Source organism: Coenobita brevimanus, chromosome 65 (assembly GCF_032717465.1).
Source record: "Coenobita brevimanus isolate Jiangsu-jjx chromosome 65, ASM3271746v2, whole genome shotgun sequence".
NCBI classification, from domain to species: domain Eukaryota; kingdom Metazoa; phylum Arthropoda; class Malacostraca; order Decapoda; family Coenobitidae; genus Coenobita; species Coenobita brevimanus.
The window spans coordinates 42,394,459-42,538,637 of record NC_137018.1 but is presented as its reverse complement, the minus strand read 5'-3'; the positions used below and the strand labels follow the sequence as shown (position 1 = coordinate 42,538,637).

Genomic DNA, 144,179 nt, shown 5'->3' with positions numbered 1-144,179 from the left:
ATTCTCTCTCTCTCTCTCTCTCTCTCTCTCTCTCTCTCTCTTGTTAGCGTTGTACCATTATTTTCTGCCAAAATTAACAACCACTCACATTTTGGCTTTTTACCTTGATATTTGTTGTGTGTGTGTGTGTGTGTGTGTGTGTGTGTGTGTGTGTGTGTGTGTGTGTGTGTGTGTGTGTGTGAAAGTGCATTCGAGTCTCTAAAAGCAATTGTTAGCGAAAGAAAGCCGGGAAATACATCATTCACTACTTTCCAGTCACGTTTGGGAATCATTTCACGCTAGAGTGGGTGAAACTTAATTATTTTTATCGAACGCCATAAAAGCACAAACGAGGTGTCAACAATACGTCATTAACGCAAGACGAGCTGTGACGTCACCAGCGGAACGCGGGAAAGCTGGATCCATAATTATCAAGGCTCTGAACCAGTTTGTGTGAGTTTCCGTAGCTATGTGTAGTTATCAGTAATAGTTTTGTTTTTCATGTTTTTTATCTTAGCGTTCATCGTATTTCGATATGAATTGCCGTTGTGGCTGTATAAGTGAAAAATATCAACAGAGAATCATACGCACAATCTAGGGCCGTATTTTACAAGGCGCAGTAGATCGTAGTTCCATTTTATTAGCGATTTATTATGCAAAATACACCTTGATATCTGAAACGTAATTTATAAATGTTTTTAGTATTGACGTAGTTTCGCTCAGCAGCATACTGTACAAGTGGATAAAGTAGTGTAGTATGCAAAATAAATAGCTTAGGAAGAGGTGCTACAAGCTTCCCGTGTCCTAGAACACCGAAGAAAGTTTATAAATACGGAATACGGACACGTCTGGGGCCTTGATGTCAACAGGTAAATACTAGGCGTTGTCCCCCTCACACCTGCAGCAGCAATTGAGGGCGGCTGAGAAAGAGCAGGAAGGCGGGAGAAGGGGCACAGATCGGCGAAGGATGCCGGAAGTGTGTGGTTAGTGTGTTAATAGGCTGACGGCAGGAGGTGTGGCACAGTTTTTTTTTTTTATTTAGTTTTCCTCTGCCGTCATGATTTCAAAATGTTCGTCCTTGATGTTTTAATTTTCCCCTTTGTTTAGTTGGAGCGGTGAGAAGATGTGGCCGAGATTTGTGTGTAGGGTTCCATTACAGCCATTATCTCAAATGTTTAGATTGATGGTCCTTTTTTTTTTCTTTTTTTTTTTTTTTTTGAGGTGAGGTGTTGAGTTTTGAGTTTCCTCTGCCGCCCTAATCTGAGATGTGTGGCTCGATTTTTTTTTTTTTTTTTTGAGGGGGGGCGGGGATGAGAAGGTGGGATAGAGTTTTGTATTTGGGATTCCTTTGCTCATCTGACTGCATATGTTTTCGTTTGGTGTTCTTGGCGAGTCCTTTTGTGTTGGTCATCCCATGAATTCGATTACCTTTTTTTTTTTTTTTCCCCAAGTACCATACAAATTTATATGGCTTAGGAGGGCGCCCTTGTAACGAAAGGTTAATGAAGGCTATATTTGACCCCTCATGTTCGAAGACTCTCTCCTAAGTTTAATAGAATCGACAGGAGAGAGCAAGAGCATACAATACGTACTAATTTCAATAAAGTGGGTTAACTGGGGAGGTGAGAAGGTGTTGTGATCGGTCGCGGAATTTTATGCTTAGGAGCTGTCTGCCCTGATTTTTTTTTTTTTTTTTTTTTAATGCGAGGAAGAAGGAACCAAAGGCCATGAGCCCGCAGTAACAGTTCCCTCCAAGAGAAAAACAAAATACAATAGAGAGCCAAATTCAAGATCCGATCATTTTGAGATGCCTGGACACACTGCGTTTGAAAGACTGGAGATCATAGGCAGGAGGAAATACAGACAGAGGGAGACAGTTCCAGAGCTGACCTGTTGCATGAATGAAAGACTGGGAGTAACGGTTAACTCTTGCATTAGAGAGTTGGACAGAAAAGGGATGAGAGTTTGCTGCCAGACGGGTGCTACGCGCCCGTCGTAGAGGTGGAGGAATGCAAGCAGACAGTTCAGAGGAGCAGTGACCATTAAAGTAGCGATACAAAAAAGATAAAGATGCAACAGTGCGGCGAAGAGACAGAGGTTGAAGGGAGTCAGTAAGAGGAGGAGAGTTAATGAGACGAAAAGCCTTTGACTCCACCCTATTGAGAAGAGCTGTATGTGGGGAGCCTCCCCACACATGAGAGTTGTACTCCACACAGGGGCGGATAAAACCCCTGTATAGAGTCAACAATTGTGCAGGGGTAAAGAAAGAGCGGAGTCGGCTTAGCACACCCAATCTCTTGGAAGCAGATTTTACAAGAGATGTAATATGATCTTTCCAAGATAAGTCCCGAGTAAATGAAACCCCAAGCATGTTCAAGGATGATGCAGGATTAATCTGAATATTATTAAACATAAGTGGGTATACCTGTGGAAGATTTTGTCGGGTTGATAGGTGTAAGAACTGAGTCTTAGAAGCATTAAAGACAACCATATTATTTTTACCCCAGTCAGAGATATGAGCCAAGTCAGACATTAGGTGTGCCATAGCCTCATCCCTTGTTTCTTGAAGTAACTGTTGGGATGGGCGTTGCGGGAACCGAATGGAAAGGTGAAGGGTGGAGTCATTGCACATGTTTTGGCTTAAAGTTCTATGTGTGTGTGTGTATGTGTGTGTGTGTGTGTGTGTGTGTGTGTGTGTGTGTGTGTGTGTGTGTGTGTGTGTGTGTGTGTGTGTGTTTGTTTGTTTGCTTGTTTCTTCTTGTCAAGTAGCTGTACTTAACGTTCTTGCTATTGGTGATGTGCAAAGCTTTTAACCGAGGTTTGAGAGTATATGATCGTCACTGAGGATCAAGGCACTTAAGTTTTTATCCCTTTTTGTTTGTGTTTCAGTTATGTTAGTGGGCGAAGTATCTCGGAAACTTAATTCTGGAATAAGATAAAATTTGTGTACTGCCACCTGCTTTAATTTTAGCGACCCCATAAAAACTGACTGTAAGAACTTTTATTTCCTACGTTTACCGCACGCTTGCGCCGCGGCAGACAATAATATCGGTGCTCTTTTTAGCCGAGCAGCTGTGAAACTCTTACATAGTATTCTGACAAGTTTGCCGGACTCTAAAGATTGCATCATTCCCTGGGTTTTGAAAGTCACGTTCACTATCCTGTTAATGATGGTACTGGAGTGAATCGATATTTGTGTGTTCAGCTGTATCTGTGGAATTGCAATACACTGAACCAGCATGGGAAGCAATACATGACATGAGCACGATGAATGGGGGCTCGCCTACAATTAGCCAGTGAAGGAGTTGTGCTCTGTGGACTGATTACCGTTCCCGTAGCCTCAGACTCATCTTAAATGTAAACTCAGTAGATGGCAAGCTAAAGTTGCCCTCCTCCTGCAATCCACCATCCTCCTTCCAGGGGTTAGGGAAGTCGCTGAGGAACGCTTGTATAAATATGCAGTGGAGCCGCCTGGTTATGTCAGTGTCGCCACATGAAGGCGTCCCTCCAGCACCTGCTGACTGATTAAGTACTTGAATCAAGTGATGTCTTTCTGAGTTATTCTTTCAGTCCCCAGATATATCTAGCAGAGGATAGTCCCTTTGGCACCAAAGGGATTGATGAAGGCTTCGGTATGTATAACCCTTCCAGTTCGAAACCCTCTCCTCAGCCAAGTAAAATCATCCGAAAACAGAAAGACGCGAAAAACTGGGTCCTTGCATTGAAGAGGTGAATGTTCCTTCTTGTACTGTAATTGGAATATTTATATTGTAGTAATATTGACTTTCCCCGTGGAGATATTAAATTAAACTGCTATTGTGATTACTCTTTGTCATCATCGCTAATATCTTAAAAAATCTTTTGTGGTGCTAAATGTTCCCTAATAACTCTCGTCACACTAGCATAATTCCCAGGACCAAACATCCGCCTTTCACTTCCTCCTCCTTGTCACCTTTCATTCACACACACACACACACACACACACACACACACACACACACACACACACACACACACACACACACACACACACACACACACACACACACACACACACACACACACACACACACACACACACACACACACACACACACACACACACACACACACACACACACACACACACACACACACACACTCTCTCTCTCTCTCTCTCTCTCTCTCTCTCCCCCCTAAATCCTTTTGTTTCCCTTTCATCTTTTTCTTTACTTTCTTCTTTCTACTCTCTCTACATTCCTCAAGCTGTCTTTTCTTCCTGAATTCCTCCTTCCACCCTTCTCTCGCTCCACCCTCCTCTCGCTCCACCCATGTCTTCCTCCACCCTCCTTTCCCTCCCCTCCTCTTCTCCACCCTTCTTTTCCTTCCCTCTTCTTCCCCTCCACCTTTTTCCCCCCAACCCTTCTTTCCCTCCACTCTTGTCTTCCTCAACCCTTTTTTCCCCTCCACACATTCCTCCACCCTGCTCTTTCCTCCACTCTTCGTTTCCACCATCTTCCTCCATCCTCCAATTACTCCATCGTTTTCTTTCTTAATTTTTCTTACCGTTGTCATCCTTCCCTCCTTATCTCCCACCTCCATTCTTCCCTCCGCCCTGTCTGCCTTTTCCTTTCTTTCCCTTCACGCTATCTGCCCTCTCCACCCTTCTTTCCCTTCACCCTGTCTACCTCCTCCACCCTTCTTTCCCTTCATCTTGTCTCCCCTCATTCTTCTTTCTCTGCACTCTACGGCTTCTAAATTCTTTCTCTCCAGCCTTTGTTTCCTCTATTTCTGACCTTCCACTTTTCTCCCTCCACCATTCTCTCCCTTCACTCTTCTTTCTCTCCACCCTTCGCTTCCTGCACCGTGTTCCCCCTCCATTCTTGCCTCCCTCCACCCTTCTCTCAGGGAGGGTAAGTAGGCTGTGATAATTGCCCCAAGAAACTGAAGCGTGTCACTCAGGAGGGAGGGCAAGAGGAGGGAGAAAGAGAGGGAAGACAAGAAGAGGGAGGAAAGACAAGAGGAGGGAGGAGGGGCAATAGGAGGAAGAAAGAGAAGGCAAGAAGAGGGAGGAAAGGCAAGAGAGGGAGTGAGATAGGGAGGAAATGTTAGGGCAGAGCAATGAAGGGATGGAGGAAGGATGAGAGGAGAGAGGGAAGAAGAAATGCCGATGGACGGAAGGAGGGAGGAGAGAAGGAAGGGAGAAAGGCGAGAGGAAGGAGAGGAAGAGAAGTGGTTAAGAGGAGAGAAGGATGGAGAAAAGACAAGAGTGAGGGGGGAAGGAGAGAAGGCAAGGGGAGGGAGGAAAGGAATGGTAAGGTGACAGCTCTGGAGAGTGGAGGGAAGGAGGGGGGATGAGATGAGGAGGGAGGGAGGAAAGAAATGCAGAAGGACGGAGGGAGGGAGGGAGGGAAGATGTGCAGAGGGAGGGAGAGGATAAGAGGAGAACATACGTTGACGGGAGGGGAAATTTTGTGGTGAAAGGGAAGGAAAAATTAGAGGAAAGGAATATAAGAGGTGGATAGAGAGAGAGAGAGAGAGAGAGAGAGAGCTAAGGTATAACCCATAACGGTATAGTGAACGACCTCGTATGATGACTATTACTCCGCTATTTTACAGGCTTCGCTCATTTCTCTTCTTCAGGTACGTTATTTACGTGATTTTGGTCAGAAATTTTTAAGCCAATCACTATGACTCACTCTCAGATGAATAAAATCGTCTGGCTTTGAGTGGAAAAGAAGGCGAGAACTTTCCTATCCGTGGGAGAGTTAATGTTTGACGTCAGCCAGAAGAGAATATCAGAGTTTCCCCGATCATGAGAAGCTTCATATATTGACCTGTTCTGTGTTGATTTTTGTGCTTTACTCCTGGTTGTGTTAAAGCGCCATTCAGTGATGATGAAGGTTCCTAAAAGTCAGCGACTTTTTTTTTTTTTTTCTGTGTGTGTGTGTGTGTGTGTGTGTGTGTGTAGTGGTGCAGTGGCAGCAGGGGCGTAGTCCAGTCACCTATCTTTAGTCGATTTGCACGTTAGCTCAAGCCCTTAACCCTATTCGGTGCAACCCTTGGCGATTTCCCACACTTACGACCCTAGTATCGAGAAAAGAATCTTGAGTAATATTATTGGTTTGACGAAGTGAAAGGAACGCATTCGGACACGTCGGCGCCGTTGCAAGGCAAGCGCCGCCAAACATATCGTACCGCACCCGCGCGCACTGAAACACACACACACACACACGTTTAACTATTATCAAATTTAAAATTAATGTAAATATCAAATGATAAAATATTTTACCATTCACCAACGCTTATCATGTTTGCCATATATCAAAGCCGTAGGCTATATTTTCAGTCTGAGGGCTGCAGTATCAATAAACCGTTTACTGTTGTGTCTCACACACACACTGTCCATAACATGGAAGTTGATAGCTTACACATCTTCCTCATCATCATCACCACCCTTCCTCCCTCACACTCACCACCTCCCATCTTCCTCACCACCACCTTCCCTCCCTCCATCACCCTCACACTCACCACTATATTCCCTTCTACCACACTCTCCGTCTCACTACCACCGTTTTTTCTCACCACCATCTCTCTCACTCACTCGCCACCGCTAATACTCTCTCTTTCTTCCTCACCTTCATAACTCCTAAACCCACTTTCAGTGGATTTACTACTAGGTAGACTAGTTGATGGAGAGGTAGCTATTAGTCAAGGAAATCTAATAATGTAAGCATGTAAATAATACCTGGTTATACATGCGAGTATTTTTTTTTATGCAAGAAAGAAGGAACCAAAGGGCAGGACCTGCAAATTGCTCCCTCCAAGAAAAAAACGACAGCAGAGCCAAATTCAAGATCAGTTCATTTCGAGATGCCTGGACACACTGTGTATGAAAGACTGGAGACCGTAGGCAGTAAAAAAAAAAACAGAGATGGAGACAATTCCAGAGTTGACCTGTTGCATACATGAATGACTGGAGCAACGGTTAACTCTTGCATTAAAGAGTTGGACAGAAAAGGGCTGAGTTTGTTGCTAAGACGGGTGCTGCGTGCCTGCTGTGGTGGTGGAGAGATGCAAGCAGACAGTTCAGAGGAGCAGTGACCATTGAAGTGGCGATAGAAAAGAGACTGATGCAACAGTGCCGCGAAGAGACAGAGGTTGAAGGGAGCCAGTAAGAGGAAAGTTAATGAGACGAAAAGTCTCCGACTCCATCCTGTTGAGAAGAACTGTGTGGGGAAGCCTCCCCACACATCACAGCTGTGCTCTACACAGGAGCGAATAAAACCCGTGTATAAAGTCAACAACTGTGCAGGGCCGTGGGTTAGGGCTTCCTGACTAAAACCTCCCTAAGTGAAGAGTCCAGTCCTGCTGTGGACTAAAAATGGAAAGTTCATAATGATGATGATGAGAATACTACCATATATTTCTTTCTAATGACTGAATATAATATTTAGCTACGCGAGTTTCAGCCACACTCAAAAAGTGTGTAACCTGGATACGGGACGAGGACCCAACTCGCCATGTATCCCACCAACCACTTTCCCCAACCTCCTCCCTTTAGAAAGTAGTTATTTATTTTTCAAATGTCATTACAACTATATAATAATGAATTTATAGAAGTAAAGGATTATTCTTATTAATTTTACACGTGTGGGGTGAGGACTGAGTTGGTGTGTGAGGACTGTGTTGGTGTGTGAGGACTGTGGTGGTGTGTGAGGATTGTGTTGATGAGTGAGGACAGTGGTGGTGTGAGGACTGGTGGTGTGTGAGGACTGTGTTGGTGTGTGACGATTGCGTTGGTGTGAGGACTGGGTTGGTGAGTGAGGACTGTGGTGGTGTGTGAGGACTGTAGTGGTGTGTGAGGACTGTAGTGGTGTGTGAGGTCTGTGGTGGTTTGTGAGGATTGTGTTGGTGTGTGAAATATAATCTATTCGTGAGAACAAAACAGACTCGACCTTCTCATGGACCCACTTCACGTATAACTAAGGAGTGAGAAACAGGTAGACCTTTATCATACAAATGGATGGCGAGTGAGAAAGGGCCGGGGAGTACAGGAGGTAGATAAGGCAGAAGGCGGTAGATGTACGGGAGATAAATGCTTGAAAAGGCATACATATTGCATAATAAATGCAAAATTCCACATCAACAGCCTTGTGCCTTACCTACCTCCTATTCTGCCTGCCCCTCTGTTGTATGATAAAGGTCTACCTGCTTCTCACTCCTTACAGCTGAAGGAGGTCCTTGAGAAGGCTGAATCTATTGTCACCAATATATTATATAGGTATTTCTAAATCTGAGTACTGCAAATTAAAATTGAAGGGCACAGAGAAATATTTAGTTATAACCAATTATTCGAAGGGCACGGTAGCTCTATCTGCTCATGCTACGCCCCAAGGAGTATTCAGAGCAATGCAATAACAAATATTCAATTATGAATAGTTATACCCAAAACATCATCAGTATACAGTATAAATCAATGGTTAATCAGTGGGGCAGTCAATCCCAAAATACCGACAAATTAGTCAGTAGACTGTCCTTCTGATGTCAGTTTATTAATAATTTCCCACTGGTCAATCACTAGCCTATCACTGAGACCTTTGTCGGTCAGCCAGTCAGTCTCTCCAGAAGTCAGTCCCTTGATCCTCTGTTAGTAGTCACCACGAGAAAATGCAGCTGCCAGCCAAAGCTCCGTACATGCGGATCACCATTAAATTCTTACGAGTAGACTGTTAACCAGGAAACGTGCCAGTCTTTGGATTACTGAATCGCTTAGAGCAGCCTGTAGCTTCCTGGTTAAACCCTATATCTCTTGTAACCGGAGAACAAGCTGTTCCCTGGGTAATGCACAGGCACAGTGTGGATATGAGGGGTTAGGTCCAGAGCCTTGCCTGGCGCTTTCAAGGGAGACAGCAGTCAATCAGGCCCCAGCTCCTTCTCTACACTGCGAGACCATGCTTCATTTCAGCTGATCCACCCCCTGTTGCATCGACCCCTGGTAAGTTAAAAAGATCCCGGGTGCCAATTAACTAACAGGGCCCTCAGTGACCCACAGCCCGTCACAGGTCGAAAGAGTAGTAACCGTTAACTTGGGGCTATCCATGCCTATGCTCCTATGTATTTTCCGGCGGTATTTGATCCTACGCACTCGAACATCCTTTTTATTCTACACTTACAACTAATATAAGTAAGCCGGAGGATTCTTATGCTGCAAGATCCTCACCTTCCGTATCTCTATTTACATCTATCATAAGGAAATTTTTAAACAAAAATATAATCCGTATATAACGTAAACTCAGTCATAATCTATATTCACAGACATGCATATTCATTCTTAATTTCCAAAACAAGACTTTCACTGATTGGGCATGTTACTATAGCATTTCATACATACTTTATTTCAATTCTGATCACAGGTGTGCTAGTGACGTACTTGACATTGTTTCGTGGACGATTTTGCTTTGGGGCGATTCCGAGTGAATCCTGGACCATAAAGAGACTCCAGGCATGAATGACACTTGTGCTGCTTGCCTGACCTATTCTCATGTGTTACTTCTGGGACGGCCTCCTCTACATCTCCCTGTCCGAGCATAAGATTCATCTTAGCTATTGTATTCCTGGTCAGACCAAAAGCCTGAACTTTTCTTCTTTCAATTTGCAGATTACACAATGCCTTCACTATCTGCCAGCCATAGGAGATTGAAGCAATTTTTCTTGGGTCCTGATTATTATATAACGAATAAATTGTCTGTGAATTTACTCAGGCAGTGTCGACAATGTAGCCAAGGGCATTCACTGTCCATCTTCTAGATTTAGTGTGTACTGTATGATAACTTATTCTCTGATCCATGTCAGTGCCTCCTTTAGTGAAATCATACAATTTAAATATATATATATATTATATATATATATATATATATATATATATATAATATATATATATATATATATATATATATATATATTTTTTTCAAATCATCATCCTTGGTAATGCCTAATATAGGGGAAACTGTGCTCAGAAGTAACACATCTTTCTTACCTTTGCTTTTGGTGGGTGTTACATAGGATTCAGTGTCATTTCCTCCCAGTGTTTCTTCCAGTAAACTTGGTATGACCTATCTTCCCTTTCTGTGACTATCTCTGGTGGTATGCCTTTCATAGTAGAATCTATAGTACCTAAGGCTGAGATACCTTGTGTTTGAAGCCACTCCAGCAACTCTATACTGGTGTACAATCTATCCAGGCTAATAATCCTACCTCTAAGGTCGACTGAGGCTTGTAACTGACTTACCAGAGCTTCCACTGTTGGGACTGTACCGCGTATGTAGTGTGGTCCTGGCTCTCCAGGTTTACCTGAATATACAGCTGTCCTAAAGGTAAATGGATATCTAACAGCATTAATAGATTTATATTGGAGGCCGTAGAGTACGGGTTTGCTCTTATTGTAGTCTGAACCCTATTTGTGTTCTGCACCCATACAACGTTTCATCAGTGGTCAAGAAGTCACCTGGCTCTAACACTGAGCAACAACAATTACTGAACTGTTCAAAAAGCTCCCTGATTGCTGCAAACCGATCGTGTACCCATCTCTGGTGTCTGGTATCAATGTTGATCGTGTACCCATCTCTGGTGTCTGGTATCAATGTTGTCAAAAGTTATGTCGGCATGTAAGAAACCAAATCGTTTTACTGACATGACGGCTTCAAATATTGGGTGACCAAACCCTTCCATGAAAAGACGATTATAGCAATATTTATTTTGTCCCAACAAACCTCTTGGATAGAGCAGGCCAAAAAAGCTTTTCAATTCTATGGCATCAGTCATCTTGACGTGTGTTGGTATTTCAGCACTGTCAGTATTAGAAATTTCGGTAATTATGCCTTGTGTTAGCATGGGTTACAATACCATCAATCATATTAGATGTTATAAACAACTCCCATGCCATTATTTCTGTATTAGCTGACCTTGCCTCTCCTAACAAAACATCCTTCACTAGGCAATACCTTCTCAACAGGCCTACCTTCTGTATGATTGGTCCATATTATTGACTTACCGATATCTAATTTTCTCTGGGGTTTCTCTAAAATGCAGGTATATTCCCTGAGCTCGTGTGGCAGGACAAATTCGTCATAATTATGTTTGTTCAAGCACTGGTCCAAAGAACTGATTAATCTATTTTTCACCAGTGGCTTTCTGTTTCTGAGTGGTACCCACTTTTCTTCATTTTGTCAACATTCTGATCATCATCTACATCGTCGCCCTCAGCTACTCTATCCAAGGCAAGGTCATCATCATCATCATCGCCAACTACCTCTTCCAAGTAATCTTCGACTGGGTCGTCAACATAGTCGAAAATAAAAGCACTGACTACGTCCGTCGGCACATCCACCCCGTCCCCTAATTAATGCCTAACTAACCGTCGTCCAGCACGCCTACACGAGAGCCGCGAGGTTTGTGTGTGTGAGTGTGTGTGTGTGTGTGTGTGTGTGCACATTACAATGCACGTGTGTGTATCTGTGTGCACAATACAATGCACATGTGTGTATCTGTGTGTATGTGTACGAACAACCATTTCATTGGGTATGAGGAGTCATAGAGAAAAAACAATGAATAATACATAGATAATAAAATTAGTGAATGAAATAACTATTTCACTAGGTATGAGGAGTCATAAAGTATGAACAATGAATAATACATAGAAAATAAAGTAGTTTGAATGAAAATAGGAAACGTATCGTACGTCTGGAAGCTTTGTTGATGCCCGTTGGGCTTGCGTAGGCTAAGGTCCCAGATATTTCACTCATCTTCGAGCGTTTTCTTTTTGTTTAGCGCTCTCCACGGGGAAAAATCGTTAATTTTAGAGAAAACGCTCGTTTCAACCCAGTTTTTTCGCTCAGAATCACTATTTTGTTGTGTTTCCAGTAATTTAACAAGAAAACAATCGTGAGACCATGCATTGCTTACAAACTAGAGTTTATTGACAAAAATTAGTTAGGGCGTATCAAAAATGATACGGGGTGCACCGAATAGGGTTAAAACCGATGATGTACTTTATTTCGTACTCGTGCTGTCTTCAGTCGATTCAGTTCCTCTTTGGATTCTTCATAGCTTTTAATTAATAATTTATTGGTGTTTTTAATATTCATAAAAATATCATCCTAACGAATGGAACAAAGTAATTTTTTTTTTCTCTTGTTTCATTTTCTTTCAGCATCTCAGAATGTCGTGTCAGGGTGTACGCAGTCCGTGATGGCACAGTGCAGCGTAGGTAATGCATGTTGTCACCACCAGGGTGCCGGAGAGGAGGCTGGGAAGGTGGGTGCCTCAGCGTGCCTAAGCCAGTTGGGCACGGGTGGTCACTCGTGCAGCACGGCGGGCGGGGGGGGGGGGTTACGTTATGTTGATTACTTCATCTTAGTCCTTTCAGTATGACCACGTACTTTTCATTTTTAGTTCAGTATTTAATATTAACCCTTTCAGTTGTGCCACATACTTTTTATTTTTTTTACTATCGGACGATAAATGGGAGACTTCTCATACACTAAAGGAGTAATGGAATTGGCTTCTAATCCCTCCACTCCAAGTGGTCTCCCGAAATTTGTATTGATACCGCATGGATAGTAAGTTCCTCATCGTACTGATGTTAATGCTCTCTCTCTCTCTCTCTCTCTCTCTCTCTCTCTCTCTCTCTCTCTCTCTCTCCACTTTTGTCATATTAATATTTTCAAACACTTAGGCTTTTCTTATGTAGGATAGTAGTAGTACTGATAGAATTATTATTGTAGTAGTAGCAGCAGTAGTAGCTGAGAAGTAGATGAGGGACGTTTGTATAACCAGACAGTTGAGCTACCTTGTTGTATCGATGCCTGCACATGAAGGCGTCCCTCTCCACCACTTTCTGTACGATAGTAATATTAACAACTAGTGTATAGGCAAACTCTTCTGTGGATATGAATGTTTGTATATACTGTACAGTAGAGAAGGAAACGCAGCATGCTTAGAATTGTGTGTGTGGACATTGACGAAAGAGACAGAGGTTTTAGTCCTGTCTGAGATATACATTTATGCATTTTTTTTTTCATAAATATCTCTCTTGGAAATGCTATAAGGAAAGTGGCTGGCCGGGAAAAGAATGAACATTGTGTGTGTGTGTGTGTGTGTGTGTGTGTGTGTGTTTTAAGAGCTAAATACCAGATCTAACATGCGTTGTATGGTAACTCTGTCAACCACAAATGTCATACCAACGTTTTACTATATTCAGTAAAGTATGGCATTTGAGTGGCAACAATAATTTCAACCATTGCAGTTTATATATACATTAATTGAAAATCACTATAGGATATTTAATAATCGAACATACAGCAACTGGTCCTCCCCCTCTTCCCATCCCCTCCCTCCAGTATTAGTCGGTTTTCTTCTTTATTTCTCGACTTCCCTCTCCCTTTCCTCGCCCCACTCCCCACTCCTCCTCCTCCCCACTCCTCCTCCTCCCCACTCCACCTCCTCCCACCTATTCCTCCACCTCCTTTATTTCTCCCCTTCCCCCTCACCCTTTTGCTCCTCCTTCCCCTTCCTGTCCCCCTTTCTCCCCTCCTCCTCGTCATCCTCTCCACCCTTCGTCAAGATTCGAAACACTTTCCCTGTTACCCGTCATTGGACCCCACAAATCTCTTGTTTCCGCCATAGTCTGTCTGATCACGGAAGCAGCGACAGTAGCGTGCACGGGAAAAAAGTAGCCCCAGTTTTTACTCTGCGGCACCGTTCCTGGTGCAGTAACGTTGTGATGATGTAACGAAGGCAACAGTTTTTTTAATAGTGTTTTTTTCCCCACCACGCATGACCAGTGCCTACTGCTAAGGAAAGGGAAATGTGTGTTGCAAAAGTACTGGGGGTTGCAAGTCTACATTCTGCGTGTGGGGGAAAGGTTATGGCAAATTAGAGCAAGTGATAGTTAAAGAATAAAAATTAGCATGGTGATGATGGTAATGAAGTACGGAATTTCCTGTTTTCGAATCTGGACACATATATAAACCCGTTAAGGGCAGTTGGAGTATTTAAAGATTGTATATACCGTAGTATATATATATATGTATAGATAAATCTTAAAATTATTATATATATATATATACATATATATATATATATATATATATATATATATATATATATATATATATATATATAAATGCCAAACCACCTTACTCTTGGAAGCAGAATACCAGTTACGCCAATGCATTTTTGGAGAGAGAGAGAGAGAGAGAGAGAGAGAGAGAGAGAGAGAGATTTCCACGAATAATTTCAAACATGTATAACCGCTTCAGAGCTATGACATACGCAGTTAATTCATATTATTATTACTACCTTCAGACGGCTTTATTCCGATTGGGATAAACTTTTCGAACTGGAGGGGCATCATATAGCCTTTATTAATCTCATCATTACTAAAGGTCTCCCAAGTTGACCAGAATAATCTGGCAGAAGGGGGTGAGAGGGTTAACTTAAGGGAGAGAGAGAGAGAGAGAGAGAATCGCACGTCGAGAAGCCCCGAGTCATGGAAATAATCCAACAGTTACACGGACGCATAGTTTTTGAGAGTCGAGACAGCCTTGACTTTGATTTACAAACACCTTTGGTCAGGTGTCTGTCGTAACTGTGGCTTTTTTTGCAGGAAGGACAAGGAGACTGCAGAATCTTCCATTGTATGTTTATGTATGTATGTATGTATGAATGTATCTATCTATCTATTTCTCTATCTATCTCTCTATATCTATCTATCTATATGTCTATATATATATATATATATATATATATATATATGTGTGTGTGTGTGTGTGTGTGTGTGTGTGTGTGTGTGTGTGTGTATATACAGACAGAGAGAGAGATGGACAGATAGATAGATAGATACGGATATAGATATAAATAGATAGATAGGTATAAGTACAAATGTTAGTTACGGTTGGGGAAATAATCATGAGGTGTTTTAGTTCTGGTACAGGAAGGGCCAGGAAAGGAGAACACAGACTCTTACTGTGTCCCTTGCTATTGCTGCACATTAAAATCAGAGTTAGGAGGGGATTTGATCATAAATATGTCCGTGAACTGCACACCTTGTCACTGGAAACAGCTGCCCCTTCCATTGGATGGCGTGCTTTTCCCCCAGTATCTAGGTGATTTAATTTAACTAGTAACAGAGCTCTAGTAATGAAGGTTTAATGAAGGTTGCAGGCTATCTAATTTCTGCTTTCCAAAAGTCTATCCAAACCCTAAGAAATTCATCTGGTAGCAGCAATAATCAAGTAATAATACGCCATTGGGTTCAACCGAAAACGTCGAGTACAACACCTTCCCTCTGGCGGCATTTTCAAGCTGTGTCAGGTTCACACGCTTAAGCACGCGTCTTGGATTTTGGTGATAGTGGCAGTGAAGCGTTGATAGCAGCGTGGGTCAGGGCTGGATCAAGACAGATGTATTACTGGGAAATACAGTTGTTATGGGAGTGAAGTAGATTGGAGTATTTTTTTTTCTTTTTTATGCTGCTGGTTTGGTTTGAACGAGTTGGGGTTGATTTTTAGGATAAGTGAATCGTTATGAGTAGATGGATGTGGTTAGATACGGCTAGGATTAAATAAAATTAATTTATTTGAATCTGGTCATAAATAGATGGATTAGGATAGAAGTTTAGAATTGCGTTGGCGTATTTGTGTCAGATCATAATTGGAAGGGTTATAGATTAGAAAGACTAGGATTGCTAATTTAGGTTGTGTGAATTGTGTGGAGTGACTGAAACAGCCTAAGTGTTTGTGTATGATTAGATCATATTGGTCTGGATTTCCGGTAAGTTTGGGGGTCCTTTTAGATGCATTGTTCAGTAAAAATTTGATCTGGTCAGTTTATTATTTGTCAAAGGACGTTGTCGGAGCCATTAGAATATACTGTAAAATATATATATATATATATATATATATATATATATATATATATATATATATATATATATATATATATATTTTATATTATATTATATTATATTATTTGGGTTGCAAAGAAGATATTACGTTTGCTTGGATAAGTTCAGGCTGAAAAGACTGATGTGGTTATTTTCTCTGCAGTTGTATAAATTGACCACATATAGCTATAACTTAATTAACCTTTCATTACGAGATGTCTCCTTTACGCTGAATAAAATCACCTGCTGGTGGCAAGAATGAGGTACAAGAGACATGTCACATTGAAGGGGGAACTTAATATTTTTTCCGACTCTGTCGTTGAAGCGTAACCCTCTAATATCTGAGTAATGTCAAATGGCAACAGCAGGAATGAAATATGAAAGGGCGGCATGAAGGAGGTAAGGTTAAAAGAGTCAGGAGGATTATAAAATGAGCGGATTATCTTAAACCTGACTGGTTGATGTTTGTGTGTATTACTGTCAACACGGATTTTTGTGTGAAGGGTAGGTAGCCCAATCATAGGTTTCCAGGCGTTTCCATTCCAACTCTGAAACGACCCCTTCACCTACAATTCATCTGCAACCTGCACATTCTCTTCCTCCTTTCGTAACACTTTGCTCTTGGGCAGAACTGATTGATAGATAAAGACAATGATCAATTAAGCAGTAATTTTTCACTAAGAATGACAGTTCTTTTCACTGATCAGTTTGGTTATTAAGGTAACTTGAATATACTTCATTATTCTGCACGTTAGGTTTGTTTCGTGTTAATGGCTAAATATCTAAAATGATGCTGTTACGTGACAGCTGTATGACCGTGTATATCTTATGTGCTGCTTATCCATGATTGTCTTTTATAGAGTAATCACTACAGGACGAAGTGCTCATTATTTTCTCAGATTAATTTAATAAAAAAAATTGTATAAAAACACCAACATGGAAGTTCCACGAAAACCTTGGCAACGTTTCTAGAGATATACGTCTGTACACTGAATGCAAGTTCATTATCCTGTTAGGTATGTTTGAGGTAAGATGTTCATATGTCAGCGATGATGTCATAAATTGTAGTTCCCCACCCACTTGAACAAACCGCAGTGAAAATGTAACAAGGTTTCATAATCCACACCGTCTACTAAAGAGATGCTTTTCGGAAGCAAAAGAAGACAGATGAGACTGTTTAAATGATGAATGATTATGTATGAGTGATAACTCCGATATCCTGTCCCTTTTTTCATTGCCAGTGGCACGTGAAGCAAAGGTGCACTAGTGGGGATGAATGTGGTGTACGGTTGCAAGAGGTCATAAATGTTAGACATCAGAGTCATGAACTGTGATTCCAGTGATATGTCACAAGCACATTAAGATTAAGTAGTGTTTCAGTATCGAAATGTACCAGTATCAGGTAAAGTACATCATCAGGTGAACAGTGACGCGTCTTGACGAAGTACACAGACTCCTTTTGCTACTTTTAATAAATACTTTTACAGTGTGAAGTGGGTGAAGGTTGACTCTGCAGGACTTTCTCTCCATCTCCCACTCACGTCCTCTTGCTGCTTTCCCTCGCAAAATATCGACATGAGGCATTATTCGCGATTCCGCTTCTCGCACAGATTGTACTCTCGTGGTCAGCGTGTGAACGAACATTTTTTGGTGTGTGTGTGTGTGTGTGTGTGTGTGTGTGTGTGTGTGTGTGTGTGTGTGTGTGTGTGTGTGTGTGTGTGTGTGTGTGTGTGTGTGTAGTATTCGTGTTATTCGTATCATTAATATAACGATATTCTTGTTCATCAGACTACTGTATCGTCTTTTCATTGTTGTGATTTTACGTTGACAAGTTGTACATCCCTTTTCCTACTCTCCATGTATCTCTGCATATCATAATGGGTGAGTTGTACTGTATGGTGGGAGTGGGGCAGAATACCCCCCCCCCCAACACACACACACACACACACACTGTTGGTGGAAGAATGTGGCACTACTTTTTTTACCAGCAGACTCGTACCTCCAGCGGCACTGACTGAGAATGGAGTGAGGGAGGTCGTACCTGGGGTTTCCTTTCCGTGATTTATGCCGCCGGTGAGATTAGATGGCCGAGCATTAGTGCTCTTCTCCCCATATGGGCACAGGAAATTTGGTCAGAATGAAAACGACGACGACGGTGACAACAGTTTGCAACTTATTGTCGTGTTCTGTACCTGTAATTCATAAAGCTCCGTTACAATTACAGTGTAAAGGTTGACCTGTTTTCTAGAAGCATGACCATAGCACTTTTTTCAGCATGAAAATGATTTCTCGCACCTTTCAGCTCAGTTGACAGCCAAATGGAGTCAGACTGGAAGGTCGGTATGGTAGTAAGCAACGAGACTCATTCTTGCCTCGTAAATAAGGCTCATCGGATTTCATAAAACCATAACTTAGTATTAAAATTGTGGGAGTGACCCAGTTCCGCAAGGTAAGACCACACCTTCTATAGTACAGATCACAGTGCGGTCGAAACCCAAGTCAGCCTCGGGGCACAATTTCGAATGCCGTAACTCTCTCCTTCCAACAACCTTCAGGGGAGATAAAAGACCTAACAACAATGATCTGGCATCTGTGGAGTGTATGTTAAGCGGGGCAAATTATGAATAGAATAAGAGGGAAGCGTAACTTTCCCCGCGTGACTGTCCACTTTTATAATGCGTAACTCGTACGGGGCGTATCCAGACAACTTAATTCAGGAGGAGGGGAGGGGAGGGGAGGAAATAGGGAGATAGTGGTGAGTGGAGGGGGAGGATTTCACTGGTTATGTCGATGATCACATATTGTAGAATTGTAACCCACCCAGCATCTATTGCTTACTTTATCAGTTTTATAGCATTTTCATTGCCATTCATCATCATTATCATCATCATCAACTTCTTTTTAACCCCATCAGGAGCGTAGGGGCCCGAAGGTAGGCTACTGAGCAATAAACCCCCAGCCATCCCTCAGATGGAAACCCTTACAGGCTCCATCCACCAGGCATCATCTGCATATTAAGTTACCACCCAGCGTAGTAAATAGTTGCATGGGACACCATTTGGCTTGTCATTTAGTGTAGAGTCACCTCGAGAGAGAGAGAGAGAGAGAGAGAGCACTATATCGAGGAGTGGGTGACGGACGCCCCCCGTCTACCAGTTATTTATTATTATTATTATTATTATTATGTGGTAGGTGGGAGCGCTCACCATCCACTCACTCGATGTAGTGCTGCTCTCAGGTGTCTGCCCTTTCCTCGCCTCCTCCATTCCTTCCTTCCTTCCTCTTCTGTCTTTTTTACTTCATTCTTTCTTCGTCCTTCTGCCTGCGGGTGACTTTACACTCCCTCTTTTGTTTTTCTTTCCTTCATTCTTTCCTCTTCCCTCTGCCTATGGGTGACTCTACACTGAGTGACAAGCCTATTGTTCTTGTTATTATTATTATTATTATTATTATTATTGTTATTATTATTATTATTATTATTATCATCATCATCATCATCATCATCATCATCATCATCATCATCATCATCATCATCATCATCATCATCATCATCATCACCATCATCGTCGTCGTCATCATCATCATCATAAAGCTATTATTTGTTGTTGTTGTTGTTGTTGTTGTTGTAGCAGTAGTAAGTTAGACTTATTACCTCCGCCAACGAAAGTCTGTGGAGGTTATGTATTCACCCGTTTGTGTGATTGTCCACAAGATATATAAAACAAATACTGATGGATATCAATAAAAATTTTTTGATCTGTAGGTCATTGGCAAAGGAAGAGTTGGTTAAATTTTGGTGGTGATGTGAATTCGAGTCCCAGTTCAGGACTTTTTTGTTTCTTCGTCCACAAGACATCTCAAAAAGCAATCGATGGATTTCAATGAAATTTTGTGGATATGTGGGTCATGGGCCTAGGTAAAGTTGATTAAATATTGGTGGTGAACTGACACGGTGTAAGCGTTGGCGGAGGTATGCACTCCTTGAGTGCTATCTTTCTTGTTGTTACGGTAGTAGTAGCAGCAGCAGTGGCTGTTTATGTTGTTTGATTGTTTTTCTAAGCGGTAACTACACAAAGCATTTGTGGTTTAATTCTAAATTTAGCGTAACACACACACACACACACACACACACACACACACACACACACACACACACACACACACACACACACACACACACACACACACACACACACACACACACACACACACACACACATTACCTTACCTTCAGATTCATTGATGGTGATATAGCTAGATTTGTGATTTTACATATTATTATAACTTTTTTGCCCTTCTGCTTTTGTATGGGTGTGGTCTCTCTCTCTCTCTCTCTCTCTCTCTCTCTCTCTCACACACACACACACACACACACACACACACACACACCTTGCTGTGGTGGTGGTGGTGGCGGTGGCGGCGATGAGTATGAATAAAATATGTGTAATAATGGTGTGTGTTATTGTTGTTGTGGTGGTGGTGCAGTATATGTGTAATTACAATAATGGTGTTAATTAATGGCCGTGATAACAGGGATGATGGCTGCAACAACAAAAACTGTTAATAACCACAGAGACGAAAGCAGTACGTATGTATGTTTTTATACGTAGCCAGTTTCATACACAACCCTGTCGCTAAAAACAGGTCCCTGCTAAGCTGCGTAAATGTGCCTAGCAAAAATGCAGTACCCGGTAATACAATGTCGTCATACTGAAGGGACTAATGAGGGAAAGTACAATAATAACAGAAGCATTGAAAGTTGCTACCAGTCACATCGACGAGATTTTTTTTTTTTTTTTTTTTTTTAGGCCTTTATACACAACACCTTGTTCGTGACGTTTCTCCAGTCTGAGTAAAATCGTTTGACGACAGGTGGGACAGAATAAAAAAAAACGCCATAGAACCAAAGAGGATTAACCCCTCCACCTCTAGCTGTCTCCTCAGCTGAATAAAATCGTCTGGCAATTGTAGGAATAAAGTAGAAAATACGGTTACCTTACTGAACAGGATATATTATTGAGGCCCAAATATTCATCCTGAACAGACTCGTTTGGAGGTAGACGGAATACAGTCGAAAGGCTGTCATCAAAATTAAGGGATTAACTCCTAAGAGGCTTGATATTTTTTGTGTTTTTAGTTTACTGTCAAGTCATTCACTATGTGGAATCTCCCTTAATTTCAGCAAAATCCTCCGGTTCACCTGCAGGTTCGCCTGCTGCTGTTGCTATACTTGCTGTCTCCCCTAATACTACTGCTTCCTCTACTAGTACCACAATGCTTAGTACCACACCTACCACAACCGCAATACCAATACATGTTAGCTACACTAGAGTACCTCCTCAGCACCTACCTCGACTCATGCTGCTGGCTCTCACACTCAGTCGATAAACTTTTATCTTCACTTTTGCTGTGTGGAACTATCTTACTTTTGTTTTAATGCTCTGTTCAGCCGATTCCAAGCCCTTTCTTTCTCCTGCATTTTTCACATCAAAAACTTAAATTTCACATTCATATACCACAAATCAGTAATGCAGTATCACTCATATCACTTCCGTACATCAGTAATCAATAATCCAGCTCCTGTTGTAACTTTGACACGAGTGCTCACATCTGGTACAGTACGCCACATCTTCCTAATCATTCACATCATTACCTTTCATCTTTTTTTTTCATATAGTGCGATTACATAACTTTCTCCCATCAGTACGTTCACAAATTCTTTCCTCTGTGGTTTTTAATTTATGCATCTCATTCAGCACGTACTCATACAATCCTGGTCAGTTTTGCCTGATACCGGGCAGGCATGTATCTTTAAACTACAAACGTAATATTATTTTCTCCCTAGTCTCCAGGGATATAATTAGTAGTATATATATAAATATATATATATATATATATATATATATATATATATATATATATATATATATAAGAGAGAGAGAGCATGGTTTGTGATTGGTGGCTGATAGCCTGTTTTCCTGTCTTACCAGCGTCACCACAAACCATCACCTCTTCTTTTTAGCAGCAGTAAGCCAACCACTCTCCCCACACTGATTCCATCGTGGCGTTTTTTCAGTACCGCTCCATTAGCCTCCATGCTGACCGCAATGGTTGTCTGAATAGTGTATAGTTATGCTTTATATCTGCGTTCATGAGAAGCTTTATAGGCGTTTTAGCTTTACGAGGTACTGAAGAGACTCGACGCTGATTCACAGGCAGACTTAACGACAGATTGTGTGTCTTGATATTACAATGCCGTGAATTGCCCAAATGAAAGAATTATGCACATTAATGGAAAAATTATTTATTGGGGCGATACTACAATTTCGACCCGACTTGGACCGTCTTCAGGCAAGAAGGGGGATGCAACATAATGTTTGTATATACAAGTATAGGAAAGTGAGTAAGATGTAGAGGAAGGGATGAGGATGGGGAAGGAAAGGTAGGAGGGAAAGCGGCCGGAACAGGTGTAGAAGAAAAGAGGGTGAAAGGAAACTGAGGTGAGGTTGAAATAGGGTCGAAAGAGTGCAGGAGCTTGTAGAGCCTTCCAGTGCCTTTTCTTCAAGAAAACAAAAAATCCCAGTTTCGGTATGAAATCAAAGGTTAGTCAGGAAGTCTCAGTCATTGCCTCAATAACGAATCAGCGTTTTACTTTTCACATTTGACTTACCCTCTTTCCAGTCTATCATATCATACTCCTCTCCTCTGCTAGAAAAGAGAGAATACTGTAACTCCTTCACTACTAAATTTACCGTAAAATTGTCCGGCGGTAGCAAGGAAATTTTCATCGAATATTAATGGTTAATGGGTGTCGTTTGTATTCCCCTCAGCACAAGAGATCTCCCTTAAGCTGAGTAAAATCGTCTTCCGGTTGCAGGAATGGAAGTGATAGTTACTTGTCTGCGAAAAAGTATTTAGAAAATGTGAATGGAGAGAAGAGTTATAAAAGTGCGCTCGATGAAGGTGTTTGTGTTTTGTAGGTGTACCTTGTTTAGTGCGTATCATTTCTAACAATAAACTTGAGTCTGATGACGAATTGTGTTGGTCTATTCCTGCAACCTCCAGACTATTTTATCGAACTCAGTAATGACCTCTATACTAATATACTATTGCACTAGCCGTGTGTGTGTGTGTGTGTGTGTGTGTGTGTTTTGGGCAGCCGAAACTACACATTCAAATCGCACCAAAATTGGCACAAAAATCGCAAAAAATTCACTGATGTGAAAAAACTTGGTCCCATAACGATTGAAAATGCGATCACATTTTGACCAAAAAACGCCTCTCCCGGCGCCCGGCATAGGATCTCCGTAGAATTTTTTGCCCATAGCTATAACTATATTATAGTAGCACGAGAGTCCTCCGCAGGAGCAAGTGCGAGGGGCCCGAAGGGCCCACGAGCACTTGTATTGAACTATAACACTTAGCAGTACCCCAGACTTCTCCTAAACTGAATAAAGTCGTATAGAGATGGGTGGAATATAATTAAAAGTACCTCCTAGAAGTGAAGGGGTTAACGCTTTAAGTACGATTGTCTTTATCCTTACCACCACCGGACAATTTTTTTTTTTTCATTTTGGGGGAAACATATAAAGAGATGCAGTCTCCATTGACCTTTCAGCTCGTAAGTGATATTTATTTTATTTTTGCTACCGCTAGACGATTAAACTAGAGTTCTGGTAGTGAAGGGGCTAACTTCTTGCCACATCAGCCTTTGCTGCTTGTCATACCCATCCTACTCACACCACCTACTTCACCCACCCACACTGTTTACACCACCTACCAATTCACATCACATCACCTATCACCTGCCGCTCCTGAAATGAGTTCCACTTCAGCCTCTGCAGCCTCACTCCCTCTCCCACCCATCCCGCTCACAATTCCTGTTCCACGCACCCATCAACCCAACCACACAGTCTCTGCAGCCTCTTTCACCCATCCATCCCGCTCAGACCACCCCATTTCATCCGTACACCCAAACAGCCCCTGAGCCTGTGCAGCCTCACCCCCTTGGATCACCCACCCCACTCACACCGCTTTGCCCACTCATCCACCTCGCTCACACCATCCGTGAATGTTTCCACCTCATTTTATACAGTATTTTCACCTGTACAGTTAGTTTTCTCTTTTGGTGTATATTGTATAGCGTACACACACACACACACACACACACACACACACACACACACACACACACACACACACACACACACACACACACACACACACACACACACACACACACACACACACACACACACACACACACACACACACACACACACACACACACACACACACACACACACACACACACACACACACACACACACACACACACACACAGATGGATGGATGTCTAGAATCCCGGCTGGCTAATCAGGTTTATTGAGTTAGTCTCATTGAAAACTATTTATCTCATTTTCAGACATAATAACAAGTACGATGAACTAGATGCGGGAACATCAGGGCCATTACATGGGACTTCGCTAAATTCTGCTTCAGTGATCACTTCATTTCCAAAAATCCAAACTGAGTATCTGACCGGCAGCCTGGATCCTGGGGACGTTCACGCATCTAAAAATTGTCACTCCAACGTAAGGCAGTGAAAGAAAATTGCAAGTGTGAATCGCGAGTTGTGGAGAAAATGTCTGTTAATAATGAATTTCACTTACCATGACACGGGATGAGGCCGATGGAGTGTGAGACCTCACTGCGTGTAGGTTGTGGTGGAGGCAGATGGACAAATTACAGTATGAAGATGAGTTGGGCCTTTAAGTAAATACGATTTCTTGGTTACGGCGTAGGTAAATACTGGAGATTATATAGTGATTAACAAACGAGTCTATAGGTCTTTTTTCTCATGTATTTACTTTCATTAAATTTTCTTATTATCTTAAGTACTTTCAGGATTTAAAGTGCGTAGTATTTTACGCAAGTTATTAATTTAAAACAAATAAACTTATCTAGTCTGCTGTCACTGGATAGTACCGGTATTTAAATTAAGGCTAAATTTTTTTCTCAAACAGTAAATTTCGAAGTGCTATTATTCGTTTTCCTCAGCCAATCAGCCGGAGGACGTTAAACCTCTAAGACGTCCCTAGTCCTGTGCCTGGTGGTGCTGCGGCGAGATTTTGGTGGCGTATTTACGGCTCCAAGCACCTCAGTCCTTTGGATGTGATTGTTTTCCCTTGCAGATTCGCCTGACGTTAGCAGGAACTGAATGTGAAGTTCGGAGTTCAGGGCTGATGGGTTTATTGACACTGAGTTAAATTAGGGAATAAGATTGATCTTGTATAGAACGTTTTAACCTTTTCTCTTGCCATAGAACTTGTTATATTCTTGTTTCATATTTGTCAAGAATTCTGGATAGCCTGAATAACAGGCATACGTTAGGTCTATGTACAAGCACACATGCACATGCACTATTCACCTATTCACACCTGTTGCTTTTTTTTTTTTATGTACGTGCTGTCATCACACTCCACTCATGCTATAAAAAATATCATGGAAAGACATTAACCGAAACGCAGCAGGTCGGAGAGCGAGGAGCGCCGAAAGAGAATGTGGGATATGTGACCCTCTATCTGCGACGACTTGCGAGCGACTGACTTGACACCGCCATTCTGTGACTTTATAACTCAGCCAGAACGATGACGTATTTTCCTACGCCTCTCATTCTATGCCTGTCATCCTGCACCTATCAGCTTCACACTGATGTCATAAACTTGTCCATCCCACACCCTTCTCTCTACCTGTCACCCTACACCTGTATATCCCTCAGCTGATTTTCTAAACCTGTCCATTCCACAATTGTCAGTCCCAAAGTTGCCATTGTGTACTTGTCATCCTACACCTTTTCACCATCGTGCTTCTCTAAGCTTGCCAGTTCCATACATGTCAACTTGTAATTCATAGCGCCACACCTATTGCTCAGTTTTGTATCTGTCATTCTGTACTTGTCACTCTGTCATTGTACATCTGTCGTTTTATACTTCTTATTATCATTATTCGTTCCACCCTAAACATATCATTTTTTTCCTGTGATCTTAACACCTGTAGATCTATATTTGCCATCTTACGTCTGTCATTCTGTACCCGTCAGTCAGTACCAGTCATTCTACACCTGTCATTCTGTGCTATCCTACAGTATACATTCTAGACCCACATCTACTGTACTAAACCTGACCACTCTGCACCTGTCTTATACCTGCCATCGCACACTTGTTACCTCCATATCTACTATCCAAAACTTTGGTCCACCCCACACTCTTCATTACGATGACGTGATAATAGTGCCATGGTGATTGTGGTTAAGGGACTTGAATGTGTGTGTGTGTGTGTGTGTGTGTGTAATGACCACTCTGGATCAGCTCAGAGACTGGACATCTGACAGTAACGAGACAAGACAAATAGTGCAGCGAGATGGATTGTGATAGAGACTTGGCAGTATTTTTGTCATTGTCTTCCCGAATGAACTTTGGGCTTGGGCGTCTGACAGTTGATAGAGAAGATGAATAATGAAGGGAATAGTACAACTGTGACGGGTTGTAACAGATAAGCTTGGCGGTGTTTTAATGCTTTGACTACCTTGCATCACGTGTGAGTTTGGGCGTCTTGCAGTAAATAGATAAAAGATACCGTAAAATGCAGAACTACTTGACCAACTTCAGTACTATAGGGTGTTTTATATCTTATTTTTGCTACTAATAAACCAGTTTTTGCCACCTTCACACGGGCGGCCAGAACCAGTGTGTGTCCCTAATTGCATCACTAACTGATAGAGCCACTACCGTTTTTGAAAGATGAAATCTGACAAGTTGTAGTAGTTTTGAGGTAACCCATGATCGTCACCCTTTCATTTCCATCTGTGCCGCACCTACAAGAGCATGTCTGGCATGTTTGGGGTGTGTTAGGAGGTGCGTGTGTTGTACATCTAGGAGGGTGTCTGGGGTGAGTCGAAATACAAAGAACACCTTTCGGGATGTACTGGAGTTGTGGGTACGGTTGGGCTGGATACATTTGTCAAAGGTGTCCTTTGCCTTGTTTCAGTATAGGGGAAACCCTTCCTAACAGAGTAATCATAAACTGTCCTTGTTGTATGGCAAAACAATTTTATTCCTGTTACCGACAAACCACTGTTTAGAAATGACCTAGTAGTGAAATGAAATATTATTATTGTAATGAGGATCCAGATAGTATTAACCCCTTCGCGACGATGATATATTAGTTTATACTTGCTGCCTTCAGACGATTTACAACTTAAGAAAAAGCTCTCAGACTGAAAGTAATAATGAAGATTATCTGTAAAACACCTGCGGTTCGAAAAGTCTGCTCTGCTCAGAGAAGCATAAAACCACGTGGAAAAACTTCATTGACACAGAAATATGTCATTTAAATGAAGAGATTGACAGGTGACAGTAATTATGATACAAGAAAGGAAATTTCAGCAAATTGTACGAATATGTACAATACCGGTACATTCTTTGTCATGACATCACAGTGCCGTAAGTGTTCAACAGCAAGAATTTTACCAACATCACTGCATTTGTCCTGCAGTGTAGATTCAGGCAGTTGATGACGATGATGATTGAACAGGTACACCAAATCAGGTCAAAATGTTGCATATTTCTAAATAAACAGCTTCGTATGTGGGTATAATTTTTCCACATATACAGTATAGCCTTTGAGGACGAGGTAGGAGGATAGGGCTGGAAATGGAAGGAGGCTGTGTGGTGACGTAAACAATGATGAAAGAAAGGAAATTCAGCCACACTGTAATATTTCTGTTCTCGTAGACAGGGTGGGTTAGGATGATAGTTATAGGAATGTGGTGGTAACGATAATGGTGACACGAGAAGGGAATTTAGCGCAAAGTGAGCCCTCTTTGTGCACGAGGTGAGGTTGGCAGATTGTAATGGAGGGAGTGTATGGTGGTGAGAATACAGGTAGTTATAATAATGATGCTAATGATGATACGAGAAAGGTAATTAGCGGAAAATATATGCCTATGTGGACGAGGTGAGTTGGTTGGCGGAAGATAATGGAGGATGTCAGTGATGGTAAAGAGACCTGGTGGTACTAATGGTGATGGTAATTATGGTACGAGAGGGGGAATTAGAGCAAAGTGAACCAGTGTGGACGAGGTGGGTTGGGAATGAAGATGGAGGGAGTGTGTGGTGCGGGTCCGAGGCTGAGTGAACAGGGCGACGATTTGCAGTAACTTGACCCCCAACCTTGTGATAGCGAATATTCTCTTTTATTCTTCCTCCCACCATACGATTTTATTCACTCCTGATGTGATTCTCTCTCTCTCTCTCTCTCTCTCTCTCTCTCTCTCTCTCTCAGTGTGTGTGTGTGTACGGGGGGGGGGCGTACAGTGCATTTTGAATATTATACCCTTTTTTTTTTTTTAAGGGGAGGGGTAAATGCTGAAAAGGGGGTTTATTATATTCGTATTTTGTACGAAAGTTATATAAATGCCATGAAAGTTTCAGAAGGGGAATTTTTTTTTTTTTATGTTGTATGTACTGCAGTGTATGGTTGTATTTTTTTTTTATATAAGACGGAGGAAAATAGATATGGTAGTGAAAAATGAAATATATGTTTTATATTTAAAATTTACTCTTTTGACAAAACATAAAGGACTGCAGACATTATTCCTTGTTTGCCCCCATACTCATGTCAGTACCTGAAGGTAATGATTATCTCTGTATCGTTGTGACACTATAGTTGTTTGTCCTTTTATTTGGGGGGGGTGGGGGGAACCCACTCAATATGTTTACCAGTGGTCGAGTTGCCTTGAGGTAGCCAAGTTGACGTCATATGGTTGTTGCGGTGTACACCAGGTATATATTGTTCATTTTATCACTATAGTAGCCTACTAATTTTTGATCTAGGCTAACAGTTGCATGCAGTATTTTTTTTTTCATATTACGGTTTATTTCTTCACTACGATGACGAATGATATTCTTTGCCACCTCCAGACGATTTTAATTAAGTTAAGAAAGACCTCTATCACTGCAGGGGTTAGTGGATGCAATATTGAACCCCTCCAGTACGAAAAAAAAAATAATATTAAAAACTAAAGTCGTTTGAAGCTTGGAAGAATAAATTACGTAATTGGACTGAAGTGGTTGCTTGCAATTTTTCTCACAATATGATAACCTAGTAACAATGAATTCTGTGTTAGTGCACTTTAATTCCACAGTTATTATCATTATTGTTGTTTGTAATTATTGAGATGCACAGTATTTGGCTCATTTCTTCACATTGTGTTGGGCAACAGTATTGTGTGGTGTGGGTTTTCTCCTAACATACTCGTATTGGTCACCTGTAGGTGTCTTCGAATTATTTCTTAAAACGGTCGGGTCTTCCTTATGTTAACATAGTATTGAAGATAAATGGAACACCATTTTCTCACACTATGCAGGTCATCCTTATATCTACACAATACCGAAGCTGAAGGTCGTATGGTGAAACCCTGAATTGCGAAGTAGAATGTAAGCCATTATTTCTTTACAGCATTATATGAACGTCTATGGAATATATGAACGCCTACATCCCTCACAACAGAATGCAGTCAGCACCGAAACGGAGAGGCCAGACACATTCTATCTTCGTCTTGTGCATCAGAAATTATCATATAAAAGTGGTAGGTTGCATTTCACTTCGCGAATTAAGATTAAAGCATACGACCATAAATGTATATTTGTTTGTTGGATGGTGGTTCATCCCGTGGCGTACTTGAGGGTCCACTCCCTGGCCTCCCTCTGGTACCGCTCCGGGTCGTTACGGTACACCTCTGCCACATCCCGCCGCCAGGGGTCCTCAGGGTTCGGGTCCGTCAGTAGTGCGCACACCATCAGCAGCACTAGGGGAGAAGGGAGGGATGATACATGGGGGGGTAGTTGAATTTGGGGTGAGACGAGGATGGGTCAGGGGTGGGAGGGTAGAGGCATGGGTAAAACGAGGGGAGTTAGGGGCAGACGATAAGGGGGCAAGAGTGGTGGAGTACACCCTGATTTTTTTTTTTTAATGTAAAAGTGTACAGTACACTAGCCATACGTATAACTATTCCGATATTTCATTTTTGCAAACGATACTGCTGTAATAATCATAATTAGAAGAGACTGTTACGTTTTATGTGTATGTATATAATCCTTATTTGTCAGGAACCCTAACATGTAAATTTAACGTTTCAACTGTTCGGCTTCTTCCTCCGATCCACTCTCCCTCTGCAAGGCCGCAGTGGGTCGTATTCTTGTTTGATTGTGAGCTTTTATTACACCTTTTTCTAAAGTGATTTATTGTTCCATTACACCATAATATTTGCTCTTAAATTACTGATGCGAATTATAAAAGCTTTAGAAAGTTAAAAATAACATACAAGAGGGCATTTAGGTGTAAGAAATCTCTAAGAAAGAAATCCTTGGTAGTCTCCCATGGCAACGAAAATATGGGCCAGTGTCTCAATAATTGATACCCTCCAAGCAGACTTCCCGGTTGTCACCCGTAACCCTCTCACCATATGAAAACCCTTCCATCTCTCTCGGTAGTTTGTATGCACTTCAATAACCCTCTCAAGGGTGGGACACCTTCAATATTCTTATATATCTAATGCCAAACGATTTTATTTAGCTAAGAAGGAGTCAGAGGATCTTGGGAGTGTAAAATATTGTGGTATTTTGAATCTTTGCAACATGAGGAAGGGAAGCATGGCACAGGTTAAAGGAACATCTGGAGGCGACTTTACAGTCGAGAACAAAAGCCCGCCCATTATTTCTTCTCGTATGCCTCTCATTTTCTTCTCATAACTGAAGCCTTTGAGATGAGAGACTTTAATATGATCCGACAGGGAGAAAAGTGACGGACATGCCCTAAATGTGTAGGGGACGCTCTAAAATCGTAGACGAACTTCCCTGAATGTTCTTTGCTAATATATAGGAAATCCCGACCTAAAGTGAACGCCATACCTTTGGATATTGATAGGGAAGGCGTCCAGTTGTCGCTGAGTATATCCAGACAGATGGTGCCTTTGTCGCTGATGTTTGGGTGGTAGATCATGGTCGTGAACCACACCTGTCTCTCCACATCACACCACCAGTTCAAAACAAAAATGAGAAGGTAGCATTAAAGCCTTATTAATGACAATTATTTAATCAGAAAGAAATTGCAGAGTGCGAAAATAAGCACACATTACCTTGACAGATGAATAGCAATATGCTAATAATACAGAAAAATTAACTGACATCTCACTGTTAGGTAATGTAGTACCAGTTCATAAAAATCCCGTTCAAGCAACTCCAGAGTTCAAACTGAATGTCATCATAGAGCACACACTTCAGCCAAAATCAATAAAGTTTTTTATTTACTGCAGTAATTCCTCTTTCTTACCGGACAAATATTTTAATGGTCTCACATAGTTAATGCTACGGCCTTACTCCGTCTTGTTACACAGTCTCAGAGAGCGCTTACCTCCGCCAACGCCAATAAAATTTATGATTTATTCCTCCATTCGGATCCAGACACACCTCAAAATCTAATTAACTCTTTCATCACCCAGCACCCACCTATTCGGCAGACGTTATTGAAATCCGATTCTTTTTTTTTACCTGTGGAAATAACCAGCGGGAATGAATACCGTCCTGTTAATTTGCAGTTAAACATACTAAATAATTTCTAAAATTAATCAGAAGAGGAAACCATTCACTCCGGGTCATATTATCGTAAGCAAAGAGGGTTTTGTAATACCTTTCTTCTTAACGATTTCTTTTACACATCAGCCCTCATCATTCTCTTGTATGTCATTAATGTTGTTTCAGTATCTACATAGTTTACTATAATGAACTGTCATGTGCAGATTTATACTGGTAAGGAAGAAACCCTGATAAATGTGCGAAAATACAGGCCTTGGTACGAGAGAGACCTTGGGCGGCTGGAATGGGTAGTCCTCTGGGAAGTCAATACGGAGGTCGAAGAGCCCCCCCTCGTAGGGCGTGTCCGGGGGCCCGATGATGGTGGCGCGGCAGTGGAAGGGGTCGTTGCCAATGGGCCCCACCGAACATTGGCCGGGGGGATCCCTCTCAAGCTCCTTCAGTTCCTGTCAGGGGGAAAGACGATGTCATGAAATCAGAAGATAGGAAATGAAAGAAATTACGTATACATAAGAACACAAAGGAAGAAGAGATAAGAGGAGGCCTATTGGCCCGTGGCGAATTTCTTTGTTTGAAAAAGGACTAATTATACTAAAATCTAACTAACGTGTAAGAGAAATAGAACAAAGGAAGGTTCTCCCATACCCACCACACCATCCTGTTGAACCAGCTTCTTACAAAGAACAAGCATAAAAATGTTCATAGGAGAGGTAGAAGAGGAACGCGTTCCCTACTTAATTTCTAATGTACAGATCTGTAAAAGAAAGAGCGTACACATGGCCGAATGTTCTTATTGTTAAACAAGTGCTCGAGGGCCCTTCGGGCCCCTCGCACTCGCTCCTGCGGAGGGCTCTCGAGTGTCTGTGCTGTTCTAGTGTAACGTTGTCACTTGGATTTTTTGCAGCTAACCAGTTGATCGTGTTATTTGCAGCTTCGGGAATGGGACCCAAGTTGTCAGAATGCAAGTCCAAAATACTTTAGTTCTACCTGTGGGCAAAAAAGTCTACGGAGATCCTATGCCGGGCGCCAGGAGCGACCTTCTTTTTTTTTTTTTTTTTTTTTTTTTTTTTTTTGGTCAAAAAGTGATCGCTCATTAAAATATAATAAAAGTTTTTCAATCGTGATGGGACCAAGTTTTTTCACATCAGCGAATTTTTTGAGATTTCTGTGCCAATTTTGGTGTGATTTGAATGTGTAGTTTCGGCTGCCCAAAATACACACACACACAGACAGACACACGGCTAGTGCTATAGTATATTAGACAGATAAACGTCTCACTGTCGTCACCATACACATCAACCTAGATATACACAACACTGTTAAATATTGCCTGTTGTCTCGAAATATTTGTGTAACCGAATTTTCAACTTATCAATTGTTTTTTGCACTATTTTCCATTGCTGGTAACTTATTTCATTGTTCCACTTTGCGAATAGTAAGGTAAATTTTCCTTGTATTAGTGTTAAGTTTCTTCAGTGTTTCATCTGGTATCAGTCTGTATTTTAAGCAAATTATCATCTGGTCCTGGGAAACCGATTGTGGGATGGGAATTTGTAGGCTACGCTGTTTTCTTTTGTGAAAACCTGTGAAAGGAATGACTCAGGATTGTTGCTGTTGTTCGGTTATCATGAAAGAGATCTCCTTTCGAGTTTAGTAAGAATATGTGCATAGACACCCTTGACCTTTAGCCGCAGCCGCAGCCGCCATAACAGAGAAAATACAAAGAAGAGTAACACCTTCACTGGGAGGGGCCTCTTAAACAGAAAGAAATCGTCTGCAGGCAGGAGGAATTAAATACATAAATCGTCATCGTATTGAGGGTTCACACACACACACACACACACACACACACACACACACACACACACACACACACACACACACACACACACACACACACACACACACACACACACACACACACAGAGTGCTATTTGAGATTAAAAGAACGACAACGTTAAGGAGAGAGCTGATGAGTATAGTACATGTAAATAAATCTAGTTAAACAGAAAAAAAAAACGGTACCTTTACTTTCTGGTGATCAATATCTTACTATGGCGTGGAGGAATGGCAGGGGATCCAGTAAATAAAAAATATGACAGGAATGCGAAGGGACGCATATAAAAAATAACAACATATCTTCATCTGTCGAGGTCGAGTGTTTGGCGTGAGTATGAACAGCGGTAATGAAAAATGCGAAAATTTTCCGAAAAAAAAAAAAAAAAAAAAAAGAGCAGGAATAATTAATTATAATCTGTGTACGTGACATGATTTTGTCACACTTCTTTGTTCTGCACACAGTTGTTAATATATAACCATACGTCATACAGCTGGCTGGGACCGACAGCTTATCAGCAGCCGGGCAGTGGCAGCTTATCAGTAGCCTAACCAATAAATGACTTCCTTGTGTGGTTGTACTCAGGTTTGGACGAACAAAGAAGCTCTGTTCTGTGCTTATACAACGGGTATTTTTTTTTTTTTTTACTATGGCATTCATTATCCCCTTCACTACGAGATATTTTGGCGAACGAAGGACCTCTCGTGCTTATACGTTGTATATATATATATATATATATATATATATATATATATATATATATATATATATATATATATATATATATATTGGCATACTAGCCTTGCCTACCTTAGCTGTGATTATTTCTAGATCCAACTTAACGCGAGTATAATCGAGTGGTGTAAGCAAGATCGAAATAAGAACGTCATGATCGTACTGAACCCGTGGGCAGTTGTTTCGTTGTACATCTGAGAGATTTCGTAACTATTCATTCTGCGTCTTGCACCTCAGTATATGTTAGCTTTTATTATTACGTACCTTATTTATTCTCTTGAGCGCCATCCAGAGGTTTACGTTGGCCCAACAGTGAGAAGCTGCTTGGATTAGCTGATGATTGGATTATACTGAAGTGTGGCTAGGGTCGATGGATAGGAGTATACGTAAATATGGTAAGGCTAGGCTAGGTTACTTTGGGTGGAAGGTTAGAATAAGATAGATTATGTTGGACAGTAGGAATATATAGAAATGTGGTTTGCTTAGATTAGGTGAGGTTGCATAGAATGAGTAAAGAGAAGTGTCAGGTTAACTTAGACTAGATCGGAGGAATGTGTGTAGTGATTAGGCTAGTTCATGTAGGATAGAAGTGGTATATTAAAATGTGGTAAGCTTAAGTTAGGGTAGGAACAAAAAGTCCATAGTAGTGTTGTTCATTGTAGAGTTAGGAAATTATGAAAGAGGTGATGCCGTCGATTGGTGAGGGAGACTCGTAAGACTGAGGGAAAGTGGGAAGGCGATAAAGGCACTGCTGATTACGGAGATAGCAGAGATAGTTGCTGAGAGAGAGAGAGAGAGAGAGAGGGTAGAAGTAAATGAATAACTATACAAAAGACAAACTTGTATAAGAAGCAAAGCAGTTTGTAAGGACAGCCATGAGAGTACAGTTTGTAAGGACAGCCATGAGAGTGCATTAAACGTTTCAGTCAAGATGTGAAGGCAGAGCTGCATAAAATCTTTTGTTGTTGGCAGCAAGAAGGCAATGGACAAAATTGGCAGTACTACGTAGGTTTATCGAAAGTGTGGCCTCTGACCCCTAAACTTCCAGAGTCTCTGCCAAGAGTCCGTTTAGCCTAAGAAAGTCATCTAGAGGAACCATTAGTAAGAATATAGGTTATGTATGATTGTGTGTGTGTGTGTGTGTGTGTGTGTGTGTGTGTGTGTGTGTGTGTGTGTGTGTGTGTGTGTGTGTGTGTGTGTGTGTGTGTGTGTGTGTGTGTGTGTGTGTGTGTGTGTGTGTGTGTGTGTGTGTGTGTGTGTGTGTGTGAGTGTGTGTGTGTGTTTGTGTGTGTGTGTGTGTGTGTGTGTGTGTGTGTGTGTGTGTGTGTGTGTGTGTGTGTGTGTGTGTGTGTGTGTGTGTGTGTGTGTGTGTGTGTGTGTGTGTGTGTGTGTGTGTGTGTGTGTGTGTGTGTGTGTGTGTGTGTGTGTGTGTGTGTGTGTGTGTGTGTGTGTGTGTGTGTGAGAGAGAGAGAGTGTGTGTGTGTGTGTGTGTGTGTGTGTGTGTGTGTGTGTGTGTGTGTGTGTGTGTGTGTGTGTGTGTGTGTGTGTGTGTGTGTGTGTGTGTGTGTGTGTGTGTGTGTGTGTGTGTGTGTGTGTGTGTGTGTGTGTGTGTGTGTGTGTGTGTGTGTGTGTGTGTGTGTGTGTGTGTGTGTGTGTGTGTGTGTGTGTGTGTGTGTGTGTGTGTGTGTGTGTGTGTGTGTGTGTGTGTGTGTGTGTGTGTGTGTGTGTGTGTGTGTGTGTGTGTGTGTGTGTGTGTGTGTGTGTGTGTGTGTGTGTGTGTGTGTGTGTGTGTGTGTGTGTGTGTGTGTGTGTGTGTGTGTGTTGATTTCATGGAACCGGGAGCATCAAGGAAGGTCGTTTGTAACCCATTTGCGGCGGGAGAGTCCTTGTACACTAAATAAAATCTGTTTGTATGGGCAGTAAGAATATAATAAAGAAGGCATTTTGCGGAAGGAGTTAAGGATCTATGCATATAAAAAGCTCTTGGGTAATAAAAAATTGACGAAGATAACGCGAACCTCTGAATTATCCCCTTCACTGTGATGACTATTTTCTTTTCACTTTAACTGGGTGTGAAATAACAAAAATAACAACCTCTCGTCTTGAACTTTGATCTGTAACAAGAAATTAACTCTATCAACCCATTCGGTACGGCGATGTCTTTCCATGTACTGATCTTACTACCTCCAGACCATTATACTTAGTTTACGGGAGACTTGTGATGTAGGTAAGGGCATCTAGTATTCTTCCCTAAGCTGAATAAAATGGTTCTTATGTTGAACAGAATCGTCCGGTGTGAACAGGATTATGATAAGAGTACGTCATCGTGCTGTGGGTGCTAGTATCGGGAGACTCTATTCCTTCACTACGCAGTCTTCCCGAAGCTGAACAAAATCGTTTGGTGATAGCAAGAACAAAGGGAGAAAAGGGTTAATCGTAACCGTCAGTCCCATCTATAATCAAAACGGCCGAGGAGTTAGCTGAATAAAATCGTCAGGCGGTAGCACGAATGATATATAAACTGTTGTCATGGTCCAGAAGGCGGTAGGCAAGTCATCAGTGGCACACATAGGTAGAGTGGACGAGGAGTTGCGGCGTAGATGTACTTTTCGTTGGGTCTTAGGCTATTTCCCGGACGCAGAACAATACACGGCTCTAGCATCTCTCCATAACACTTCTTCATGGCCAACTATACACGGCTCTAGCATCTCTCCATAACACTTCTTCATGGCCTTACTTCGTGCATCCCGACTTGGCGCAGATTTTTGTCCTGTAGTTTAATGCCAGAATAAGACAATATTTCAAATCTACATCCGTTCCATAGCACCTCTTCGTGACCAGCATCGTAGTCTTGTTTCATCTTAGCAGTCAAGATGGAGAGATGACCATTTTAGGCCTAGCTGAAGTGAACAAGTATAGTTTAGGTGTGTTAGTGTGTCCGTTTCTTTCGTGCTGCATGGGATGGTTTTGTAGTCATTCGTAGATAGGACAAAATGAGTGTGTGGGGGGGATAGTGCTTGGTGCTGCTGATAGTTCTCTCTCTCTCTCTCTCTCTCTCTCTCTCTCTCTCTCTCTCTCTCTCTCTCTCTCTCTCTCTCTCTCTCTCTCTCTCTATATATATATATATATATATATATATATATATATATATATATATATATATGTCTGTCTTTTTCTAGTTTGGTAATTATTGCTTTCCACTGAGGTGTTTAAATACAGTTATTCGTGTTCCATTTTCTTTTGTTTTTATATTTCTTGCGATACAGTTACCTTCGATCGTTCCATTTTCGTATTCATTATTGATCATTCCTGACGTTAAAAAAAAATAATAATAAATGAACATACCCCCAATTATACATCGTTTCGCGTACTTCACCGACCGTCATTTGTTTACAGTCCAGGAACTGAGGGTGACTGTTATCTCTACCGGGTCCCCCCACCTTATCAAAGGTTTCAGTGTGCTCTGAGGATAGCACTGTGGCGTGTTACCTGTGTGGTGATAGGCACGTACATTACTACACTGGAAGCACACGAAAAGAAGAGAGGAAAGGAAAATATAATAATTAAAGGCAAAGGCTAACCAGAAGATTAAAGTACAGAATAATGGCTCCCAAATGTAAAATATGTTCCGAAGTTTACAGTCCTGGTAAACAAGAGCCTCTGAGCCTCCCCTGCGGCCACAGCTTCTGTCGCCAGTGTGTAGAGAACATTGTGAAGACCCAAGGCAGCCTCAGGTGCCCCACGTGTCGCAAAGACCACGCCAGCATCGCCGTTAGCAGCCTGAGCGTCAACTACGATCTCTTGTCAGCCAGCATCTCCTCTGTCACCACTGTCACGCCCACGGAAGCCACACCACAGGTAAGGGGTACTAGGGATCATATTCTAAATGACTTGAAGATTTTGTAACATCTTTCTCAGCTATTTATTCAGCACATTACTCTTCAGTATCCTCTTGTGTTACTGATACAAACTACGTCGATGTTAAAACAATATAAGTCATGTACAAGAACATGTTAAGTGTAACACGCCATATAAACGACTGGGGATGAAGTGCTCCGGAGTCTCCTGTATCATTTTCATCATGGGCCTAGGAAAACACACTATGAAAAATGAAGTACTGTACAGTCAGGGAGAAAGGTTCGTTTGATATCTCATTGTGTCTACTTCAAACATACGGAACGTCATGCCCGTCACTTTCTTTCCTGACTTATCTAATGTGCGAGAATCATCTGTGGCCAGAGATACTCGTACTGTACCTCTCTCAGCTCAGAAGTAGTAGCCATCAAAGGAAAATGAAAAATAGGAGAGATGAAATATGAAGCGAACTTTTATCCCCGACACTAACATTTATAACTCATCATGACGAATCGTAGCGTAGTTACTGGTGGGTGGGGGGGTCGTGGGGGGGCGTGCGCCCCCTTATAAATCGCTGACACCCCTCCCCCCGACACCCACCCACTCCCCCCACGACTTAATGATATCGGTGTACCTGGAACTGAACAAGCAAAAACTGTAAATATCAACAGGAATACTTTTATCAAACAAATTTTCTGTCAGTAACAATAAAATAATATTTGAAGAATCGTTTTTTTTTTTTTTACAACAAGGGTATATAAATTTACTTCCTTTTTTGTACAGTGTAAACTGGTTAATAGTGACATTTCAGTTTTATTGTGTGGTAGTTTCTGTTCAGTACAGGCGGCTTTGTCGAATTATTTCAATTTATCAGTCTTTATAAGTACTTGAAACTTGGACATTTAATAATTGTTACATAATTATCAGTTTCAGCAGGCAACATATGCAGTACGCGATAAAGTCTTTAAATTAATAAAATATGCCTTGTAATATACTTCTGCCAAGTCGTTTATCACAGGATTTGCATTATTTTTTATTTCAAAGGCTTTGACGTGCTGTACACTGTTATATCAGTCGTAATCACAATATCATTTATTGTCAGGTGCAGTAATAATTTTGAAAAGTTTCGTGTGATATTTTGGTGAGCAGTAATAGTAGTAGTGTAGCATTAGTGTAATGTAGTAATAATCTTCATCCATTCTCTCTCTCTCTCTCTCTCTCTCTCTCTCTCTGTATATATATATATATATATATATATATATATATATATATATATATATATATATATATATATATATATATACATTATTATTATTATTGTCATTGTTAATATTATTATTCACGCACCACACTGCTCCCAAATCGACCCCAGCCCCCGTCCCCCTCCTCCCATGGCCAGGCGGCTGGCGACACCATTGATGACGATTGATATGGCTTGTGGATTAAGTACTGGTGGTGGTGCTGCTGCCTATTTTAATCCTGGATCAGATACACGCTTTAGAACAGAAGAATGATTAGTAAATAGGTATTGAAAGTACTGAATGGAAAATAAAACAGTACTAGGATTACAGGGCCTGTCTGGATGACGGCTGCAAATGCTCATTTCACCTCAGTCTCATTAGTAAGCAGTGTATGTGTGAGGAAGAGAAAGTCTGAGAGCAGGCTGACAGAGAACTGAAATGATTCACCCCTGTTAAAGTCTAGCTAAGGCCGGGACTTGTAATTTAATGAATGTTTAGTGTGAAAAGCGTGAAAGTATGGTGCTCAGTGTGGGGGAAAATATTTTGGGACTGAAAATTTGCCTCATGCTTGATGTGAAAGATATGAAAGTTTGGTGCTCAGTGATAGAAAAAAAATATTCCTGACTACCTTATCATCCACAGGAGGCAGTAAGCATTTTGGTGAAGGACTTGCAGGATCACACCAACCGCCTGATCGTGCCGTTGAGTCACACAGTGATGCAGGTGAAGGCAAAGCTGCAGGCTCAGTACGGCGTTCCAGACACCACGCGACTCCTCTTCAGGGGCCAGCGACTCCAGGACGAAAAGACGTTGGCATATTACGGTGTAACGACGGGCAGTGTCATTCAGATGTCCACTCGTTTTCTAGGGGGCACTGCCGTGGCGTGAGGGGGAGGTGGGACTTGGATGTGTTTTTGCCAGCGTCACAAGATGCAAGACGAAGGAAAGCAACACGATCATATCTTGTGAATTCTGATCGCTGCTTGGCTCCTCTTCCTGGTTGTTTCGTTTGCCTATTCATTATCCTAACCGTGTGTCCCTCTAAGACTATTAACTGTAGAATCCAGAGATGGGAAATGGTTAGCATGTAATATTCTCTTGTGTATGTCATTCACATCGTTTTACTATGAATATAGCTTGTGCCATATTCATAAATAATCTGGTTAGGAAGAAGTCTATGGAACCTCCTAAGGCCACAAGTGTGAAGGCCTGTGTTATCAGTGATTATTTGCACGTATATGTCCTAACAACACAGTTGTTAATCCATGTACCTTATTATGCTGGACCTTACAGTCAGTTTGAAATCATATTAGACTTCCCAGCACCGTAACATTACACTCAACACTCATACCACACACCACCTACTCTATACCACCCACACATACCACACACGACCCACATCACTTATTCATACCAATCATACTACACACTTGGGCATTCACACCGCTGTATATCGCATCCATACCATTCATGCACACTAAAACAAATAAACATTCCAGTTAAAGTTCGTTATGCGCATGTCACTTCTGCACTTTAAACAACACCTACTGTATACCGAATTCGAGTACACTGCCTGTCATCTGCATAGACAGTATTACTTTTAACTGTTACAGTTTCATGCTCATTTTACTAATTGATATAGTATATTGCACTGTGATATTATCATATACTTTTTTTTATTTCTCGTAATGGACATTTTTTTTTATGGATAGTTATATTCCAGCGTAATTTGTTTTTACGGTATAATGGTAATCTGTGAGATTTTTGTTTTTAACATGCATGAAGTTCATGCTGTGTAACTGACATTATATTTAAGTATGTGACAATGAACCGGATTTACTTTAGTTATTGTTTATGATCATGTGGTGCATGATAAGGACTGTAACTGTGATAACTACCAAGATACTGTAGCCTGCAGCAACATGTTTCTTATCAATCATCATTTGTGTAACTTGTGATAAGTTAGTTTGATTAACATTAATAAATTTTTATACCTCTCTGTTGATCCACTGTCCTTAGACTTTAGAGGCAACTTGTCAAATTAGTTTCATGTCGACATATGATAGGAATTTTTGTTCATAAAATAGGATTTTTTATGTATTTTCCACGGAGTTAGTTGTGGTGGTGTTTAATTTCGAGATTTTTTTTTTTCATTTTTCGATATGAAACGTTAATTGTATTGAAATTCCTCAAAATTCCATGCTTCGGATAATTCATTTCGCTACGACTGCCTGATGTTTTTTAAATCTGGCGTTTGAATAGCTGTTGAACTGAACTGTTAGTGTGAACCTATTTTCTGTAAGCCAGTTTTATTCTGTATGGTGAATGATTGCTGAATAAATGTCAGAGCATTGCCTAAAAATAAAAAAAAATAAGGTGATTGATGACTGCATCTGACTCCAGTGATGCTCTTTATCGGGTAAGGCCCACTCACACTGCTTGATAAATGATAAACCAGCCATCAGGAAAAAGTACAATAATGTAAACTCCAGCAGATCTTGTCCATCGTTACTTAACGGATCATCCTGAAGTTTCCCTATGCTAAGAGAGGAAGCCAAAAGTCGAAAGCCAGAAACAAAGGAAAGAGAGAGAGAGACGGCAAGAGGAAGGAAAATAATGAAATATATTTGACAAGCTCCCTCTTCCACCATCCCTAACGGTAAGAGGAAGGAAGGTAATGAAATATATTTGACAAGCTCCCTCTTCCCCGATCCCTTCACACACACATGACAGCTGTACTACACAGGGGCAAATAAGACCCTAGAATGCTGTTGTCAATGGCAGTGTAGGGTCAGAAAAATACGGAGTTGACTGAGAAACTGATTTGCAGAAGTAATGCGATATCTCCAAGGAAAGAACACGAGAATAAGTGAAACTGAGTTGTGTGATAATTAAAGTGTTACAAAGAAGGGACAGTTTTCCGTACTTAACATGGCAATGGGTACACTGATTCAGAAATTAGTACTGTCCAGTTATTCATAATCGGCTGCATGATAATAATGCTGCTTGTGTCTGAAAAATCATAGTAACAGTATGTGATGCCAAACAGGGTGCTTCCACAACACATTATATTATTTAATTCTGATTTTTTCTCGACCTTTTCCCTCTTAAAACTTGATGATCTTGATCTCTCGCAATTTTTTGATATAGAGCAACAAAGTCTTACTACACTGCCTCTCTGTGTTGGGAGATAAGAACACTGACAGATAAGAGTTCTGTTCTCATTACTGATAAACTGATATGAATCTGAGGAAATAGCTGGCTCCGTTTATATACAAGTATGTGTGTGTGGTGTCAGAGGGAAGGAGCGGGGCTGGTGGTTGTCAGGAGGTGAAAATGGTGTCACATGCTACATAATTCAAGGAACTGAAACGTTGCTGACATCGTATCGGAAGTATATCACATCTTTATCTTGTTTTCTGCACCTTAGATAACGCGGTGCTTGCGGCGAATTTTAATCGTGTGACGATGTTACTTAGTGTTCGTAATGTGACATTAGAAACACACGTGACTGCGGATCATGTGTGGTTTTTAGTGGTGGTAAAGGTCACGTGACACACTTACTATAGTGGCATCTACAATTCTCCACACAGGTAAGGTGTATGTGAATGATGCTAAGAATGCAAAACGTCCAGAAAACTTTGGCATGCATACAGTTAATATGAAAAGGGTAAGAACACCCCATTGTGAAATAGGTTTGGAAACTAGACAGCAGCCTACTCGTATACATTTTTGATCAGTATTTGAGAGTGTCAGTTGTTAATATATAACTTCAACCAACTTTTCCTTCGTCAGAATAATTTGTTTTAGGACAAGTTAGTGGAATCGCTGGGAGTGTGATATTAAGAAGAAACTGTTTCACTTAACCCATTCACTAAGATAGGCTGACATCACTTTTGAGACTTGGTAACCCTTGTGGAGTATGTGGAGTTCATTTAGTATACAGGGTGGTCCATATATAACGTTCCCCTTCCACTCAGCCTGGTGATTCCTTGTGTGTTTCGGGTACGGCTCAGTCAGTGTAATCAATGTCTACCCTGCGTCATTTATTAATTTCCTATTCCCACTGCCACAGCCACGCCTACACCAGCACAATGAACCGTCACCGCACCGCATAAGATACCAAACGAGTTTCTAGTGGAACGCTGTTTATAGACAACCCTGTGTAACTCGTTTGGCAGTGTATTTGTGCGACAACTGCATACGGTATCTGTATTAGGAAATTCTCTCTCTCTCTCTCTCTCTCTCTCTCTCTCTCTCTCTCTCTCTCTCTCTCTCTCTCTCTCTCTCTCTTATAGATACGTGTACCTCATACTGCAGCATTTTTCCCGGGAGATGAAGGGAAGGCGGGCAGAGAGGTAGCTGGGAGTAGGGAGAGTTACGTATTGGCGACGAGCAGAGTGAATAGCGTGGTACCTGGTAGGCAAGGTAGCACTTTTACTACGATGACGGGTGCTGGGAGAGGGACGCCGTCGTATGGTGGTACCGAAATATCTTTCCGGCTTCTCTGCATGGTTATGCAAACGTACCACAGCGCCTTCCCTATCGTCCAAAAGGAGGATAGCGGACTGCAGATGGATAACATAAGACTGCAGTCCACTGAGTTCACATTTCAGATGAACCTGAGACTACCAATGCTACAGCAACAACAACAACAATTACTACTACTACTACTACTACTACTACTACTACTACTGCTGCTGCTGCTGCTGTTGCTGCTGCTGCTGTTGCTGCTGCTGCTGTTGCTGCTGCTGCTGTTGCTGCTGCTGCTGCTGCTGCTGCTGCTGCTGCTGCTGCTATGACGTCTTCTATATTTTCTCCTTGCCGCCATTAGACATTTGTTTAGCGTAGGAGAGTTGGGTGATGGTGTAAAAGCTGATGAAGGAGTTATTACCACTGAAGGCCGAGCGGTGTCTCTAAAGTTGAATTAAAGCGTCGGGTAAGCAACAATTTTACATATATACATAGACAGATGGGTAGATAAAGATGTCCTGGGTTTCAGTGGAGTTAGTAATGAAAGAGCATCATCAAATAATTGGTAGTCTCTTGTAAGCTGCATAAAGTCATCTAGTGTTAACAAAACTAATAATAATAAAGTTATCCAGGGGTATAGGGTTAAGTGTTATGGGCGCTTAAAGCAAGTAATGATTGGAAGTTAACATGGCTGCGACGTGCTAGGGATTGCTGCGAGCTTGCTGCTGTTTGTATACTGATAACCATTGCCCCATGATGACCTTTTTTAATCCTTGCTGTCATCTGACTATTGTTGCAAACATACTGTTGTTTGTGCACTGAAGGTTGTTTCAACATCATGTTTCTTTTTTTATATATATCTTTGCTGTCGCTTGACGATTGTTGCGAGTTCCTGTACTGATAGCTGCGTCACCATGATATATATATATATATATATATATATATATATATATATATATATATATATATATATATATATATATATATATATATATAATACCACCAGACGATTGTTGCAAGCATTCTGTTCTTTGTGTACTGACAACTAATTCAAAATAATACTATCTTTTTTTTCCTTGCCACCACTAAACGGTTGTATTCAGCTCAGGAGATACTTTTCTAATTAGTCAGGTTAAATATAGCCCTTCATAGACCCTTCACACTATACTGATGGCTTTTTTTTCATTTTGACTATGCTACCGCCGGACGATATTATCCAGCCTAGGAGACTTTCCAAACAATGGAGTTAATTCCTTTGTCACTGTACTGCATGTAGCTTTCCTGAGCGGAATTAAATCGCTAAACAGTACCCAGAATGAAATGAACAAAGACGTCATCGTATTGATGATGAGTACTCAAACATCCGTGAGATGTATCTGTTTTTATCGATAATTCTGTATTATTTCATCCGTTGTCCTCACTCACATACTTATGTACTCATATGCTGTCTGTTTATACTGTGCCATTTGAAACTTATTCATTACGACGGGCGCGTAGTAGGCTTCCAGTCTGGCAGCAGATTCTGACTCCTGTCCAGCTCGCTAATGAAAGAGTTAACAGTTACTCACAGTCCTTCATGAATGCAACGGATCACCTCTGGAACTATCTTACTCAATCTGTATCTGCTTCTGCAGTGTCTTGGCATCTCGAAGTGCGCGGATCTTGAATTTAGCTCTCTTTTATTTACTTTTTCTTGGAGGGAACGATTACTGGGGGGATTTTAACCTGATTCATCCTTCATTGCATAAAAAAAAGCATCCTCGAACATATTCAAACACAGATGTTCACGTAACTTGTGTTTTACGAGAATTAAAGTCAAAATAACTTCTTTTAGTTTGACTATCTTCATCCATTCAGTCCGGTGACGTGTTTATTATTACTCCCCTCACACGAATTAATTCACCAACGAATTAATTCACCTTACTGGGACATGTCACACTGAAAGAGTAAGCGAACGCAATGTCAAACCCCTTCAGTTGAAAGCCTCTCTCCTAAGTATAACATCTTATGGAGGTCTCTTTCTGAAGAAGAATAAATTTGTCTGAAGGTGGCAAGAATAAAACTAGAAATGCGTCTCCGGATTCCATGCGTTAACGAGAGAGAGAGAGAGAGAGAGAGAGAGAGAGAGAGAGAGAGAGAGAGAGAGTCGGAACGGAGTTCCGTTAGTCAGGAAATTCTAGCCAGTCAAGATAATTCGCCGAAATTTTATTGGACTGTCGATTTTGGTTTTCAGTCTGTAAACAAACCCTATGTCATTTAATTCGTGTACTTATTTGAGTATTATGTCTTATATCGACTTGTGTGACTTTCAAGCAAAATTAATAGTATTTCAGTGCAATGACGTATTTTTCTTTTATTCTTGCTAATGAAGGGACTCATATATACAACTTACGGAAGCCTTTACTACCGAAGGATTAAGAAAGGTTATATTTGGCCCCTCCACTTCGAACACAAGTCTGGAGAAAGCAAGAGTAGAAAGATTACATACTCCAGCTACATGGATTACAGTCTTACCATCTCGCACCGCACAGTATTAATAACGATAGACACAACGTTTATATCATCATCATTATCATTACCATTATCATCATGATCATCATAATCATTTTTATCATGGCTCTTCTGCTCTTTTTTTTTTTTTTCTTTGATGTGTAATAGCATGAACAGGAAGTAGTACCCTAGGGCAGTGTTTCCTTCTCAGCGTTATCATGCAATTCTTTCACTTAGATGACGTGAGTTTTATCTTATTTTTGCCATTCCCAGATATGATTCAAATTAGGAGAGACTTGGCGAAATGAAAAGGTTAGATTATGGATTTTATTAACGCCTTTACTGTAAGACGTCTCCTCTAAGCTGAATAAAATCGTCGAAAGGGGGAAGAATTGAAATTGGTGAATGAGTTATTGTAGAAACTATAGTGCTGCTGTAAAAGGCGACGACTGGGAGTATTTTTTATTCGACAAGTCCAAAGAGTTACGTGAAAATTTTGCTTACTTAACTTTCCTTTTCAGCATAGATGTGAAGGGAAAGGACTGTGGAGTGGCAAGGAGACGAGGAGGAACAAGAGTTAACATGGAGACCTTAAAAGAAAGGAAGAAGCGAAAGGAAGACATAAACACACGAAAAATGGGAGCCAGCGTGGAAGAGAGAGATGAATCAAAAGAAGTTGGCTGCGACGAGTTGGACGAGTCGCTGTATTCCCGTCAACTCTTTGTTTATGGTGACGTGGCCTCCCGCAAGCTGGCAACCGCGTCCGTCCTCATCTGTGGCCTAGGTGGTGTGGGTGTCGAGGTCAGTATGGGTTATGGTGGGAGGTCGAGGTCAGTATGGGATATGGTGGGAGGTCGAGGTCAGTATGGGTTGTGGTGGGAGGTCGAGATCAGTATGAGTTATGGTGGGGGGTCGAGGTCAGTATGGGTCTCCGTGTGTCACTGGAATGACAGTCCCTCAGGTGTTTGTGAAGCTCATCAAAATAAGACTCTAAAAAATATGTATAGATGGTTTATGTTTGTGAGTTGTGGCCAAGATTTCACAGGTTTGAGCGATGTGTGACAAACTAGGTGGCCTATTTATGAGGGAGTAAATTACCACCAGTCGAGCAGGTCGGTACTCCCAAGGTGGATGGAAAGCTGATGGGAGGGAGAGCTGGAGCTCCCGTTTCATCAGCCCTCGAGATTAGCTTCTGACAATCCCCCTTTGCTGAATTCTTTCAGTGTTTCAGTGACACAGAGAGTAGGCCAGCATACACTTCAATACAAGTTCCTCTGTCAACACCAAATTACATGCACATTGCACATTACTCTTCTTATTCAAAATTAAAACAAAAGTGGCTTCAGTTCAACAAGCCTCGGAGTCCCCAGGAGGGAGACCATCAAAGCCCCTACCATCCGCCCCTTTCCCGGTGACAACCAAACAAAATGCCTGGAATTACTGTTATTCATTTATGCAACATTCGCGGCCTTTTCTCTAACTTTCTCTCTGTTGAGCACCAACTCGCCTCCTCTAAACCTCAACTTCTCTTCCCAACTGAGACTCAGCTGTCTGAGACGACTGATAGCAAACCTTTCTCAGTATCCTCCTGTTTTCTCTCTACCCATTTCAAAGCCAACTGTGGCTGTTGTGTATATGTACGCAACAACATATCTTGCTCTCGTGTTCCTGAACTTCAATCTTCTGAATTCTCTACTCTCTGGTTTCGGCTCTCCTGTCATTCTCTGATCAAATATATCTGTGCTGTTTACGTATCCCCTAATTATACTATGAAAAATTCTTCGACCATCATACTTCCAAGATGGAACAAGTCCTATCAATGTCTCCTTTCTCCGAAATCTCCATTCTAGATTTCAATTTCACCAGCACCATTGGTTCTCCTTTCCTTTCACTGATCCACCTGACAAACAGGCCTACATCTTTTCTAATCTTAATCACCCAAAGCAGCTTGTACAGCACTCTACGCGTATCCCTGACCGCCTTGGAGAGAGTTCCAACACGCTTGACCTCTTCCCTACAACTAAACCTTCTGCTTATGCTGTTAATCTTTCCTCTCTGCTGGGCTTCTCCGATCACAACCTTATCACCTAAATCTGTTCTGTCGCTCCATTAAAACCTGTGGACCCTCCCAAGATGTGTCGGTTGTGGCACTTTGGAGCTGCTGATTGGGAGGCCCTCAGGCAGTACCTCTTTCCATTTTTCCTGGAATGATTATTGCTTCCATGACCGAGAGCCATCTCCGTGTACCTTGCACATTACAGAGCTTATTCTCTTGGGCATGGAAGCATACATTCTTTTCTCATATTTTATCTGTAATGTAAAAAAGCTTTGATTTAATCACGTTTGTTCTAATGCTGTCCACAACAAGAAGGCCTACAAAAAGGTACTGGAGCCAGCCTACCACTGAATCTCATCTCTCTAATGTTTCTGCCCGGAATCATGCCAAGTGTATTCTTTGCTCTGCTAAAAATAATTTCATTCGTAGTAAATGCTCTGAACTCTCCAACACGAATTCTTCCCGCTCCTTCTGGCACCTTGCCAAAAACCTTTCCAGCGTCTTTACATCATCATCCTTCCTTCCTCTTTTCTACTCTGATGGATCTGTAGCCATTTCTCCTTCTGATAAAGCATATCTCTTCGTTCAGACGTTCTCCTCCAATTCCACCTTAGACGATTCCGGTGCTGTTCCTCCATCATCCCCCCCCCCCTTCCGACTTCCTTATGGCTTACATTAAAATTTCTTCAGTTGATGTATTTCCTGCCATCACAGGCCTCAATACTAACAAGGCATAAAGACCTGATGGAGTCCTTCCCGTTGTCCTCAAGAACTGTGCTTCTGCACCTACACCCTGCCTAGCTAAACTCTTTCCCTTTTGTCTGTCAACTTATACCTTTCCTTCTTGCCGGAAGTTTGCTCTCATTCAGCTTGTCTCAAAGAATGGATGACCATTCCTATCCATCTAACTATCAATCAGTCACTTTAACATCCTGTGTTTCAAAAATTTTCTAGTTTATTTTTAACAACAAAATTTTTTAAAGCTTCTTTGATATCACAGCTTTCCTTCTGATCGTCAATATGGGTTCCGCCAAGGACACTCCACTGGGGATCTTCTCACCTACCTTTCAGACTCCTGGTCATCCTCCTTTCAGGACTGTGGTGAAAGCTTTGCCATTGCGCTTAACATCTCAAAGGATCGAGTTTGGCATAAATCTTCAACTTCCAAACTGTCCTCTTAAGTTTCTCTCTTTCTATCTGTACCGTCATCCCTAGCTTCCTTTCCTGTCGTTCTGTAGCTGCTTTTGTAGACGGCAACCGCATATCTCCTAAAGCTCTCAACAGTGGTGTTCCTCGGGACTCTGTCCTGTCACCAAATCTCTTCCCTTTTTTTCAGCAATGACCTTCTATGTTGTACATCTAATCCTATCTGCTCATACACTGATGACTCCACCCTTCACCTTGCCACTTGCTTCCCGCAGCGTCCATCTCAGCAGTTACTTCAACAAACAAGGGATGAGACTATGGCACACCTAATGTCTGACTTGGCTCATATCTCTGGTTTGGGTAAAAGTAATGTTGTTATTTTTATTGCATCAAAAACTCATTTCTAACATCTATCAACTCGTCAGAATCTTCCATAGGAGTACCCTCAAGTATTAACAATATCCAGCTCAGTCCTGCATCATCATTAAACGTACATGAGGTTCCATTCTCTCTGGATTTATCTTGGAAAGGGCATATTACCTCTCTTGTAAAATCTGCTTCCAAGAGATTGGGAGTGGCAAGCCGACTCCAGCCCTGCACAGTTGTCGACTTGATACACGGGTTTTATTCGCCCCTGTGTAGAGTACAACTCTCACTTGTGGAGAGGCTCCCCACATACAGCTCTTCTCAACAAGGTGGAGACAAAGGCTTTTCGTCTCATTAACTTTCCTCCTCTTACTGACTCCTTTCAACCTCTGTCTCTTCGCCGCACAGTTGCATCTTTATCTTTATTCTATCGCTACTTCAATGGTAACTCCTCCTCTGGACCATATGCTTGCATCCCTCCACAGCCACGGGTTGCCTGCAGCACTCGTCTAGCGAAAAACTCTCATCCGTTTTTTGTCCAGCTCTCTAATACAAAAGTTAAGCGTTACTCCCAGTCCTTCATGTATGCAACAGGTCAACTTTGGAACTGTCACTCTCTGTCTGTATTTCCTGTTGCCTATGATCTCTAGTCTTTGAAACGCAGTGTGTCCAGGCATCTCAAAATAAACAGATCCTGAATTTGGCTCTGTGTTATCTTGTTTATGTTTTTTTCCTGGAGGGAACAATTTGCTGGCTCCTGGCCTTTGGTTCCTTCTTCCTTGCATTAAAAAAAAAAAATAGAGAGTGAGACACTTATGGTTCATCTTGCTTTTTAGGTCTTTCCCATCGTGTGTGTGTGTGTGTGTGTGTTGGAAATATAGTTATAATGATTAATATATATATATATATATATATATATATATATATATATATATATATATATATATATATATATGTACAATATTCTTATTTCATCGTGATATTTCAACTTACGTCTCCCAGGTGGCCAAGAACGTTATCCTGACTGGTGTGCGTGAGGTGGTGCTACATGACCCAGAGCCAGCCACGTGGGGAGACCTGGCCACGCAGTTCTACCTAACCGAGGCTGACCTGGGCAAGAACAGGGCGCTGGCGTGTGTCGGCCGCCTGGCTCAGCTGAACCCTAACGTCACAGTTAATACCACCAATGATCCCCATTATTTTACTCCCGGTGCCACAACTGCTGCTGCTGCAAAGAAGGAAGAAGGTGCAACAAGTACTTCTGAAAGAGTATATGGGAATACAAATTATAATGCTTCGACGAAGGATGAAAATGAAGAAGGCAGTAATAGCTCTACCACTGATACCATCATTATAAGAGACAGCCACCAAAGTGCCCTTACAACTGAACTTCTGAAAAAATTCACAGTCGTAGTTTTAACAGGTAAGAAGTTTTAATTTCACACACACACACACACACACACACACACACACACACACACACACACACACACACACACACACACACACACACACACACACACACACACACACACACACACACACACACACACACACACACACACACACACACACACACACACACACACACACACACACACACACACACACACACACACACACACACACACACACACACACACACACACACACACACACACACACACACACACACACACACACACACACACACACACACACACACACACACACACACACACACACACACACACACACACACACACACACACACACACACACACACACACACACACACACACACACACACACACACACACACACACACACACACACACACACACACACACACACACACACACACACACACACACACACACACACACACACACACACACACACACACACACACACACACACACACACACACACACACACACACACACATATATATATATATAATCAACCATTACTTTGCTGTTTGTTGGTACTTGGGGAGCAACGTCATGTTATAGCGCCAGTGAATTTTAAACTGGTATCATTATCGTATTTTGAAGTGGAAGATGTCGAAAATATTACTGCGAGAGTTATGTTACATTATACTTAGAGTTTGTCTCCTTCTTTCATCTTTTGTTTTTTCCTTTTTTTCCCTTCTCATTATGTTTGTCACACAAACTGCATTCTGTTTTGGCATCATCGTCATCGTCAGAGTCTGCCTTGGAGGAGCAGGTGTGGGTGGACAGTGAATGCCGACGACTAGGAGTGCGATTTATAGTGGCGAATGCCAAGGGTCTGTGTTGTCAGGTCTTCTGTGACTTCGGGAACAGATTTTACGTTGCTGATCCATCCGATAGAGAGGTGGCCTCCTTCCCCATCATGGATATTACTTCTGAGGTAAGGAGGTTTGGGGAGACCCAAGTAAAGTCAAAGGTACTGTTGGCGACTAAAGTCCTGTCGCCATTCCGACTTTTCTCTCCAAGGACTTTGAAATCAGCAGGCGACACGTATAACGCTGATCTAGGACCAAATAAAGTCATGTATCAGTTGCTGCGGTTTCACAAAGGCCGATTTTCAAAGTCTGTAGAGATGCAGAAGTGATAAGACTTCTGTCTCTTATGATACAGCATGGAGGAGTAAGGCAGAGGGAAAGAGACTACAAAGCAGGGAAAGAGATGCAGATAATATTTCTGACGGAAGGAGGTGCAGTATTACTTCTGAGGTAGATGAATTGAGTGGGGGTAAGAAGTGAGGAAAGGAATATAGGAAGGTGAGTAGGTTTAATGGGAGTCTGATAAGGCTGAGAAAAAAGCATAAGGGTGAACAGAGGGAAAGAGAGATGAAGCATGGGAAGAGAAAGTGAGTTGATTAATTGTGGTAAGGATGCTGCGGGAATAAAGGCAAAAAGGCAAAAGTAAGGGAGGGTTAACAAAAAGAAGGAAACCAGAGGGAACGAGAAGGTAAAGTAATGAAGTAGATTATGAGGTAAAAATTTTGAGATTGTCGTTGTGCATGTTTCAGGCTCATCTGGAGGTGAACACGGTGGTCTGAAAGCTATAGTTGCCATTCTGCAATCCACCATTCACCTTTCGGGGTGATGTTTGTATTGCCATATAGCAGTGCCACTGTGTGAAGGCGTCCCTTCCCAATTATAGTAATACTTCAGAGTTGAAGTTGCTGAATAAGGCTAAGGAGAAGGCAAAGAAGATGAAGAGGTAAAACAAGAAGATATTGAAGAGGAAGAGAAAATAAAACAGGAAGAAAGCTATTAAGGTAGTTATTCAGAGAGAGAGGTTTAAAGAGAATTTTACGCATTGCACGTTGATGTATCCTGCCTAACTCCTCTGGTGATTGGCGTTATTCACACCCAGGCTGAGGAGGGCGTGTTAACTGTGCCCCCGAAGACCTTCCATGGGCTGCAGGATGGAGACCACATCACCTTCAGTGGCATCAGAGGCATGATGGCACTCAACGGCACCACACGCCAGGTCAAGGTGCGTTCACGAGACGGTAAACACTTCACTCATTTTTTTTTTTTTTTTGTACCAACAATCTCCTTCAGCTTAAGAGAGGCTTTTCGAAATGGAGGCGACAGACACAACCCTTATCAACCCGTTCATTGCTAGATATTTTTCTTAAGTCTAACATAATAGTGTATGGGTATCGTATCATTTATAAAGGCTCCAACATGCCTGCATGCGTCGGCCTTTGTCACCTAATGGCTGCTCTCGACGCTGCTCGATCTCGGGCAGCCACCCTATGCAGTCCCTTATCCCTGAGTTCACACTCTGTGACCTCGTCCCAGGTCTTTTTTGGTCTTCCTCTCGCCACCCTACTACCGACGTTCACACATATCACCCTCCACACCCAGTTGTCATCTTCCATCCTCTCCACATGTCCAAACCATCTCACTCTTCCCCTCCTCATCACAACACCGATACATTCAAATGCCATCCTTCTTCTCAGCTCTTCAGTCACAGTCCTAACTCCCCAAGCCTCGTATTCAAGGACGCACTGCACATCCATCTAATCATCGTCATTTCTGTACGTATGAACCTATGAATTTCCTCTTCCTTTACTGTCCAGGTTTCATTACCACGCAGCATTACGCTCCAAACACATGCTGCATATAAAGATCCCTTAACAATGAGGGAGTGCCCTCTCACTGTTAGAAGAGGCAACTGCTCCGTGAACTTCCTCCAGCCGCTCCTTACCCTAGCCAGAGAGCTAGCTACAGCCCCACCTGTAGCATTTAACATGCCCCCCAAACAAAAAACTCGCCCACACACCCAAGAAACTCACCAAGATGATCAATTCTTTCTCGCCTAACAATCTCTAAACGCTCTCCCCGACTCACGGCACACATGAAATCAACATTATTTCGCAGCCCACCACTAGTTCCACTACATCTCTTATGCACCCACTTATCACAAACATTGCACAACGTGGAGCTGCATCGCACGTCCTTGTGGCAAACCGCACATAGCCACACACCATCTGCTTTGACAGTACCGCCACCAGCCCTACATATTATCACTTTTGTTTTATTCTCATTTACTCTCAACCCCTTGTGCCCCATTTCATCTCTACATTTCCTGATTTTTCCTCCGTCTCCCTTTCAATCTCTGCAGTCAACACCAAATCATCATCATACAATATCTCCCGTGGGAGTCCATTTCTAAAATCATGTGAGAGAGCTTCAAGCACCATAACAAACAATAATGGGCTCAAAACTGACCCCCTGATGCACGCCAGCATTCACGGAAAACTCGTCACTCAAATCTCCATTCACTCTCACCTGGGTGCGAGCACCTACATGCATAGCCATAACCACTCTAACCAGCCACTCCTCAGTTCCAAGCTTTCTCATTACTCCTTAAGAAATCTCTGAATTCCCCTCTCCAAATAAGCAAAAACAAAGTACCAATCCCATTTCTTTCCTAAATATATTTTCCTGAAGCCGTCAGACAGTGACTATGGCTTCAATTTGCCTGGCATAAACCCAGACTGCATCTCATCAGTATTTACTCTTTCTCTAATCATACCTTGTAAGACTCTCTCCATTACCTTCATTTTCTGTTCCAAAATTTCTATGCGTCTACAATTGACTCTTTCTAGGGCATCATCTTTACCCCTATACACATTTAAAATCACACTCTGCAACCAGTCGTCTGGGTCAACACACTCATATATAACTTAATTTATCTAATCAGTAATTAAACCCACTCCTAGATCTCCTGAGGCCTTGAACGTTTCAGCAGACATATCCATCGCCTTCCCCAACTTTTTTTTTTATGAATGGAAGAAAGAACCAAAGGCCAGGAGCCCGGAAACCGTTCCCTCAAAAAAAAAAATAAATAAAAAAAAATAAAAAAGAGAGCCAAATTCAAGATCCGTTCATTTCCAGATGCCTGGACACACTGCGTATGAAAGACTGGAGATCATAGGAAGTAGGAAATACAGACAGAGGGAGACAGTTCCAGACTTGACCTCTTCCACAAATGAAAGACTGGAAGTAACGGTTGACTCTTGCATTAGAGAGTTGGACAGAAAATGGATGAGAGTTTGTTGCTAGACGGGTGCTACGCGCCCGTCGTAGAGGTGGAGGGATGCAAGCAGACAGTTCAGAGGAGCAGTGACCATTGAAGTAGCGATAGAAAAGAGATAAAGATGCAACAGTGCAGCGAAGAGATAGAGGTTGAAGGGAGGCAGTAAGAGGAGGAGAGTTAATGAGCCGAAAAGCCTTTGACTCCACTCTTTTGAGAAGAGCTGTATAAGGGGAGCCTCCCCACACATGAGAGTTGAACTCTACACAGGGGCGATTAAAACCTTTGTAAAATTTCAACAACTGTGCAAGGGTAAAGAACGTATGGTGTCGGCTTAGCACACTTAATCTATTGGAAGTAGATTTTACAAGAGATGTAATATGATCTTTCCAAGATAAATCCCGAGAGAATGAAACCCTATGTATGTTTACGGATGATCCAGGATTGAGCTGGAGATTATTAAACGTTAGTGGGTATTCCTGTGGAAGATTTTGTCTGGTTGATAGTTGTAAGAACTAAGTCTTTGATGCATTAAAAACAACAAGATTACATTTACCCCAGTCAGAGATACGAGCCAAGTCAGACATTAGGTGTGCCATAGCCTCATCCCTTTTTTGCTAAAGTAACTGCTGAGGTGGACATTGCAGGAACCGAATGGAATGGTGAAGGGTGGAATCATCAGCTTATGAGTGGATAGGATTAGAGGAACAGCTTAGGTCATTCATGAATGAAAGGAAGAGAGTTGGTGATAGGACAGAGCCCTGAGGAACGCCACTATTGACAGATCTAGGAGAAGAATGGTGGCCGTCTACAACAGCTGCTATAGAATGACTAGAAAGGAAGCTATAGAAGGCGCAGATAGAAGGATAGAAACCGTAAGAGGACAATTTGGAAATTAAAGATGTATGCCAGACTCGATCGAAAGCCTTTGAGATGTCGAGTGCAATGGCAAAACTTTCGCCAAAGTCCCGAAAGGAGGCTGACCAGGAGTCTGAAAGGTAGGTGAGAAGATCGTCAGTGCAGCATCCCTGACGGAACCCATACTGACGATCAGAAGGGACGTTGTGATAGGAAAGATGCTTTAAAGTTTTTCTGTTAAGAATTGACTCAAAAACTTTTGAGACTTAGGATGTTAAAGCGATTGGGCGATAGTTAGAGAGTTGGGAATAGTCACACTTCTTTGGGACTGCCTGAAAGAGAGCAAATTTCCAGCATGAAGGAAAGGTATAAGTTGATGGGCAAAGGTGAAAGAGTTTACCTAGTCAGGGTGTAAATACAGATCCACGGTTCTTGAGGACAACGGGAGGGACTCCATCAGGCTCTTATGCCTTGTTAGTATTGAGGCCTGTGATGGCAGAAAATACATCAGTCAAAGAAATTTTAGTGTCAGCCATGAGGAAGTCGAGGGGGGAAGTGATGGAGGAACAGCACCGGAATCATCTAAGGTGGAACTGGAGGAGAAAGTCTGAGTGAAGAGATCTGCTTTATCAGAAGGAGATATAGCAACAGATCCATCAGAGTAGAAAAGAGGAGGGAAGGATGATGATATAAAGTTGTTAGAAAGGTTTTTGGCAAGGTGCCAGAAGGAACGGGAAGAATTCGAGTTGGAGAGTTGAGAGCATTTAGTAATGATGAAATTATTTTTCGCAGAGCGAAGAACAGAGTTAGCATGATTCCGGGCAGAAACATACAAAAGATGTGATTCAGGGGTGGTTTGGCTCCAGTTTATAGGCCTTCTCCTTGTTATGGACAGCATTAGAACAAGCGTGAATAAACCAAGGCTTTTATGCATTAGTCAGAGGTTATGAGAAGGGACTGTATATTTCCATGCCTGAAAGAATAACCTTCGTAGTGCGCATGGCACATTCAAATGGCTCCCGGCCATGGAAGCAATAATCATTCCAGGGAAAATCAAAGATGTACTGCCCGAGGGCCTCCCAATCAGCAGCTCCAAAATGCCACAACCGACGTTTCTTTGAAGAGTCCACGGGCCGTACTGGAGCGATAGGACAGGTTAATAAGGCTATGATCAGAGGAGCCCAACGGAGAAGAAAGATTAACAGTGTAAGCAGTTGAATTAGTTTTAAGGAAGAGGTCAAGTATGTTGGAACTCTCTCCAAGGCCGTCAGGGATACGAGTAGGGTGCTGTACAAGCAGCACTAGGTCATTAAGGATAGAAAAGATGTATGCTTGTTCACCAGGTGGATCAGTGAAAGAAGAGGAGAGCCAGAGGTGGTGGTGATCATTGAAATCTAAAATGAAGGTTTCAGAGAAAGAAGAAATGGATAGGATGTGTTCCATTGTAGAAGTAAGATAGTCGAAGAATTTTTCATAGTCAGTAGAATTAGGGGATAAATAAACAGCACAGATATATTTAGTCAGAGAATGACAGGAAAGCCGAAGCCAGAAAGTAGAGAATTCAGAAAAAACAAGTTCAGGAACATAAGAGCAAGATAAGTTGTTGCTACATAGACACAACAGCCTCCTTTGGCTCTGAAATGAGTAAAGAGAAAGTAGGAGGATACAGAAATGGGTTTGCTATCATTTGCCTCAGACAGCTGAGTCTCAGGTATGAAGAGAAGGCGAGGTTTAAAGGAGGAGAGGTGATGCTCAACAGAGGGAAAGTTAGAGGAAAGGCCGCGAATGCTGCAGAAATGAAGAAGTCAGTCGGATAATGGTTCCAGGCAGCTAGTTGTGTCGTCACCGGCACCGGAAGAGGGGCGGATGGTGGGGCATTTATGGTTCCCTCCCCCCCCCCACCTGGGGACTCCGAGGCTTGGTTATTAGATGCCTTTTTTTTTTTTTTTTTTTTTTTTAAGGAAGCGTAGTGTGTCATGTGCATGTAGTATGGTGTTGACAGTTAGAGAAACTTGTATTGGAGAGAATGCTGGCCTACTCTCTGTGTTAGTGAAACACTAAAAAAGTTCAGGAAAGGGGGATGGTCAGGAACTAGTCCCCAGGGCTGATGAAACGGGGGCTCCAGCTTTCCTTGTCACCAGCTTTCCATCCACCTTGGGAGTACTGCCCTGCTCGACTTGTCATACAGTCTTCTCCCTTCAAACTGCACCCTACCTATTGCCCCGCTCACAGTAGCAGCATCAATCAAAGACCTAGGGCCAAACAATGGATCCGTTGACTCCAAACCTTCCCTGTTCCAATCGAACTCTTCATTCAGTAACCGTTTATAATGCTTTCTTCAGGCGTCTTTAATATGCTCACTGTCCACCAGTACCTTTCCTTCATCATTTTACACACTCTGCTCACCTGTGATATCATGGTGTTTCCTCTTCATCTGATTTGTCACCTTAAATACTATATTTTTCCTTTCAGCACTATTTAAGTTATCCAGTAAAGTCTGCGAGATTCAGATTTTGCCCTATATACTCTTTTCTAGCCCTAGTTAGCAAATACAACACAAAAGTCTTCCAATTGAAGGCGTTAAGGAAATAAAAAGAAATAGTGTTAACCCTATTCAGTCAGCAGATGTATTATATTTTTTCTCATATATTAGTGTTTGAAAGATGTTCTTTTCGAACTGGGGCATGACGGCATTCAATGGCACCGTCCTTTTCGAACTGGGGCATGACGGCACTCAATGGCACCATCACCTCCCCCCTTCGGACTTCCTCATGGCTGACATTAAAATTTCTTCAGCTGATGTATTTTCTGCCATCACTGGCCTCAATACTAACAAGGCATAAGGGACTGATGAAGTTCCTCCTGTTGTCCTCAAGAACTGTGCTTCTGTACTTACACCCTGCCTAGGTAAACTCTTTCGTCTTTGTCTATCATCTTGTACCTTTCCTTCATGCTGGAAATTTGCTCTCATTCAGCCTGTTCCAAAAAAGGGTAACCATTTCCAACTCTCTAACTATCGCCCAATTGCTTTAACATCCTGCGTCTCAAAAGTTTTCGAGTCTATTCTTAACAGAAAAATTTTAAAGCATCTTTCGTATCACAACGTCCCTTCCGATCGTCAGTATGGGTTCCGTCAGGGACGCTGCACTGGCGACCTTCTCACCTACCTTTCAGACTCCTGGTCATCCTCCTTTCGGGACTTTGGCGAAAGTTTTGCCATTGCTTTTGATATTTCAAGGGCTTTCGATCGAATCCGGCGTATATCTTTAATTTCCAAACCGTCCTCTTACGGTTTTTATCCTTCAATCTGTGCCTTCACCTATAGTTTCCTTTCTGTTTGTTCTATAGCTGCTGTTGTAGCCGGCCACCGTTCTTCTCGTAGTACCATCAACGGTGGTGTTCCTCAGGGCTCTGTTCTATCATCAACTCTCTTCCTCTTTTTCATCAGTGACCTTCTAAGCTGTACATCTAATCCTACCCACTCATACGTTGATGATTCCATCCTTCACCTTTCCATTCGGTTCCTGCAATGTCCGTCTCAGCAGTTACTTCAGCAAACAAGGGATGATGCTATGGCACACCTAATGTCTGACTTGGCTCGTATCTCTGACTTGGGTAAATGGGTCAATGTAATCTTGTTTTTAATGCATCAAAGACTCAGTTCTTACACCTCTCAACCCAAGAAAATCTTCCACAGGAATACCCACTAACGTTTAATAATCACCAGCTCAATCCTGCATTATCCTTAAATATACTTGGGTTTCATTCTCTCGGGATTTATCTTGGAAAGATCATATTACATCTCTTGTAAAATCTACTTCCAAGAGATTAAGTGTGCTAAGCCGACTCCGTACCTTCTTTACCCCTGTACAGTTGTCGACCTGATACACGGGTTTTATTCGCCCCTGTGCAGAGTACAACTCTCACCTGTGGGGAGGCTTCCCACATACAGCCCTTCTCAACAAAATGGAGACAAAGGCTTTTCGTCTCATTAACTCTCCTCCTCTTACTGGCTCCTTTCAACGTCTGTCTCTTCGTTGCACTGTTGCATCTTTATCTCTTTTCTATCGCTACGTCAATGGTCACTGCTCCTCTGGATTGTCTGCTTGCATCCCTCCACCTCTACGACGGGCTCGTAGCACCCGCCTAGCAACAAACTCTCATCCATTTTCTGTCCAACTCTCTAATGCAAGAGTTAAACGTTACCCCCAGTCCTTCATTTACGCAACAGGTCAACTGTGGGACTGTCTCCCTCTGTCTGTATTTCCTACTTTCTATGATCTGCAGTCTTTCAAACGCAGTGTGTCCAGGCATCTCGAAATGAACGGATCTTGAATTTGGCTCTCCGTTGTATTTTTTTTTTTTTTTTTTTTGAGGGAACGGTTTCCGGGCTCCTGGCCTTAGGTTCCTTCTTCCTTGCATATAAAAAAAAAATGACATTCCAAACTCATGCCGTAGCACACGATACGTCCATAACGGCTCTAATACATCTTCCCGCCGTCCTCATGTAGCCTCCATACTCAAACCTGTTTCATATCAAGGCTTCATATCACTGGCCACCTATTTTTATTGAGCCACTTTGGCATATTTTCCATAGATTTTAAGAGCCGTGTTCTGAATCTTCCTATTTCTTGTGAATGTGGGAAAATAGACTAAGGTGATGATGATGTTTTCAGCATTTATATACAAGATCAGAGAGAAAGAGAGCAGTGGTAGACAAGGAGCTTCAAAGAAATGGTATAAGGAGTCAGATTGGTAAGAAAGGAGACTGCCAAAAGAAGAAGCAAACTGTGGTGAGTTAGAACGAGTAAGAGGGTTGGGAAAATATACAAGATTTATTTTAGTAAGGATAGTGTAAGATGATACACAGAAATTGAGAAAGCTACAACAATAATTAAAAACACCGTGCCAATAGTGCTGAAGTCATACTGATGTTGGTGTCCTGTGGCAGGTACTGGACGGACAGCGACTGATGATTGGCTCCACAGTGAACCTCGGTGAATATATGGGTGGTGGAACAGGGCACGAGGTGCGACAAGGAAGGACTTTCTCCCACCAGCCCCTCTCATGTACCATGTCTCACCCTTGCATTGTGCCACTTGACTTTAATAAGCCAGGTCGAGGTATCCTACTGCATCTGGCCTTCTTGGCACTGCACCATTACATTGCCATCCATGGCGCACCACCCCGCCCTTGGCACCGTAACGATGCTGACAATTTCCTCTCTTTATGTCACCAACTGCGACAGGAAGGCTTTGGATGGGAGGAGAATGAAGGTGAGGGAGGATCAGAGCTGGGTGTGGAACAGATGCTGCTGCTGCAGTTATTTAGCTATACAGCATCAGGGGCTGTTGCTGGGATTGTGAGTGTGGTTGGGGGTGTGGCAGCAGGGGAGGTGGTTAAGGCATGTGCTCGAAGATTTTCACCCCTCACTCAGTTCCTCTACTTTGATGCCCTGGAGTGTTTACCACAGGGCTCTTCTGGAAAGGACCAAGTGCTGGATGTGGACACTGTACCTCGAAGGAACAGATATGATGGAATGGCGAGTGTCATAGGGTGGGGTGTGGTAGAGGAGCTCCTGGAAATGCGGGTAATGGTTGTGGGGGCTGGGGCGGTGGGCTGTGAACTAATGAAGTGTCTGGCATTGTATGGGGTGGGAGCAGGGGAAGGAGGGAGTGTCACGCTCATCGATCATGATCTAATAGAGCGTAGTAATTTATCACGACAGTTTCTTTTTCGATCATGGCATGTGAGGCGGCATAAGGCTGAAGTAGCAGCAGAAGCAGCTCGGGCTATTAACTTTGAAATGCATATAGTGCCGCTGCGATTGCAAGCAGGAACTAACAGTAGCCATATATTGGATACCAGCTTCTACGAGCACCAGCACACAGTTTTTGCTGCTGTGGACTCTGCTGAAGCCCGTCGACACCTGGACTCCCGGTGCCGGGTGGCTGGGGTGCCACTGATTGAATCAGGAACACATGGCACCCGGGGCAACACCACAGTGGTAGTGCCTCATCTTACTGAGCTCTATACCTCTTTGCAGGTTGCATCTGGCACCAGTGCTCTTGCCTGTACATTGCGGAACTTTCCAACCACAGTGGAGCATTTGATACAGTGGGCACAGAACCTACTGTTTGAGGAGTTCTGCCTGATACCCACTCTTGCCTCACGCTATCTTTCTGGCACACTTACACTTACACAGTTGCAGCTAGAGGGTCCGACGGTTGTTGAGGGCGTGAGAACTATACTGATGAAAGCTCCACACAGCTTTGAAGAGTGTGTGATGTGGGCAGCACAGCGCCTCACCTATCATCACAACACAGATATCTTAGATCTGTTACATCATTTTCCTCCTGACCTGACCTTACAAGATGGCCATCATTTCTGGTCTGGAGCACGCCGTTGCCCCTGCCCTACTCCACTGGACCCCAATAGTCCACTGCACTTGAAGTATGTGCATGCTACTGCTAATCTCCGGGCAAAGGTGTTTGGCATTCCATTAGAACAGGACATAGGCCGGACTCGAACCCTACTAACTAGAGAGGCGGGGCAGGCAGCGGAGGATAGGGAAGAGAATATGAAAGAGTTGCCATCCTTCAGTGCATTACCTTCCCTCTTTCTAACATTTCTAACCTTAGATAAAGACGACTCTTTGCAACTTGACTATGTAGTGGCTGGGGCACAGCTGCGCGGTGCCAACTTTCACATCCCTCCTGGTGACCTCTTCAGCCTTCGTAGTGCAGCTGGACGCATAACTCCTGCTGTCGTGACCTCTAGTGCTGTAGTGGCTGGTTTGGCTTGCTTGGAGCTGCTGAAGGTAGCACAGCACTACAGTTGTCTTGAAGACTACCGCAATGCAGAGTTCAACCTCGCACTCGCACGCTACTGCCTCACATCCCCGGAGCCGCCTCCAGTCAAAATGGTGAGACCATGATGGTTACAGAAGCAGGAAACTGGTGAGATATAGTTACAGCATAGCCTGCCTTCCTCACAAATTGCCTTCGGAACTATGACACTTATCTCGCAAATTATTAAATATTATAATATACCCTTTTGCTGTCTTTGCATTGCATTTTTCAGTGTTGTAAATTTCATTATTATTCTCAACAGTTATAGCAGATCACACCCAAAATGTAACTTTATTTCGTTTTTTCCTTAAGCTTTAATGGCATGAATGCACTCTGAAACCCACTGTTTATTTCCAGTTCGTGTATGGTAATTTTTTGCTGTACAATTATAAAATAATACTTGCTGAATGTTATGTTTGTGAGGTAGTGTTAGGATTTTGAAGGCATGGTTAATGTGTGAATGACTGTGTGGACCATATCACTGATATGCTTTTTCATACTGTTTTTATGCACAGTTTCTTTTTTTCTGGATTCTACTTCACGTCATGTTATAGGTACAAAATTAGGTTGATGTGATTATATATGTATGTATATAAGTATTTGTGTTGCAGATAAACCCTGAAATTATTTAGAACTAATTTAAAATAGTCAGAACAATATCTACATCCATTTTCACCTAGCATCCAAACTACTAAAACAATAGAATATTCTGGTCAACTCTTAATTCATTCAAATATAACTTTAACAAGTCATCACCCATTCCCCGACTGAAATATTCAGACGATAAAATTACAGATGACCCGAGCAGTAAAGCGAGTATCCTTGCCAGCACATTTGCCAAAAATTCTACGTTAGAGGAAGTCAGCCAGAACGTCCCAGTACTAGAGCTTAAGATATAGACTAGATATGTAAAATCCATGCTAGACAATTTACCAACCAACAAAGCTCCACGCTCAGATGGAATTCTTCCAAATGTTTTGAAAAAGTGCTCCCCAGAACTTGCTTCTGTTCTAGCCAAATTATTCAGACTATGCATGCGTTCTTCTTCATTCCCTAATTATTGGAATGAAGCCAATATCCACCTAATTTCGAAGAAAGGAAGTTCCTCTGACCCCTCTGATTAATAGCTATCACATCTTCTCTTGGTAAAGTATTTGAAATCGTAATGAATAAGCACATAGTTAAGCATCTTAAATTCAGTAACTTCATTAGTGACAGACAGTATGGTTTTCGCCGCGAGAGATTCACCATTGATATACTTAATTCTCCTGACTCACACAATCCATCAATCAATTGACCAACATGGAGAAACTAATGCAGTAGCCCTTGATATTTCTGAAGCCTTTGACGGAGTTTGGCACCGTTCCCTGCTATCCAAACTCCCTTAGTATTTACTAACGTCTTTTGTTCCTCTGATTTCCTCATATCTCAGTGACAGAAAGATAAGAGTAAAGTAGATGATGTATATTTTCAATTTCCACTCAGTTAGCCCCGGCGTGCTACAAGGATGCGTTCTGACTCCAACCCTATTCCTAATTCATATTAATGATCTCTTATCTGTCGCTCACAATCCCATCCATTTATATGCAGATGACTCAACACTTTACAGTTCATTGACACTTAAACACACAATGACAGAGTTATTATCTCTAACTCACAACTCAGTACAGCTGTCTTCATAAATGAAGACTCATCTAGGATCACTAAATGAGGACAAAATAACCTTGTCTCATTTAATGCTAGTAAAACCAAATATATACAATTCATAAGTAGACAGATATTGCCAGATTCCTATATTAGCCTCAATGCTACTAATATTCCTGTCTCCAAAAGTATTGAAATTCTCGGTGTTTCACTTAACAATGACCTCAGCTGGACCTCTCATGTCAGATCACTTGCTAAAACCGCCCCAGAGAAACTTGGATTATTGTACAGAGTTCGTAGCTTCTTCAATGACGAGCAGTTGACTATAGTTTATAAGAGTCATGTGCGCCCTTAGCTGAAATATTGCTTACCCTTGTGAAGTGGATGTGAGAAGGTTGCACTAAAGCAACTAGTCAAAATTCAGAACAAAGCTGTTAGAATTATTAATAACCTTGCTATTACATATAAACTACCTCCCCTACATGTGAGAAGGAATGTTGCCTCCCTTGCATTATTTTACAGATACTTTTATGGCAATGCTCAGACAAAGTTGCGTCTACTGTGCCACCTCTCTATGCCTTCCCCTGTGCTACATGGGCATCTGGTAGCGCTCATGACTGGAATGTCAACTGCCATACTGCAATTCTTCCACCTATCAGAAATATTTCATTCCCCGAACTGCATCTCTTTGAAACACGCTTCCCCAGAGTTGTTTCCCCCAAAACTTCAACCCACAGTCATTCAGGTCCAACTGTTACAGATTTTTTATGAATGGAGGACACCAGTAATCTGGTGTATGGATTATTTTTTTATTCATTTGGTTTTCCTTCCTCTGTTCTGTTATTAAAAAAAAAAAAAACAAACAAACAAAAAACTACTTGCATCAAACGAGTCTGGGAAAAACTATATTTATGCTAATTTAGCTAAACATTTCAGTGAAAACTAGTTTCAAAATACTCAATTGAGAGAACTATGTGTTCGTGGTATTTGCATGCCAGACAGGTGGTGGCTGGTGGCTACCAGCATCCACCCACTTGAAGTTGTGTTGCCCACTTCCCTCACCTTTTTCATTCATTCTCAGTGGCTGCCCTCCTCTCTTCCTATTTCTCCCATCCATTATGTCACTTTTTATTACGTTTGCTTCCACGTCAGTTGGCCCAGCACTGACTGACAAGCCTAATGGTTTCCTATAACCTAGGGAACCATTTACAGTGCTGAGTGGCAATCATATAACCAAAAAACAGAGTGAAGTGGAGGTTACTATGGTGCCTCTGTTAACCGGATGGAAAGACACATGTGGTATCCACCCGGGAACCAAACCTCCATACCTTTCCCCGCGCCTCACTGTGGTGAGGCACTATCTACCACAAGGGAACATAGGTTCACTGCACAGATGGCCCTGCAGGGACGGTTTCATGCTTGTGATTGATGGGTCTGATCGGCCAGACAGACCGGGGTTACTGAACAATAATCTGCCACTGCCAGACATCCGAAAATTATGTGCCGAAACAAAGTGTGAGGCACAGCATGAAACTATTTTCATTCCTGCTGGCTATGGAAGTTATAAACTAAGATTATTTTATTCATGCATGGTGTGTCATGCCCGTTGTGGTACTTGACAGCCACCTTATCATTCAGACAGCAACAACAGTCGGGTCATGTTTATTTTATTTGCATTTGGTTCACTGGTTCATTACCTGAGAACCTTGGTTGCCGTACTTATTATATAGGGCGGCTTGTTCGCTGCCATTTAGAAGATGTGAGCTGTCAGACGCATAATACAGTGCTCCAAACTCCATTGCTAAGATAATCAACAGGATTGCTTTCTCCAGCTCACCAGACCACACTGATTAATCGGGAACAGAATGTGGATATAAGTTTTTACAAATACCGAGTGGAACGAGAAAAAAAAAATCTTATTGCAACATAATAACATGAGAGTACTATGCTTTAATTCTTCAGGAAATGAAAGACTCTAATGCTTCCGAAAAGAAAAGCACTGTACAGTATAGTACACTAGAAGCAGTGTCATGTTAATGAAGCCTGTGGTGTTCAGGAACAGCAAAAATAGCAGAAATGGATTTCCCTACTACTTGTCCTGCTACTGAGATAATTTTAACTGAGGCTCCAGTAAAGATTTTCTAAAACTAGTTGCGTCATCCAAAACTATTGCTGGAACTAGTTTGAACTAAAAAGCTCAGCAAAAACTAGTTTTATTTTCGACAATATCCTTTGGTGCAACTAGTTTTGCTTAGGCAGTGGTAGTTGTACCACAGTATTCTGGTTTTAAGATGAAGCTTGTTCAAACTAGTTTTTTTTATTGGAATATATATATATATATATATATATATATATATATATATATATATATATATACATACACAGTATATAGATAGACAGATAGATAGATAGATATACTGGTATACAGATAGATAGATAGATAGATATACCGGTATATAGATAGATATGTGTGTGTGTGTGTGTGTGTGTGTGTGTGTGTGTGTGTGTGTGCACGGTAATACAGGCATCTTTAACTGATCCAATGTTCCTTAAATTCGCATTACCGTCATAGCACTTGAATAACGTCCAGCTCACTCTCTGATACTCTATATTCCCTTTTCATTAGATTCCTCCATTTCACAATCTTTTTGTCCTGGTCGCATGTCTCTTAAACATCCGTTTCCTTTGCATCCTGCCTGTCACTTACTCAGTCACCTTACTATTTTGTAAGTCCCTCACCATCTTTCTGTCTTTCGCCCTCAGTACAACGGAATAGAATGGACGGACTGGGACAAGTTCGAAATAGAAGGTGACATGACCTTATGTGACCTCATTGACTTCTTCCGCCTCCAGCATAACCTCCAGCTGACCATGGTGTCCTCTGGCAACTTTACACTACACTCAGATTTTCTTCCAGTCCATGAAAAGGAGAGAAGGAAAAAGATGAGGTGAGAGACTGAAATATCAGAAATTACTGTAAGTAAAGTAAAAGGTATGTACATTTTTTTTTTTTTAGTGTCCTTGCTGATAGGGTTAGTACAGAAGTTTAAGAAACAAGTTAACAGGTGAATACTTACCAATGTGCTCGTCATCTAGGGTGCATACAGTGGCAGTGGGAGCGGTGTCCTGTGTTAAGGGGCAACCACCAGCTGGATTTTCCCAAGTAGCCCCACCACTGAGAAAATGCAAGAGAACTGCAATCGACAGTGTGTAAGTAGACGGAAGGATAGACGGAAAGAATTGTTCCCTGGTAATTGATTCAACCTCGGAGCAGACTTTTGTGAGGCCTGATGTGTTAAATCATTGGTATCTGCCTGAGCTATCAGAACAACTGTGTAGTGTAACTGGGCACCGCGCAGAACTGAGGGAACCCCTGTATGTCCGGATTGAAGTGGCAGGGCAAGAGGCTATTCTTCCAGTCTACGTGGCCAACATGGAGGATCCTTGCCTTTTGGGTCTGGACTATCTTATGTCTATGGGATGTGAGCTGGACTTCTGCTCCATGAAGCTGAAGGTTCGAGGAAGGTTGGTTCCCATCATGACAGTGAAACGTACCGGCTCTGGTGGCAAGGTGAGGGCACTCCGCACGACAGTGATACCCCCAAAATCAGAACTGTTGCTCCAGTGTAAGGTGAGTGGCTCTTTTGACAGCTGTCTAGGGGTAGTGGAGCCTGATGTACAATGCAAGAACACAAAGGCTGGAGTGACGGTGGGGGAACTCTGGTGGAAACAGGTGCAAATGAAGTGCCGGTTGTGGTGGCCAGTTTCTCCCATGAACCACAGAAGAAGATCAACGAGAAAGAAACTGTGGGGCTATGCCGGTCGGTGGACCCTGAGTGGCACCAGAGGAAGGCCTGTAAAAGAAGTGTAGTCAAAGAAGATGGGTACCTGCCAGACCACTTACAAGACCTATTTTCAAGGAGTTGCCAATGCCTGGATGGCTCACAAGTGCTCAAGTTGAGGCAGCTGCTGATGAAGTTTGCTGATGTCTTTTCCAGCGGAGACCTAGACCTGGGATGCACTGGCCTGGTGGAGCATTGTATAAACACTGGGGATCACTGCCTGATTAAACAGCCGGTGCGGAGGACGGCGCCACCCCAACGGCAAGAAATGGAGAAGGTGAAGGAGAATCTCCAAAGTCAAACGGTAATAGAAAAGTCCAGCAGTCCTTGGGCATCAACAGTGGTTCTGGTAAGGAAGAAGTATGGCTCAGTAAGGTGCTGTGTAGATTATCGAGCCCTGACTGATGTGACAGTGAAGGATGCATACCACTTGCCTAGAAGTGATGATATCCTGGGTGCTCTGTCAGGTGCTAAGTGGTTCTCCACCCTAGACATGAAGGCTGGATATCATCAGGTCAAGGTTGCAGAGAAGGACAAAGAGAAGACAGTCTTTTCATACGGGCGGGGTTTATGGCAGTTTAAAGTGATGCCATTTGGCCTATGCAATGCCCCAGCTACAACTGAGCGTCTCATGGACTGTGTACTTGAAGGCCTGTGCTGGCAGACAGCTCTCATCTACCTGGACGATGTAATTGTGTTTGGACGGACTTTCGACCAGACGTTGGAGAGGCTGTTGGAGGTGTTGAACAGAATCCGTGCAGTGCACCTCGTGCTGAACCCCAAGAAGTGCTACCTACATCAGAAGGAAGTAAAGTACCTGGGACACATTGTAGGCGACAGAAGCGTCCATACTGACCAGAAGAAGGTGGCAGCTGTGGAAAACTGGCCAGTTCCAACTTGTGTGAAGGCACTACGGAGTTTCCTTGGCTAGTGTACCTACTACCAGCGTTTTGTCAAGGATTTTGCAACAATAGTTGCACCTCTGCACAAGCTGTTGCAGAAAAGGCAGAAGTTTGCATGGACAGCAGGGACTCAGAAGGCCTTTGATGAACTCAAGCATGCTTTGACAAACTCTCCAGTATTGCCGTACCCAGATCAAAATCAGCCATATATCTTGGACTGTGACGCTAGTGACCATGGTACTGGTGGAATCCTGTTGCAGAAGAAGGATGACAAGAAGTATGTGGTGGAGTATTACAGCAAGAAGCTCGGCCCACCGGAGCAGAACTATTGTGTGACCGTAAAGAGCTCGTGGCAGTGATGGAGAGCCTTGATTTCTTCCATCCCTGCTTGTATGGGTCGTACTTCATCATCAGGACAGACCATGTGGCACTGAAGTGGCTGAAAACACTAAAAGAATCCTGAAGGACAACTGGCATGCTGGCTCGAGAAGCTAGACCAGCACAATTATAAGGTGCAGCACTGTCCTGGGTGGGTACACGGCAATGCTGACAGCCTGAGTCGTCGGCCTTGTGATCCAGAGTGCTGGCAATGTAGTTAAAAAGATCATAGTAAGAAATGCAGCTGTACTGCAGTGACAAAGCCAACGTCAGATGAAGACGACCTGAAGAGGATGCAGATGGGGGATGCAGATATACAACCAGTGCTAGAGTGGCAGCAGCGGAGTACAGTGCGACCATCTTGTAAAGAAGTTTCCAGGTTAAGCCCTGCGACCAAGAGCTACTGGAGTCAGTGGGACCTTCTTCGTTTGAACATCGGACTACTGGAGCGTCAGTGGGAGACACCCAATTGCCGCAGCAAGTATTGGCAACTAGTGGTTCTGAAGATGAGGTCCGAGATCTTGGATGAATAACTTGATCACTAGTGGGCACCCGGGAGTGAAGAAAGCTCTGAGCCGGCTGCGACAGAGGTTCTACTGGATTGGCATGCATCAGGATGATGAAGAGTGGTGTCGGGCCTGTGATGTGTGTTGTGCCAAGAAGCGACCCAGGAAATGTGATTGTGCCCCTCTTCAGCTGTACCAAGTGGGTGCACTGATGGAAAGAGTTGTGATGGACACTGCTGGACCTCTGCCACTCATTGAACTAGAGAACTGGTATTTATGTGTTGCCATGGACTACTTCACAAAGTGGGCAGAAGCCTATGCTATCCCCGATCAAGAGGCTGTTACTGTTGGTCAGGTGTTGGTTGACGAGCTTTTCTGTCGTTCTGGGATGCCACAAGAGCAACATTCAGACCAGGGTAGAAACTTTGAGTCTGCTGTGTTCCTTGAGCGCTGCAAGTTACTGGGGATCAAGAAGACCAGGACGACCTCACTAAGGCCACAGTCAGATGGGATGGTGAAGAAATTCTACTGGACCCTGGGACAAGAACTGGCCAAGCACTGCATAGATGAACAAACAGAATGGGGCCAGAAATTACCTGTGTTGCTGATGGCATATCAGTCTGCATCCCATGAGTCTACCGGCTACATCCCTGCAAAACTGATGTTGGGCCATGAGTTACCGTTACCTGTTGGCTTGTGAATGGGAAGACCACCTGTTGAAGAGCTGCCTACAGACACCATCGGCTATGTGAAGCACATTCAGGAAAGGCCGGCTGAGGTACATCATCAAGTGCGAGGAGCCCTTAAGTTTTCAGGAGAGGTGATGAAGTGCAAGTATGATGCCAAGGCAAGTGAGGTGAGCTTCAAGGATGGTGACCATGTTTGGTTATACAATCCTCAACAAAAGAAGGGACAGTCACCAAAGCTGCAGAGCCCATGGGACGGGCCTTGCACTGTGTTAGACTGTCTATCAGCCGTAACGTATCGGATTCGGGGAGGCAGGAAGTCTCACCCAAAGGTAGTACACGTGAACCGTCAGTGGCAGTACCATGGACCAGGACAGTACGGCTGGGACGTCTCTGAGGAACCGTGCTCTCCCGCAGCCGGGGTTGTTGAGGAGGACCACAGAGCTGAAGTGCAAGAAGATGGTGACAGTTTCCCGAGGGAATAAGTGAATCAGGAAGAAGACCAAGACATTCCAGGAGGAGTGGACTGTGTGGAAGAGCAGAGATGTCGTCAGAAGCAGCATAGAAGGCCTGATAAGTTGAAGGATTATTTCGTGTTTAGTGAGATGTTTCATTAGGATTAATTATGCTTGTATATATTGCGTAGTTTTGTCGGGACGACAAAGAACTAGGGAGGGGGTAATGTTGAGAAGCAGGATTTGCCAGTTAGGTAGTCGAGAAGCTTCTCACTGATTCCCAGTGTTGACTGTAGGCTAGTTCTGGTATGAGTCAGAGTTGCCAGTTTGCCTGCTGTTTGTGAGCTTAGTTATTTCGTAAGTTGTACATTAATTTTTTTGCTCATTTTCTCAATAATGTTTTATTTATGTGATCGCTTGTTAAATTGTGTAATTTGATTTGGGTTTGTATGCTAAATAATTCACAGTGTTATGTAATATAAGAAAACTCTGGCATGTTTTGGATCTCTCCAAGTTGGCAACTGTTGTTCTCATAAAATGTAGGTAATTCTAGAACAATGCAAGCTTATATGAGGATGGGGAGGAGACTAGAGAAAGTTCAGTCAGTTTTCAGTTCGGTTTGAGTGTGTGCAGTGTCAGTGAAGTTTGTATATTTTCGGTACTTGTGAAAACAGTGAAGTGTTGTCAAGCATTAAGTGTAATTGCAGTTGGTAAAGTCTGTATAGCTCCAGTGCTTGTAAGAATAGTGAAGTTGGAAAGCATTAGTGTACTTGCAGTTAATAAAGTTTGTATAGCTCCATTGCTTGTAAGAATAGTTAAGTGAAGTTGGGCGCACGGCCCGGGCAGACTTATGTCCCTGTCGCCCGGAGTTGGGCCGCGCTCTGTCCGCCCCTCCGTAGTCTCCTCCTGGGGGTGTTGTGGTGCCCTCGGTGACTATTCCCGGCATTTTAGTTGTTGTGGTGGTGACTGTTGTTGAGGTGGTGGTGGTGGTTGTTGTGGTGGTTGTTGTAGTGATGGTGGTTGTTGTGATGGTGGTGGTTGTTTTTGTGGTTGTTGTGGTGGTGCTGGTTATTGTTGTGATGGTGGTGGTTGATGTGCTGGTGGTTGTGGTGATGGTGGTGGTTGTTGTTGTGATGGTGGTGGTTGTTTCATGGTGGTGATTGTTGCTGTGGTGGTGGTTGTGGTTGTTGTTGCTGTTGTTGTGGTGGTGGTGGTTGTGGTTGTTGTTGTTGCTGTTGTTGTGGTGGTGGTGGTTGTGGTTGTTGTTGTTGCTGTTGTTGTGGTGCTGGTGGTTGTGGTTGTTGTTGCTATTGTCGTTGTGGTGGTGGTTGTGGTTGTGGTTGTTGTTGTTGTTGTGGTGGTGGTTGTGGTGGTGGATATGATGGTGGTGGTAGTGGTTGCTGTTGTTGTTGTGGTGGTGGTGGTGGTTGTGGTGATACTTATTATGGTGGTGGCTGTTGTGATGGTAATGGCTGTGGTTCCTGGTTCATCTGAAACGTGAACTCGGTGGACTGCAGGCTTAAATTTTTCTTCTGCAACCCATCATCCTTCTTTCGGGGGAAAGGAAAGCAACTGAGGGACCTTTGCATTACCAGACAATTGAGCCTCTCATGCTATCGGTGTCACCATAGATATATTCCGCGCATTCTGCACCCAAAAGCAGCACAGTGCTGTTGCATTTCAAGGTATATAATGGTCAACTTTGCCCATCGTCAGGAACACAACATCGTCTGCCTCAGCCGTTCCAAGATGGCGGCTGCGCAGACGCATCTAAAGTAGTATCATGTGGCAGTTGGCATCTAGGCTTATTTATATCTATGGGTGTAATGCTAGGTGTTTCAGGGTCGGCTTCCCGTCCCTCTAACGCCTAGTGTGTAGCTGGGTTCTCTGTCTAGACCGTGTGAAGACCATGCGAAGGCATTGAAGGTGGTTGGCCCAGGTCTTGCTAAATACAGTGACGTCACCTAAGTAGGCTAGACAGGTCTCCCAGGTGAGGCCGCTGAGGACAGATTCCATTAGTCTCAAGAAGGTGGCAGGGGCGTTACAGAGGGCAAAGGGTAGGACATTAAATTCATAATGTTTCCTGTTGCTGGTCGAGAATGCAGTCTTGCCTCTGTCTTCTGGTCGCACTGGGACTTGCCGATACCCCGACTGGAGGTTGAGGGTGGAGAACCAGGAGGCGCCATACAGGGAATCTAGGGAGTCGTCTATCCACGGGAGTGGAGTAGCGTAGTCACTGGTGGTTACATCATTGAGCCGGCGGTAATTTATGCAGAACCGCATTGTGCCATCCTTCTTCTTCACGAGAACGACAGGGGAGGACCAAGGGCTGGTGGAGGGGGAGATGACTCCGGCCTCAATCATCTCTTGAACCTGGCAGTCTTCCTCTTCCCAGTGTTTGGGGCTTTTCTGCCGGGATGGTTGTCAGATCAGTGGGCCCGTCATGCGGGATTTCCTGAGCCAGATAGGTGGTATGTCCAATATCGGCGGGTCCTGCTGCGAAAAGGTCCTGGAAATCCAGGAGGAGGCAGCGGAGGGTGTCTGATTGGTGGGTGGAGAGATGGTCGGGAATGAGGGGCAGGGGGGTGGGGGAGCTGGAGGGGGAGGGGGCACAGGGCTCGGCTTCCTCCATCTCTCCGATTACGAGCCCTTTTGGGAGGGTGAGGGGTGAGGGGGTGAGGTTGGCAATTCAGACTGCCATGTGATGAGGGGGAAGGAAGGTTGGGGGCAGGAAGCAGGCCGAGAGGGTTCCGGGTGGGAAGTGTGGGGAGAACAGGACGGATGTACCTGAGGGCCGGTTGAGGGGCACCCAAGCTTTGTGGTGGGGGGGGGAATGGTTCCTGCAGAGGAGGTGGCAGCAGGGAACGAAGGAGGGGGGAGGGGAGGGGGGAAGGAAGGGGGGATCGGGAGGAGGGGAGAGGGACATGAATTCTTCTGGCCAGGGCCGGGGCGTGCAGGTGCAAATGGCCCAGAGAGGAAGGGGGGAGTCGGGGGATTTCTGGAACTGGAGCTGTCTGTTGCGGCAATCAGTGGTGGCTCCCAGCTTCTGTAGCAGGTCCAGTCCCAGATATCCAGCGCAGTTGTGGCAGGAAGAGTCAAACACAATGAACATATGGTGTGTCAATGCAGGTTGGTGGGTATTGACACGCAGGGCCGGTGTCTCCCCACGGATTGGGAGGGGGCCATCCCCTGCATCCACAAGATAAGTAGCCATAGGGAATAGCTGGCCGAAAGTCGATTTATGACGGGAGAAGTAGTGACTATACAGGCAGGATCTGGCTGTTCTCATGTCGACCAGAAGTCTGGCTTTCACCCCGTTCAGCTTCATCTTGTGGTAAACTGGGGGACAGTATTTGGGGGAAGTGGCCCTCGCCACCGTGGGAAGGTGCAGGGGTGGTCCTAAAAATCCAACTGCTGGGGGCCTCCTTCTTTCTCTGGCTCCTGTTCCCCAGGTTTGGCATCATCTGCAGGTGCAGGTTTGTCCTCCGGCTCCTCGTTCCCTAAGGATGAGACTTTATGTCGGCCTGGGGTGGTGGTCTTGCGCCTGGCAGCTTTCAATTGGTCCCTGATGTCATGCAGTGGGCACCTGGAGCTGCAAGTGGAGAACTCTCAAGGATTCACCAGAATGAGGTTGAGGTTCTCCTTGTGACTGGGGCGCCGGTGGGTGGGGTGCGCCCTAGGCAGGCTGGGTGCTGGGGTGGGGCTGGTGTGGGGCATAGGCAGACGTGGCTTGACTGGAGAAGCCAGGATGATTATGGGAAACTTTTTAACCACATTGATTTGCTGGGGTCCGGGGCGGGAGGTCAGGAGGCAGTGTATGAGTTGGATATCCCTATCCATGTCTCCTGTACAGTCGTGGATTGTAAAATGCTCCTTGATAATGCTGGGAAGAAATCTGAGGAGAGTATTGACAGTGTATTGCTCCCGGGTTTCATCATCTGCCTCCGGGTAGGCAATGATGACCAGGCGTCTAGCCTGGATTAATGTGTCATCTAGGTTGCCATCAAAAGTTAGGCTATCCAATTGAGATAGCGCCACCGCTTTACCTAGTGATGGGGTGATGGCCTGGATCACGAGCTTAGTGAAATTCTGCCAGGTGAGCCCCGGGATGATCTTGGGTGCTGCCGTTTTACCCAGTAGCAGGAGTGTAACCGCGATTTTTTGCTTGTCATCTTCGAACCCGATGTCTAGCAAAGGTTTAGTAATTGCCAGGTATTTGTGAACATCATACTGTTCAGGGTCGAATCTGGGTAATTGCATGTGAGGTTTGGTTGCCATTTTGCTGGTATTTCCTGATTACCTCTCTTGTATGCCCGGGTCAAGGACCACTGCTGTCCACCAGTGTAATGCAAGGTGTTTCGGGGTCAGCTTCCCTTCCCTCTAACGCCTAGTGTGTAGCTGGGTTCTCTTTCTAGACTGGAGCTTAAACAAATAAGAGAGACGCAGGACACAAAATCTCAAGGCAACAACCTTACACGAGTATTGCTAAATTCTACAAGTGGAATGGGTAGATGTCACAAGAGTAATTATTCTGAGCAATTATAAACCTTAGGTCTAGATGGAGGGTTTTAGTATCACGGAGGATATTGTTTGAGACAAGATCAGGTAAAGTGAATAGCACTGGGATTAGGAGTCTTAGGGCAGTGCAAACAAATACTGTCACTCGGGGGAAGGCCAGGTTTTATCTATCGGGTGGAGATCCTTTCACTGGGGCCGCAGCATTGTTATCACTGTTGACAGTCTGCTTCGTTTGTCTGTCACGTTATTAATTATCCTGTGGCACTGGGAGCTTCTGATTGATCTCGGCCTGAGGCTATGTCACTATGCTGATGTTACGTTCACTCAGACAGACACTTTGCTCACTGCCCGGCCGTGTTCATTGTCTCACCGTTACTTTATCTATTCCACCTTTCTTTTACACTAACACTGACAGCTTTTATTTCTCACTTCCCACATTCTAATAAGTCACGGTTCTGCCTTTGCTTCACTGTATCACTTTCACTGTGCTTTCACTGTCACTCACTATCGGGACTGGGTATGGTGGTGGTCAGGTACAAGGGTGGCGGGAACAACTCAGTCTGACTACTGATGGGGCTGAGCTCTGCCAGGGGCCTCTGTATTCAGGGGTCACGGGATCACACGTAGAGGGATCCTCTCTTGTCTAGGGCTGTGGGTGGCGAAGGGCCCCATGCTCTCAGGGCTCAGGGCTGGGGTCTGGCCCTCTGGGTCGGGGACAAACAGCTGCCTGCATTGTTTGCTCAGGCTCCTGACAGAGGACGAGGGTCTCTGGCATTGAGGTGTAGGGATGTCCTGCTCGGGGGTCCTGGGGGCGGTCTGGAGGTCCTGCTGGCTGCAGTCTCCAGTGATAGGAGACACCATCAGGAGTGGGCTACAACATTGGCCTCCATCGGGGTCCATCAAGCGAGGCCTCTCAGGGACCAGCTGTAGTGAGAAGAGCCCAGTGGTGGTCACCGTGCCTCTTCAGTAGTCCTCCAGCCTGGGGCCTCCCTCTGGGTCGTAGTCTCATGGAGGGGAGTCAGCACCTGACTGAGGAGCTGCTACCGGCCGTCTCCTCTTGTAGGGCCCGGCTACTGGCCGTGGCCTTCTAGGGGTGTGGCTACCGGCCGTTGCAAAGGCCCTGCTACTGGCCGTGGCCCGTGGAGGGTAGCAGCTACAGGTCGACTCGAGGGCACCTTCGGAGCAGCTACTGCCTGTCTCCTGATGAAGGCAAGAGCAGCTTCCGGCCGTCTCCTGATTACCTCCAGAGTGGCTACTGGCTGTCTCCTATTGGAGGGTCGAGCAGCTACAGGCCGTCTCTGTTAGGGCACCTTCGGAGTGACTACAGGCCATCTCCTGATTACCTCTGGAGTGACTACCGGCCGTCTCCTGTAGGAGGGTCGAGCGTCTACAGGCCGTCTCTGTTAGGGCATGTTCAGAACGGCTACCGGCAGTCTTCTGATGAAGGCAGGAGTGGCTACCAACCATCTCCTGATTACCTCCGGAGTGGCTACCGGCCGTCTCCCGTTGGAGGGTCGAGCGGCTACCAGCCGTCTCAGGGGTGCTGACTGGAGCTAGAGTAATAGCTCCACCCTGATCCTGTCAGTGGTCGGCTCGCCCGGAAGGTAGTCTCTTTTTCCAGCTATGGTGGCAGCAGGCAAATTCCGGGTCATAGGGGCACACGGCCCAGGCGGACTTGTCTCTGTCGCCCGGAGTCAAGTCACGCTTTATTCACCCCTCCATAGGCTCCTTCTGGAGGTGTTGAGCTGTCCTCTGTAAGACTACTCAGCATTTTAATGGGCTTGCCTCTCGGACCCCGACGTTCATAATTCACCTTTGGTCAAGGCTGGAGTGGAATAAACTTCAAATTAAAACTGTTTTGAGTCAAGCTTTTGTCGCATGCACATATTGAAGGTTAGGCAGCTACGACTATGGCCTTCCCTTCAGTAACCCATTGAGTAGGTATATAGTGTTACGTCCGCACCCCCCACACTGCCACAGGCTCCAACAGCAGTAGTTCAGTATAGGAAGGACGTTGCTCAGTGAGTTGTTCTTCCTATGGTCAACCTTAAGGTGTACAGCACACAAGACCAGCTCAGACGTTTGTAAAATAACCCACCCTGTCCCGTCGAACTATGGGTATGTTGGAACATTTTGCATCTGCCAGTCCCGGCGACGTACTGGTACGTCGTGCAATTGCAAGGTCCCCAATTTGCACAATTTTCAATTTTCGCACGTGATTTTTCGTACGTATACACAGGACACCTTCCTCTATTCCTCTACAAGATGCCAAGCAGGTACAATGCCTTACACCGCATAACCTCCCCCCCCCATTGTCTCAGCAATTCACCTGTTACCAGTAACCTGGCCAATAAAGACATTCAGGGCCAGAGTGATTCCCCAATCGAAGACAATGTGGAGGTCAAAGTTTACATAGCATTAGAGGAAGAAACAGTCAGAAATGATGATCAGGTAATGTGGCAAAAGAAGGTCAGGAATGGTGATGAGTTAGTGAGTGAAACAATGCTTATAATGCCTATATTACTGTTTGAAAACCAATATACTCTCGTACTGCATATAAATTCGTACCAAATAAATAAATAAATACCGTTTATGAGTGGTGTGGAATAGTTATCCTCCCATAGAACTCGTTTTCTTTGCAGCCAGCCTGATGGAAAACCCTGTAAGGTAAGGAGGTACTCCTATCTGTATCGAGTATTTTAAACCTCAGGTGAGCGATTTCTCAATGAATTTTCGATGTTTCTCACCAAAAGCGGAGGTTTTAGCCAAAAAAAAAAAAAAATCCAAAAATGATCGGGACTGGGGGGTGTCGGAGGTGCGAAAGTGCTCGGGACGTGACTGGTTAAGTTCACTGTTTTTCCAAATAATTCCACTTAACGCTTTCAGTCTTCACTTCACTATTCTCACAAGCACTGGAGCTATACAAACTTTACTAACTGCAATTACACTTAATGCTTGAGAACACTTCACTATTTTCAGAAGTACCAATGATGTACAAACTTCAGTAACTCTTCACTATTTCCCAGCAACACTTCACTGTTTTCACAAGTACCGAAAATATACAAACTACACTGCATTGACACTGCACTACACTCAAACTGAATTGAAAAACCGGCTGAACCTGTCCTAGTCTTATCCATCCTTATATAAGCTTGCATTGTTCGAGAATGAACTACTTCTCTAGCATTCTAGGACGTGCTAGCCCGGTACCTGCCCCTAGCAACAACAGTTACCAATTAGTAGACATCAAAACATGCCAGAGTTTTCTTCCATTACATGTTATGCTAGGTGTTTTTAGGGAGGCTTCCCATCCTAAGAACGCCTAGCCTAGTATTGGGTTCTTTTCAAGACTGGGGCGATACTACAAATATAGGAGAAACAGGGCATAAAAACTCAAGGCAACACCTTACACATATATTCACCAAGTGTATACAAGGGCAATAAGATGTCTCACAATATTTCTGATTCATCAATTCTGGGGATGCTGAAAAGGGGTGAGCGTATCTCGCAGGATACGTGACAGTCATAGTTCACAATTCAGGGTGGTACAGTTCACTGTGTGTGGTGGTACAGTTCACAGTATGATTCTAGGTGCCTCGGGGTTATTATTTATATTCAGCCTCTAGGAACACTGGCTCCAGGTCACATGAGAGTTCTTATATCCAGCCTTGTGATGATCACTGGGGGGGGGGACACTGACTTGATCTTGTTGCAGGGAGATCACTGGGGGGGGGGACACAGACTTGATCTTGTTGCAGGGAGCACACTAGGGGGGGGGGACGAGGATAGAGTCTAGGTTGGTACAGGTGCAAGGGAGGGGGGGGGTTGCTGAAAAATGGTATCACTACTTTGGGTACGGGAGCCTTACTTTTATCACATTCCACTTTAAGTCACTGTCTGATCACGGTCACTGATTCCAATTTTGGCACTCTGCTATAATTATGTCCTCGTACTGGTCCACATGTGAGTCATATAGTAGGTGGGTTGATGTCGTCCCCCGTGAGCGTGATGAAAGGCCCCGGGTGCTGGGGGCTGAGGGCAGAGGTCTGGCTGGCGGTGTAGGGGCCAAACAACTCCTCCAGATGTCTTCTGAGCCACTGGGTGGAGGATCCACATCGCCTCGGCTGGGAGTGGGGTGGGTCTCGCCCCGGGGAGCTGGGGGCACCATCGGAGACCTGGGAGCTGCGGTCCACTCCGGGGAACTTCGCTGTCAGGAGGGAACTGCAGCGGCGTTCCGGGAAGGGGTCTGTCAGGGGCAGGTCCTCCTCAGGGGCTGACTGCAGGGAGAATAACCCCGGGGACTGTACAGGACCCTGCCACCAGGCTGTCAGTGGTGGGCTCCCTGGCTGGGGACTGGTACTACGGCAGGTGGACGCGGGAGGATGACATGCGGGCGTAAAGCAGCTAGAGGCCATCTCTCGTTTGTGGGCGAGGCAGGAGCCCGTCACTGGTGTCTTGTCCTCAGGACCGCTACCGACTCTGTGGGTAGTCCTGGTGGAGCAGCTTGAGGCCGTCTCAGTACGAGAGCGGCTTGAAGCCTTCTCTTGTGAGGAACAGCTTGAGGCCATCTTGTTCGAGGAGCGGCTTGAGGCCGCCTCTTCTGAGGAGCGGCTGGAGGCTGTCTCTAAATTTAAGCGGCTTGAGGCCGTCTCCGTAGGGCTGTATGTAAAGAGCGTAAGGTTCAGCTCCACCCTGATCCTGACGCAGGTCAGGCTGGCGAGAAGGTAGTGTGCCCGGGCTGAGGTGCACGGGTCGGGTCGGTTCTGGGGTGTAGGTGTGCGCGGCCACCCGGGACGTGCCCATATGGTACGGACACCCCGTACGCTGCATCAAACCCTCTGTTGTCGCCTCCTGGGGGTATCGTGTTGTCCGCTGTTATCATTTCATTTCTTAACACTGTAAACTATTTAGCATACAGATTTGAATTACACAGTTTAACAACCACATAAATAAAACATCATCGAGAAAAAGAGCAAAAAAATTAACGCACAACTTACGAAATAATTATGCTCACAAACAGCAAGCAAACTGGCAACTCTGACTCGTACCGATACCGGAACTGCGGTCCGTACAGGAAACGCCGAGAAGGTTCTCGAGCACCTAACTGGCAAATCTCGCCTCTTGACAATAGATTCTTTTCAGAGTTGATTATAATTGTCTGGAAATATTAAGAATAAGTTAGACTATACGTCATGTTTGTGAAGGCATTAAGTGGCAGTTCATTACGCATGCCGTTTATTAATTTACTAATTTCTCTGTTCAACCCACGTTGTGTACGAATAGGAGGCTGCAGCGGTGTCATGATGGATTTTTCTTAAATTGTTGTTGTTGTCGTCGTTATTTATCTGGTCCCTCTCCGCCAAAGGCGCTCTGTAGGACCATCACGTATGATTTAGATCAAACCCAATACAAAAATCACAGTGCGTATCATTCCCTGATTGTTGAATCCTCCAGGTCGTAACATTCTGAGAACAAGAATGTCTTTAACTTGTTTTTAAAACTCTTTGTGCCCTCGATCAGCCTTATATCAAGTGGAAGACTGTTATAAAGTCGTGGGGCATCAAACTTGAAGGCACGAAAGCCAATATTGGATGAAACTCTAGGCTCCAACAGTGTCAGTCCAACACTAGCTCGACGAGTGTTGATGCCATCTTCAGATGATGGAACCACATGCAACAGGTCTCTCAAATATGATGGGCAACCAGTATGGAGTGCTTGATGAGTCAAAACACACACTTTAAATTTAATTCTAGCCTTGATAGGCAGCTAGTGAAGCTCAATCAACACCGGAGTAATTCTATCACGAGGAGAAAACACCTTTAATCAATCTTGCAGCCCTGTTCAAGATATTCTGCAATTTTTTTAGCTGTATCTTTGGCAGATTGCAGTAAATTGAGTTACAATAATCCACTCTTTTAATTACACAATTTATCATAAGTTTCTTGACAGAACTCTCATCTATGCATTTCTTAACAAAAGCATATTCTTAAAATGGTGGCCAGAGATCCTAACAACATTATTTACCTGAGCATTCAGGGACAAGTTACAATCAAGTAAGACACCCAGATCACGAACTCTATCAGCAACATCAAGTGGATTACCATTTATATTCATATTAATATTGCTCAAATTTCTTATTCTGTCCCTGCTGCCTACTATCATGTACTCAGTCTTACTTTCATTTAACTTCTATCTGTCTATTGCCAGACGCCATAATCCCGTAAGGGGTGGCCATTTGACCTTGAGTTTGTTGTTTTACGGGGAGGGGCACTAACCCTCCACCAACCCACTTGTTGACACTTAGGGAGCACGTATGGTTTGGTTATATGGTTACCACCCAGCGTTGTAAATGGTTTCTTGGCTTACAGGAAACCATTTGGCTTGTCACTTAATGTAAAGCCACCTGTAAAGGAAAGAAAAGCAATAAGAAGTGACAGGAAAGATGGGAGGAATAGGAAGAGAGGAGGGCAGGCACAGAAAAAGAAAGATAAAGGCTAAGGAAGAAGTAGGCAGCACTACATCAAGTGAGTGGATTTGAGTTGCTTAAAATCCATCCATTCTCGGACACTGAAAAGAATATTATTTAATTTCACAACAGTGTCATCCATTTCATAAATGGAAGAGTAAAACTGAGTATCATCAGCAAATAACTTAAATTTCAGTCCATGTCTTTCCAACAGTTTAGATAAACCAATTGTGTAAATACAAAAAAGAACTGGACCCAGCACACTTCCCTGGGGGACACCCCTACTCAACGTTTCATATGAAGAAAATGAATTACAAATTTGTACTCAATATTTCCTATCCAATAAGTAGTTTTCTAGATACCTCAATGCTCCTTCCATGACCCCAGTAGATCTTAGGTCATCTAAATGCTGCTCATGAACGACAGTGTCAAAGGCAGCACTCAGATCAAGCAGAACCAACATCGCACATTTACCGTTATCAATTATTTCTAGTAGATCACTGACTACAGAACACACTGCTGTCTCCGTGGAATATAATTGCCTGTAAGCTGACTGAATATCTGGCAAAGCATTTACATTTTGTAGGTGATCAAGTAACTGATCTAGAATCACATATTCCAGTACTTCAGATACATATGACAAATTTGAAACTGGTCTGTAAGAACTCAAGTTTTGGTAATCAAGTGTACCCTTCAACACTGGTTTAACAATGGTTATCTTCTCAGATACAGGAAACTTACACGTAGAAATACTAGTGTTCACAATCATCACCATAATATCTATAAAGCTTGAAAAATTTTCAGCCTCTACCACTTCAGATATAGGCATTGGATCCATTGCACAATTTCTTCTTAGCTCTCTTAATAACTCGAATAAGAATGTCCTTATTTATCATCTTAAAATGCAGCAATTTAAGCTCAGTGTCTGGCTCACTATCAGCCAGAAAAGGCACTTCAACAAAACTGTTTAATATATTCACAATCTTATTTTTAAAGAATCCCAAAAAAGCAACTGCCAGATCACAATCACTAAAGCCATCTGGGAGTTTTTTCTTCTTTGAACATCCAGTTAGATCTTTTAAAAGTCTATATAACTTAGCCATATCTGATCCTGCTTCCTGAATCTTTTGATTATAATATTGAATCTTCCTTCTCCTTACCAGATAATTAAACTTATTTTTAACACATATTCTTCCCATGCACTCACATGCCATGTAATTTTTTTTTTTTTTTACGTAACTTTACTACTTCGTAAAAGTGTCACGCCCCAAATGCTAGTGAAATGAATATATTGATCTTTTAACTATCAATAACGTCTATGTTACCCTATTGTATTCCTTAGCACTATTAGCAGTCATTCGGAGACTCCATTGTTCCGGGACTTAGGTGGATGTAGAGTGGAGCCAATACTAAATAAAATTGTTGATCTTACCACCAGGATTACAGAAATACTGAAGGAACTGATGGCAGAAGATGAAAGGGAGCGGGACAAAGGAGAAACCAGTGAAAAGAAATCTAAAAGGAAGATTGGACCAATTATCATTCTTGATATTTGCACTGACGACCGTAAAGGGGAGGATGTTGACGTGCCATTCATCCGTCTGTGTGTTGGGAAGGACAGCGAATAAGTTATATTTCAAAATATAAATTTACAGAAGAGGACATTAGACTTCCAAAGGTATCTAGATGTTATGTTTATGCATATGTATGTGACAGTAGTAAATTGAGTGCATGTAGGCTAGTATTTGACCCGAGCTTTAATATTTTCAATGGGGTGCTTTCAAAGCTGTTGTTCCAGTAGATGGCTCCACGATTTAGACAAACACATTCCCCGCGCTGTGTAAAAAGCATATTATTCTTTGTTAAATATCTACACTGTTGTGTGAAACTGTGAATCATAGTAATGTCATATACCGTAATATCATCATCATTCATTGCCAGACGCCATGTATCCCAAACGGGGTGGCCAAGGGCTTAGAGTCAATTGTTTTACAGGGAGGGGCAGTAATCCTCCACCAACCCCACTTGACACGTAGGGAGAACGTTATGCCAACAGCATCAGGAGTTCCCAGGCGGTCACTCATCCAAGTACTAACCAGACCCAAATGGAACATGTATATATAATGTAGCGTAAATTGTTTATATTTATCATAAACGGAAATTAATATATCATTGATGGCATGTGATGGCAACCCGCCACTTCAGTGGTCCTATATCACTTAATTTCTGCTACATTTAGTGCAAGTTAGGTTCTTAATACAGAGTTTGTTCAGATTGTAAATTATGCCTAGTGGGTATTTTGACTCAGTCTCTATGTGAGCAGAAATTTAATGTTGAGTAAATACTGGGACACAACATTTTGCTCACTCCCTTCACGCATGCACACCACAAGACAATCCCGTGTTTAACTTTTTTTCACGATAAATTTGTTTTCTAAACAAACGCACAAGGACTAGTGCTTAAAATAATGCAAATTAGACTACTTGTCTTGTTAGGTTCCATGAAGTAAGGTATTGTAATTGCTTTGGAGGGTCTGAGGGGCAACACGGGACTGTCTTGTGGTGTGCATGTGTGAAGAGAGTGAGCAAAATGTTTAGTCCCTATATTTACTAAACATTAAATTTCTGCCCACACAGAGACTGAGTCAAAATACCCACTAGGTGTAATTTACAGTCTGAACAAACTATATATTAAGAAATGAAATGCCCATTCTGACGGAACACCATGAGAGGGGTGGTGCAACATCCACCCCACGTAGGAGCAACAGGGATACAACACCCACCCCAGAGGGAGACCACCAGGAGGTGCATACAAGACCAGGACTAGATGGGCTTACATCCTCCACTACCTTGTGCCCCTCTTACCTTCAGACAAGCCATCTCTAACCCCACAACCCCAGCAGGTTACACTCCAGCCGGACCGGCTTGTGACAGGTTCGGAGTGGGGCTTACACTACAGCCCCAGGCAGCACCCAAGTGATGGCCACTAGCTGCACTAGGCAAGAGACAGCCACTGACAACTCTACAGCTGCATCCCCCCCTCTGCAGAGCCAAATGACAGCCACTAGCTGCACTAGAGAAGAGACGGTCGCCGCCCGCTCTTCATCTGCAGTCACTCCTGGGAGCAGGACTTTGGTGACAGCTGCTAGCCACACTGGCAGGCAGGTGACGACCACTGGCCGCACCTCACCTGCAGTCCTCTCGGGGAATAGGACCTCGGTGACAGCCATTAGCTGCACCTCACCTAACCGGGCCTCGGTGATGGCCAGTAGCTGCACCAGCAGGAAGGAGATGGCCACCAGCTGCTTTGTATCTGCCGCCCCAGGGACCTTGGTGACGGCCACCAGCTGTGCCAGGGGGGGTATGGTAATCACCCATCCCTCAGTGACTCCCCCCACAGAGGGCGTCCCTTGTTTGGCCCACCACTCTGGAGGCTGAGTGGTACACCCTTCCCTTTCCCCCCACAGAGATAGCCCCTGGGAGGAGTTACGCCTGGAGGAGGTCTGGCGAGGCCCCATCGTGAACCCGGGGATCTGTGCAGTGCAGCCAGCGCCCAGACAAGACCACCTACTGTTGGACTCCCGGAGGAAGGGACGCTGCAGGCAGCCCCTGGCGGCGGCATGGCCCAAGAGAGACTGCAGCCCTCGGACTCCCAGGGGCGCCCCCAGGGCCCCGGGGCGCTACTTCCCCAGCCCCATTGGATGGCGACCTACTCCTCAGAGTGGGCGCAGGCAAGTGCCTCTACTCTCCCTATCGGCCACAGTCCCGAGAACCGAGCTCTCCACCGAGGCCCTACTGGGGAAGGGCCCCTCTCCACGCCACTCAGCAGCCCACTCCAGATGACTCGGCCCCTGGCAGTACAGTAATCACTCCAATATCCGACGTAATAGAGCCATAGGTGGGTCCGGATATTGGGTCCCAGGTTATGGACTTGTACTTATGGACCCTAACTCAGAGAAACACCTATACGACTCCCTCTGGACATGCATAGCACCTATTTAAGACCCAAATCACACCAATAAGGCACATAAATGATTGAAATAAATGCAAAAGAAACATAAAATGAGGGTTTAGAAGTAGGTTCATACAATAATAAACATTCTGGTGATTGGCTCCTGGACTGGTACTTATGGACCCTAACCTAGCCTAACTCAGAAAAACACCTTCCTACCGCACATGCATAGCTCCTAACACCCTATTCACACCAATAAAGGACATTAAAGAGTGAGATGAGGTAAGTATAGTATGGAAAAAAGTACAGTATGAAACATTCTTATGTCCGGATAGTGGGGATGTTCGGATATTGGGCGTCCGGATATTAGAGTGATTACTGTAGTCCCATGCCCCCAGAGGCAAGGCACGTCTGACGGGACTCCTGCTGCACCTGGCTGACACCTGTAGGCAGCCTGAGACTTCAGTAGCCCCAGTCAGAGTCCTTCTGTCCTGATAGTGTCTGAAACCTGTATAGTGTATTGTGTCAATATTGTATTCACATTGTACTCAGTGTTGTATGAATTTAAGGTAATATACGTGTCAGGATGGTTGACCAGAGTTTTTGTGCCCTGTTCCTCTAGTTGTGTGTACTAGACCCAGTCTAGAAATGAACCCCACATTAGCTGCACATGATCAAAGGGCAAGTAGTTGAGCTTTGAACACTTTGCATAACAAGAACCTAACTTGCACTAAATGTAGCAGAAATTAAATAATATAGGACCACTGAAATGGCAGGTTGCCATCACATGCCATCAATTATATTTGAAATTCCGTTTATGATAAATACAAATAACTCATGCTGTGTTATATATACGTGTTCTGTTTGTATTATTTATATTATGGTATATGACATTACTATGATGCACAGTTTCACACAACAGTGTTGATATTTAACAAAGAAAAATATGCTTTTTACACAGTGCGTGGAATGTGTTTGCCCAATTCGTGGAGCCATTTACCAGAATACTAGGCTTTTCAGAAGCACACCATTTTGTAGCATCACAGATGTTTGATGGGTGTTAGATGCACACAGTTTCCCGAATCCCCATGCAAAAAATTCACTTTCATCCTAGTCTTCATGTGCAGTAGCCATCGCCAGCACTCCAAACCTGACCTAGCCTATCCAAAGTGGGGAGCTTCACCCCTCAGACCCCCCCCCTGATTTTAACCACCTAGGACTGTAGGGGAACTTTATGCATATTACAGTGGCACATGTTTACTTTGTGGTATTCCATCCATTACTGATGCAGCTGGGGTGGGCCTCTGCTTTCACCAGGCAAGTCTGCTGCTCTTGACTGTAGATGGAGCATTTGAACGGAGATTGGGATAGCCTGGTGTGGGGGGTTGATTGGGAATTTGAGATAGCGATCTATCCAGCCAGCATTTGAAAACATCAGGGGATTTGTCAGAGTTAAAAAGCCACGTTCCGCTATAGGCGAAACTTTCGTGGACCGTGGTTTTCACTCTGGGACACACCTTCAGCTCTCCTCACATAGCAGAAGCGACCTCTTCATGGGTGGCAATTGACCTGTTGACCCACATTTGGGACCAGCTGCTATAAAAGTTTCCAGATATAAATTATGATATTATTTTTCCCGTCATCTCTGAAGTGAATGGTCTCAGGTCCTATAGTTTCTCCCAGTAACTTGATCCTGCATGCCTTGTACTATATTCCGCTGGTGAAGGATCTTTGCAATGCTTCTAATTTTATTATGTCCTTTTATGTGGTGTCCACAGCTGGCAGTAGTATTCAAGTCTTGGTAGCACCAGTGACTTCCAGAGCAAGCATGCACTGTGGGTTGAAGGTAATATCCAGCCAGATAAGTGGCTCGCTGAAGACACTGCTTTGTCAGTGTGGTGAGTGAAGGTGGCAGTGTTGCTCTCCTGACTTTGTAGATCTTTCACATGTTCCTTGGCCATGATGGCATGGTCATGACACATGTACTCTGTCTTCCTTAATACTGTGTGTTGATACTGGCCGTACCGGGTATCTCATAAGTTCAAATTTGTCACTATCCAGTTCCTCTTGCAGAAGTCTTGTGTGTGTTCTTGAGAGCAAATTCATCTCATGATAAGGGCATCATCCCATCCCTCCATCTCATCCCCGGCCTCCCCCTCCCTCTTCCCCCCTCCACCTCACTCACATACATTCTCTTCGTCAGTCTTTCACCCTCCATCCTCTCCACATGGCCAAACCACCTCAGCGTGTTCCTCATAACACTTCCTATCACATCCACATCCACACCACAATGCTTCTTTATATCCTCATTCGTCAGCCTGTCTCTCCGTGTGACTCCACAGGCTCCTCTTAAATAACTCATTTCCACTGCACTCACTCTTGACTTGTGTCCTTCCAACAACGTCCAAGCTTCACTTCCATACGTTAGAGTTGGTATCACAATACTGTCATGTAGTAACTTTTTCACTTCCATGCTCACTTCCTTGTTTCTTGTAACTGCTTTCAAAGAACCAGCAACCTTTCTTCCCTGCTGTGCCCTTTCAAGCACTTCATTGATATAATTATTTTCTGAGCAAAGTATATTACCCATAGCCATGGGAGTTGCTTGGCAATAGTAATAGTGAGGGCACAGCATTCCAGCTGGTCTCATAATTGTTTTTATTTAATGGATGATTTAAACCACATTAATAGAGTAAGTCACGGGGGGAAAAAAGATTTATTAGTTTTTGATATATGCTGTAAATATATGTACAGTAGTTTAAAATGTTGAATGTGACAAGCCAAATGGTTTCCTGTGCACCAGGAAACCATTTACTATGCTGGGTGGTACCGTAACCATATAACCAAATTTTGGCGCCTGGTGGTTTAGTGGGTAATTATTGTGCTCCAGTCGGATTGAGCCGGTGAAGGTTTATATCCAAGGGATGGTTGGGGTTGATTGCTCATGTAATGCCACTCAGGGATGATTGAGGCTGGTCACTGTCATCTTAAATGTCAGGACCAACTGCCTAGCTCCGGGCTACTATGCTCCTCATGGGGCAATGTAGGATTTGATAATGGATGAATGGATGAACACTTTATTAAACTGATTAAATATTACATGTAATTCACCCCCACAAATTGAGAAACTTTGTACATCTTAAAACATAGGCAGACATAAGTATCATAATTTAGTACAATTAGTAAGCTAATCATCAGTTTTTAGGCTGAAATGCTCATCAAGTACATTGATATGTTGGCAGTAATTAATAAGTACTTGTACCCACAGAAGTCAGATTTAGGGCTTTGAAATATCATGGCTCTCATTTATCACAAATCCAGCAATCATCACTAAAACTCAGAATTAAAGGATTCAGTATTGGTTAAGTATGCTGCTTCCAGATGCTGCCCTGCAAAGGTGAACACTGCCACATACATGTACCAGGTACTGTAAAAAATATATAACTGTAATACATACAGTTTTGACAGTGTTTCAGTACTGTACTTGTGAAACAGTACAATATGTTTATGTATGCAGAGCACAGTATCAGTACAGTATCACTGTATCAGTCCATATTAGGTCCACCAAAGAGTTGGACCATCTCCTTGAAGAGAGAGAGAATGATAACTTTCCCCATACTGGTGAAGTATGAATGAGGAAGCGGTGTCTAGGACAAGTGATCCTTGTGAAAGACAGTGTTGTAATGGCTGTGTTTTGTGTGGTAATCTGCAAATGCCATCAGTAGAATCAGTTGGATGTGAATATATGTAAGCATCATAAAGGAATTACAGGTAACCTTATTTAAATGTTATCCATAGCTTGGATTTGAATCCTACTGTAGATACGGGACACTTGCATCATTAGATGAGTATGGTACTGACTGAGCTACTGCAGCCTCAGTAGTAGCCATTTCTCTTGTCCCTGATTGAACTGCTAGAAATTGGGAACTTTGATATAAGATAAAGTATTGCAAAACACTTACACCCCTGACTGTGTACAGCCATGGTAGAGTATTGTCCACCACAGAGTTGATTCACCTGTTGCTATATTGGCATGGCACATTTAGATCATAAGATACTAATTTTGAAGAAGCTAGTGGTGAAAGATTGGGAGGCAGCACAAATGATGTAACAGTCATCCTAACTTCCTTCAGTAGCTACTTTGAATCCAAACACTGAGGGACAGCTACTGATGATCCTTTACATCACCTATGTAGAAGAGAATATGGGCATCACGAGGATTCTTGAAGCGTTCAATTGGCCGTACCTCCTCATCGTCAAAGAAGAGCCAGGGAGTTTGCACGTGCTGGGGATGATTGCTTCTGCAGCAGGCTGTGTAATGGCCCCTCTTCTTGTTTCCATGGTGATTGCATATACTGTACAGGGAGAACTTGCTCCATGGCCTGTGAAATAGTCTTTGTTAATGGATATGTATGTAAATGCTTGTTATATCATCTATCTGTCTATCTATAGTCAGATGCCATGATCCCATATGGGGTGGCCGTTTGTCTTTGAGTTAGGTATTTAACAGGGAGTTGCACTAACGCTTTGCCAGCCCACTTATTTACATGTAGAAAACATGCATGGTTTGGTTATATGGTTACCACCCGTTGTTATAAATGGTTTCCTGAATTAGAGGAAACCATTAGACTTGTCACTCAATATAAAGTCACTAGAAAAGGAAACAGGAGTAATAAAAAGGTGACAGGAAAGATTGGAGAAATGGGAAGAGAGGAGGGCAGAAAGAAAATGAATGATAAAGGTGAAGGGAGATGTAGGCAGCACTGTATCAAGTGAGTTGATAATGGTTGCCATCACCTACCTCATTAATGAACAAAATTCTTATTTAGGTATTGCTGTTTGTTGTTGAATTAGTGTTTATGTCATGAACTGGTATATTGTTATTATGCAGCATATTTGTGTTCTGACATTACTTTGTGGTTAAGTACAGTAGGCTCGCTCGCACAGTGCACAAGAGATTGGGTGGTCCACGACCTCGCACACTGGGAATTCGCGTACTGGGAATACATAATCTTATGGGAATAATTACATATGGGCAGTACCCCCTCATACCTGGAAATTTTTTGGCCCTTAGAGACATAATAAAGGTCATATTTTTCAGACATTGTACTAAAGCTATAGCTACAATAGCAAAAATATGGGTAGTTACCCTAAAAACAGTAGACAACAGGCCTGATGACCTTAAATAGCACTTACAGTGCCGCAATGCACCTCCCACCACCCCAACACATCCATCCACAGACTCCTCTTGAACACCTTTCCCAGGAGCATCAGAGTCACTCACTTCGGCCATAAACCCTTCAAAGTCCAATGCTGACACTTCTGACATTGCATCCTCTTCATCCTCAACAGGAACAGGAGCAGTAGAATGCCCGGGAATTTCTGTGATCAACATGATGACACGTGACGCGCTGTGTGAGGGGTGGTCGCGCACTAATAGAAAATGGCATTTTTGAGCCACTCCTGCCTCTGCCTCGCATTCTGTGCAGTAAACTCGCGCAGCTCAGCATCTTCACCCTTGCACCATGCACAACTCGTCCTCTCTTCCCCTTCAGATGAGTCAGTGTTTTAACACCCAAAGAAACACGGTTTGGTAACCTAGCCCCTGAGTCTTATGCTCCTGATGGGACGGTTAAAAACTGGAAGGAGGGATAGTTCGTGTTTCTGCCATACTTGGAGTTCAGAGGTTGGGAACTTAACAAATGGACTATTTTTCATTTCCAGCAAATATACTCGGGTCATGAAGGATGCATTATATGCTTATTTCATATTTCTGTACCGTAGGGCTTAATAAGGGGAAAATTCTCTGTTACCGCCACATCAGCTCAGTAACTGTGAAGAGTGTTATTTGTAGTGACCTCAAAATGACCGACCTGTATACTTGTGTAGCTCAGGCTAGAGTTAACTGTGGCCCTACCTGGCTAGTCTAGTGTCAAAAAAATTTATGGATAATTTTCTAATGCTTATCAAGATCGTTGGAATTAAAATGCTTCTTAATTTGACATACAGCAGAGTCAAAGTTGTCCCTTCGCATTAATATGTATTTTTAAAAGTGTGTACGACTGTTTCTGTCTGTCTGTTTTGCCATCATAGAAATAAAGGAGGAACGATCAAGAGGATTCTAAAGGGATTTGACAGGGGTAGCTTTTTATAGAGAAGTTAATGATGTAGTTAAGGTTACTAAAGTTGCCATCCCAGATGGCCAAAAGTAGCACTAATCAGGTCAGAATGGTGGAGATTTGTGGCCATTTACCATAGAGTTTTTAACTTCCTCCTTCAACCATATCAGTATGATACACAACATAATCACTATATGAAATCATAATGGTGAAGCTTGATGGCCAAGTGGATAGGGTGGATCGGTTGGGTGGATGGGCAGATGGGTTGGGTGGATGGGCAGATGGTTGGGGTGGGCAGGGGAACAAAATGGATGAGTGTGTGGGTGGGTGACTGTCAGTGAGTGGGTGGGTAGTGGGAAAATAAATTCATGGGGTGAGTAGATTCATAGTTGGAATAGTTCCCAGGGGGTAATTGGCCAAAGGGGAAACATTGTCCAGTGGGTAAATGTGACTCCAAGAAGCATCTTCCATATGGGGGTGGCCCCCCAGGTTTCCAGGTACAATCATATTTTTTTACTCAGGCAGTGTCAGAAACCCAGCAATACCTAAGAGTGGTGAATAGTGGTGCCTGATTCTGCATTCATTAGGTACTAAGCAACTGACAATTGAAGTGAAGAAAGAATTGAGTATTTGTAGTGAATTCACTCTGGAGTAGCTTGATTGTCATTGAAACTCATACGTATCATATAGTTTATAAAGACCCCACATGCTTGCATGCATCAGCCTTGGTTACTTAGTGGTAGCTTTCCATGCTGCTTAACCTCTGGCAAGCTCCCTCTTCACTTCCTTATCACTGAGGTCACACACTGCAACCTTATCCCAGGTCTTTTTCGGTCTGCCTCTTGCAACCCTGCCCCCAGCATTCACATTTCTCACCCTATGCACCAACTGTCACCCCCCCATCCTCTCAACATGCCCAAACCATCTCAATTTATTCCTTCTCATCACAACACTAATACACTCCAGTCCCATCCTTCATCTGAACTCCTCAGTTGTAATCCTAGCCCCCCCCCCCCCAGGGCTTGCATTCAAGTACACACTACGCATTCATCTAATCATTGTCATTTCTGTACGTCTGAGCCTATGAATATCCTCTTCCTACACTCCCCAAGTCTCACTGCTTTGGAGCATTACACTCCTAACACATGCAGCATCCAAGGATTCCTTAACACGGAAGGAAAGCCCTCTCCATGTTAGGAAAGGCAGTGACTCCCTTAACTTCCTCGAGACACTCCTTACCCTAGCCACAAAGCTAGCTTCAGCCCCACTTTCAGCACATATGGTAGCATGTCACCCAGGTAACAAAACTCCTCCTCACTTTCAAGAGATCATCACCAAGATAGCCCTTTCACACCTGACAATTTCTACATGCCCTGCCTGACACACCGCAGACACAATATCAGCATTATCTTGCAGTCTACCACTAATACAACTGCATCTTGTATGCACCCACTTAATACAAATACTGCACAAGATGGGGTTACTTCCCACACCTTTGTGGCAAGCTGCACATGCCCACATTCCCTCTGCAGTATAGTGTGGCTTACCTTTGTATTGATGAATGGAGTTCAACATTTCCTAAGTGTACAGACACATACCTTCCCTTTTGTCCAGGAGTAAGGTGGCCATCCAGGGTTAGCTCTTCAGTAGGAAAGGTGACCCAGTTCAGTTTTGGATCACTGCCCTTTATATTGTATCTGGGTAAGAGGAATATCCAAGGTTGAATTTCCAAGGTTATGTGAGAAATTATCATGTTAATATAGCAGTTAGCATTATGCATCAAAATTTTTATGCTAAAATATTAACTGTACTGATTGCATTTATAGTAGTAACATATCCATGTTTAAAAAGTCAAAGTTAAGAAAAGTTTTTATTCCAGTGTTCTCTTTAGGGGAGAATATTAGCAACTATACATTAAAATTACTTTACTGTAGTTGTACATTATCAGAAAGAATATTTTAAAGTTTTTATTTACAGTGCAGTACTGTACTGTACTGTTTTTTCTGTTTGCATTAGCTCTTTTTAAGAGTAGGATTCTCCATAAATGAATAAGGAACACCTGGGAGTGGCCTCAAGAATAGTAATGTGCCAGCTGTGATGTAGAGATTGATTGAGGTAGATTTCTTTACTCTCTTGATTCTTTCTGACGACTCTCAGATGATTTTAATTAATCTAGGTGATACACCTTGGACTGAAGAGTTTCTAACAACCATCATCAACTGCTTTAACTTATAGACACCCCTCTCTCCTTTTTTTTCTGGCTACTGCCACAAGATTCTCTTCAAAGTAAGGAAGACTTTTTCAGGCTCATGCTGAAGGCATTATAGTTGGAATGCTTCTCTAAGCTAAATAAAGTTGTTTGATTGTACTCAGATTTAATCTTATACATGTAACATTCACCTTTAGGGCTAAACAGCAAAGATATTTGTGATGTTATAGCAAAGGTTATTTGTATACTGTACTGTACTATAGCATATGAGCATAAGTTGCCATATAAACACACCTGTTTAGATGTAGTATAAGAACCTTGGGAAGGAAGAGGATATGCATCTGCCGATGACACAGGTGTTCACGTCTACAATAATGACAGTACCATTTGATAGCTCGTGTGTGGTAGTACTGCTGTAGTGCATCCTAAGGGATAAGCTTTATTTAGTAGGCTGCTGTTAAATGAGAATGAAATGATGTTTAACCCCTAGGCTGCAACATACTTTTCAGAAGACTGTAGGGTGCCTCTGGCATGCCTGCCAGAATCATGCCAAATTCTCATATTTCCAATGTCTCCATATGCTGAGAAGTACAAATTTATACTTAATGAATGCCCAGATGTGGGATAATGCAACTTTTGTCTTACATGGGGGCATTGATGGTTACTTCCCTCCTGCCTAGGTGCCAGAAAACCAGAACATGCTCTGACAGTCCAAGTCAAGGTGTTTCCAGATTATCAGTAAGTGTGAACTGGGGCACCTAGAGTCTTCCAGACTGTTTCAGTTGTAAGTAGAAAGATTAGTTTACTTGGTTATGGATTTTAGTAATTTATGATAAAGATTTCTTTGAAAGTTCTTAAAGTGAAAAGGTTATTTTTTGCCCAAATTTTCTGCTCTACAGACATCCTGTTTGGCAGCAATGCCACAGCCTAGGGGTTAAAAGAAGTATCATGCATGTATAGTCTTTTTCACCCCCATGCCTGTAGCATGAGGGGATTATGTGTTTGGTCCAGTTTATCTGTCTATCTGATAGCAAAATTATGAAGAAAACTTTGGCATGGAACTGTGCCAGATTTGGCATGATGATTTATGACCATCAGAGTAACAGGTGTTACTTGTGGCAAAAAAAGGTCATAGGTCAGATTTTAGGTCAACTCAAGCAGTTTTATTGTAATTTTGACCAAATTGGGTGGAAGGGTTGAGAAACAGGAAAGGGTGAAGTGATCCGTTTTGAGAACAATTGGTGGTGATGTAAAGGTCACAGGCTGAGGTTAAATGTATGGCCTTTTATCTCAAATAGGTCTACTTTGATATTGATTAAACGTAGTGGAAAGGTTAGAGCTAAGCAAGGATGAAATTACTGTATTTTAATTCTAGTACATTAGGTCAGAGGTCAAGTTCAAGGGTAAAGTTAACTGAAACATATGGCCCAATTTGAGCCAAACTTAATGGGTGAGTTTAGGGCCAGGTAAGGATGAATTTATTCAATTTTGAGAGCAGCTAGTCAGAGATTGTGGACAAACAACAAGGTCAAATGTTCAGTCTTGGGGTCGTTACACACAATCAGTGGATGCCTGTCATGTTTGAGTTTGTTGCCCATCAGTTTCTAACGGTGGCATAGCTAGCCGTCTGACCATGGGGGGAGGGGGGGGCATGTGGGAAGGCATGAGATCGATGTGGGATCAGAGAGAGAGTGTGTGTGTGTTCTTTCCTAACTGTTCTTACCTAATTGTTTCTTTACAGGAATGAGTCAAGCTCGTACTGTCCCGTGTCTTAAACCATTTTTATCGTACATATCCTTAAATTTATGATTTGGTTTGGCATACACTATTTCATTTGGTAGTGCATTCCACTGATCATTTGCCCTATTGGGAAAACTAAATTTCCTTACGTCTTTACTGCCTCTCTTTTTATGCAGTTTTTTGCAGTGTCCTCCTCCTGATGCATCCCCACAGGTTATGTATTCACTTATGTCTATTTTCTTTTTCCCTGATATGCATTTATATAGCATAATCATGTCTCCTCTTTTCCTTCTCTCCTGTAGTGTAGGCAGATTCAGTTTTTTTAGTATTTCTTCATAGCTAAGATCCCTTAAGCTTGGTACCCATCTTGTAGTGGCCCTTTGAACTTTTTCAATCTTATCTATGTGGTTTTTGAGATGAGGAGTCCAGACTACAGACTCATACTCCAGGGTTGGACTGATGAATGATGTTATTATCTGTATTAGCCTGTCTTCTTTTATGTATGTGAATGCTATTCTCATATTTGCAAGCAGTGTATACATGTTCCGTACCTTCTCACTGATGTGGTCAGCCAGAGATAGTCTGTTACTGATAATTACACCTAGGTCCTTCTCTTTTTCTGATGTGTGTAGGGTTTTACTTCTTAACTTATAATCCCAATCAGGTCTTTTTCCACTTTTACCAAACTTGATTACATGACACTTGTCCACTTTGAATTCCATTTGCCATGTATTGCTCCATTCATGAAGTTTATTTAATTCTTCTTGTAGCTCTTTACAAGAGTCTGTGTTAGTAATTCTCCTTTGTATTTTTGCATCATCAGCAAATATATTTAGATAGCTTTCATTTCCAGTGTTACTGTCTACATCATTTATATACACTAAAAACATGATTGGTGCCAGCACTGAGCCCTGTGGAACTCTGCTATTCACTTCCCTCCATGATGAGTAATTTCCCCATAGTACTGTTCTTATTTCTTTTTCTTTTTTTTAGAAAATCTTGCGTCCAACATTACAGTTTGCCTCGGATTCCTCCTTGATGGTACAGTTTCCATAAAAGTCTTTGGTGTGGTACTCTGTCAAATGCTTTCTTGAAATCTAAATAGATACTGTCCACCCATCCTTCTCTGATCTGTAATGTTTCTGTTACTGTATCATGCTCATCAAATTACTAACACATGATTTTCCCTTTCTGAAACCAAACTGCCTTTCTGGTATCATATTGTGTTCTAGATGATTTACCCAAACTTTTCTTATCAGCTTTTCTAATACAGTACATTGCTTACAACACTGGTTAGTGATACTGGTCAGTAGGTGAGTGGATTTTGTCTATTCCCTTTCTTGAATAAGGGAACAATGTTTCCTTTCTTCCAAATATCAGGTAGTTTACCTTGTCCCAAGGATTCCTTGAAAATTAAATATAATGGTTTACTTAACTCCTTTGCACATTCATGTAGTACCCAACACGAAATTTCATCAGGACCATTTGCTTTTCCTTTGTCTAATTTACTTAACCCCTCCTGTATTTCTTTTTCTAATATTTGTATATCTGGTAGTATGTGTGGGGATGCATGTTCCATATAATCCCTCTCAAAATTATTTTCTTTTGTAAAAACTGATTAGAAATTCTTATGCTTCACAAATATCCTTCTCTTGTGCGTAGGTGATCTCGTCATCTGTAATGGATTGTATTTTATCTTTTACTTTGGTTTTGCTTCGGATGTAGCTGTAAAGTAGCTTCGGTTGATCACTACTTTTATTTATGATATCCTCCTCAAACTGTTTTTGGGCATCCCTCCTTATTCTTGTATAATTGTTTCTTGCCTGTTTGTAGTTATTATATGCCCTTTCACTATTGTATCTTCTGTATCTGTTCCACAGCAAATCTCTTTTTTCTTTTATCACATTCTGTATTAAACCACTTCTTTATTTTTTTTTCTGCATCTTTGTGCTGTGGGATGTACTTCTGGACTCCTATTTCATAAAGTTCACAGAATTTTCTATATATAAAATTTAAATCTTGTCCTTCAAACTCTCTTTCCCAATCTATTTCTGGGTGGTGGTGACCATCATCCACTCACTTGATGTAGTGCTGCCTACTTCTTCCTTAGTCTTTATCATTCTTTTTCTGTGCCTGCCCTCCTCTCTTCCTATTTCTCCCATCTTTCCTGTCACTTCGGATTGCTTTTCTTTCCTTTATAGGTGGCTTTACATTGAGTGACAAGCCAAATGGTTCCTGTAAGCCAAGAAACCATTTACAACGCTGGGTGGTAACCATATAACCAAACCATATGTGCTTCTTACGTGTCAACAAGTGGGTTGGTGGAGGGTTAGTGCCCCTCCCCGTAAAACAAATAACTCTAAGTCAAATGGCCACCCCTTACAGGATTATGGCGTCTGGCTATAGATAGATAGATAGATAGATTTCTTTAGGTCATGATAGTTGCCCTTTTTGTAGTTAAGGCTCTTTTTGTAACTTTCATTACTATTAACTATGTCATATGCAATCCTGAAGTTGTAATTTATTACTGCATGGTCACTTTTGCCAAATGGAGGGTGATGCATTTTATTGTCAGTATCATTTTCTTGCCTAGTAAATATAAGATCTAGTACTGATGGCATGTCAAGTCGTCTTTTTCTGGTGCTTTCTTTTACATGTTTTAGGAAAAACTGCACAAGGTCCAGGAGCTTTTGATCCCAACAGCTTTCCTGGTTTTTTGTATCTAGAGGATTCCAATTTATATTTGTATTGAAATCTCCAGTTAGTATAATTCTTTCAGATTTCTCCTGCATTCTATGTAGTAATGCTCTTAAACTTCGAATTGTTTTCTGTGCCAGGTCTTCATATTCGCCTTTTTCCCAAATGTTTGATCTGGGTGGCATGTACAAATTTGCCACAATTACTTTCCCTTCAGACGTACTAATCTCTACTGCAATCTGTTCTATCTGTGAGGGTACATTAGTTCTATTTCCTTGAGATGCAGATTTTTCTGTATTAATATCATAATTCCTTCTCCCCTTTTTAAGTTCCTATCTCTTCTCCATATATTGTATTCCTTTAGATTTAGTGTATCATTTGATATCCTTGGTGTTAATTTTGTTTCAGTTAGGCAAACAATATGTGGTTCCTTTTCTTTGATATAATCATTCATCTCTAGTAATTTAGTTACCATTCCATCTACATTAGAGTACATCAACTAATCATCTTGTTTACATACACTCAAACCTCGATTTAAGGGACTAAATGGGGAATCAACTTGTCCCTTACTTGAAAATGTCCACTGTTTTACCACATATTAAGAATAAAGACAATCTTATTACGAAATGCAGTGACTGTTTCACTTATTTACACAATTATGAATATTATTTTATGGGTACTGTGTAAAGAAACATATTAATGTGTGTAACCTAGTAGGATAGAAGTTGTGGAAGCAATGAAGAAAGTTAAATCGGGGAAAGCCTCAGGAATTGATGGAGTGTGTGGTGAAATGCTGAAGCATGGGGGAGAGATAGTAGTAGAATGGATGTGGAAGATGTGCAGATTGGCCTGGGAGGAAGGTAGAGTCCCGGAGGATTGGAAGTCAGGTATAATTATTCCCTTGTACAAAGGAAAAGGGGAAAAAGAAGTGTGTGGTAATCATAGGGGCATTTGTCTTCTTAGTATAATAGGAAAAGTGTATGGTAGGATACTTATAGACAGAGTTAGAGAAAGAACAGAGAAATTAGTTGGAGAAGAACAGGGAGGCTTTTAGGAAGGGAAGAGGTTGTGTAGATCAGATATTCATTCTTAGATCTTTAGTGGAAAAGTTTCTAGAGAAGGGAAAGAAGTTGTATGCGGCTTTCATGGATTTGGAGAAAGCATATGACAGGGTGGATAGACAAGGATTGTGGAAAGTGTTAAGAATATGTGGAGTAGATGGGAAGTTGTTGAATGCTGTGAAGAGTATGTACGATGGTGCGAAGGCTGCAGTGCGTGTGGATGGTGAACTAAGTGAATTTTTCTCTTTGAAAGTTGGGTTGAAACAGGGATGTGTCATGTCTCCATGGTTGTTCAATCTGTACATGGATGGGGTAATAAAAGAGGTACAAGGTAGGGTAGTGGATGTTGGAGTGGCCCTAGTGAGAGAGGATAGTGTTTGGAAACTCCCTGTACTGTTGTTTGCAGATGATACTGTGTTGTTGAGTGAAGACGAAGGGGAGCTGCAAGGCTTGGTGGATGAGTTTGAGAGAGTGTGTAAGAAACGGAATCTAAAGGTGAATGTAGGGAAGAGTAAAGTTATGGTCTTTGAGAGAGGTGAAGTTAGTGAATGTACAGCGAGGTTGGATGGTGAGGAATTGGAAAATGTGAGTACATTTAAGTACTTGGGTAGTGTGATGAGTAAGGATGGAGGTTTGGAGGGTGAAGTGCTTGAAAGAGTACAGCAGGGAAGAAAGGTTGCTGGTTCTTTGAAAGCAGTGATAAGAAACAGGGAAGTGAGCATGGAAGTGAAAAAGTTACTACATGACAGTATTGTGATACCAACTCTAACGTACGGAAGTGAAGCTTGGACATTGTTGGAAGGACACAAGTCAAGAGTGAGAGCAGTGGAAATGAGTTATTTAAGAGGAGCCTGTGGAGTCACGTGGAGAGACAGGCTGACGAATGAGGATATAAAGGAGCGTTGTGGTGTTGATGTGGATGTGATAGGAAGCGTTATGAGGAACACACTGAGGTGGTTTGGCCATGTGGAAAGGATGGAGGGTGAAAGACTGACGAAGAGAGTGTATGTGAGTGAGGTGGAGGGGGGAAGAGGGAGGGGGAGGCCGAGGATGAGATGGAGGGATGGGGTGGAGAGGTATATGAGAGAGGGGGGTGTGAGTTGGGAGCAGGGCAGTGAAATGGCAGGGGACAGGGCGACTTGGAGGTGATTTGTTTGTGGCCACCCCAAACGGGATTGAGGCGTCTGGCAATAGATAGATAGTAACCTAGACATTACGTATGATTTTTTTAGTGGTCTTGTCCATTTGTCAGGCAGAATATGGAGTCCCTTAAATCCTAAATTCCTTGAATGGAGGTCCCTTAAATCGAGGTTTGAGTGTACTTGTCATGACTAGGGTCTACTACCTGTCTCCTTTTTATTCCCTCCTGTTTATGTACCACTTTCGAACCTGCAATCCAATTACAGTACTTTGTAAAAAAAGATGTGTTCTTCTCTTCCTCTGATCTTCCCTCATTCTTTGTTCTTGTCTCCTCCCTCTTCTCTTTTAGTAATCCAAGTTCCTCTTGAGTTAGGCATCTTTTTATTCATACATTTTTGAAGTCCTCTTTTTCCATAAGTTTGTTTGCATTTTTCAGTATTTCCTCCACAGTGTTTACACTCTGGAAGGTTACTTTCAGGGGCCTTGATTTATTTCTCTCATATTTCCCTACCTTTTTGTATTCCTCTATGTCTTTACTACAGATTTACTCTGACACTTCCTTCAATGTGTTTATTACATTTGCCATCTCCTTTTTGTCTCTTGAAATCTTGTTTTTTATTTCTTCCTCCTCAATACCAGGGATTACTATAGATTTGTTGATGTCTGCCAAATCTTTGACCAGTTTGTGATTGTTTTGGATTATTTTCTTTACATCCTTTTTAATGCTCTTTTCTTCAACTCTTGTTTCTAAGTCTTTCTTTACTTTCCCCATTTCAGCAAATGTGGTTTCCACATTATTTTTGTAGCTTTGCATTGCTTCATTTACCTGAGTTATCTTCTCAATATCACTGCTATGATCTGTCAGAGTGCTTGCCTACCTTATTGTCTCTGTATCATTTCTGAACTCTTCCATAATACTCTCATGGTTGACAACTGTGCTTGCCATTTGTGTGTGTGTGTGTGTGTGTGTGTGTGTGTGTGTGTGTGTGTGTGTGTGTGTGTACTACAGTAACTACACTGCAACTTCTGCTTCTGCTAATCGCCAAAATATCACATGAAACTTTTGAAAATTATTATAGCGCCTGACAATAAATGGTATTACGATTATGATCAGTGCTACAGTAAACAACATCTCCGAGATCCATTGGGAAACTGAAAAATATCTAAGTATAATGATAAAAAATTAGATAAGATATACTGCAAGGCATATTTTATTAATGTATCTCCCTACTTGTCAAGTGGGGTTGGTGGAGGATTAGTGCCCCTCCCTGTAAAACAATTAACTCTAAGCCCTTGGCCACCCCGTTTGGGATATATGGCGTCTGGCAATGAATGAATGAATGACGTACTGTTATTTTGCTCACTCAAAATGATCATAGTTAGGATATTTAAATGTCCAAGTTTCCAATACTCATAAAGACTATTAAGTTATATAAATTCAACATAATCTGCACTGAAGAGAGAAACTTCACAATAAAATGTAAATGTTAAAGTTAGGCAGTCAACATTTTACAGAAAACAAAGTACCGTACAGTACAGTAGGTGTGTGTGTGTGTGTGTGTGTGTGTGTGTGTGTGTGTGTCTCTCTCTCTCTCTCTCTCTCTCTCTCTCTCTCTCTCTCTCTCTGAATGGCTTAATTCTTCTGTTGTTGTAATCTGATTATTTCTTTAAAGTTCATTGATGTGCATATTTTTGGTTGTTGCTTGTTCAGTTCCCAGTACATTGAGATCACAAGTCATGGATTGAGTGGAGGGGAGCATATACACTCCTCCTGGTAACTGTTAGCTACACTACTAATTTCAAAGCACAATGACAAATAATACAGTAAACAGTATCTTGACCCCTAGGGTATGCAATTCGATCGACCGTACCAGCGTGAAAATCTGTATATGGAGCCAGTTTTTTTACTCTTACAGAAGTAGAAACTGTTATGCCCAAGGTTTAGTGCTTAAATTTACCTTATGCCGCAAACCAGAGCGTTTTAGACCAACTGGTTCATGAGCTATAGCCCATCAAAGTTGAAAAAAGTTAGCCTTCCAGGCAGCACGACTTGTTTTCTATGCACTCCCACCCCATTCCTCCCCTCCCATGACCTTCCTTACCCACTCCTATCACCCCCCACCTCTCTTCCTTCCCTCCTCCCCTCCCCCCTGCCGACATGATTAGTAACAATAATGTATAATACTCTAGGCGGGGGGGGGGGTTGTAATTGAACGGCGTACTACAGGGGGTGGGGGGGTGGGGTGGGGAGAGGCCTGGAGGGGTGGTACAGGGGTATAGAGGTGGGAGACAGACACCACAAGACAAAGAGGACAGGCAGAGAGGGAGTACAGGGGTGTGGAGGGGGGGATATAACTCTCCCCAGGGAGACAGGGAGGGGGGGGGAAAAGGGGGGAAACCACGGTGGCGTGATGGAGGATGGTGGGGGAGGGTGAGAGAGGGAGCAAGAGGCAGTCAGAGACGAGGGAGGCGGAGAGGGAACAAAGGTATTGGGGTAGAGGAAGGCGGCAAGAGGTCAGTGGGGGAATCACCCCCCACCCCCACCACCACCATGGATATGGGTGCAGATCCTCCCTCCTCCGTACTTAGGACTTTGTTCTCATTGGTTGGCATCAATATACGTCACAGTTGGGGTGGAACCTAGTGTCCGCAGTTTTTCACAAAAGCCCCTCTATCGATCACATGCGGTATCTTGCATAATCCTCAAAAAGGATTGATCGATCCTGTTAGCGCTTCAGGGGTTAAAAGCAGGGAAGGTGCTTCAGTTCATCACATTTACATGACTATTTTCCAACAATTTTTCATTGACAGTACTGTACTCCAAAACCACAGGTGCCCACTGATTGTGCAGATGGTCCTTTACACCATTTGCATGCCATGGGTGTTATGCCATTTAAGTGCTTGGTGTTGTTGATATTTTAATTTTTTCAGTATGAAGGGTCTCTCTTCAGCTGAATACTATTATTTTTGTTGATCAGCCCTGATCTGTCTGGCCAAGCAGGCCCATCAGCCGCAGGCAAGTAATGTTCCTGCAGGGCTGTCCCGTGCAGTGAACTGATGTTCTCCTGTGGTTGACAGTGCCTCGTGACAGAGGAGCGCAGGGAAAAGTATGGAGGTTCGGTTCTTGGATAGACTCTGCATTGTAGGCTGCTTTCAGCCTGTTATCTGGTTATTTAGTTACCACCCAGTGTTGTAAATGGTTTCATGGGTTACAGGAAAACATTGGGCTTGTGACTCAGTGCAGATCCACCAGAAGTAAAAAGAAGAGTAATAAAGAGTGATAGCAAGGAAAGGGAGAAATAGGAAGGGAAGAGGGCAGATAAGAGATTGAATGAAAAATGTGAAGGAAGAAGTAGGCATCACTACATCAAGTGAGTGGATGATGGATACCACCCCAACCACTTAGCAGAATACTCTAATATCTAACAGTAGCCAGAATAGAATTGCAGTACAGTATGACATCCCAAAACTGAGGGGTTTATAAAAGATTTCCACTTCCAACAGTTGGGTGAGTTCCTAAACTGGATAACATTAAAATTGTGGTGGCTAAAACAGAATATGACATCCTCATTCTTATGGATTTACAAGCATAAATTGCTGTATGGAAGTTGGTGCTTTTGTGTGTGTGTGTGTATGTGTGTGTGTAGAACATGTATATTTTCCATATGGTTCTTATTTGGCATGTTATAAATGTTGTTAAGAGACTAGGAATATAGTTGTAAGTTGGTCCCCATTTGAATGCTCAGTATAAGTGTTTTCCATGTTAGCCTGTGCATATTTGACCAAATTTAATTATGGTAAGGTTAGTAAGGCATCCTTTTCCGGGTGCTAAAGAGGGGCCCCATTTGTTGCCAGCAGCAGTATAACTGAGCTGCTTTGTTGCTCAGTTATACAAACATCAATCAGCTTCCTCCCTGTCGTCCAAAAAGAGGATAGTGGATTGCAGGAAAAGAGCAGCTTCAGCCTACAGTTCACTTAGTCCATATTCAGATGTGCCTCTGGGCACAACAGGAGCAGCAACAACAGCAGCTTATTGCATTATTTGGTTTATGTGTAGTTAAGTGCACAGTAGCAGAATTGAATTAGACCTCACAGACCAAATCACCTCATCCATGTTTACCTCAAGTGGTGTCTCTCCAGGATTGTTCAGTGGCAGACTTAGAGACCAGAACCTCTCATGGATACTGCAGATGATCGCCCCAGACTCTGGACAAATTATGGTAGCACGGTGTATTCCCTCAAAGATATCAGAAATCGTTGAGCGTCGTTCAGGCTCCAGGCCACATTTTTTACATGCATTTCTTGACTGTGATGAGGATGAACCAGATTTGGTGTTGAAAGTTTGATTGGTTGTCCTTGGTGGTTGCATGTTGTTAGATTGAGGGTAGCTTTGGCTGGATGTTGATCGTGGTTGGTTCCTACCATCATTGTAGTTACTGGGGTTGTTTTGAGAATGGTCACCAGGGTTGACACTTGTTTGATGTAATATCCTTCTGTCTGGTTTTGTTTTTTCTTTTACATGTTGTCCTTTGAGAGAGTTCTTGGTACAGGCACAAACTGGATCTCCCTTAAGATTCAGTGAGAAGTGTAACTTATTAGTGTTGGAGATACATTGGTTTCTGTAAAATTTTATAGAAACGTACCTAAATTGACTGAACACTGCAAAGATTTGAGAAATGTACATGCTATTGATGGCAGTATTTTTGTTTTCTGCAAAATAATCAAAAGTACTTAAGCTGACTGACCATAACAAAAACTGGTTCTCTTTTAAGAATCGGTGAGAACTGTAACTTAATAGTGGTGGCAGCTTTATGGTTATGACAGTTATATGGAAAAGTACCTAAATGACTGAATACTGCACCAACTGGATTTCCTGTATGGCTGATTGAAAACTGTATCTTATTGGTTGAGATATGTAACCTACACGAATGCAGTACACAAGTGCAATAGACTTTGACTGGCCGAAAAGCAGTTGAAACATATTATAACTATTTCAGTGTATAATATGATAACTTTCTTTACATATGGGCATTGATCTTAGAAGTTGTCGATGAACTTTATCAACTTACACTTGAAAGATCTTGATGAACCCAGGTCAAGAAGCTGGAGAGCAAGTCATGGGCTTCCCTTTGACCAGAACCAGCAAACAAGTCATCCATCCTACCACATACTCCCTGTGGTGAGGTGAATTTGTGTCATAAATGGTTACAATACCTTTTTTATTCATGTGCAATAACCAGTTATCATTTTGTAGTGTTATAGGAACTGTGTTTTAAATTTTTTTTAGTTTAAAGGATTCTTGTAACAGATGTGCTTAGAAATTCATCCCTGCAGGATGTCGTTATGATGCTTGATAAATTTTTGCATATTGTATCCCTGGACATTTTGTGCAGGATGATTTTAATATTACCCATTCTGTTGAGCTTTTTATATATTTCAGAATTTTATTACTTTATTTACTCTCCTAGTAGGCAATGACAGGAGTGGTAACAAAACCCATTATCACACTCCATGCATACTCAAGTGTAGTTGGAGTGAGAGATTGATTTGACACTACCATAATTTGAGAGATGTGCTGTGGTGACCCCTCCCACCAGTTTATTTATTTATTTATTTAATATCAGAATATGTAGTTTGTGGTTTCAGAGATAGAGCTGAGCTGCTCCCAAGCTCATTTGATTGATGCATTTTTGCAGAACTGTTTCTTCCTGCCAGCCCATGTTTTTAGTGATTATCTGCCTATTATTATGCTTATGCTTATATGTCCTCCCATTCCCTCCACGATTATACTCATGTGTTAGTTGTTTCCTTGTTCTTTCCCATGCATATTTTCACAAGGCAAACCTCTCTAGCTCTAAATATATACATATCCATCCATCCATCCATCATCCAGTCCTACATTGCCCCATGAGGAGAGCAGGAGCCCAGGGCTAGGCAAGTTGGTCCTGACATTTAAGATGAGAGTGACCAGCCTCACTCATCCCTGAGTGGCATTACGTGAGCAATAATCCCCAACCATCCCTTGGATATAAACCTTCACTGGCTCAATGCAATTAGAGCACTGTAATTACCCACTAAACCACCAAGCGCCGAAATTTGGTTATATGATTACCACCCAGTGTAGTAAATGATTTCCTGGTGTACAGGAAACTGTTTGGCTTGTCACTCAGTGTAGAGTCACCCACAGGCAAAAGAAAGAGGAAAGAATGAAGAAAAGAAAGACAGAAGAGGGAGTGTAAAGTCACCCGTGTGCAGAAGGACGAGGAAAGAATGAAGGAAAGGAAGACAAAAGAGGATGGAAGGAAAGAAGGATGGAGAACAGGAAAGGGCAGACACCTAAGAGCAGCATTATATCGAGTGAGTGGATGGTGAGCGCCCCTACCTACCACAGAATATATATATATATATATATATATATATATATATATATATATATATTAACGGTAAATAACAATATTACCATGGTGACTTGGGTGGGGTTTTCTAGCTGTTTACAGTAAGGCCACTTGTTGATGACAAGGCATGGCTACACAGTGTTCTCCCCCCTAATTTGGTGTGTAGATTTTATTGTCTCGCAGATTATTTTTCAGGGTTTCCTGATACCCTCTGTGGGATTGGTGATGGTGTGCATGATATGCCCTTTGCTGTGCCTCCTTCAGATTGACTTGGTTATGCACTGTAGTTGCAGGGAATTTGACGGTTAGTAGTGGGAGAGACATCCTTCCTTCACCTGATTACCAATCACATATGAATTGTCAGTCATAGACTTAACAGATAAAACAGTTTAGTTCACCTGCAGTTAGGTGAATGGGGACCCTAATGTAGGCATTGCATGGATATGGAGCTGTTGCATGTTCCAGATCCATTGAACTAATAAATAGAAGGTTTGATACCCATTAGTATTTACTGATCCCTGTGCAACACAGCTGAAGAGTATTCTGAATTTAGATCGTTGTTTTTGGTTTAGTACACATGTGTGCCTGCCTTAAAGGAAGTTGAATAGCTATTTGTCATTGTCCTCGAACAAGGACTGACTAAAAGATGACGACCAAAGATCGGACAAAGGACATGGTATGGATCGCGATGTGGAATGTAAGGGGTGCGAATGATGAGGTGAACGAGAGAGAGATTGTCCAGGTGCTTGAGGGTGCGAAAGTGGATGCATGTGGAGTAACTGAAACTAAATGGAGAGGAGAAAGTGTGAGAGAATGGGAGTATGGATGGGGTATATGTGCTGGAGTAGGTGAGAATGAGAGGGCAAAAGAAGGATTGTGTATTGTTATGAGTAAATGATGGAAGAAGAACATAAGAGAGTATGGATCAGTCGGTTCGAGGATTGTGTGGGTAAGATTGAAAGTTGGAATACAAATGTGGGCGATTGTGTGCATGTATGCTCCAACGCAAGATCGTGTGAGCAGAGCGAGAGAAGAGTTCTGGACAAATGTGGAAGTGTGCATGGAAAAGTTTGGAAGGAATGAGAGAGTGTTTTTGATTGGTAATATGAATGGTAAAGTAGGGAATGTGAAGTTGGATGGAATAGTTGGTGAGTGGAGTGTGCCTGCTGAGATAGATGAGAATGGCAGTGCGTTAGTGGACATTTGTGCTGAGAGGGGGTTGGTGATAGCCAATACCCTCTTCAGGCACAAAATGATCCACAGGTATACATGGCGAGTGATGAGAAGGGTGGGTGGTGAACTGAATGAAAGGAAGGCAATGATTGACTATGTGTGTGTGGATGAAAGAATGCAAAGCTGTATAATAGATGCAAGAGCATATAGAGGTTGGGGGAGTGGACCTTTTGACCACTACTTGGTGGTAGCCAGAATCAAGATCCAAGTAAAATGAAGAAATAGAAGAAGGGAAGGATGGGAGGAAGGAGTAGTTGCAAGGAGAGTGGAAAGGTTACAAGAGGATGAGAAAAAGGCAGAATATAAGAGAGAAGTGGAGGAACGATTGGGTAAATATGAATTTGAGCAGAAGGGGGATGTGGAAGGTGTGTGCAAGATATTCACAGAAGAAATATGTGCAGCATGTGATGTGGTGTATAGGGTGAAGAGAAGACGGAAGGGGGTGCAAGGAACAGCATGGTGGAATGAAGATGTGAGACAGGCTGTGGCACAAAAGAAGAAAGCATACAATGAATGGATGAGAAATAGGGGCATGGAAGAAGTTGCGAGGCAGAAGAGAGAGTTATATGTAGAAAGGAAGAGAGAGGTGAAAAGATTAGTAAGAGAGTGGATGAGGAATTTGGAAGGAATTTGAGTGTAAAATGCAGGGACTGTAAGAAAATGTTTTGGAAAGAGGTGAAGAGAGTAAGACAGGGTGGTAGTGAAGTTAGTAGGGGAGTGAAAGATAAAAATGGTAGATTACTAGTGGAGAAGGGAGAAAAAATGAGCAAATGGAGAGAAAACTTTAAGAATTTGTTGAACATAGAGAATGGAAGTAATGCGAGTATAAGTGGCTGGGGTAATGGCTAGGAGAAGGAGGGAGGTGAGAAGACAGGAAGAAATCAGTAGGATGGAAGTTGTGGAAGCAATGAAGAAAGTCAAATTGGGGAAAGCCCCAGGAATTGATGGAGTGTGTGGTGAAATGCTGAAGCATGGTGGAGAGATAGTAGTAGAATGGATGTGGAAGATGTGCAGATTGGCCTGGGAGGAAGGTAGAGTCCCAGAGGATTGGAAGTTAGGTTTAATTATTCCCTTCTACAAAGGAAAAGGGGAAAAAGAAGTGTGTGGTAATCACAGGGGCATTTGTCTTCATAGTGTAATAGGAAAAGTGTATGGTAGGAGACATATTGACAGAGTTAGGGAAATAACAGATGAATTAGTTGGAGAAGAACAGGGAGGGTTTAGTAAGGGAAGAGGTTGTGTAGATCAGATATTCATTCTTAGATCTTTAGTGGAAAAGTTTCTAGAGAAAGGAAAGAAGTTGTATGTGGCCTTCATGGATTTGGAGAAGGCATATGACAGGGTGGATAGACAAGGATTGTGGAAAGTATTAAGAATATATGGAGTAGATGGGAAGTTGTTGAATGCTTTGAAGAGTATGTATGATGGTGCTAAGGCTGCAGTGCATGTGGATGGTGAACTGAGTGAATTTTTCTCTTTGAAGGTTGGGTTGAAACAGGGATGTGTCATGTCTCCATGGTTGTTCAGTCTGTACGCGGATGGGGTAGTAAAAGAGATACAAGGTAAGGTAGTGGATATTGGAGTGGCCCTGGTGAGAGAGGGTAGTGTTTGGAAACTCCCTGTACTGTTGTTTGCAGATGATACTGTGTTGTTAAGTGAAGATGAAGGGGAGCTGCAAGGCTTGGTGGATGAGTTTGGGAGAGTGTGTAAGAAACGGAATCTAAAAGTGAATGTAAGGAAGAGTAAAGTGATGGTCTTTGAGAGAGGTGAAGTCAGTGAATGTACAGTGAGGTAGGATGGTGTGGAAATGGAAAATGTGAGTACGTTAAAGTACTTGGGGAGTGTGATGAGTAAGGATGGAAGTTTGGAGGGTGAAGTGCTTGAAAGGGTACAACAAGGAAGTAAGGTTACTGGTTCCTTGAAAGTAGTGATAAGAAACAGGGAAGTGAGCATGGAAGTGAAAAAGTTACTACAAGACAGTATTGTGATACCAACTCTAATGTATGGAAGTGAAGCTTGGACGTTGTTGGAAGGACACAAGTCAAGAGTGAGACCAGTGGAAATGAATTATTTAAGAGGAGCCTGTGGAGTCACATGGAGACAGGCTGACAAATAAGGATATAAAGAAGTGTTGTGGTGTGGATGTGGATGTGATAGGAAGCGTTAGGAGGAACACACTGAGGTGGTTTGGCCATGTGGAGAGGATGGAGGGTGAGAGACTGATGAGGAGAGTGTATGTGAGTGGGGTGGAGGGGGGAGAGGGAGGGGGAGGCCGAGGATGAGATGGAGGGATGGAGTGGAGAGGTATATGAGAGAGGGGGGGTGTGAGTTGGGAGCAGGGCAGTGAAATGGCAGGGGACAGGGTGATGTGGAGGCAATTTGTTTGTGGGCACCCCATACTGGATTAAGGTGTCTGGCAATAGATAGATAGGTAGATTTATATTTGGAGTTTTGTTGATCAGGTATGTCAAAGCCTGTTTGTATGTCTGTTGCTGCTAGTGTACTTTATAGTGGCACTGCTTCCTGTTTAATCCATCTAAAATATACTGAACCAGTTAAGAAAGGTGTGCAATGTTGAAATCCTGATGGGTGGTGATATTCATAAGGGTAAGTGTACTTATAATTTGGGTGGATTTTAGGGTCGATACTGGTCTATATGATTAAATATTACACAGGATTACACAGGAAAGCAAACAGCAACAGACCTTATGGTCCTTTCGAGGCTGCTTGTGAGAAACATGAATGTTGGGTAAGGTTGCGAGAGGCTGGCCAAGAAACACCTGGGACGAAGACATAGAGTGTTACCTCAGGGATAAGGGACTGAATAGAGAGGCTGCTAGAGATCAGCGATGTGGAAAGCTGCCATTATATGACCAAGGCCGACACATGCAAGCACGTTGAAGACTTCTATATGGTGAAATGAAAAAAAAACAGCAGAACCTGATCAGGTTAAAAACATTTGCATTAAACACTTATGCCCCACAGCCATTAACTTTTCCTGGAATTACAAATACTGTAATGCAAATCCCAGAAACCTGTAAGAAAGCAATCATCAATCCCCTAGCTGCAGTGGCTGAGAGGTTAGCGTCACTGATTGTGTAGCTGCCAGCCCATTAATGCCTAGGTCTGAATCCCGGTGTGGGCAGTTGGTGTCACTCGACTGAGGTGTCACTTCACACTTCATGAGTTGGCAGAGAAAGTAAGTACCGATACCTGGGGTAACACCTAGGGGAGAAGACTGCAGTATGAGTAAAGTACTCCTATGATGATTTTTTTTTCTTTTAGTTTCTGGGATTTACAGTACATGTATTGTACTCATAATTCCAGGAAAAGTTAATGGCTTGGGAAAAGATAAAGGTAAAGCTAAGGTAATGGTGGGGCAGGTGCCATGAGGTACAGTACTTAGCCAAGGTGCTCATCTCCATAACATAGGCCTTTGAGTGCATGGTGGGTATTCATCCAGTATCCTGGGATACAAGACCACTGCATCATCCAAGTTACTGCAGTCTTCTCCCCTAGGTGTTACCCCAGGTATCGGTACTTACTTTCTCTGCCAACCCATGAAGTGTGAATTGACACCTCGGTCGAGTGACACCAACTGCCCACACCGGGATTCAGACCTAGGCATTAATGGGCTGGCAGCTACACAATCAGTGACGCTAACCTCTCAGCCACTGCAGCTAGGGGATTGATGATTGCTTTCTTACAGGTTTCTGGGATCTGCATTACAGTATTTGTAATTCCAGGAAAAGTTAATGGCTGTGGGGCATAAGTGTTTAATGCGAATGTTTTTAACCTGATCAGGTTCTGCTGTTTTTTTTTCATTTCACCATATAGAAGTCTTCAACGTGCTTGCATGTGTTGGCCTTGGTCATATAATGGCAGCTTTCCACATCGCTGATCTCTAGCAGCCTCTATTCAGTCCCTTATCCCTGAGGTAACACTCTATGTCTTTGTCCCAGGTGTTTCTTGGCCAGCCTCTCGCAACCTTACCCAACATTCATGTTTCTCACGTTCGGCACCCAATAGTCATCGCCATCCTCTCAGCATGCTCAGACCATCTCAATCTACCCCTCCTCATCACAATGGCAATACATTCCAGTCCCATCCCTCCTCTCAACTCTTCATTCATAAACCTAGCCCCCCCAGACCTCACATTCAAGGACACAGGACACATCCATCTGAGGGCAACATGGCTTAATGGTAGAGTGCCTGACTCGAGACCGAAAGGTCGAAAGTTCACGCCCCACTTGGGTAGCTGTCCTGCTGGGAGAGGTGGCACTCTCCTGTTACCTAGTAGGGCTATATGATCTATCAAGGTCTAGCTCGGGCAATTTATTTCCCCATATAAAAAATTCTAAATTCTACACATCCTCCTAATCATTGTCATTTCTATATATTTAAACCTATGAATATCCTCTTCCTTTACTGCCCAAGTCTCACTACCATACAACATTACTCTGTTAACACATGCCTCATACAAAGATCCCTTAGTGCAGAGGGAGAGCCCTCTCAATGTCTGTACAGGTAACAGCTCCCTGAACTTCCTCGAGCCACTCCTCACTCTAGCCTGAGAGCTAGCTCCAGCCCCACCTCCAGCATGTAACATGTCTCTCAAGTAACAAAACTGTTCAACATGCTCAAGACACTCACCAGCTGTATCAGTCCTTTCATGCCTGACACTCTCCACATGCTCTCCCTGACACACCGCACACACAAAATCAGCATTCTCATAGTTTATCTCATAATTCCACTATATCTCTTGTGCATCCACTTATCACAAATACTGCACAAGGGGGAATTTTTTCCCACGCTCTTGTGGCAAACCACTCTCCCTCTTCATTGACAATACTACCACCAGCCCTAGATATCATCACTTTCATTTTATCTACATTTACTCTTAAGCCCTTGAGCCCCATACCATCTCTCCACTTCCAACATCTTTCTTCCATCTCCCTGTCATTCTCTACAATCAACACTAAGTCATCAGCATACAACATCTGGGAGTCCATTTCTAAAGTCACATGCGAGAGCTTCAAGCATAATGATAAACAGTAAGGGGCTCAAAACGGAACCGTGATTCACACCAACATTCACAGAAAACTCATCACTCAAGTCTCCATTCACTCTCACTGGGTTGTGATCACCCACATGCATAGCCATAACCAATCAGGCCAGCCACTCCACGGTCCCAACCTTTCTCATTGGCCACTTCACCACCTCCCTAGGGACTCTATCAGATTCCTTCTCTAGATTAGTAAAAACAAAAAGTACAAATCCCTTTTCTGTCCCATATATTTTTCTTGAAGCTGTTGGGCAATGAATATGGCACCAGTGGGTACACTGTGCCTTGGCCCCACTGCTTTGCTCTCCTTGTCACTCATCACCTCCTCCAGACAACCTGGAGTGATTGCCCAGGCCTTCCATCTATTCCCCAGCCTCAGAGGGGACCCTTGGTGAAGCCTCAAACTGGTCAACAGCATACTTCAAGTGAGTGGCAGATTTTTAAGGGCATGTGGCCCTTGACCTCCACTGTATCCTCAATGGACCAATGTTAAATCAGCGTGGATTTATGATTCATGAGTACTTTATTCAGTCGGTTCTTACTTGATGTAAACCAGTCATAAACTGAGTTTTGACTATCTGTTTCTGATATTATGTGTTTCTTAATATATTCTACTTTGTTGGGAAGATAATTCAGTGATGTTATTAGGTGTGTGTTAAGAATGATGAACCCGCATCCTTCAGAGTTGTTTGGATCATCTTGCATGTCAAAGTATAGCAGAAACAGCTTGAACACATAAATGTACCACTGTAACTTTAATTGCATGATGATTCATAATCACTCCAGAGCCACAAAAACTCTTCCTGCAGGAGTAAAGCCTTCCATCAATGAAACTGCTGCAATGAGAAATGCGAAACAAGAAATATGTAAGTATACCATGAAAGTAGTGAAGTGGCAAACATGAATAACAGAGAAGTGCATAGATAGACCCCTAGGCAAGGATCAACCTTGTAGGTGGGATCATCTTTGGTGATTCCAGCCACGCAGTGCAGTGCTTTTGGTATCAGCTATCTTGTCCCCATGCCATTGAGCAAGCATTTTAGAAATCACAGTCAAAATTACAACATTTTGAAGACGGTGGAGTTAAAGGAACTTACCCTAAGACTTTAGCTGTGTCAAGACGAATTCCTCGCTGTTATTGCACATGTGTACAGCACAGTGAGAAAGTGAAAGATCTTCCCTTTCTGCCTTAAACTGTTGGCAGCAGCCTACAAGGAACAAATATTCTGCACTTATCTTTTTTGATAGAAGTGTACAGTACACTGTAGGCACACAGCAGTTCACTCAGTACCTTCTGCCTCCTTCTAACCTTGAAATATGCAAGTGTTCCCTTCTTTGGCTTTCCTCGATCCATTTCTGTCAGGATGTCAGCGGCCGCTTGAACCACTTGGCCCCTAGATGGGCTTCGCTTCACTACATCTTCCCTGTAGATGCAAATATGTTTTCTTAAGAAATCAGACAAATTCCTGTATCAGTGTTAGTGAGGATTCACTCCAAACAGCACACAGTTAGCCATTTGAATGCTAAGTATTTCACCTGGATACTTTAATTTTTTTTTGTTAAAATCTGAACAGAATCCTAAAGTGATGTAAAGCATGTCAGTTATGAATAAAGTTTGTGATGACAAATATTGTTCTGCAACTGAACAAAAAATTTGAGGTTATTTCTTTAAAAATGATATCAATCCAGTCTTGTCACAGATGTGTATTAGTAAAGTGGGAGTTATAGTACTGTATTAGAGACTGTGACTGATTAGGAGAAGTAGTCCTCTGATTTTTATTGATTATGCATAAAATTATTTCATCCTTATGAAAGTGAAAGTAATGGTAAAGATGAGGTTTAAAATTGCATTCACATAATACTGAGTAATCGTTTCATTTCTTTTCACTTTTAAAGATTCCAATGTGCTTGGATGCGTCGGCCTTGGTCACCTAATGGCAGCTGTCTGTGCTGCTCAATCTCTGGTAGCTTCCCTATTTGGTCCCTTATCCTTGAGGTCACACTCAATGTACAGTATTAACAGGTACTCACTTGAAGGCTTGAGAGATGAGGTAATGTGTTAGAGGGAGGGTATGGTAAAGACATTGCAGTACTGCACTCAGGTAACATGTCTGACCCAGATTGGGTAGCCCACATTCTTCTCCCTGAAACAATGTAATGGCATTATGTTGGTTATTTTCTAATCCAACCTTCCAAGAATACTGAATACTGTGTTCTTTAGCTACCATTACATGAACCTCGTGAATAAATTACTTAATGGCCATCAGCACCCTGGTTCAGGGTGTATAGTTAGAGCTACGTTTCTCTGTGTACTGGAGGAAGTCATTGTGCCACTGTATGGATTGCAGTATGACTCTTCTCATACTTGTGCTGATATGTGTGATTCGCAGGGCCTTGCGTCTGTCTCTTTACATCATTGGTGTAAACCAGCAAGATACAAACATGTGCAAATGTAGGAATTGCAAACTTTTAGAACCCACTTTATATGTTTGCCATGGCTGCATTCAAACCCAGACTCAGGGCACTGCAAATTGACACACACGCACACACAATAACCATTGAGTCACTGCTCCTCCTTTAGAATAAACTACTGAAACTTTTGTTGGTTGTACTGGTACGTCACTCATCATTCCACTTCACCATTGCATCAGGAATTTTTACCAATATTTACCGTGTAATATAAGAGTGAATTTTAGGGGTACAGAGATCACTGTCCAGAATTATCTGTGAGGTTTCATTTCTTTTGTTCTAGGTTAATTTGTGGTAGGTAGTGGCAACCATCATCCACTCACTTGATGTAGTGTTGCCTACCTCTCCTTTGATCATTTTTTTTTCTGTGACTGCCCTCATCTGTTCCAATTTCCCATACCTTTTTTGTCACTTTTTGTTACTCTTCTTCCACTTTCAGGTGGCTATACATTGAGTGACAAGCTAATGGTATCATGTAAGCCAGGAAACCATTTACAACGCCGGGTGATAACCATATAACCAACCCACACGTGTTCCCTACATGTCAGCAATTGGGTTGGCAGAGAGTTAGTCCCCCTCCCTGTAAAACCAGTAACTCACAAGGACAAATGGCCACCCCTTACGGGATTATGGTATCATGCTATAGATAGATAGCTACATCTATATTTCCTAACAAAATAATTTTTAAGGAAATAGAGCACCTAGTGTGTGCATACCAGACATGGTATAATAGTGATCAGGAATTGTAATTATTTGAGTCAATTCCATGTTTTTTAAGGAACTGTAATTGTAATAAGTTTTATTGTCTTCAAAACCAAAGTAATTGTAAACCTAATAGATTCCATGGCAGAAGTACGGTAATCATAATCACGATTACTGGTACATTATGATTACCTGCACCTACCAACTGTGATGCTCAGGCTCATGCTATCCACAGAAAATATTAAGTTAGTTGGAAAATAAAAATAATGAAATAGGCACATACAGTGGAATCTCCTAAATCACTGCTTTATGAAACTGGGCACATGCTGTGATTTGAGAATTCCATGAGTTAGAAATAAGTACAGTAATCACTCAGTTATCCGACGTAACAGAGCCAGAGGCACATCTGGATACGGAGCAATATCCTCTACCGTACCTATACCCAACGTATATGTACATTACCCCTTCTAGTTGTGGCAGTGGTCTCCGGTCTTTCAGCTGTATTTAGACGTCCAAACACACATGGAAATATCCCGTAAATTACTAGACACTAAGAAAACAATGCATAAACAACAAAAATCCACAAATACCCTACCTGTATGCACAGTACCCCTCCTGATTGTGGCAGTGTTCTTCGGTCTTTCAGCTATGTAAACATCAAAACACATATGGGAATATCCAGGATAATGCTAGTCACTAAAAGTAAAAAAAAATGCATAAACAACAAATATCCACAAAAAAATCAATGAAGATGACGGTTGCAAAAAGAATTTTAACCCTCCTGGGAACTAAAAGTTTTCAGTAAGTTTCAGAGACACCTGCAAAACCAAGAACCCAGCTATGGCTGCTTCTGTGTGCACAAAGAAAAACATTTCCACAGGCAGATTTGCCCTCAGTAATTGGTTTTATTGGTATAAATTGTATACCATCAACTTCATTGGTGTTTATACTATAAGCTAATAAAAACACACAAAACTTATGTGTAAAAGTAAAGAAATGCAGTGAGATTTAATTTATTCGGGAGTAAAAATAGCTTCAAATAACTTCCCAACATCCTAGCGCAAAATTTTTCCAGCACTGTGCAAGACAAGAGCTAAGCATATGTCTAGACACAGAATTTCATGAGCTTTTTCATGGTGTTTTCAGAATTTTGATGCAACAAATAGTACACCCACCGCAAATTGACTTAAGACCTACATGCAGAATTGCTATGAGAGAGTTGTCTGTCTTTGCTTTGTGTTTTCACCTCAGTCAAGTGAATTTTTTGGGCAAGAAGTAACTGGCAACTCCTCTGGTGTTGATGGGAGGTGGTGAAACACTCAGCACATCATTACTTGCCCAGAAGCAAGCATGGGAGTATATGTTCATGTCGCTCTGAGCTTGCACCTCCCTCTTTTTTCGTATGCATTGCTGTTTGCCCTGTTATTTTCCTAGAGTCAAGTTGTCATGCCTGGACAGTATTGCTCAAGGAATGAGAGGGTCCGTATCATTGCATGGAGGCAGGATAATGTCCCTATCAACACGATTTGTGAATGTACTGGACGCGCAAAGCCGACCGTCATGAATATTCTTGCTACAGCATGCGGCCTGCTGCATGATGTTGTACCAGAGCACAAGCATGGCGGTGGAAAGAAGAGGACGAATTCCAGAGGTACAGATACGCTTCTGAAGAGGGAAGTAATCAAGAATCCTCGACTGACAGCAGCAGAATTGAAGAGAATGCATCCTCAGCTGTTACAAGACGTTTCAATTCGAACTATCCAACATCGCTTGCAGAAGGAGCTGGGTTTGCCAAGCCGCACTGCAGTCAAGAAACTGCTTCACACTGACCGCATGAAGAAGCAGTGCATTGAGTTTGCCAAGAAGTATGCACACTGGACATCAGATGAGTGGAGAAAAGTTATGTTTTCCGATGAAAGCACATTTCAAGTGTTCCAGGTGCATTCAGCCAAGGTTAGTCACTCTGCCTCCCGGAGTCGATATGACCCTGCTTGCACGGTACCGACTGTTAAGTACCCACAATCAGTAATGGTGTGGGGGTGTTTCTCAAGTGAAATGGGAAGGGGAGGCCTCTACTTTCTTCCTAAGAACTTGATGATGAATGGTGGCCTGTACATTCAAGTTCTGAAAGATCATTTGTTAAACTTTTTTGCCATTTGTAGGTGCGACTTTTTCATGCATGCTTTAGCTCCATGTCACTAGTCAATAAAGATGACAAAATGGCTTCAAGATAATCGGATTGAGGTCCTCGACTGGCCTGGCAACAGTCCGGATCTAAATCCAATAGAAAACTGCTGGGCAAAGATGAAGAAAATCATGGCAGAGAAGAAGACACCGAATCTGGACAACCTCAAGACTGAAGTGACAAATGTTTGATGCAAAAAAAATGTCCTTATATTACTTTAGAGATCTAAGTGATTCCATGCCAAAATGCATCCAACTGGTCCAGAAAAACAAGGGAAACATGATTTCATATTAATGAATGGCATTTCATGAACAAACATTGTGATACACTGTGATTTCTGTGTTGTTTAATACCTTGTAGGGGGATGTCCTTAGTCAATTTGCGGTAGCTGTATTTGACTGAATTGCCAAAAACTAAAAAAAATTGATCTTGGCGATGCAGGGAGGTAAGTGGTAGGAGACCAGGCAGGCAGTGCACTAAGCAAGGGTAGGGGAGGGCTGGGGGACAGTGAGAGACACGCCTGGCAGCACTGAGCATGGAGGGGGATGGAGGAGGGACAGGGTAGGGGGAAGCGGGACTGGCCGGGGGACTTTGACTGTTTGGTGAGGAAGCTGAGGGGCGTTTTTGCTCTGCTGGTGGGTTAGGGTCTGTATTACAGTCACTATTCGTTATACGTTGATTCGATTTACAATAATTTGCTACAACAATAACAGGAAAGTTCCACCCCATAATCCAATTTACGATGAATTTCCCGCTATAACGATATTGTCCTCGGAAAATTTTGTACAAAGCACCAGGCACACCCAAGGCGACCGTTGCTTGTCTCAGGCAAGATGGCGGCCCCAGCATGCAGAGCATTTTTTTGGTTCAGTTGTGGTCCTGCCACCCCTTCAAAGCCCTGTCTTTTCCACTCGTTCACATGTGCCCCCCTGCCATCGTCACCTCTCAGCCAAGCGTCATGCTACAGTAGGCCTATACATCATGTAGCACCAGGCCAATGTTACACAGGTGTGATTGTTGTGTTGTTGCAACGATTTACTGTACGTGAGTAGTGCTGCCTCTATTGGTGTGATTGTGTTTGTTTTGTTCTTGGAGACAACTTGGACCGACACAGGAAGTGATGATGACGGGTTGTCATTTTTGTTTCAGTCTTGGGTTGGCGACTTTGGAAAGCTGAGTTGATATAACCCCCCTTTTATAATGTATTTCAATCTCCCAATTTACGATGAATTCGTTATACGTTAAGGTATGACCTGACGTAACCCCATCATATAACAAGTAGTGACTGTACTTGCTCACGGCCAGTACGTTCCCAGTGATCCAGGTGGCCAGGAGACTTTGACCATTCGGTGAAGAGGTGGACAGCCATTTTTGCACAGCTCGTTGGTTAGGGTCTGTATTATTCGCATGTGGCTAGTAGCTTCGGAGTGATCTGGGCGGCTGGGCGACTTTGACCGTTTGGTGAAGAGGCAGACAGCCATTTTTGCTCAGCTGGTGGGTTAGGGTCTGTATTATATTTGCATGGTGGCCGGTACATTCCCAGGGATCCAGGCGGCTGGGGTACTTTGACTATTCAGTGAAGAGGCAGACAGTCATTTTTGCTCAGCTGGTGGGTTGAAGTCTATTACTTGCATGTGGCCGCAGAGGCTGGCCTTCCTCCCAACTGATTTTTAAATTTTGTAGGCCACCCAACTGGCTATATCTGAAATTTTATGGTCGGATATGGACAAAGAAATCCAGATACAGAAATAGTAGAACCAAGGCCTAACGTCCAGATGCTCCACATCTGGATAATCGAGTACAGGTATACTCCAGTTTAGTAATGCAACTGGTTTGGTAAAAACCTATTGTGAGGCGGGGTATCGTAAATCAGGGTTGATTTAACATGTAAAGTAATGGGATGCATTTTTCAGCCTTGGGTTTCTCCCCCCCAACTAAGTCCAAAACCCACCCAAATGAGCCCCAAAACAAGTTTAATGCAAGTCTAAATGGTCCAACAGCTATAAAAGAAGCTAACCTAAGCTTAATACCTGTAAATAACTCACTAAAACCAAAATAAAATCTGAAAATCGTCAAATATGAGTCTGGAAAAATCAAGCTCAGTAAACTGTGTTCCAAAATGACAATGTTCACCCCACCTATGGCAAAAACACATTAATGTAAGTCTAAAAAAAGTTTATAAATCAACCTTAACACACAATTTTAGTCTAAAATATCATCAAAATTGGTAAAAAAAAAATCAACACCCATCATCAAACTGGGGTTTGGCCATCGTTAGGCAGGGTATGGTGGTATTTCTACCCCCATTGTTAAGCTGGCGTATCGCATATCGAGGTACAGTATACCTGTACTACAGTCTTGAGGGGAAAATTACTTATGAGTCTGTCACCTCAGAAAAGTTGCCCCCCTTACGCCCATCAAACTGGTCACCAGCAAACGCAAACAACCTGGAAAAGAAATTAGTAAACCATATTTAATAGAAATGAACAATATTGTAAGAGTCTTACCTGATTCTGACAGATGACATTGCTTAAATGGACAGGGGAGGGGGAGGGGTTCCGAAGCCTTGAGGAGAACTACGGCTTCTCAGCACAAGGCTAGTGTGCTGTTGCCTCATGCTGCCACCTCTGTGCCACTCTCTCCTCATCAGCCTCCCTCAGGAACTCCTCAGAGTCCAGTGTGGAGACAACGGAAGCAGTGTCATCATCGCCCTTAGCTGCCTTCATGTCGTTGTATGAGTTGGCTGCGTGCAAAGGACCAGGCTGTGGATTTGGTCTAGAGCAGCCAAAGTTTTGATTGGGTCCTGGTGACATTCACACACTTGTTATGAAGATCTTTATAACACTGAACTACCTTTTGAAGTGCAATGATAACCTCATTATGCCTCACTTATCTCTGTCCATGCCTTCCACTTTCTCCATTGCCATATCTATGGCCACAAGCAAATCACTCCTGTCTTTCATTGAAGCATCCACATTTTCTTTCACATTTTCGCTTCTTTGTATCGTGCTGCATCCAAGCCACATGCTCACCATCCTCCACTGCAGCACTCAGCACTGCCTCTGTTGCCTCCGGCTGTGCTTTAACCATCTCCAGAACGTCCTCAGGTGTCACCTCATTAACCCCTGGCAAGCAGCAGGCAAGTTCCACAACCTGGTCCGCTCCCCCGTCGACTGGCTATATAGGACCTGGTGGTGGCAGATAAAGGTGGGGGAGGATGAGCCGCCAAGCATGGACAATTTTTGCCACACTTACCTGATGCCAAGCCTTAAGCAGCCCAGCAATCAAGTCCTTAACATTGTACCATCATCAAAACACCACTACTGTCAAGACAGGCTGAGAGGTTGTGCGGTCTTGCTGCAAATTGTCATCCTCTTCCTGGCCCTTGTCGTCACTGTCGTTGGTGGTGTTGCTGCTAACAGCTCCCTGTTGCTGTTCCCCACCTAGAGCAGGCCTCCACCCCTACTGTTATGTCCTGAAGCACAGCCATCTCAGAAGCATTATCCATCACAGTCTTGATGAACCATTGATACATTAGCTGCTGGTAGATGAGTTTGGTGTTTGCTATTGCCTCCTGGTCAAGGGGCTGGAAAAGAGTGGTGGTGTTGGATGGCAAAAACAGCACCTTGACTCCAGAGTGGTGAGAGGTAAGGTGCTGTGGGTGGCACAGAGCATTATCCATCAACAGAAGTACCTTGAAGGGGATGCCCTCCCTCCAACAGTGCTCCTTAGCTTCCTGCACAACTAAATCAAATGACTCAATGACGAGGGAGGTTGTAGCCCACCAAGACACCACTACTGTCAAGACATACTGAGAGGTTGTGCAGTCTTGCAGCAAATTGTCATCCTCTTCCTGACCCTTGTCGTCACTGTCATTGCTGGTGTTGCCGCTAACAGCTCCATGTTGCTGTTCCCCACCTAGGGCAGGCCTCTCCTCCCCTACCATTATGTCCTGAAGCACAGCCATCTCAGAAGCATTATCCATCACAGACTTGATGAACCATTGATACATTAGCTGCTGGTAGATGAGTTTGGTGTTTGCTATTGCCTCCTGGTCAAGGGGCTGGAAAAGGGTGGTGGTGTTGGATGGCAAAAACAGCACCTTGACTCCAGGGTGGTGAGAGGTAAGGTGCTATGGGTGGCACAGAGCATTATTCATCAACAGAAGTATCTTGAAGGGGATGCCCTCCCACCAACAATGCTCCTTAGCTTCCTGCACAACTAAATCAAACGACTCAATGACGAGGGAGGTTGTAGCCCAAGCTCTGTCTTGCTGCTGCCAATACATCCCTGACTGGCTCATATCCTGTAGGTTCCTGAAGGCATGCAGTTTCCTGGCCTTGTGGATGACAAAGGGCCTCATTTTAAAGGTCCCCGTGGCATTTGTGCACAAAGCGACTGTGTATGGTGACCAGTCAGGCTTACGTCCCTTAGCCTGCTTCTGCTGACGGGAGATGTACATGGACCTGGGGAGCATTTTCCATTGCAGGGCTGTCTTGTCTGTGTTGAATATCTTCGAGCTTGTGTAACCACCCTCATCCACAACAGCCTTCAGAAACTGAGGGAAATCTGAGTCCGCTGCTGTGTCAGCTGAGCCCTCTTGCCAGTCAGATGCATGTTCCTGATCCCCTTCCTTTAGAGAAAATTTTCAAACCACTGGTAACTGGTGGAGAAGGGCTTCTCAAAGTTGGTACCAAGAAGTCTATAGTCAACCTGTGAAATAGCCTGGCCTTCACACGCAGTGTTGGTCCATCAGATGCAATGTTGTATCTTGCCTGCTCTTTTATGAACATCTCCAAACTCCTTTCTGTCCAGATGAGAGCCTTGCTTCAGCATCTTACACGGCTGTCAATAGGTCCCAATCCATAGGCATGAATGCACTTCAGAATTTTTTCCTATTTGCCATAGATGGTGCATATCATTGATTTGTTGAGTCCATAATGGTGGGCAACTTTGGCTTTCTTCTCACTGCTGTCAGTCCTCCTTATTACATCTAACTTCTGGGTGTAAGTTAATGTTGGCTACTTCTACTGCCCCTTCCTCAAAGAAGTTGTAGGCTTAGGAGGGTTATGATCAGCCGTGGTAACACTAGGCAGGAGGAAGAGGCACAGAGGGGAAAAAAAATCCTCTCATAAACCACACTGGAACCACATGCTGTCAGCAGAGAGGAGGCAGTGCATTGAGCCAGGCGGGTGCCGGGGCTCCAGCGCACACACCCTTAATGCATGGTGTGGGAGGGAAGTGCTGTGATTGGCTTAGAGTAAATCCTGTGCTTGAATATGCTTGGTTTAGTAATTGCCAAGCGTGACTGCGATTGGTTAACGTCCGCCTAGATACGAGAGCTTGAGGTAATGGTGGCGCTTATTACACGAGGCATTGGAAAGGCTTCACTTTTGAGGTTGCATTTGTGAATTTCATATAATTTCCATGAGTTGCTGATAATGCAGACTGTTGCATGATGTTGCCGCGTATTATAAATCAGCTGTTTAGGATCCCGCCATTTAGGAGATTCCACTGTATTGTACTTGTTTTCCACATGTGACATACTACAAAGATTTTATGAAAAGTACTCAAGAAAAATGCATAATCCAAGTGTTATATTGCTCAGGCATTAACAGAGGATTGGAGAGGTGGTGATGAGAAGTGGTTGTGTTCATTTGAGAATCTGGGCCTGGCAGCTTGCCAATGAGATACAGTCATCCCTTAACATTCGCCGTTTTGACATTCACAGTTTTGAATATCCGCAGATGGCTACAGAAAAAAAGAATATCTCACTGAACTCTGCTGACACTGTAACATTATCCCAGGCACAGTTTTTGGCTGTTTTAGTACAGTAATGGCATTATCCAGTGAATGAAATATACTGTAACACACTTCCTTTTGGAGGGAGCTGGGATGAGCACAGTTGTCAGAAGAGGCCATGCAGGAGTACACAATTCATTGTTTTCAACTTTTAGTGTTCTTGTATTAAATAAAGTAGTTGTTTAGTGTTCTTGTACTAAATAAAGTGGTTGTAAACATGCACATAGGGTTTTTCTTTAGTTATATAAGGAAATGGGGGGTCCAGGGGTGTTTTTAAGGGGGGGCAGCAGATATTCGCAGATTTTTAACATTCGCGGGTGTCCCTGTTACCTAACCCCCGCGAATGTTAAGGGATGACTGTACTGTATTGTAGGTTGGAAAATATAGTGTTTTTTACTTAGTGACATTGAATCTAAGTATAGTTGGTAAGACCAAGCCCTTCCAAGTAATTAGCTGCAATGATAGGTCGATGACTAGTACTAACTTATACTTCTTTGTATAATTATAATGCCCAACATACCATATAAATTTTTCAGACAATGAAGCCTCTGTTTGTTTGTCATTATTTATGTTAAGCAACCCTTCAATCTGGTCAAGCAGATCCATCAGTTGCAGGCAAGCAACTGCCCCTGCAGGGCCCACCTGTGTAGTGAATCAGTGTTCCTCTTTGCAGGCAACGTTGGGAAAAGTGTGGAGGTTTGGTTCCTGGATGGACACCATATTTACGTCTCTCCACCCAGTTACCAGAGGCACCATAGGAGGCTCCATTTCACCTCATAATTTGGTTATATGATTACCACCCAGCCTTGTAAATGGTTTCTTGGGTTACAGGAAGCCATTAAGCATGTCACTCAGTGTAAAGCCACCCGAAGTGGAAAGAAAGGGAGACGTAGGAAGAAAGGAAGTCAGACACAGAGCATGATAAAGGTGAAGGAAGAAGTAGGCAGCACTACATGAGGTGAGCAGATGATGGTCGTTGCCACCTACCACCAACCATTGCCTGGTAAGATAATATCCAATAATGTAATTTGTAATTGTAATTTATTACAAACCTGTGGAATCTTAATTGTATTAGATTCCAGTGCTTTGTGTGTGAACTCAAAATTTTAATCACCATCTTCCTAGGTGATCTTAATCATAATCAATTCCATGGATGATGGAATCGTAACATGACTGTTGCATACCATACCTCTGCCAAGGCAGTATCATCCCCAAACAGGCAGACAGACTGAGCCAAAATATAACCTGTGTGGTGGAGGTGCAGGATATGGATTTTACTCTAATTACAGTAATCTCTGTACTATCTGGACACCCACTTTCCGGACACCCCACTTACCGGACATTGTGGGCCTGGACCTTTGGAACCCAAAAATGGCCAAAAAAAGAAAAAATCCCCCTTAAATCCAAATCTTTCCCCACCCGTAATTTGAAACTGCTGCGTGGTGCCAAACAGCTGTGTACACCACGGCTCCTTCACCCCCTTCCTTCCTCCCCCCTCCCCCCTTCCCTGTCAGGGTTGCCATTTGGTATATTTCATTACCAAATGTGGGCCAAGTTGGTATTGAAAAATTTGTTAGGTAATGAATCAGAATAATGCATTACCCAATGGATTTTTCACATGTATGAGGATACACAGGATGGAGATGGTGGATTGTTTGCTGTCTCTGATTAATCTGCTAGCCTACATAGCGTGAAAATAATCAACATGCTGTTAATTAGAAGGAGAGTGATTACATGTATTTCCACTTAAATATATAATTAGTGAAGAATAAATGCTAGCTTTACGAATTTGGTAATGAAAAGTTAAATTTGGTAATGAAAATTGAGGAGTTTGGTAATGTGGCCATTGTGATCTGGCAACTCTGTTTCCCCCTCACCAACAGTTACTGCCTAACTTTGATCGCGAGTAGATGCTTATTGCAATGGATGCCATATGTGCTCGTTTTTTGTGAATAAACAGTGAACAAACTGCAATACCCCGCCACTAGACAACACGGGAATTTACAGTGTTGTGCAGTGTTAGGAAGTTAGAATTTAAAGTGCAAAGGATTAACTGTGGAGTGAAACTGGCAGTTGAAACTGGCATGGTGCTGTTAACAGAATGTGCAGTGTTAAACAATTATAACTCACAGTGCAAAGAATTACTGTAAGTGCAGCACAACACTGGATTACTGTACGTGCTTCAAGGGCATTTTCACCACTGCCAAAGCCTTAGAGAAGGCGGCCACAGACTTGCTGTAAGTACCCTGGCTGAGGTACAGTCACTTCTAATTCCTCATTGTTTGGTTCCTTTTCATTTATTTCATGCTTTATGTCCATTAATGGTGTGAATAGGGTCTTAAATAGGTTTGAATAGGTGCTGTGCATGTCCGGTAGGGAGTTATTTAGGTGGCTTTCAAAGTTAGGCTGGGTTAGGGTCCTTAAGTACAAGTCCAGGAGGCTGGGGCCCACTATCCGGACGGGACCACTTTCCGGACATGCCTTTGACTCTATTACATCAGATAGTAGAGGGATTACTGTATTCATAACATTATCAGTTTTACACAAAGGAAATTCCTAATTTCCAGCTGTTGTCTACTCTGAAGTATTCAGTCTAAATATACTGTATTTATGCTAAAGTGTGCTGCTACTTGTTAGTTTTAATAGGACTGACTGTCTTTCAGCTGCTGATGGTTGATAAGGGATGTAGTGGTTAAACATACACTAAAAGAGGATTTTTTTTTTATAAATGGATGGGAAATGAGTGATAAGTTTGAGAGATTGAGAGAAGGGTGCAGAAAATTTATTAGAATGTAGTTGTTCTGTACCTTAGTAACATATTTTGTAAGAGCAAAGCATAAAGAATACAGATAATGAATACAATGCATCCTGATCTGACCTTTGGCTTTGCAGATCCTTTTGATGGAAGGACTGTAAGACGAGGTAGATTGACTTCCACCTCCCGTAGAGCTGCAGCCAGTGTGTGTGGTGGAGAGGGAGCTTTGGCTTGTAGCTCACTCCCAGCACTGCTGCTCCTTTCCTGGTGAATACATTCAATGAATATTCTTATATCTTGCGCAGAATTTCTGAGGCTGAATACAGCTTGTTATTTATTCGTATGTTAGCCTCTTCAGCCCTGGTACAACGAATCAGTCTGGGTACAACTTCTTTATTTTATTCTGGCTAGAACTAATACCAGATCATTTTATTCAGTTTAGGGGAGACTTCCGCATACTGTTAGGGTTAGAAACATCTTGGTAAGCTCTTTATTCCATATATATATATTGTTGAGTTGGTTTGAATTCAGCTAAAGGCAAGACATCCAAGTGCTTTAGGGGTTAACATTCATTAAGCCAAAGTCTAGAACAGCATTTGAAGATTTGCTACAGAAAAATGCAGTAGATCCCAAGTTTAATAATCCTGTTAAGGTATAAGTTTGTAGGTTCTTTAGTGAAAATACAGTATACATACTGTACATGTACTGTATGTTGTATTTAGAACTTGTGGCCTCACATGGCAAAAATTAGCACTAGCGAAGTGGTTAAAGCCCATTTAATCTTATCTGAGAAGAGAAATGCTTTAAGCATTCGAAAGCTGGCGGCTGATTGGTTGTCAGAGTGCATTCATTAGTAAGGATGTATTTTGAACTTTATAAGTGTAACAATGACCGTTTCTGATGATAAGATTGCATAAATAGAATATATATGTAATTATTTCCATAGATTAATTTTTAATACTGAGTCCTTACAAAGTGTATCAGATGGCCTGACAGGTGAATTTTCCATTTCTCCTGCCAAATCAACGCTTTCAGACAGTTTTATGAGATCCTTGATTTTTTATTGAGGCAAATACTGTTATGGTAAACTATTCATCATTATTATGATAGTATGTTGATTTTGCAGTAGAACTGAAAATTTCACACATATCTAGGCCATCAGATAAACTTTTAAGGCTTCTTTTTAAAATTAATTTATGCAGATAATTAAATATTTTCCATTTTCATTTGAGCAGTCTTGTTGTCAGAAACAGTTATTGTAACCCTTATGATAAAAATTATTTAAAATAAAACATCGTTTATGATGAATGCACACGGACAGCCAATCAGGTGGCAGCTTTCAAAAGCTTTAGACTCTTCTCTTATTAGATGAGCTCGAATAGGCTATAGTTATAATTCTGGTAGTCACAAAACTGCTGGCCCATTAATGCCAGAGTTTGAATCCTGGTGTGGGCAGCTTATGTCACATGAACTTATGCCCATTCTCCCTTTGTTGTGGGAGTACCTTGGGTAACACCTAGAGGAAGCAACTGGTAACCCAGATGATGCAGTGGCTCTTTATCCCAAGATGGTGGATGAATAGCCTGCTGCATGCTCAAATATTAAGTTTTAGAGGTAAGCACCACAGTAAGCCCTTCATGGCATTTGTGTGTGTGTGCGTGTGTGTGTGCATGGATGTTTACGTTTATGCATGCATCCGTGTATGTATGTGCAAGTGGGTGTGCCTGTAGGCATGCATTTGTGTGTGCATGTATACACTTCATGTATGTTTCCTACATCAAGGTAGATGTATGTGTTTGGGAGGGGATATTGTATTCAGTGTATGGTTTCCTACATTTAGGGGTGTATAATAGAGACTAATATATGATACTGTATATATTTTTATTGCAAAATATGATTTAAAATAGTAATTGTCTGGTTGAAACTTTTATCCCTACTGTCCGGTCCTAACTACTAAAGCACACACTTCAGTCCAGACCCTGTTGAGAGATATAGTTAAACATATTATTAAATTAAGGAGCTTTATTATTCAGTACCTTGGCAGTGATGGAGTCTGGGGGATGCTGGTAGTGGATGTTCATTTGTTGAGAAGAGTTATATTTATGGTGAGAATGTCCAGGGTACTCCCTGTAAGGTAAATCCATTTCTGTATGAATGGAAGGTCTGTAATTTTGCCTGTAATGTTGATATGTTTCATTTGGCAGCTGAGGATCATAGTCTTGCCTGTATAATGAGTCCATCCCATTTGACTGGGGAGGGCCATAGTTTTGCCTGTAGGGATGATCGGTTTCATGTGGTGGAGGAGGACCATAATCTCTCCCAGAAGGTGGTTCTATTTCATTTGGTGGATGAGGTCCGTGGTTTTGCCTGAAAGGTAGAGTAGATTCATGTGGTGGTGGAGGACCATTGTCTTGCCAATAGGATTGAGTGATTTCATCTGGTGGGGGAGGATCATAATAATCATGTCTATAAGGCGGGTCCATTTCAGTTTGTAGGGGAGGACCGTACTCTTGTCCATATGGTGCAGCCATTTCATTGTTCACTAGAGGGCCATCGTCTTGCCAAAATGGTTGATCCATTTCACCTGGTGGGGGAAAATCGTAGTCTTGCAGGAAGGGTTGATCTATTTCATTTGTTGTGGGAAAATCATAGTCTTGCCTGGAGGGTTGATACATCATGTGTGGTGAAAAGTGGTCATTGTCTTGCCCATAAGGTGAATCCATTTCACTAGGTGGGGGAGGATCATACCATTGATTCAATGAGTCCATTGTTTATAATAAGAGAGGCCTCTTGTCTTTTCATTAGGTTGAGTCCTCTTCTTTATGATGGTGCATCCTATGAGGCCTCTTCAGTCAACAGTCTTCAGGTAATTGTAACTGTGGGCAGAAATAAATAATGTATAGCCAAAGAGCATTACCTTTCTAAATTTTCATATTTCACTGTAGATTCTCAAAGTAGGTTTATATATCATAAGTGAAGTGAAACCTGGCTCTCCAGGTATACTAATACACTTCCATGCAAAACTTTTGTAATATAATTTTTCTCATATTGAGAGTTTTCACAAAATGTTGGTGTTAATAATAAAGACAGCCATTTACAGCATGAAAAGTCAACATCGTCATCATTATTGTTGTCATCATACTCATCGATAATAGTTATAATCATCATCATCATTATCCAAACCTCCTTTCCCACCCTAGGGCAGGGTGTGGAGTAGCAATGTCCAGACAGCCCAAGTTTGCCCAGTCCAATGGACCTTGCTTCCATTCACTCATCATTCAAGCCCCCAGAATCCTGGCTCTATCTGATATGCCAAAAACGTTCTGTAGCTTCACATAAACATAGCCAATAGAGTCAGTCCTGATGCTGTCACGTTAAAAGGGGCGCCAAACCCCTGAATCGCCCTTCTTCTCACAGCAGTCATCCAGCCGGCTCGATCTCTTGTCAGTCCCCTAGCCTCACCGACTTCCATGCCTCTCTTCCACACATATTCATCCACCATATTTCTCCTCCTTCTTGGCCTATCTCACCTCCTCCCTCCTTCAGATTCGCTCAGATATACCTTTTTCACCACTCTGTTCTTATCCATTTTCTCCACATTACCATACCATCTCAGTACAGTACACTGTTCGATTCTGGTGTCCACAGACATACACACTCCACATCTTTCATGAATCACACAGTGATGATAAAAATAATACATACATACAGTACATACATATTATGTACGAGTTTGGGGGAAATATCAGTCAGATAGATTATTTTCTGATCAGGAGGGCTGATAGGAGGTTAGTGAGGGATGTTAAAGTTATGGGAAGTGAAGAGTGTGTGCAGCGGCACAAAATATTGATTTGTGATATGGTCCTTAAAGAATGAGTGATGAAAAAGAGGACTTATGTACCCAGGAGGAAAATATGGAAGCTGGAAAACCAAGCAGTAAGGGATGCCCTCTATAGCGAGATGAGGAGAGTGGTGGCAGAACAGGGAGCTGTAGACAGAGACGTTAATGAACAGTACAGAGCCCTCAAGAACAACCTTTTGATAGTTACTGATGTGATATGCAGTTGGACAAGAGGCCCACCAAGACGTAAAGTAACTTGGTGGTGGGATGAGGGTGTAGAAGCTGCAGTCAAGGAGAAAAGAAAGCTTTTCCAGGAATGGAAGAAGGGTGGTAACAAGGAGGAATACTTGGCTGCCAAGCATAGGGCTAGAAGAGAGGTATACAGGGCGAAGTCTGAGTCACAGAGGCTTTTACTTGATAACCTAAATCATGGGAAACAAAAAAATATGATATTTAAGGTGGCAAATCAGATGAAGAGGGATAATTAGGATTTTATAGGTGAGCAGTGTGTGAAAAATGATGATGGAAGGGTAGTGGTGAACAGTGAGGATATTAAAGATGCATGGAGAGAGCATTATAGCCAGTTGTTGAATGAGGAGTTTAACTGGGACAGGGAAGGTTTGGAGCCAGCTGATCCAGTGTTTGGCCTTTGGCCTTTGATTGATGCTGCTACTGTGAGTGAAGCAGTAGGCAGGATGCAGGTGGGGAAGGCAGCAGGTGTGTCTGGGTTGACTGCCAAAATGTTGAAGGCCTCAGGAGATATAGGGGTGAGGTTAGTCACTGACCTGATAAACATGATTATATATGAGTGTGTTGTCCCAGATGATTGCCTGAAGTGTGTAATTGTAAATGTGTACAGAGGGAAGGGTGATGCCCTGGAAAGAGGAAATTGTAGAGGTATAAAGCTTTGAGATCAGATAATGAAGGTAATGGAGAGAGTTCAATAAGGTATGATTAGAGAAAGAGTGAATATTGATGAGATGCAGTTTGGGTTTATGCCAGGTAGGGAGACCACTGATGCCATATTCATTGTTCGACAGCTTCAGGAAAAATATATTGAGAAGAAAAGGGATATGTAATTTGTTTTTTGTTTACTTGGCGAAGGCCTTTGACAGAGTCCCTAGAGAGGTGGTGAAGTTGGCAATCAGAAAGCTTGGGTTGGAGGAGTGGCTGGTTAGGGTGGTTTTGGCTATGTATGGGGGTGCTCACACCCAGGTAAGAGTGAATGGAGATTTGAGTGATGAGTTTTCTGTGAATGTTGGTGTGCATCAGGGGTCAGTTTTGAGTCCCATGTTGTTTATCATGGTACTTGAAGTTCTCTCACGTGACTTCAGAAACGGACTCCCGTGGGAGATGTATGCTAATGATTTGGTGTTGATTGCAGAGAATGAAAGGGAGGCGGAGGAAAGATTTAGGAAGTGGAGAGATGGTATGGGGCACAAGGGCTTAAAAGTAAGTGCAGATAAAACAAATGTGATGATGTCTAGGGTTGGTGGCAGTACAGTCAAAGAAGAGGGAAAGTGGCCATGTGCAGTTTGCCACAAGGACTTGGGAAGTAATTCCATCCTGTGCAGTGTTTATGATAAATGGGTACACAAGAGTTGTAGTGGTATTAGAAGTAGACTGCGAGATATTGCCAATTTGTGTGTGCAGCATGTTGGGGAGAGCAGGTGGAGATTGTCAGGCGTGAAAGGATTGAACTTGCTGGTGAGTCTCTTGAGTGTGTGGAAGAGCTTTGTTATTTGGGAGACATGTTATGTGCTGGAGGTGGGGCTGGAGCTAGCTCTCTGGCTAGGGTAAGAAGTGGTTGGAAGAAGTTCAGGGAGCTGTTGCCTCTCCTGACATTGAGAGGACTCTCCCTACATGTTAAGGGGTCTTTGTATGCAGCATGTGTTAGGAGTGTGATGCTGTATGGTAGTGAGACCTGGGCAGCAAAGGAAGAGGATATTCATAGGCTCAAACGTACAGAAATGACAATGATTAGGTGGATGTGCAGTGTGTCCCTGTGTGCAAGGCCTGGGGGGGCTGGGTTTACAATGGTAGAGTTGAGAGGTAGGATGGGACTGGAGTGTATTGGTGTTGTGATGAGGAGAGGTAGATTGAGATGGTTTGGGCATGTGGAGAGGATGGGGGATGATAATTGGGTGCAGAAGGTGAGAAGTGTTAATATTAGGGGTGGAGTTGCAAGGGGTACACCGAGAAAGACATGGGACGAGGTCATTAAGTGTGACCTCAGGGGTTAAGGGACTGAACAGGGAGGCTGCCATAGATCGTGCGCATGGAGAGCCGCCATTAGGTGACCAAGGCCGACGCATGCAAGCATGTTGGAGTCTTCAAAAACAAAACAAAACGAAATATATATAAATACATCATCTAATCACGTGTTGCCCCATGAGGAGCGTAGGAGCCCGGGACTAGGCAAGTCGGTCCTGACATTTAAGATATGAGTGACCAGCCCCACTCATCCCTGAGTGGCATTACGAGAGCAGTAAACCCCAACCACCCCTTGGATATAAAGCTACACAGGCTCAGTCTGATCGGAGTGCCCTAATTACCCACTAAACGCCTGCCCTCCTCTCTTCCTATTTCTCCCATCTTTCCTGTCACTTCTTATTGCTTTTCTTTCCTTCTCAGGTGGTTTTACATTGAGTGACAAGCCAAATGGTTTCCTGTAAGCCAAGAAACCATTTACAATGCTGAGTGGTAACCCTATAACCAAACCATATGTGCTCACTACCTGTCAACAAGTGGGTTGGTGGAGGGCTAGTGCCCCTCCGCGTAAAACAAATAACTCAGAGTCAAGTGGCCACCCATTACGGGATTATGGCATCTGGCAATAGATACATAGGTATACCACCAGGCGCCATAAGTTGGTTATATGGTTACCACCCAGCGTAGTAAATGGTTTCCTCATGTACAGGAAACAATTTGACTTGTCACCCAGTGTAGTCACCTGTAGACAGAAAGAAGAGGAGAGAATGAAAGAAAGAAAGAAGAGGAAGGAAGGAAGAGAGGAAAGGACAGTCACCCAAGAGCAGCACTACATCGAGTGAGTGGATGGTGAGTGCCCTCACCTAAATACCTGGTAATAATAATAATAATAATAATAATAATAATAATAATAATGCTGTAATAATAATAATAATAATAATAATAATAATAATGCTGTAAAAATAATAATAATAATAATGCTGTAATAATAATAATAATAATAATACAATGTAATGATATTATCCAGTACCTTGCTTTCTGATGGGAACCCCATGAAATTGGATGGACGTAACAAAAGTTCCTCTCCTACACTGTTCTCACATAACTCATTTGCTTTCTTAGACACATCTCCTCTTTCTTTTCTTCCACCAATTTACAGCTATTGCTTTATTCTTCTATACTACTTGTGGTTTACCTCTTGTATTAGTACCTTCACTGTCACTTCATAGGCTGTTTCTTTGAGCATGTCCATACCATTTCTTTGTACTGTATTTCTGTTTATAGTAATTGTGCATCTTGCTTCTTTCATTTTTTCTTCTGCTCCAAAACACTCATAAATTCCCCTCTTACTTAAACCATCCAGCCTTCCTATGCCTGCAGCTATTCTGAAAAAGGACAGTACATCCTGTGACCTCAAAAGTTCTCAGTCCCTTGCTTCCCAGGTCTCATTCCTGTATACAGTGTACATGACTGTTAGTGGGAACTTACTCTTATGTTGGATCCTATTAACCATTCTACCCATCAGAACACCCTCTCCATATCAAACCTCATTTAACTGAACTTGGGAATACTGTACTGACCATCTTGATCCTTCTGAACAGCTTCAAAATATATTGAACAAGGTTCAGTACAATGTGATGGCATTGCCACCAGACTGAATGAAAGGTAAATAAAGTAATTTTTGTTGTCTTTCTGTTCTGTTGTTTATCACTGATTGAAAATTTACATTTATCGATATAGTATCAAGGTACACAATATGAACCACACAAAATTGAAATAAAGCTGTGAGTATGCATAGTTCAGTTAGGTATCCACCAAAGAAAATTTAGTTACATTGAACCTTGGTTCAATATAGCCAGTAGCATCAAGGTACACAGTATAAGCCATACAAAACTGAAATAAAGCTGTGAAAATGCTTAGTTCAGTTAGGTATCAACCAAATAAAATTTAGTTATTGAACCTGAGTTTGATATAGCTAACTCGTACGTAAAGTCAGCTGTACTGTATTAAACTGTCGTGTCATCTGCCAAATTGGTTTGATACAGTGTACAGTAGCAAGGGTTCACTGTATAGTACAGCTATATTCTCCAGTTACTCTTCTTCCCTGGAGTGATCTCTCCAGTATCTCACTCTTACACAGTACAGATCACAAATACTTAAATCCATCTATGTCTTCAATTTTCTCACCTCCTGTTTGTATTGTGCAGTTTATATTGCTTCCTCTCTCATATACTGCATGCTGAAATTTATTATCTTCGTCTTTCCTTTTAAATGCCTGTACCATTATTTTGGTGTTATTTGCATTTACTTTCTGTTACAAAGACACAGGGATAAATGGGAAAGTTCACTCCAGGGGTATTTTAAGTGACATGTCAGTGTTGGGTGAGAAACATTGATGTAATTTTGTTTTGTCTTGTGTGAGAGGAGATATGGGAGCCTAATCTAATAATTCTATGGATATGCAGCTTTACAGGCCTAAAATCCGTTGAGCCAGTAAATGCATGGATTTATTCTAAAACGCACCCCATCCTCTCCTTTCAGATACCATTATTTTGGTTTTATTTGCTTTCACTTTTTTCCATGTTCAAACTCAAACTCACTCACTACCTTTTGTAGTTCATTCACTTTGTTACCTTCAAAAGTATATCACTATCATTCAAACAAGTTTTCATACAGTCCATCCATCCATCATCCAATTCTACATTTCCCAATGAGAAGCGTAGGAGCCCAGGGCTAGGCAGTTGGTCTCGACATTTAAGATGAGAGTGACCAGCCTCACTCATCCCTGAGTGGCATTACATGAGCAGTCAACCCGAACCATCCCTTGGATATAAACCTTCACCGGCTCAATCCAACTGGAGTGCAATAATTACCCACTAAGCCACCAGGTGCCAAAATTTGGCTACATGGTTACCACCCAGCATAGTAAATGGCCTCCTGGTGTACAGGAAACCATTTGGCTTGTCACTCAGTGTAGAGTCACCCACAGGCAGAAGGAAAAGGAAAGAAAGACAGAAGAGGGAGTGTAAAGTCATTCGTGTGCAGAAGGACAAGGAAAGAATGAAGGAAAGAAAGACAGAAGAGGATGGAAGGAAAGGATAGCAGAGAGGAAAGGGCAGACACCCAAGAGCAGCCTTTTAAAACTAGTTTTGCCCCATTACCTGCTCTCCTCACTTTCAACTCAATTACTACTGTATCCAGATATGCATTGAACAACCAGGATTACAAAGCACATTACAGTTTTATATCTTCATTATCACATATCTTCTTCCCCACCTTCACACATCATTACTTTATCATTAGAATATTTTAAAAGCTTCTTATTACCCACGGGGGGCGCGGTAGCACAGTGGTAGCGCGCCGGACTCTAATCGGGGGATTGCGAGTTCGAGCCTCGCCCGGGTTGCCGTGCCGGGAGTGGTAGCTCGCTCCTGTAACCCTAGCGGGGCTATATAGTCCAATACATGGCTTAGCTCAGGGGAACTCCATTTCTCCCATTTTTTCTTATTATCCACAATAAACTCCCTCCTACATCAGATATGCCCAGCATGCTGTATAAATCCTCCCAGTTCTCCTTATTATAAGCCATCCTCAAGGCCAAATGCAACATACAGTATCTTATTTGCGGTAGTAGTAGTATTAGTAACATCTTAAATGTCAGGACCAGCTTAGGCCCGGGCTCTTACACTCATGGGGCAGCATAGGATTTGATGATGAATGGATGGATGGATGGAATAGTAGTAATAATAATAATTATTATTATTTATTAATTATTATTATTATTTTTATTATTATTATTATTAATTTATTTATTTGTTTATTTGTTCATTCATATATAAAGTTTCCAGCATGCTTGCATGTGTTGGTGATCACCTAATGGTGACTCTTTAAGCTGCCCAAGCTCCAGCAGCCTCTTTTTTCAGTCCTGTATCTCTGAGGTCACCCTATGACCACGTCCCAAGTCTTTTTCGGTCTGCCTCGTGCAGCTTTACCTTCATCGTTCACACCTCAACCCCTGACCCAGTTGTCATCCTCCAGCCTCTCCACATGCCCAAACCTTCCCACTCTATCCCTGCTCATCACAGCACAATGTACTCAAGTTCCATCCTTCCTCTTTACCCCTCATTCACAATCCTAACCCCTAGGCCTCTCATGCAGGGATGCACCACAAACCCATCCGGTCATTATCATGTCTTTACATTTGATCTTATGGACATCCTCCACCTTCACTGCTCAGGTCTCACTACAGTACAGCATTACACTCCTAACACACGCTGCATACAAGGACCCCTAAGTATGGAGGGAGATCCCTCTCAGTATCAAGAGGGGAAACAACTCCCTGATCTTCTTCCAACCATTCCTTACCATTGCTACTAAGCTAACTCCAGCCCCACCTCCAGCACATATCACATCCCTGAAGTAACAAAACTCCTCCACATACTCAATAGACTATCCAGCAAGATTAATCCTTTCTTACCTCTGTGCATCTTATGCTTTCCTTTTCATATGGTGCATACAAAAACAGTATTATTTTGCAGCATGCCTCTAATACCATTACATCTCTTATGCACTCGCTAATCACAGACTCTGCACAAAATGGAGTTACTTCCCACACCCTTGTGGCAAACTTCATATGGCCACGCTCCTGCCTTGACAGTGCTGTACTGCCACCTGCCCGAGATATTTTATTTTTATCCACCTTTACTTTCAAACCCTTGTACCCCACTCCATCTCTCCACTTCCTAAATCTGCTACCCTCTCATTCTTATTGCCAAGTCATCAGCACACACCTCCCATGGGAATTCAGTTGTAAAATCACCAGAGAGAGCTTCAAACATCATGAAAAACATGTAAGACCTGGGTGGTGAAGGAAGAGGATGTTCATAAGCCCAAACGTATAGCTTAGATGAATGTGTAGTGCATCCTTGAATTTGAGGCCTTGGGGGTTAGGATTGTGACTGAATTTAACCCCTAAAGACCGCATTTTTCTGAAGCTACGTTTCACCCCGAGTGCCATTCGGGGTTGATTTTTCAGCTTTTACTAAGATGAAATTTTTCTTACAGATTTGAAGAGCTTAAATTTACACACCTGAAAATGCCAGTCTCAGTCCTCTAGGCCTAATGGTTACCGCAAAACTGCCCATCAAAGGTTATGAAAGTCCTCCATCATGGTAAGAGAGAAAACAGGAAAACAGCAATAGAAACCTAATTTTTGCTAGAGAATCTTACCAAAACAAATTAAATCAATGTAAAATATGTTTCTGTTGATGAAACTAGGTGTAGGAATCAATGTGAGAGTAAAAAAAAAAAAAATTATCCCAAACTTGAAAAATTCAGTAAAAAACTAATTTTTGCTAAAGAACCTTACCAAAATCAGTGAAATCAATGATGAAACTAGGTGCAGGAGTCATCACGAGTAAAAAAAAAAAAAAAAAAAAAGAGAGAGAGAGAGAGAAAGAGAAAAGAGAACAACAAATTTTGGTGTGCACACAGACACAGGGTGATCATGGCAGGGAAATTACTGTGCCATATTCAGGACAAAGGATTGGGAGGGAGGAAGGTGGAGGTGGGGTGGGGGGTCTCTGGTGGGGGTGAGGGGGGAAGAGACATATCCCCAATATAGGGGAGGTGGGGTGGGGGGTTATTATGATGGGTGGAAACACATACAAAGGGATCATAGCAGGGAAATTGCCATTAATATGTCACAAAGATTGGGTGGAGAGAGGTGAAGGGGTGGGGGGTCTCTGGTGGGAGTGAGGGGGGGATGAGACACACCCCCAATATGGGGGAGGTGGTGTGGGGGTTTTTGGTCAGAGGAAACACACACAAAGTGATCATAGCTGGAAAATTGCTGCATCATTCGGTATGAAAGGGGTGTGGAGGGAGGTGGAGGAGGGTTGGGGGATCTCTGGTGGGGGTGAGGGGGGATTGAGACACCCCACATATGTAGATGTGGTATTGATGAGTAGTTTGGGTGGGAGGAGACGGAGCTGGCTGTATCCAATCAGCCAAAGGGAGATGGAGAAGTGGCCTGGGGGTGGGTCCTCCCCACATACCTTGTCCCACCACCTCATCCCTTAGTTATGACTGGGTAGGAACCATTTACGTCATTGAAGGGGTGGGCTTATTGCTCGGCAGTTTTTGACATTCCTTCTACAGTCGTCAGTCATAAGGCTGTACATGGCAAACTAGGAAAATGGTGATCGTCAGTCATATTACCTTAGTGGTTAAGAGCTGAGAGGAAGGATTGGACTTGAATGTACTGGTGCTGTGATGAGGACGGTTGGATTGAGATGTTCTGGACATAGAAGGATGGAAAATGACAATTGGTGCAGAGGGTAAGACGGGTGTGAATAATTTGGGTAAGGTAGCAAGAGGCAGACTGAAAAAGACCTGGAATAAGGTCATAGAGTGTGACCTCAGAGATAAGTGACTGAATAGGGAAGCTGTCAGAGATCAAGCAGTGTGGGGAGCCACCATTAGGTGACCAAGGCTGATGCATGCATGCATGCATATTGGAGTCTGTATAAACAATATGATGAACATAGGCACTGTGTGAGGGACAGCTTTGGGGTGGGTACACATGAGTGAATAGGGCAACCTTGAAGGATGGTAGGACAGGGAAGGGATGGCACTAGCACTTCTCATATAGACTGGTGTTATGAGTTGTGTGGTATGGACATGGTTAACATTCAAATCAAAGCTTCCTGCAAATACAAACAATAAAACAAGCATGCACCATTACTGCAAGGTATCTTGCATCATATGATAGAGGTAAAAAGCAAGTAAAAGGTCAAAAGCTCATTTACACACAAATTGCCGACACCTACAGTCCATAGTTACTGTACTTCTAATTTCTGCATACTACACTCTCTGGGAACCCTTAAAGTTCATAATACACTTCTGAGAGTAATGTGGGAGCTGCTTTGAAACCCGGCATATAAAGTGGATTGGTGGGAAGTGGTACAGAAAACTTTTTATTCTATCTAACTGCTCCATGTGAATGATCCAGTGATCACCTTAGTATATGATAGTGATGCAAATACTGTAGAGTGATAAGAGGGCTGAGGTATCTGTAAATTAGATTCTGCAATGGAGTAGGCTGTAGCACCAGCCAGTTAGGATGGTACTCCCAGAGGGAATGGAAATTTTGGTAATAGGGAGAGCTGGAGCTCTTGTTTCACTAACTGTCAAAATATCTGACCATCCCCCTTCGCTAAATTTTGGTAATAGGGAGAGCTGGAGCACCTGTTTCACTAACTGTCAGAATATCTGACCATCCCCCTTCATTGACCTTTCAGTGTGACACTAATGTGGAGAGTAGACCGGTGGCTCAATCGGTAGAGAGGTGGCCTGCAGTCCTTACGGACCCAGGTTCGAATCCCGGCTGGGGCAGGGAACAGTTTAAGGATTTGAATTTCATTAAATCAGGTTTTACTGATCTACCAGAAGACCCGCCGACATGTCGTAAAAATATTCCCGCTAATACCAATACACCAGCCCTATATGAGACAGCCCTAGCATGTATTCAATATGGACGGTGGGTGTTAGCGCCGGAGTGGTGACATATAGAGGTGTATGGTATGTAGGAGGACTGCTGGGCCTTGATAGCAGGCTGTGAAGCCTATGCCCAGAGTAGGGGGAAAAAAAAAAAAAAAAAAAAAAAAACACTTCCTCAAACTGTCTTATGCACTACACCACATGCACTTTACATATCACCAAATGTACCCCACTGTGTCATGGGTTGATGCCAGCAAGGGCTTGTGGCCAGAAAATTTTGCTCCCATTACCTAGTGGCGGACTTATTGAGGGGAGGCGTGATGAGGGCTCACATGTATAGATTTTGGTGCCAGGACAGGATGGGGCTCGAACCTGAGCTAGAGGGTACAGAGCATAGTGGTTCCCAGCTTGTCGCTTCCCCCCAATAGAGAGGGGGCCCAAACCTAGGAGTTGTGCCCGAGGAGGCTGTCCTATCAGTTTGTGTAATGTGGCGGATCGATTACAGTGCCAAGGCATGCTTGCAGGGTGTCCCTGTAGCTGTCCTGGCAGGGTGCCCCAAGGCCAGTGCTACATCCACTGGTCATGTCTGGTGGGCTATGGATCCCAGATCCCATGCCTGGGCCTGGGTCTTTGCGGGTGGGCGGGGTCTGTGGTATGTCTCTCCCTGTTATTTATTTTAATGATTATGACAAAAAAAAAAATTCAAAGCAAGCCTGAGGAAACTAAATCATCCAAGGGGATTATTGAAAGTTTGAGAGGTAGAGTGGGGGAAGTAGTTGAGGCATTGAGTAGGAGGTGGATAGATGTGGGATGTGTGCCCGAAGTCAGGTTTAGGGGAGGATCAGCCAGGATGATTGCCGGGAGGGATTGTCATTACAAGTTGTTTTGTCAGGGTAGGGCAGATGGATATGGTGGTGTGGATGTATTGATTAAGGAGGAATGCATGGAATATGTCATGAATGTTCAGTGTAATGAGAGTCAGTGAAAGGATAATAGTTGTAAAAATTTCTTTCAGTGGGATAATGTTTGCATGTACATCAACGTATGCTCCACAGGCAAGCTTGGACAAGGTAGAGAAGGATAGATTTAGGGATGACTTCATTCATGTAGTAAGTGGTATGGGGGATGATGAGAGTATAGTTTTGGGAGGGGACTTAAAATGATGTAAGTGAAGCAGCACAAGGATATGAAGGAGTACATGGAGGATGTGCATATGGTATAAGAAATGAGAAAGGGGAAGGGATACTTGAGTTTGGGGAGACAGTGAACATGAGTGTGTGCAACACACATTTCAGGTACAAGTCTAGGTGAAACAGCAGCTAGATTGACTATTTCCTGGCCAGGAGGGCTTATAGGAGGTTAGTGAGGGATGTTAAAGTTAAAGGGAGCAAGGAGTGTGTGCAGCAACACAAGTTATTGATATGTGATGTGGTGCCTGAGGAGTGGGTAATGAAAAAGAGGACCTGTGCACCTGAGAGGAAAGTATGGAAGTTGAAAAACCAAGCAGTAAGGGATGCCTTCTATAGCGAGATGAGGCGAGTGATTGAAAATGAAGAGGTCGACAAATGTGGTAATGAACAGTACAGAGCCCTTAAGAACAATGTCTTGAGAGTTACTGTTTCAGTGTGTGGATGGACAAGGGGCCCCCCAAGATGTAAAGTGCAGACTGTCTTTGCTATAATGAAGGAATGTGTTTGGGAAAACCCATTGTTGAACTGGGGTATCGTAGAAAGTATAGGGATGCGTTTGAGAGTCTTGGGATCCCACCCCAACCAAGTCCAAAACCCACCCAAATGAGCCCAAGAAAAAGAGTCTAGCTCACCTAAACCTCGCAGCAGCCTTGAAACAAGGTACAGTAAACCAAACCTAAAAGCACTTTATAACTCAACCTAAACCCAAAAATAAAATCTGATAATCAAAAATAAGTCTGGAAAAAAATCAGACTTAGTAAACTGTACCAAAAAATGAGTATTCACCCCACCTATGACTAAAACATTAATCTAAGTCTAAAACCAGTTTTTTAATTAACCTAAACACAAACATTTAGCAAAAAATATCGTGGAATTCTGGAAAACAAAAAAAAAACTTAGTGTAGCAGTACTGTTCTCTGTTCTTAAGGTAGCTCTTCATTGAGTGGCAAGCCAAATTATTTCCTGTAAACCTGGAAATCGTTTACAACACTGGGTGGTAACTTTATAACCAACCAACACGTTCTCCCTAGCGACAGCAAGTGGGTTGGTGGAGGGTTAGTGTCCCTCCACGGAGAACAATTAACCCCTAAAACGCGGCTGTGTACAGTCGATCCCCCCCGAGTGGCGGGGTTGTATCGCGGTCTGAGTACCTGTAGGAAAATATTCGCCAAAAATCAGAGATTAACCCTAGAACATTATACTTGGTATGGCAGATAGTACTTACATTCAGCTTTCTCCAGAGACAGGTGTTGAGCCTTCGTGGACTACCCAAGGACTTGTGGAGACTTGCAAAGTTGGGTAACCAAATCTTCACTTTCACACCTCCAGCAACCCGGTTTCCCCTCTACCACAGCCTCATTCTGTCACAGTAAACTTTATACTACAACGTAAAGGTAGTTAGGAATCCGTATTTGTACAATAAGCACTGAAAATAAGGCTAAATTCAACGGAGCGTACGGCCGACATGCACTGTGGCGGCGGTCTTCCCGTCACTCAACAAACATTTCCATTTTCACAGCTAAAAACATA

The 144,179-nt window shown here is 42.9% G+C and overlaps 4 protein-coding genes across 4 annotated transcripts; 2 read left to right on the top strand and 2 right to left on the bottom strand.

Moving 5' to 3' along the window:
- Nucleotides 1-29,631: 29,631 nt before the first annotated feature.
- On the bottom strand, nt 29,632-34,417 carry LOC145405101 (ubiquitin-conjugating enzyme E2-17 kDa-like). Its single transcript, XM_080276616.1, has 4 exons — nt 34,394-34,417; nt 31,830-32,003; nt 30,877-30,982; nt 29,632-29,774 (listed from the first exon to the last, which is right to left on the bottom strand). The coding sequence occupies exons 1-4, from the start codon at nt 34,415-34,417 to the stop codon at nt 29,632-29,634; spliced, it is 447 nt and encodes a 148-aa protein (XP_080132742.1).
- A 3,315-nt stretch (nt 34,418-37,732) lies between these two features.
- On the top strand, nt 37,733-40,113 carry LOC145404986 (uncharacterized). Its single transcript, XM_080276488.1, has 2 exons — nt 37,733-37,987; nt 39,868-40,113. Exons 1-2 carry the CDS (start codon nt 37,733-37,735, stop codon nt 40,111-40,113), a joined length of 501 nt encoding a protein of 166 aa, XP_080132614.1.
- Nucleotides 40,114-46,824: 6,711 nt separating this feature from the next.
- LOC145404984 (ubiquitin-like modifier-activating enzyme 1) lies at nt 46,825-69,734 on the top strand. Its single transcript, XM_080276487.1, has 7 exons — nt 46,825-46,989; nt 50,759-51,179; nt 51,945-52,129; nt 53,104-53,226; nt 61,088-63,061; nt 67,395-67,505; nt 69,636-69,734. Exons 1-7 carry the CDS (start codon nt 46,825-46,827, stop codon nt 69,732-69,734), a joined length of 3,078 nt encoding a protein of 1,025 aa, XP_080132613.1.
- A 16,976-nt stretch (nt 69,735-86,710) lies between these two features.
- On the bottom strand, nt 86,711-120,719 carry LOC145404983 (ubiquitin carboxyl-terminal hydrolase 50-like). The gene is made up of 9 exons (XM_080276486.1): nt 120,642-120,719; nt 116,026-116,138; nt 115,304-115,418; nt 106,371-106,475; nt 105,422-105,607; nt 94,958-95,088; nt 94,053-94,151; nt 90,524-90,717; nt 86,711-86,778 (listed from the first exon to the last, which is right to left on the bottom strand). Exons 1-9 carry the CDS (start codon nt 120,717-120,719, stop codon nt 86,711-86,713), a joined length of 1,089 nt encoding a protein of 362 aa, XP_080132612.1.
- Between the last annotated feature and the right edge of the window lie 23,460 nt (nt 120,720-144,179).

Bases quoted from the DNA above. Each gene is read 5' to 3' on its own strand.
- LOC145404983 (XM_080276486.1), bottom strand. From the start codon at position 120,719: ATGGCTGTCCACCTCTTCACCGAATGGTCAAAGTCTCCTGGCCACCTG. The intron at 95,089-105,421 runs GTAAACATGGAT...CTTATCCCTTAG, and splicing joins CTGGAGAGACACCACTTGAG to GATGCACTACAGCAGTACTA. The intron at 94,152-94,957 runs GTGTGTTTATAT...CCTCTTACCCAG, and splicing joins CTTATACTACATCTAAACAG to ATACAATATAAAGGGCAGTG.
- LOC145404986 (XM_080276488.1), top strand. From the start codon at position 37,733: ATGGCTCCCAAATGTAAAATATGTTCCGAAGTTTACAGTCCTGGTAAA. The intron at 37,988-39,867 runs GTAAGGGGTACT...TATCATCCACAG, and splicing joins CCACGGAAGCCACACCACAG to GAGGCAGTAAGCATTTTGGT.
- LOC145404984 (XM_080276487.1), top strand. From the start codon at position 46,825: ATGGGAGCCAGCGTGGAAGAGAGAGATGAATCAAAAGAAGTTGGCTGC. The intron at 46,990-50,758 runs GTCAGTATGGGT...TACGTCTCCCAG, and splicing joins TAGGTGGTGTGGGTGTCGAG to GTGGCCAAGAACGTTATCCT. The intron at 53,227-61,087 runs GTGCGTTCACGA...GTCCTGTGGCAG, and splicing joins GCACCACACGCCAGGTCAAG to GTACTGGACGGACAGCGACT.
- LOC145405101 (XM_080276616.1), bottom strand. From the start codon at position 34,417: ATGGCGCTCAAGAGAATAAATAAG. The intron at 32,004-34,393 runs GTACGTAATAAT...TCCCCCTGACAG, and splicing joins CGCTCAAGAGAATAAATAAG to GAACTGAAGGAGCTTGAGAG. The intron at 29,775-30,876 runs GTATGGCGTTCA...CTTCTCCCCTAG, and splicing joins TTCCCTATCAATATCCAAAG to TGCTGCTGATGGTGTGCGCA.